We start from the raw sequence: 144,179 nt of genomic DNA, 5'->3' as shown, positions 1-144,179 counted from the left end.
GCACTTGGCCATACTAAGTGAGCTGAGGAATGGCAACTCTAACTGATTTTTTTTCACTCCTTTCCTAACAGAGGCACTGAGGTGAAGTAAAGAGCCCCTGCCATGTAACTGGTTGAGACCAGGCAACTCAGAACTGACCGGTAATCAAACTAAGGATATTCCAAGCATCTGGGCTCAGCTTGCCACTTTACTTTATTCATTTATGGGATGTGGGCATTGCTGGAAAGGCATTTGTTGCCCATCCTTAATTGCCCTTTAGAAGATGGTGTTGAGCAGTCCATGTGGTGTAAGTACACCCACACTGAGTCGTTAGGAAAGGAATTCCAGGTATTTGGGAGTGCGACTTAGAACAAGAGTGCTGGGAGTTAGGTGAGTGAGGGAATCTTAATCTATTTCTAAAAATCTAATTTTGTGCATAAAGAAAATTTTCATCTTGTTTCTTCAATATTGTTTTCACTATCAATTTTTATACGTACTGCATTAAAAATCGGAACATTGGAATTTATGTTAACCCTCAACCAGTGAATTGAAACCATTTGACTTGGAAATAAATCTAAATAACTAGAAACTATGTGTCAATCTTATCAGTGCTTACAAACAGTATGCCCAGAATTTGCATTATCAGCAAGTGAAATAAATGTGTTTAAATTGTAACCACGGGCTGGGTGTTGTGGGACCAACAGGGGTCTTCACCACTAGCCAGAGAACCAGTGGGAAACACTAGGTAGTTCTGTGAAGGAGGCCGATGGAATCAAGAAGCCTTCAGGCACTTAAACGGCCACCATCAGGTCTCCCCCGCTATTAAGGTCCCTGACAGCTGAAGTCCCACCCACCAAGAGCTGCTGGCCAATCAGTAGCTGGCAACTACTTGGTGCCACCAGAGTGCTTAATAATGACGGACTATCCCAGACCAACCCCTCTCCCCTCCACCCCCCAACATACACACAGAGGCTGCTGGGTGGCCTTCAGAGAGCTTGTGAAAGTTGAGCTTCCCCCATTAAATCCCTGAGGCACCCACTAAATTGCGGTGGACTCAATGATAATGGCCTCCAGCTTCCAGCAGCCAGAAATCCCTTGACAGCCCCGTCTGCCCTCTGATTTAATTGAGGGAGACAGTGGGGCCTCTCCTGAGATTAAGTGAGCTTGGCTGCCAAGGTTCCTGCCACAACGGGCTGCATTGATTCAAGCCCTATGATGACCGTAAAACATGCATGTGAAGTGATTTGCATCCAAATATGAGCATCTATCTTGTCAGTGCCAAGCTAAATGATGGGAATTATTTGTTGTTTCTGTGATTCAGCTTCTGGAGCTATTTTTTGTGGCTCTCCAGAAGGGAAGTCTCATCCTGGTTACAAACCATCCACAAAATAGCATGAAAAGCTCTTGTGTTGACTGCATGAGTAAAGCATTGCTCCTGGCACATTCTCCATATGACAGAATCCAAGTAATAAAAGAAAGAGGCATACATACAGAATATAGAGAGGGAGACAGGCAGACGGAGTCAATGGCAACAGTGTAGGCAGTATTGTGAAACAAAAGTATACAAAGAGAATCAGAACCACAATTTAGAAAGGCAAAATGAAGAGACAAACAGAACCAAGGGAAGGTACTGATCACTGATATATAGCAAGCAGTCAGAGGTAATAGCGTAAGGATTCATATTCGGCAATGAGAAAATACCATTTTGGTAGCAGTTCCGAGTCAATAGGGCCACTTGTTTCTTCAGTAACCTGCTGCAAAAATATTCCAAGCATGTTCTGGTTTTTTTTTCCTTGCTAGGTTGCACCCTTCTCTTGGCTCCCATTGCTAAATGCCATAACAATATTGCCATGGTAGTTATGTGGCTCCAAATCATTTACTGCCTCACTGTGCTCATGCAGTTCCTATCCTTGCATTCATTGTTTGCTAAGTCTTTGTTACTTAAGTTTCCCATTTTGTTTCCATAGTGACTGCTGTTTTCATCTCAATCTGTATGCAGAGGTTTCTGTGCAATTCCTCCAACAGTTGTGCAAGACCACTATTAATTTCTTTCAGGTTACTGTTGTTGAGTATGTTAGTACAGTGTTTAAAATGGCAATAAAAATACATGTCTAGCTTAGTCAAAGCTGATTCACAGCTGGGTCCTGTGTGTTGAGGATTTTAAAATCAACATCATAAATGTAAATATTTTTAAAAGGTTAAAACATTTTAGAGGAAATTTAAAATCAAATTCAAAAATTGTGTATCATAACAACTAGTAAAATCATAACATATCTTTTTTAGCTACAGCTAAACTTAATATCTTGCCAGTGTTTAACATAAATTACCAATCATTTCTGTGGATGTTTAAAGAGACAGGGTATCCTTATATTCTTGTAAATTGTTTTGGGGTGTTTTATTTTTCAGAATACATGTTATCAGCAACAAAATAAAAATGCAAACAATAAGCAAAAGATTAATAAACCACAAAATGAAAGAAACAAAGGAGGGAAGTATTGTTTTTATAGCTAGAGGGAAATCAAAATGTATCAAGACTGCTTGGAAAATGACCAATTGATGATAGATAATGCAAAAGTACACACTGACCAAAATATCACATAGAATGGACACAAATGACAAAAAAATAACAAAAATTATTGAATTAAAAGACACTTAAAAAAATTCAAACAAGAATAGAAAATCTAGAGCAACGTAATTGTCCAATACACTTGCCACTCACCACATGTGGTGAATCGACCGTAGACATGTGGCAAGTAGATGCTGTTCATTTTTAGAGCCATACAATACAGAGTTGTGTTAAAGTTGCAGCAGTATGAGTATGGATGTCCCTAACTGAGCAAGAAAGGTTAAACCATGTCACTGTTAGATAGGAGTCACATATTGATCAGACCACAACTATGTTTATCAGAATATAGTTCAGTTGTTGAATATCTAGTGGTCTGGGAGCAAGCCACTTGCTCAATGAAACAAGGAAAATAGTCTGGTGTTTATTAACTTCTCTGTTCATGTTCTCTCTAGATGCCTCTAAATGACGATACATTTATATCTACGGGATTACTGTGTGAAGGGCCGGCCTTCAAATGGACAATAGTCTGATTGTTCTTGACATTCCCTTGGGGAAATCTAGTGATACAGGGGATGCTAATTGACTAACTTGATTTTGTTTAGCTGATAGTTGGCAGTTTTCACAAAACAGTTGAGGTGCATGAGCGACAGAGACAGTGTTGTGTGGCTGCCAATGAGCGTTGAAATGTGCAATATTAGCAAGTTGGGGTGTGCAACAAGGTCCAAATGTTCTCCCTTCATCTTAATAGATCTGTTCAAATGAGCAATTGAAAGGGATTGAGCGGTATCGCGTAAAAGGAGAGACCACAGGTGGCTATGAGCCAAAGGTCAATTAAATGTCCGGATGCTGTGTTTGGAAATGACAGGTGACAAAGCGTAAGCAAGGCAAGAGTCAGAGTGCAAAAGCAATACTTAGAGGTTTTTCAATTATTTTCCCTCCCGTAAGTCTCTGAATATATCAATGTTAATAAAACAAAGTCAATTTACTCTTGAAGAAATTTGCTTTTCCGAAATAAACTGGACTGTCACAAACAGAATACTTCAGTTAACTGGTTGTCACTACCCTTTAAGAGTGTATACAGTAGGCTTGCTTTGCAGAATAGTTGGATTGGAAAGCTCTTGATGCTGTTCTCCTGCAATGAGTGTATCGGTCTTGATTGCTGATGGTTTAAAACTTCAAACCTATTTTCATAAGATAGCTCATTTGTTTTCATATTGCATATTTTTTGCATCATGTGGCAAGTATGATGACTTAATTGCCACAACTTTGGCAAGCATTGAAATCCTACTGAACAACATTGATCTAGAATGAATGAAAAAGTAAATCATGAGGAGATAATAATTTTAAAATTTTTATAATTGTCTGTGTTTATATGGTCAGCTTTCAGTTTTTCAAAACTCAAAAAATCAAGTTAAACAATTTGTTTTTTAAATTCCTCTGGCATTTCAGGTTGGAGTAAGTTTTTACCATCCCATTACAGTTAATCGCAAGGATATGTCAAATAGCACATCTGGAAGATGATTTTACAGATAAGGACATTACTCAAGGTTACTGAGCAGGAGAAGTATTATGATGAATGACCCATTGACAGCCCATTTCCAGAGCCATGGAGCTAATTGCTCAAATTAAATTGTTCAGATGTCTAGCCAAGATGACTAAATGCAAAACAAGGGACACTATTCTGTGTTTGTACAAGGCTTTCATCAAGCCTCACCTAGAATGCTATATTGGTTTTGATCTCCTAACACAGAGTGTAATATACAGAACATGGGAAAGCTTTAGAGAGGCCCACTAGACACCGGTCCCAAAGCAGCTGATGCAACGTAAAGCACATCCAAGATTGTTTATTGGTTGTAAGAGAATTATGTATTTTACTTTCTTATTAATTTAGCATTTTCAGTTGAGCCTTTCCTTACAATCAATATTGTGAAGTGAGGTCAATGGCATTTAATGTACTTGGAAAGTTAATTAGATTTGAAAATGTACAACCAAACCATGTATTTGTTGAAGACATCTAGTCAGCTTTGATCATTAGGTTTCTAAATCTCATAGCAATAGGAGATAATATGGTCTATAAATCAGTACTGTATTCGATTGACAATAATGGCATCCAATAACACAAGAGCTAGGAGCATGAGCACATAGACCACATGGCCCATCGAGCCTATTTCGCTTTTCAATATGATCATGGCTGATCTTGGATTTACGATCCATTTTCCTGCCCGCTCCCCATATCCTTTGATTCCCTAAGAGACCAAAAATTTGTGTATCCCTGCCTTAAATATAGTCAAGGATGGAGCATTCGCAGCCCTCTGGGATAAAGAATTCCAAAGATTCGCAACTATTTGAGTGAAGAAATTTCTCCTCATCTCAGTCCCATAAGATTGTGGGATTTAGATTTCCCAGCCAGCAAAAACAACCTCTCAGTGTCTACCCTGTGTGGCCCCTTTAGAATCTTGTATGTTTCAATGAGATCACCTTTCATTCTTCTAAATTCCAGAGAACATAGACCCAATTTACTGAAACTCTTATCATAGCACAACCCCCTCACCCCAGGGACCAATCTAATGAACCTTCACTGCACTGCCTCCTATGTAAGTATATCCTTCCTTAAATATGGAGAACCAAAACTGCGCACAGTACTCCAGGTATGGTCTCGCCAAAGCTCTGTACAATTGTAGCATGACTTCCTCATTTTTGTACTCCAAATCCCTTTCAATAAAGGCCATTATGCCATTTGCTTTCCTAACTGCTCACTGTCCATACATGCTAATGTTCTGCGTTCCTTGTACAAGCATGTCCAAGTTTCTCTGATCATCAACATTAGAGGGCAGTTAAGAGTCAACCACATTGCAGTGGATGTGGAGTCACATGTAGGCCGGACCAGGTAAGAGTTCCTTCCCTAAAAGATATTAGTGAACAAGATATCTTTTACAACAATCAATGATAGTTTCATAGTCACCATTACTGAGACTATTCCACATTTTATTAATTGAATTTAAATTTCATCAGTGCCATGGTGGGATTCATTAACCTGGGTCTATGAATCTCAAATCCAGTGACATGCCACGATGTCACCATCTCCCCATCTCCTCCAGTGTTCATGCTGAACATGAATCTTCTTCTAATCCTCTTCATCTAACTCTATCAACATAATCTTCTATTTCTTTCTCCCTGCGATTATCTAACTTTTCCTTAAATGCATTGATGTTGATGACCGCAATGCTCCGCACCCCTGTAAATTTTAAACACAGAAAGAAAACTTATAAAAGCTTTGCTTAACAAATACCACAGGCAATAAATTATTTCAATATCCTAAATGACAAGTTGTGACATATGGAAACGAACCCAAAGCTAAAATCACTCTGCTAAACACCTGAAAGATTTTGTAGCCCCAAAGCCATGAGACTACTTCTGGCATGATTTTTTTTTATTCATTCATGGGATGTGGGCATCGCTAGCTAGGCCAGTATTTATTGCCCATTCCTAATTGCCCTTGCTAAGTGTCTCACTCAAAAAGAGTGCAAATGGGAAATTCAAAACTAGAATCCCCAATTTTCTAGTTCTTGATCTTAATAATCAGAAAATCAGATGTGTTGTGTAACTTGTGTGCTCTACTTCTGATTTTCCAATCTCTGCTCCCGTCAAGTGGGAATCTTCCCTGGAAGCAATGGCTTGCATCTCCATCCCTTAGTGAATATATGTAATCATGTATAGATGATTATAGACTACTAAAATTTCAGTCCATTTTGTTTAAAATTGATTATTTTACTCTTTTGATTCATTGTTATGCACATAACCTATCTGAACTGTTGCACAGTGGAACTTCCATTTCCTGCTATTATGGGGGGAACTATACCTGGTGAATAATGAAGATTAGAAAGCAATCAAGAGTCCCCAAACATTGCTCCTACATGCACGTACAACAATAACCAAGGCATGAGATTGAAAACAAGTACAACAGAAATGGAACTAAATCTTTCATGGACTATAAAGTTTATTCATGCCAGATGGGACAACATTGAAATAAAAACAGAAAATGTGGGAAATACTCAGTAGGCTAGGCAGCATCTGTGGAGAGAAACAGAATTAACATTTCAGACCGATGATGGCCTTTCATTAGAACAAAATAAATACTGATGACAATATTGATATTAATGCTGTACGTCAGGATCAAAAAAAATGCCAATGGGGTTTTGGTCTGATGGGCACTGGGTGCAAGTTTGCTCAGCTCCATTTTCCTCCACCATATAATCTGCTACAAAGCAGGCAGAGAATGAGAGGAAAATATAGGTCTGTATTGGTTTTCCATTCAAAATAGGATAATTTAAAAAAGATCCATTTGAAATGTCTGGTGTACTTGCCTGTAAATGATGCAGACAAACTGTAACCAATAGTTTGGTTGCTAAATTCTTTGAAGGCAGTCAGCTGAATCAATTGCAACAGTGCAATTACAGGTCAATGTGGAAGAATGGATGATATCATTATGCCTCAAAAATTGTGAAAACCAAAATTAACATCTTGGGTTATGCAAAGCTAACTTTTAAAAAATGAAAACTGATGTAATGGTGATTCACTATTACTAAGCTAGAACTTCAAACTTGACCTTTTTAGAATGACACTCATTTCCACAAAATCACTTCAGCTAAACTGTATATATTTACTTTATTACTTAGTTCCTTATTTTGCGTCAACTGAATGAATGATTGGTTTATGAGAACTTAAAGCTTCTGTGGGCCCAAAAAAACCCCTGGAGACCTAGCAGGTTTGTGTTACATATTTTATGCCTTGGACTTTTGGCTGAGTTTACCCTTAGTCGAAAGATCAATAAAGCACATTCATAAAGATCACAACCAACATTTTCATGTGTCCATAGGAACCAGTCAGCCATTCAACCCCTCAAGATTGTTTGATCATGGCCGACTTTACCTCAAATCCATTTACCAAACCTTTGCTCCATATCCCTTAATGCCCTTACCTAACAAAAGTCCACATACTTCAGTTTTGAAAGTTTCAATTGAACCAGCATCTGCAGCTTTATGGAGAGAGCTCAGAATTTCTACTGCTTGTGTGAAGAAGATTTTGCTCTTGAATGGCCTGGCTCTAAATTTAAAAATTAAATTAAAAAGAATCTACTTCCAGATTCCCCCACCAGGTGGAATGAATTGTCTGTATCTACCTTATCAAATCATTTTGTAATTGTAAAGACCTCAATTAGTTCATCCCTCAATCTCCTATGTTCAAAGGAATACAAGTCCAGTTTAAGCAACCTGTCCTCATAGTTTAACTTTGAAGCCCAAGTCTAGTGGAAGATTCTGGTGAATCTTCACTATACCTCCACCAAGATCAATGAAGGCACTGTGCCCAGAACTGAACCCATTACTCCAGAAGGAATTTGACCAAGGCTCTATAGAACTGAAGCATAACTTTCTCCTGTTTGAATTCCAGGCCCCTTAAGATAAAGGCCAACATTTCAAGAACCTTTTTGTTTACTTATGTACATGTTCACAAGCTTTTGGTTTTGTGTACATGGGCACACAAACCTCTTTGCTCTTCCACAAATTCCTAGTGTACAGTATTGGTCTCCTTATTTAATGAAAGATGTAAATGCATTAGAAGTAGTTCAGAGGAGGTTTACTAGATTAATACCTGGAATGGGAGGTTGTCTTATGAGGAAAGGTTGTATCCACTGGAGTTTAGTAGAGTAAGAGGTGGCTTGATTGAAACATATAAAATCCTGAGGGGACTTGATAGGCTGAGTGTGGATGTTTCCTCTCGTGGGAGAATTTAGGACCCGGGGTCACTGTTTCAAAAGAAGGGGTTGTCCATTTAGCACAGAGATGAGGAATTTTTTTCTCTCTCAGAGGGTTGTGAGACTTTGAAACTCTTCCTCAAAAGCTGGTTGAGGCTGAGTCTTTAAATATCTTTAAGGCAGAGGTAGATAGATTCTCAATAAGCAAGAGAATAAAAGGTTATCGGGGGTAGACAGTAATATGAAGCTGAGGTTAAGTTGAGGCATTCAAGAGGGCATTGGATGATTATTTAAATAGAAACAATGTCAGGGTTACGGGGAAAAGGTAGGAGATTGGCACTAAGTTAAAATGCTCAGAGAGCCGGTACAGACACAATGGGCTGAATGGCCTTCTTCTACACTATAACAATTGTGTGAAAATCAGATCAGCCATTATCTTATTGAATGGCGGAGCAGGCTTGAAAGGCTGATCAGCCTACCTCTCTCCGAATTCATATGTAGTTTCTCACCATTTAGAATTCACTCTGATTTGCCTGGCCTGCATCCAAATTTGATGATCTCACACGTGTCCACAATGAACAACATTTGCCATGTGTTACCCATTCACTTCCTCTGTCCATTTGAAACCTTCTCCCCCTATCTGCATTATTCACTATGCTTTCCAATTTAAGTGTAACCTATAAACTTGGATATATAACTTCTATCTTTCATCCAAGTTATTGATACGTGTGGTGAAAAACTGAAGACCGAAGACAGGGATTTTCCGGCCCGTGGGCGATGCGGCAGCCCAGCCACAAACCCATTGACTTTCGGCGGGACCGGACCATCCCGGAAACCGGAAAATCCGGCCGGAACATCAGTTGTCGCATCTCACCACAGTAACTATCCTTTATTTCTGCTCCCTGTCTCTTTATCTCCCAAATTAATCCCAACTCAAATTGCAAAGGTGCCACCAAATCCCTGTAACCAAGAAATATGCGTGAAAATTAAATACCAAACAAAAATCTGTACTTATGTGTTCCAAGACAATGTACACGTAACACTATCCTGCAGATAGGCATTGTTTGTCTCTAAATTATTCACCAATACATCAACAATGACTCACCATTATGTAGTTTGGTAAACTGCAATGTTGAAGTCAAATTTGTGAAATGCGATTCTGCAGGTCTTGGATTATTAATCTACAGCTAAAATAAACAATATTAAACTTCCATACGAGCAATTATTGTTGGGCACGGAAAATACCGAGTTTCAGTCAATATTTTATTTCGACAAAACGTTTGCCTCTTGAAAGGGTGAAACTATTTCAATCCCAATTCATTCTTTTCCATGAACGCCGTTACTTGCATGGTCAGAGTTGATGCCATTTGCAAAGTCAGTGGTCGGATGTGACGCTGGACTAAGTTTGCAACACATACGTGGGATGTTTTAACGGAAGAGCCAAATGAACTGGGACTCTTTATACTGGCGATTTTCCATAAACGCTCTTTATGTGGGTCACCACACAACAGCTGCACATAAGAGCCCTGTGTGTCCTACCCCTAACCAGACAATTTCCTTCCCATTTTGGATTGCAAGACCCATCACCGTGGACCTGTCACTCAAAGCAAAGCTGACCCAGCGGGTCACAGCCTTGCAGGGAGGGACACTGCTGACAGTTTAAAACACGGGCTGGAGGATTGGGATTGCTGCCGGGATTCGGATTGACAAGGAGGAGGAGTTCCAGATTTTGTGAAGCCGCCCACCCTCGGCATTCGCCAGCAGCAAGGAGGAGGCAGGCGGCCAGCCTATTAAAGTGCCACTCCACGGTAAGGCTGGCTAGCTGGAGTTAACTGCCTTTGAATGAGGGCGGTCCGTGTAGAAGCAAATTGGTCTTCAACAAAAAGACAACTCTATTTAACTTAGTTGAACTCCAGCTTGTTTCTAAGTAAGTTGATGCGGTTTTGAAAAGTTGGGCGTTGTTTTAGCTACTTAGCAAGTATTTACGTGGTTGGTGTGAGGACGGTGATTTATTTGTGTGCTTAATTCGTTGTTTTAAGTAACCCTGAGTTGGAATCGGATTTATAAGGTTGTCCTGTCGCTGTGAAAGGTAGTTTTCTTTTGTGGGAAAAAAAGTCCTGGGAAAACATATTTTCTCCCTGTTCGCCGGTTTACGACGATGAAGTTTATTCTGGCTTTTAAATCGTTTGCAAAAGTCTGCATTTAACAAGCGCAAGTGCTCGCAATCACCGTAGTTTAATATATATATATATGTGGTAAACCAAACTAATTTGTATGGATAGCTTTTATAATTTGAGTGAATTAAGAAAAATGTTTTAGAAGCAAAAGTTTTTTTGTATTCTGCAGTCACTTAAGGTAAGTGACTGGTATGAGTTGGAAACAAAACTTAGCTGCTACATCTTGCTGCGGTATTTGGTCTCTAGTGCATCAATATGTAGAATTTGCAAATTGAAGAACAATTCGGCTATTTAGTGACAACTTGCTTATACTTCTGCGAAGTGCTTTGTGACATCCTTTCTTGTTAAAGGTGTTGTATAAACGCAAGTTGTTCCGAGTTTACTTAATTTTGCTGTGAAAAGTAATTGATATTCATTCATCTTTTGAAGAACCCCAACGTGCACGGTGGGTCTGCATTTTTTAAAAAATACGAACAACTTTCATTTTGTTGCTTTGATGAATTGGAAAGGCATTTTATTTTACAATGTTTTTTTTTCAGTAGGCCGCCTGGTTTTCAACAGCAACGGATAAGTAAGTCATTCCGTTTCAGTACTTTCAAGCATAAATATTTTTCAAAACTGAAACCCGAAAGATAAATCTGATTTTTTTTTATATGCATGGAAGAGGCAAGGAGTGGGGTGGAGTGTGCTCCAACACACGGAGCAAGTTGAGTGATGTGTAACCCACTTAAAAGGAAGGCAGGAGATTGTGATAATATGATCATCCGTGTCAGGCAATTGTGGGGTGGGGAGAGAGAAGCATTAAAGAAAACAACATTTAAATAGCAAAAATCATGAAACACCAACCTCGAGAAAAAGGTGAGAAATGAATTGAAGGAAGCACACAGGAAATGTGTTGTCCCTATGATCTGTCATAATTTCAATTAAAGTCTCATGGAAACCCCAAAAATGCTAAATAATGTCTATACTAATATCAGTCTGAAATAAATGCAAACACTAAATTTGTCAGTCCCTACCCCCGCCCCATATCAACATCATTTTCTGCTATAAAGAAAATGGATGCTATACCAAAGACCTGAAATTGTTAAAGTCATTGCCCAGGCTAGAAGACTGGGGAATTTGCAAAAGAAAGGTGAGATACAGTTCCTGAATTTACATTGAGCTTAGCTGGGACAGTGTAAGAGATCAAAGACAGAGGCCAGAGCACAAGTTAAAATGATTTGCAATAGGAAAGAATTTGCAGATGGAGTTTAGATCTTACATAAGAACGTAAGAAATAGGAGCATGAGTAGGCCATTTGGCCCCTCAAGCCTGCCCTGCCATTCAATAAGATCATATAACCCCCAGGTTGGAACTCCTCTTTTGTGCCAGCTCCTCATAACCCTTAACTCCTTGATATTTCAGGGAGATGATGGCATAGTGGTATTGTTGCTGGACTAGTAATCCAGTGACTCAGGGTAATGCTCTGAGGACCTGGGTTCGAGTCCTGCCATGGCAGATAGTGGAATTTGAATTCAATAAAGACCTAGAATTAAAAGTCTAATGATGATCATGAAACCATTGTTGACTGTCATCTAGCTCATTAATGTCCTTTAGGGAAGGAAATCTGCTGTTCTTTCCTGGTCTGGCTTAAATGTGACTCCAGACCCACAGCAATGTGGTTGAATCTTAATGCCTTCTGGACAAAGGCAGTTAGGGATAGGCAATAAGGCTGGCCTAAACAATCTATCCTCTTTAAATAGTTTTGTGATCTAGCCTCCACAACTCTCTCGGGTAGAGAATTCCACATGTTCTTCTGAGAAGAAATTCCTTCGCATCTCAGTTTTAAATGAGTGCCCCCTTATTCTGTAACTATGTCCCCTAGTTTGAGATTCCCCCACTAATGGAAACATCTTCTCCATGTCTACCCTGTCAAGCTCCCTCAGAATCTTGTATGTTTCATCAAAGCGATAACCTAACCTGAATACACAGATGAAGCATGATGAGTATACAGTGGATTGGTGGATTTAGACAAACTTTGCTCACTCGCAGGCAAGAGATTTTAAAATCCTGAACAATGGTGCTGAAGTGTTTGAAAGAACAACTGTTGCACCTGGAATCAAGGAGGGTGGAGCCTAAACAAGGTTATTGTAGAGGGAATGGTCCCTGAGGAAAGTAGAGGGAAAGGAAGAAGTTGTTGCTGATTGGATCAAAGTATCATGGAATGGTTACAACGCAGGAGGAAGCCATTTGGTCCTAGGTGTCAGTGCCAGCTCTCTAAGAGCAACCTGGCTAGTCCCACTCCAGCACCCTTTCCCTACAGCCCATTTTTTTTCTCTTCAGGTGCTTACCCAATTTTTTGGATGCCACAATTAAAACAGCCTCCACTACCCCCTCAGGCAGTGCATTCCTAACAAGTCCTAACCACTTACTAGGTTTTTTTTAAAAAAAAAACTTTTTCTTGTTGCCTTTGACTCTTTTGCCATTCACCTTTAAATTGATGTTTGCTGGTTCACAACCTTGTGGAAGATGGTCTGGTAAATGAAAGCTAATAAACAAATTTGCTTTTGCTTCTATCTCCTCTGGTCAAATGTGTGCATATTACTGAAATTGGCCGATAGTTGTAGAAAATAATGCATTAAACTTGCCTATTGTGCTATGTAATCTGTAAAAGACTATAGCAGGCAAAGCATTCTGATACTGTGTGAAATAAAATTGGTATACATTAATTTTATCATGGGTTTGTTGTAGAAAGTAACAAACAACATGGGCCATGAAGCAAATTGCTTCCAGGCCTTTGACATTTGGATTTAATTGATGACTTATTTTATGTTGAAATACTTGGTAGACTTTTTTATTTTGCTGCAATGGTGCTAGAACTTTGCTATGTCTGTGCTCCTGACTCACTTGTCAATTTTTCAAGGGGGAGTCATAGGAATAATTTAGATGGGTTCCGGTTGTGTTTCTCTCACCAGGCAGTCTACTTGGATTGTTGGAGGGAAATGTGTGTGGCGCCTATGTTATGACACAGCAGTTTGTAAAGGCTAGGTTATTTAAAATTCCAGAGGAAAACTTTAAACAACTATCATAACCTATATTTTCAATTGAATGTTTTTGAGTTGCAGCTCTAAATTCAGGAATAAGACCACCAGCTCTCGAGAATTTTTTATATCAAACTAAATGAAACATTTATCAAGTTACAACAAATGAAACACATACACGTGGCTACAAATTACTGCTATCATAACTTTTAACAGATTCCCAAATTAATCTCCACTAAGGCAACAATAACCAATAGACTTAACCAGACACCAGGCAAAGCATTTTTCACCTTACGAATTCAAAATGAGGTTCCTTTCGATTTGGTTCCTTTGCAAACAGTTGTAGGCTTACAGGCTTAGATCTTACATGCCTCTGACCTGCAGGCACAACTCCTTTCTGTTATACCCAGCCTTCCCCTTTGAATGTAAATTTTCCATTGTATCACCAGGCCCTTTGAACCCCTTTCATAGTACCAGTTTTATTAGTAATATAAACATTGATTGGTGTCTCCTAGCTAAGTGCAAGATTGCACTCCCACTCTTGAATGCTCTATTCAACAAAATGCAAATGTACCCTCTACCTCTGTTTACATCTCAAAAACTACTATACATCAAAGCACCCAGACTAGCTGGCTTTAATCCAAATAACACACACAGACTAAACCTATATTTTAAACAAAATAATTTCCAATAACATTATATACATTAATATCTCTTCCCTACAGCCTGCCACAGTGCAGCATGACATTTTCACACTCTATCAATAATTTTTCGCTCACCACCCTGTTTGTCCATCTTTCCTACCGTGTCACTTGCAATTAGTCGAAAGACCAGTTGCACAATGGAAGGTGACTCTTTGGGCACAAGGAACAATATGATTAATGTTGAAGTGCATATGTTAAATATTCTTGTAACTTCTGTCCAATTATATTTTTACAAATCCATTTTGGGGTGGACATATTGAACATTTGAGATCACTTCTGGGATTTTTTTCACCAGAAGTAATGTTGGGCATGGAGCTCGCAGGAAAGCTCCTGGCCTGATTTTGCTGCGAGCAGCTCATCAATCTGGCCCTTGTGTGTTTTGTGTAGTAAGGTATGTCCTATGATGTAGATTAGACAATAGATTGAAAAGTCCATGCAGTTGATATTTGAGCTTTGACAAGATTTCCAGTCAGTAAGTTACAAGAATGCTTAAGTGGGACACCAAAATCATTTGAGGATAATGATGGCCATTATCTGTCCCAATGTTGAACTTGAATTTCCAATCATGTAATTGCATAAGTTGTTTGTGGTGCTTTTACTGATTTGATCAGTTTTAGAGAAGGGTCTCGAGTCTTCAGGTTTTAACGCAATCAGATGCTCGAGATGTATTTTGATGGACCTTTTTAAAAACTGAAATAATATAGCCACTTTCCTAGCTCTTTGCCCAATAGAAGCTGAACAGTGATCCAATATTAAGGCTTTGAAGACATCAAAGTTCACTATTTTTATTTTTCCAATGTGGTTTACAGACTAAATGTTTTTGTTTTTATCTTGCAGATTCCTATCTGATTTAGTATTGGAATCGCAATGGGAAAAGTAGGCATCTTGATCCTCCTCTGTGTGTTTATAAAATCTATTGATTGTCAGTGGAAGAACACTCGAGTATCAGAACTTGGGTCAGACCTGGGGATGAAGATTTTCAATCATGTTGCTAATTCTAAACCAACAGAAAACATTATCATGTCTCCACATGGAATTGCATCTGTACTTGGAATGCTGCAGCTAGGTGCAGGTGCAAGAACAAAACAGCAATTGAGCTCTGCTCTGAAATACAACTCCTATGGTTTGTGTAAACTTTTATAAGCTTTTTGACTTTTTTATATTAACTTTTTAAAAAAAAAAAAAAATTCCTTTTCCCAGTTCATTTTAAATGAGATTTTGTAATTTGCACCATAGTGGCAAAAAAAACTGATGCCAATTTGTCCTCTACTTTGGGCAGTTGGTTCTCATTGCCATAGTTACTTCAGTCTATTTCACTGTATTCAAGCATATATAATTGCTGATTTTGCAAGCCATCCATGAACGCTAACACATTTTCCAGGTAGTGCCTTGAAATTATGGTTCTGGAGAAGATTGTTCGTCATCCTGCCCATGAGACTTGGGACCCCATCACCAGAATCTGACTTAAAACTCCAAAAGACATTATATTGGTTATATGCTGTTTAAAAGATACCGGTTGCAGTTCCAATGCAAAAAGCAAATAAGGAGCTGTTGTGTTTCATCCAGTCACCAAGCTTGACTGTGTTCCTGTGGGTCTCTGGATATATTCTCTCAAAACTAAAATGCTGCAGTGTTTTTGCATTTAATTTTCCAAAAAAATAACTGAATTCTTTTAATGCAACTTCAATCTTTATGAGCACAAACGCTACCTTTTGACAATGACTTGGAAATCAGGACCCTGACCAACTTAATCCTCCAACTAGTAAATCAACATGTAAAATATTCTGAATCACTAGACAAAATAGTTCCTTTTGTAGTGTTAATTAATTCAGTTCACATGTCTAGAAGATATTACCTATTATCATAACCTATTCATTGCGTAGCAATTCTAATATCATATAAATTTTAGTAGATCACATATTAGATACACTATTTGAATTCTAAAAATGTTTCTATATATAATTTAAGTAATGAAACATTTTGGACATTTATATTAGATCTTTGGGGAGTTCATCTTTTATACCCAAGTACCTCTGATGTTATGAATTGTGTATCATTAGATAATGTATGTAGAACAGAAGTCTGTTTCTAAATAAGCTACTTTCTATATTGATTGATTCCTTATAGGTATTTACAGAAAGCTCAAAAGAATACACAAGTCTTTAACTGAGAGCAGAAATCAGGATATAGTAACTATTGCCAATGGATTATTTGCACCTAATAATTTTGCAATGGAGCAACCTTTTATTAGAAAGACTAAAGACGTGTATCAAGCTGCATTGAGAAGTTTGAGTTATGAAAATCCTGTGGAAGCTGCAGCTACAATCAACCAGTGGACTAACAATCAAACCAGAGGTACATCATCCATCAATATGAAGAGGAGAGATCAGCAGCTTAATCTGCTAACGTTTCTTTGGGCCGGGGGATGAGGGATAGTGAGAAAGCAATTGATTTTCCTGGATGCTTTTTTTATTTTTTAAAATGAAAGTTACCAGTGGTATCTGTATGTAAATTCATACTAATGTTCATATTTTGGGATTTTAAACTTAGTATTGGATTTTAACTTTAATGAACTGCAATGATAAATTATTTGTCCAATTCTTGGGTGTCTGCATGTCAGATATGAAATAATATTAGTGTATCTGGTTTTGTTTTAGTGGTTATATTATTGTTATAATTGTGCTATCTTTAATGCTGTGTTTTCCAAACTGGTTTGCATTCAGCTGTGTTGGATTTGAATGTAAAGTAATGAAAAGTATTTCCTGGACTTTTCTTCCAGATAATGAGTAAATCTCACTTGGTACTTGCATCTTGACATGCTCTTTGTAGTTTGTTTGCCACCAAAGCATGTTATTTAAGATCATTTAATTGTACTAAAGGGAAGGCAAGGTATAGAATTAATTCCCTGTTTTATTGAAGTGTTAAAATTTGGCCTGTTTCTTAGGTATGATTACAAATCTAATTTCTCCGGCAATTCTCAGTGAAGCCACGAGGCTAGTGGTGGTCAATGCTATTTTTTTCAAGGGTTTGTGGAAGTCTCGGTTTCTACCAAAAAATACTCGCAACAGGGATTTCTATGCAGCTGATGGAAATGTGTATCAAGTTCCTATGATGTCCCAAAAATCAACCTTCAATTTTGGTAAGTGTGGCATCATTAGAATACCTGCCTTTAGCTTGATTGGGTGGATACTGGATAGGTGAATGCAGTATATAGTATGTTGAAGCAGCAAAGTGTGCCAGAGTGTGGCATGGCTTCATTCTTGTATTCTGCTGTATTCCTGATTTTAAAAAGTGTGCTTTTCAGTATCAAATTGCTAAGTTGTATATTAGGTCATATCATCTTGTGGATATTTTCTGAAAACGCAAATACTAAGTGTTACTTCGTACCTCAATAGTACTGGGACACTGGTTCCTGGCTGAAGTGCTGAGCGGATGAAAAATGGTTGCTGAGGGAATTAATGTCTGAAAGTTTGGGTGTAAGATGTTTGAAATCTGTATTTTAGTATATTGATGTTGTGGAGCTATGACATTATTCCTCTTCCTAATTCTGAGGCCCAAGGCCGCTTTGGTGGCCTTGCTGCCACCTAGACAAAGAGCAGCTGGTTCAGCAGAGATCAGCAATTGAACCTTGAGATATTTTCTGATCAGTAACTAACTGTTACAACGAGCTGAGCAAGGGGACTGGAGATGTAAATTTTTGCATTGTCGATATTTTACTTTTGATCCATTCTTTATCTCTGCAAATCTGAGTAGCTTAATTATTCACTGCAAATACTATTATACTTTAACAAGAACGGTAGTGACTGGTATCTAGGATAATGACATGATTTGTGAAAAGGTATAAACCCATCCCCATGAACATCATAATATTAAAGAGTTGATCTGTTTATTTTGGTAGCTTGAATGCTGCTGATTATTGCATTAAAATCAGTACCGCTCATTCTGTCTGTCACTGTCTATGAATTGAATGGAGTTGGTGGTCAATAGTATTTTAATTTGATCTCTCTTGTTTTCATAATATGCGAGATTATAGTTCACGCTAGCTTTGGCAAACCAGGTTTTGAACATCAGAATCCCTTGTACAAGAGATTTATCTTTAAACTATTTGGACATGCTATTTTGATTTTGCTTTGCAGGTATGGCCACCACACCTACTAATGTGAACTATTATATCCTTGAGCTGCCATACCATGGAGGCACTATCAGTATGTTTGTTGTTGTTCCAGTGGATATTAATATCCAACTCTCTGAAATAATTCCTCACATGAATGTACAATCTATAAACAGCTGGAAGGCAATCATGAGAGAAAAGGAACTTGATATTGCCTTACCTAGGTAAGTGTGAAGTATTTGCTCTTGAAACATGTACGTCAGATGGAAATAGTCACGTTCTAGTTCTAATGCTTCTGTCTTTGAAGCCTGCCATCCATTCGGAGTATAATATTGGTTTAACTAACAGAAGCACTTTGTGCACTACATGATAAGTTGTGTATGTAAATTAGATGTCTGTCTAAAGATTTTTATTCTGGCTGCCACTTCACTTCAATAATAAATTAACTTGCTGTAGACAAACTAATTTATTGGTAAATTTGTTTGTGGGTATTTTTTTTAACTGAAAGCTTCATATATTGTAGATTCACTGCTGAGGCAGAAACCAACCTGGAGAAACCGCTTTCAGCTCTTGGAATCACTGATATGTTCGATCAAACTAAGGCAAATTTTGGAAAAATTAGCAGTAAGTAATTGAATCTTTTGTCAGAGAACTTTCAAGAAATATTTTTGAAGTGTAAATTTTTTTAAAACTGCCTTCAATAATATGTTGCAGGATCTGGTGAACTGTATGTTTCACAGGTACTACAAAGGGCTAAAATTGAAGTGACTGAAGATGGAACTAAAGCTTCTGCAGCAACAGGCAAGTCTGACAGCACTTTGAATTTTAACCATAGGAAGTAAAGTGTTTTTCATGTATTATTTATAACACTACAGAGAATGCTTAATGCACTAAAAGAGAACATCACTCAACTACAGTGAACTGGATATTGGACTGTTTTGTTTCAAGTAATGATTACAAAGCATGTGTTGCACAAACATGAAGTAGCAGTTGAGACAGTTAACAGGTGTTGCCAGAACAGACTGTTGGGGTAAAGTTTCTGTTCTGGTGTAATTGGTGATTCATGTACAAATTGCACCTGAAAATAGACTAGTTTTGAGAAGTGTTTCTTTTTCACTCAAATTTCCACTCAAGTTCATTTACATGAGCGGAATTTTATGGCCCATTATGGTAAGGGCAGGGTCGGAAAATGTGGCAAGCCGTTCAAAAGTCCATTAACTTACGTGGGACTGGAAAATCCTGTCAGCGGGAGGGGCTGTAAAATTCTGCCCCGTGTCACCAAGTGCAAAATCTGCCATGAACCAGCGCAGTCAGTTTTTGAATTTGTTTTAAATGGATATATTTTGAGTGACAACTTGGTGCGACTTGATTAATATAGCTGAAAATGGGTATCTCGAATTAAACATTTAATTCGTGTCTAGGCCACAGTATGAGTCATCAGCGGCAGCCTTCCGTCTCGTAAGATGATGGTTTGCCCTGTGACTCACTCGCATTTTGAGTCATGAGGTTTCGTGCTCAAGTCCCACTCCCAGGGTTTGAGTAAAAAAAATCAAAGCTAACACTCTAATGCAGTACTGTGGGAGTGCTGCACTGTTTAGGTATTGGATCTGACAGTAAGTCAATTTTATAATTTATAAAATTATATTCGAAAGTTTCTACAACTTGTCTGTACCTAAATAAGGAAAAACTTAAAATATCCCACAAACAAGCAGAATTAGTAGAAACTTCCAATGGGTGATTAATTTGATCTAGGGGTGTGGTGTTGGCGGACTCCGCTTCTAACTTTTTAAATAGCGCAAAAGATTACAAACTCAATCTGGGCTTAATTCCTCAATCCTGGTGCTGGATTCATTGATTTTTGGGCAAATTGCACTAAAGGAACAAATGCAACCGAGAGGAAAACCCAGGCGGATAAACCTACCAAGTAAACACTTAAAATCATACCGGCCATTCTAGGAAACAGCAGCTAATTCATGCTATTGATATCAACCCACTATCCAGATGGGCAAAATTGTGGGACACATTTAGCATAAAGAATCAGAGACTCATCATTGACCCACAGCAGACACCCCTGGCTTTGACCTCCCTCTGAGGCGGTGAACGGTGCTCAACCAAGTCGGCATGGATGATGCAACCACTAGCTCCACAAGTGGAAGATGAGGGACAACCTGAAATGTGATTGTGGACATGAATCCCAAACCATGGAACACATCACATCAACCTGCCCACTAGGATCTGTTATAGAAGGCACCTCACTTTGTTGCTCAGCAGCTAGGCTGTCAAACGGATAGCCAAACTGGACAACCCATCATAAGCTTATTGTGTCATGTGAAAATAGTAGTCGTACTGGTGCAGCTCTAAAAGTTTGAGGATGACTTGTTTTACTATCAATGTGTAAATGTGCATGTCAGTTTTTGCGGTGTTATTTATGCAACTGCTGTGGAATCTATCTAATCTGGGCATCCATGTTTATTGAGATGTTGGAGCACGAATACAAAGTTTTCAGTGATCCAAGAGGTCAATGCAACTACAAGTTGTGCCTAAACCTTTGGGTGTAAATATGCACCCATTCAGAACTGGTAGAAATTCATGTTCCCTAGTTTCTTGCATGAGAGCAGAACCATGCTTCAGCAAGTGGAACTCCTGGAGCAGCACAAATGATTAAGGAGATGCACATGTAACAGAGTTCTGGTGCAAAGGCAGCATGGCTCTCGTGTCTTTTTTTTTAAACGTAGAAAATTACGTGGCAACTTCCTACCATAGAATTCATTATTTTCTGTAGAAATTCTGAATGCCATTAGTTTCAACCCATGGCCCTGGCATGTGGAGTTGTCTGTCTTTGCCAATTCTTGCTGAATCACAGAGAATCGAAGTTAACTGACTTTTAATTGGAAGCTTTAAAATCCAATACAGTTTTGCATGCCAAACTATGAACTTACAGCTATTGGCTAGTTTTAAGTTGTTACAGGTTACTTCTAAGAATTTGACTACATTTCAGAGCTTCACCTTCACTAAAATAAGGCAAAGCAAAACCATTTAAAATAAACTGATTTGGTTAGAGCTGTGATCTGTTTTACAATACATCTCGGTTGACTAACTCTAAAAATAAACTATTACTATAATATTTTATTACAGCTGCTGTATTTATGCTAAAATCATTAAGGATTACTCCTCCATTTGTGGTGAACAGACCATTCCTCTATATTTTATGCCACAATCCTACAGGTAAATAACTTTTTAAATAAGATATGTTGAGTTTGTCACTATCTCTCAGTATTTTATGACTTGGTTGACTAGCAATAAGTAAATTTTTATATTTAACTGAAGGAGGTTATCACTTGGGAGAATTCACAATGGTCCATCATAACTAACTGCACATCTTTGTAGCAGAATCAAGCCTGGGTTCAATGCCATATTTTTTCCATTTGAGATAAAGATTGTAAGCTCTTTCGCCTTCAAAAATCATGTCTTGTGGTATCTGTGCTTGCATGGAATATCCACCTTTCTCTAGGAATCATTTTGCACTTCATAACACACCACTGAATACCCTTAAAAACAGTGGCCTTGGACATATTGAAGCACTGCTGGGCCTTCCCCTCCTATCTTGCAGAAGAATGTGAGCTATCTAAAGGAAAACAGTGCTGCTGAGAAGTATTTTATTGATCTACAGCAACAGAAGTAGTACACTATTAAATCAACAAATACAAAAAACCAGATCTCTGGAATTCCCTTTAACAAACTCCATTATCTGGAGACCTCCAGTGTCTGAACTTGTGTTAAAATAATCATGAAATTAAGATATTAACTTTACAAGCACCACCTGTATACCTATTCCATGCAGTCTTTATAATTTTACCACAAATCTCATTAAACTGCATCAGCACATTGGTTAATTGAGACATCCAGTGATGGGAAAGAGGTATTGCACAAACCTGGCTGGAATTTAAGAATATACCTTCAATAATTTAAAGAAAAATGAACTAAGACAATCTCCTGTCTATCCAATAATTAGAGGTATTGTATTTCTGAGCTGAATTGGAATATTACAACACCAAGACTGGTCATCAAGCCCATTAAGTTTTCTTTTGTTTTGCCTGAGGCTAATCCCACTTTTGCTCTTTGATTTAAACCTTTTTTTAAATGAAGTGATGGAATCTGCTTCAACAACTGTTTCTGGCAAACCATTCCACATTCTACCATCCCTCTTTAGAAATTTTGCTAACCCCCCCCCCCCCTTTTCATTCTTGCTATGGCCATCCTAAATTTGCTCCTTCCTGTTGTCTCATTGACCAAGAGAAATAATCTATCATTTTATCATGACCCTTCATAGGGCCCTCCATCATATTAACCTTTGTACTCCCATCTGCACTACAGCTGAAGAAGTTGAACATTTTTTTTTGTGCACATAACTAAGCTCTCAACTGACATGCAAGTGAATCTATGCACATCTTTTCTTTCCACACAATGGTTAGCCCAGATTTACAAAGCAGTACTCAAACTGTCACCTAACTGGGGATTTTCAAAAGGCATTTGTTACCAGTGGAATATAGCAGCATGGATAGAAAGTTGATTATGTCTGTGCAGAGTAAAAAATTTGATTTTGCTGAAATATGCAAGAGTTGGCAAGAAACTTTAAAATTGTCCTGCTGAAATCTTTGATAATATGTAATGCATTTTGGGTGGACAAACGAGGAGTGAGAGTATGCTCCAATAGAAAGCCACTGAATGGTGTAGGAAGACCCAGCCACACAAATACATAATTCCCTGAAGTTGTAAGTTGGTGGTCTTTATAACAAGAATGTGACAGTAAAGAATTAATGATAAATATACACAGCTGTGGTTAGGTTATAGTTTGAGTACTATATGCAGATATTGAAGGATACAGCATACATTCAGTTAATATTGTCATCAATTATTCTAGCTCCGTTGATTTACATGCTAGTTTGGATTATCTTAATTTGGCAGTTTTTCATTTTATTGCCTTCATATATCCTGTTTTTTGTCAATCATCTTACCCTGTAACTTTTTCTATTTATTAGGTGTACACTTGGAACTTGTTTCCCTTTCCATTTTGCCTACTTTGTTTTTCTCTCGTCCTCTTCCCTCTGCCATATTATTTAAAATCTTTCTCCACAGTGCTTGATTATTTATCTTCAAATCTGTTCCAGGATCCTAAACCCTTCTACACCTGTAGGGCTGATTTTGGGTTTGCTGTACTGAGAGGTTCAAACTGTCTTGGTGGTCTGGCCTCAGTAGCATACTGTCAGCCATGGTGGGTAATTGCCAGTTCAGGAACAGGTGAAATCTAGCAGCTCTTTTGCTGACCCAATCAACTACGGACTTGGAGTGAGTGAAGGGTAATCATGAGGGCGGGGGGTGGTTGTGAAATCCTGCTTTTTTTTTCCCCCACTCCTAGCCCCACAGAAATTAAAGGAGATAAATATCTGCTGTTTGTAGTCAGGCCAGCAGCAGTCCCTGTAAGCATTACTGGTTTAGGCAGTTCCAGGGTGAGTGGAATGCATAGCATTCGGCCCACCTATTAATCTATAAAAAGTGTTGAGATTGGTGTGCAACAGGTACCATTGATTTGTTTTTAATGTAGGCAATAGCAGAAATCCCTGGAAGTCAATTTTTAAAATGGCTGGTAAATAAATATATCTTGTGGGTGGTGGTGGAATAGGTCATTTTAGTTCTAAGCTATACAGACTTTCATCATAGACATTTATGTGTTTGTGGGAAAGCTAAATGTCTACAAAACAAGCACTTCAATTTCAAAGGAGAATGTTAAATACTTGTGATGCTCAAACTATACACTTGAAACCTGCTTAACTAAAATGATAACTTGGTATGATTTACACACTAACTGATTTTCTCTTCTAAATTGCTTATGCAGGAACAGTCCTTTTTATTGGGCAAGTTTCAAAACCATAAGAAGCCAATTTCAATTGGATAAAGTTCAAAATGGTTTTCCAGTATCAATGGAGGAAAAGTCATTGCTGCCTTCAAGTGTCTTGGTGATGAAAAGCAGTGCTATTATGTACAAACACTGACTTTAAGAATGCAAACAGATATAGCCTTACAATAATACATGCATATATTTTTGCCTTACATAGAATGTTTAATTGTAATTCAAGTATTTTTTAACAGTATGCAATCGTCATGTCTTTTTTTTAAATCTTAAGTTTAGTATTGCACCTGAGGGAAACACTAAACATTCAGTGTCATTTGGCTGAGTATTGCTATTGGAATTGAAATCAAATTCAGAAATTTTACATGAAAGTGCTCAAAGCTGTTTGTTTGGAAAATGACTAAATTGGGGTTCCTCAATCTTCTCGAAGATAACAGTTCTAAATGTTCGACACCCTTTTATGATTTAAGGTAATTACCCTCTTGTTTGATTTCTTGGAATATTACCAACCGTCTCCATTCATGTCAATGAGGGGAGGGACTTCTACATAATTACTGTCAACTATTTCGAAGGCATGTAACTGGGGCGGGGTGGAGGGCAGGGTTGAAAATAAATCTGCAAACCTCTACTTGCAGTTATACAAGAATTCAGACTACCCTTTCTTCAGGCCAAATTCTTATCAATTTGGAGTTAAATGTTTTGAGATGTAAATTCTTGAATTTGATAATTACCTTGCTGTGCAAGTTGCTGCCCAAAGGTCTTTTCAATACTGAGCAGCTCTAATAACTTTTGAGAAAAGTCGTTCAAAGTCCTTGATTTAAATGCTGGAGTAATCATGTATTAGTATTTATTGCAACAAGGAATTGAATAGAGTTCGCTGAATGATTGTAGCAAAAACCTTTTGCTTTCTTAATTTGAAGATCGTTGTGCAATTTGATTTGAAAGAATGCTTTGTACTAAATCAATATTTTTCATTACCAATAACCTTTCCTTAAATGTTAGCAGAACCTAGTGCTCTACCTGAATGTTACTGCCTCATTGCTCACTTGTGAAAGCATGTAGTGTAGGACAATATAAATTAAATGTAGTGTGGAGACTTTTTTTTAAATGCTCTTCGAGATAATTTGTTTAATTCCAAATGGGAACCCTGGGTTCAAGATGTAGGTTATTTGTGTGTGACCTATAATTTTGGAGGCTAAGTGTAGAACATTTGCCATAAACGGTGGAAATTTTTAAGTGTTTTAATAAAATGTGAATTTAGTCTACCATATCTACTGGACTGCCTTTTCTTGTGTCAGCCAAATATCTTTGTAGCAAAGAAGCACTTTGATGCTGTTCATTGGAGGTTTCAGTGGAATTTTGAATGATCAAAGCCAATTTTGAAATCTGATTTTGAGTCCAATATCTAAATTCCAATGCATAATTTCCAAATTTAAGCCTTCTTTGGCACTGCTCTGTCGTTCTGGAGCATAAAATGTATACAGGATCAAAGATTGTGTTTAAAATCTTGTTGCATACTTCATTTAAGACACTTTTTTTGTTAGAACTTTGGAAAAGTAACTTTGCCAGGCAGTGAAAAGACTGAAGTTCTGCATGTTAATGATGCATAAGATTGCAAATTAGTGTATAATATTACAATCCCAACCCCCTTCTGGAATCTGATCAGTGAGTTGCAAATACTTTGACATTGTTTTGTGGAACATAATATTAGGTGATGTGTCAAAGTAACTGTTTGATGCTTGAGCATGACAAAATCTAGACTTGAATAAATTCAAAACAGACATTTAATGGAGAATGGACCCTCTGTATTTGGGGAAAAAAATGGTGTTGAGAGGTTGGGTAACCTTTCAATTCCATCAATATACATGGAACCACAAGGCCCTTGAAGTTAGCCTGTTTGTCTGAGCAAGTCATTAAAATGCAACAAACCTTTCCTTTTGGATTATTGGTTGCTATTATTTAAATAATTACAGAAACTAGTTCACAATGATGTGAAGACATCTAAGCTTTCAAGTGGAATTCCCAAAAATGGATGTGGAGAGGAAAAAAGAATTATCATTTAAGGAAATGCAAAAGGGTAAAACTCAAATGCTATTATTGTGTGTCAATGGTCATGTTGTCAGAGATCATTTGTGAGGACAATGAGAAACACATGCTATGGTCACATGACAAACCAGGGCTCTGAGCGACATTTAATTTGACATTTTTAGGCAGGAGGAAAAGATCCAGACCAGCAAAGAAACAGGACCTTGCCTGCAATCTAACAAAAGGCAGATCATTTGGGCAGGCCTTTTACCTATTTGTAGAACCAAATCAGGTTTTTGCTGCAGGAGCTTGCTTGTGCCTTCATGGGTGAAACTAGACAAACCTGCTGCTGCAAGCATTAAGCCACTGTGAATCCTTCTTTATAAACCTCTTACCTCCTTTCTTCAATGGACCAAAAAGGAATCATAGGCCTGCAATATTCCAAGCCTTCATCTTGGGGTGGGGGGGGCGGGGGGGGGCAGTGAAGCAAGTATAACAATGAATTTTTAGCCTTTTAAGATCTAAGTGCATGCTATCTCTTTAATCACTTGTGTCCAACTGAGAGTGTGTGCTGTTGTGTATGCATTCTGGCTGTTGAGTAATAAACCTCTCTCTTTTTATAAACTTTCAAAAAAACCTGTCATTGTCTGTTCCTAACCATTGCTGCACCTGGGGTTAAAACACTTTTTTTAAAAAAAAAATAAAAAATCTGTCTGTGGTTAGTCGATAGGTGGAAAAAGGGGGAACCATCCTACCATCCATCCCGTGTCCATAACTATTTAGAATGTATGAATTTTCTTCCTCTTGCAACCTTGTGCCAAAAGATAAAGTACCTTTTTTTTTATTGAAACCAGTTCTGAGATAGTGGAAAACCTGTTTGTGATTTAATTCTTTCATTTCCATCCTTTTTGGTTTATTCTGGTTGTTATGACATGACAAATGATGTGTGGCAGGCGTGACCAAATCCACAAGGGAAACTTGGTCCTGCTATCACAATGGTTCTGCAATTTGTATTTGAGATTTGCAAACTGAATTCAGACGTAATCAGTCCACCAAGACCTTTTAGAGATTTTAAAAATTAAAATGTTTATGACCAAAATATAAAAGATTTCAAACATATACATAAGATTACAATTACTACTATAATAACTCCTAAAATTCCTAATTAACCTGACCTCCCCCCAAAGTTACATTCCCTTTAAGGCAACAGTCCAGAATAGATTTTTGGATTTAAAAACAGAACCAAAAAGTTAACACAATACCCACTTGACAGTGGAAATACAAATGGCTTTTCCCCAACTTCAGTTTTGTTGTATAGCAGACTTGTGCACAAATGCTGGAGGCTTCATTAAGGCCATTTCACACACTTCTGTTAGATCTTACATGGCCTTCTAACATACAGCCTTTCATTCTCCTTGTTATATATGTTTCTTTTTAATATGTAAATTCTATTGTTCCATGTGTCTTTGAAACCATATCTTCCTCATAATATAAAAACTTTCATGTTGCCAATATTGTCAGTAACCTTTAGGAAAAATAAACACATCCCTTAGTCTGTTTATAACTAGCTAGATAAACAAGGCTAAGATCCCTTTGAAATCCAAATCTCTTCATTTATCTAAAAATTCCCTTCATACCTTTACATGCTAAGCTAGTATCAGCATGTCAAGCCCCTAGCTTCTTTTGATTTCAAACTTGCAGTCCAATTGACTCTAAATGTAATTAAATCACATAAAGACCCAACTATACTTACCCCCATAAACCTACTTCACAATAAACTAGAAAAATGTTATGGAAATTATTATACTTTCATCACATGGTTTAATCTAAAGCTACTTGACTCCTTAAACTTAAATTTAAAGTTATGTGGGGCTAAATTCAATAGACCCTGAAATGGTGCTGGATCATGGAGATTAATCTGCATCCAGTTGTGATGCAGGCAGCCTGCTAATTTCCTTGTTATGTGCCAGCTGTGAAGTAGGTTTATGGGGGTAAGTATAGTTGGATCTGTATGTAATTTAATTACATTTAGAGTCAATTGGACTGCAAGTTTGAAATCATCAAAAGAAGCTAGGGGCTTGACATGCTGAGTAAACATGGATACTAGCTTAGCATGTAAAGGTATGAAGGGAATTGGCATTTTTAGATAAATGAAGAGATTTGGATTTCAAAGGGATCTTAGCCTTGTTTATCTAGCTAGTTATAAACAGACTAAGGAATGTGTTTATTTTTCCTAAAGGTTACAGCAGCCTCCTGCTCCCACACTTGTTGGTCGATGTCTGCCAGAGAGTGCTGTCTTTTCAGCTGGCCTTTGAAGTATTTGCAGTGTGAACCCCAGTCTCACTTACCAGGGCATAGTTCATCATAGAGTTACTTCTTTTGACATTCTGGAATCCACCATGTGTAATGCATGTCCTGTCCAGTGCAGTTAGCATTGCAAGAGAATGCACTCAATGCTGGGCTGGTGAGGACTTAATTGTTTGTGATGTGGCCCTGCCAACTGAAGATCATGACGGGTCAAAGGATGTGTTGATGGGAAGCACTCCAGCAGTCACATTGGTTTGCTATATGGAATCCATGACTCTAATCCATGCGAGAGCAGTGAGTACAACCTGTGTACTTGGGTTTTGGTAGCCACTCTTCAAGTGGCGACCAAGGGAGCTTGTTGGCCTTCGACAGTCAATTATCTACATCCTTGTGGACAGTGATATCATTTGAATTCATTCTAACTAGATGGGTAAACTGTTCTACTGCATTGAGGTTGATGGATGTCGATGCTGATCTGTGGTGGATTGTAATTTCCTATTGGTAACGGTTGGCACGGTATCTCTATTTCTTTTCAGGCTAATAATAGTAAGACCAAAGACATTCGCAGCCTTAGAGAAACAGTTAGCAATGAGCTGCATTGCCTCCTCCGTGTGTGCCAGAAGGTGCAATTGTCAGCAAACAGAAGCTCCACACTAAATTCCTCTGTGGTTTTGGAATGTTCTAATAGTTATTGCAGGTTAAATAGACTGCTGTCTGTTTGGAAGAGGACGTCTATGCCCTCTGTTAAACCTGCCTTTGCCTCTTGAAGCATCATACCAAAGCAAATGAAGAAAAGGGTTGGTGCCAGGACATACTTGTTCAACACCATTTGAGATAAGGAGGTTGTCGGATTGAGAGGTTTCCATTCTACTTGATAAAAACAAAGAACTGCGGATGCTGTAAATCCAAAACAAAAACAGAAATACCTGGAAAAACTCAGCGGGTCTGGCAGCATCGGCGGAGAACAAAGTTGACGTTTCGAGTCCTCATGACCCTTCAACAGAACTAAGTAGAAATGGGAAAGGGGTGAAATATAAGCTGGTTTGGGGGGGGAGGGGGGAGGGGGGAGGGCAGAGGGGTGGTGTGGAGAAGCGGGGTGGGTTGTTGGGACAAGCAAGCAGTGATAGGAGGAGATAACCAAAAGATGTCACAGACAAAAGAACAAAGAGATGGTGAAGGTGGTGATATTATCTAAAGGAATGTGCTAATTAAGATTGGAGAGCAGGACGAGCAAGGTAGCTCTAGTGGGGGTGGGGTGAAACAAACCATGGGTGGAATACATTTAAAACTAATGGAAATAGGTGGGAAAGGAAAAATCTATATAAATTATTGGAAAAAACAAAAGGGAGGGGGAAGAAACAGAAAGGGGATGGGGGTGGGGATGGGGATGGAGGAGGGAGTTCAAGATCTAAAGTTGTTGAACTCAATATTCAGTCCAGAAGGCTGTAAAGAGCCTAGTCGGAAGATGAGTTGCTGTTCCTCCAGTTTGCGTTGAGCTTCACTGGAACAATGCAGCAAGCCAAGGACAGACATGTGGGCAAGAGAGCAGGGTGGAGTGTTAAAATGGCAAGCGACAGGGAGGTCTGGGTCATTCTTGCGTCCAGGCCGAAGGTGTTCTGCAAAGCGGTCACCCAGACTGCGTTTGGTCTCTCCAATGTAGAGGAAAATGATGGAGGGGTGGAGATTGGAAGCAAAATTAATAAATTTTTTCAGGTCCCGATGAGAGTATGAAGCAGCACCGAAGTAATCATCGATGTACCGGAGAAAGAGTTGTGGGAGGGGGCCGGAGTAGGACTGGAACAAGGAATGTTCCACATACCCCATAAAGAGACAGGCATAGCTGGGGCCCATGCGGGTACCCATAGCCACACCTTTTATTTGGAGGAAGTGAGAGGAGTTAAAGGAGAAATTGTTCAGTGTGAGAACAAGTTCAGCCAGACGGAGGAGAGTAGTGGTGGATGGGGATTGTTTGGGCCTCTGTTCGAGGAAGAAGCTGAGAGCCCTCAAACCATCCCGGTGGGGGATGGAGGTATAGAGGGATTGGACATACCCGCATGGGCCCCAGCTATGCATGTCTCTTTATGGGGTATGTGGAACATTCCTTGTTCCAGTCCTACTCCGGCCCCCTCCCACAACTCTTTCTCCGGTACATCGATGATTACTTCGGTGCTGCTTCATGCTCTCGTCGGGACCTGGAAAAATTTATTAATTTTGCTTCCAATCTCCACCCCTCCATCATTTTCCTCTACATTGGAGAGACCAAACGCAGACTGGGTGACCACTTTGCAGAACACCTTCGGTCTGTCCGCAAGAATGACCCAGACCTCCCTGTCGCTTGCCATTTTAACACTCCACCCTGCTCTCTTGCCCACATGTCTGTCCTTGGCTTGCTGCATTGTTCCAGTGAAGCTCAACGCAAACTGGAGGAACAGCACCTCATCTTCCGACTAGGCACTTTACAGCCTTCCGGACTGAATATTGAGTTCAACAGCTTTAGATCTTGAGCTCCCTCCTCCATCCCCACCCCCTTTCCGTTTCTTCCCCCTCCCTTTTGTTTTTTCCAATAATTTATATAGATTTTTCCTTTCCCACCTATTTCCATTAGTTTTAAATGTATTCCACCCATGGTTTATTTCACCCCACCCCCTCTAGAGCTACCTTGCTCGTCCTGCTCTCCAATCTTAATTAGCACATTCCTTTAGATAATATCACCACCTTCAACACCACTTTGTTCTTTTGTCTGTGGCATCTTTTGGTTATCTCCTCCTATCACTGCTTGCTTGTCCCAACAACCCACCCCCACTTCTCCCCCCCCTCCACCACCTTAAACCAGCTTATATTTCACCCCTTTCCCATTTCTACTTAGTTCTGTTGAAGGGTCATGAGGACTCGAAACGTCAACTTTGTTCTTCTCTGCCGATGCTGCCAGACCTGCTGAGCTTTTCCAGGTATTTCTGTTTTTGTTTTCCATTCTGCTTGACCTGACCTTTCCGCCCTTTATGCAGTTGGTGGGGAAGGGTGAGGAAGTTTGGAGGGCATACCAATCTAGCAGTACCCTCCGAAGCCTGTCCTGCTGACTGTACTGAATGCCTGGTGAGATCTACACAAGCAGTGTACAGGTCCATGTTTTGTTCTGTACACTTCTCCTGGATCAATCTCAGCACAAAAATCACGTCTGTAGTTCCCCTATTGGGTCTGAAAGCGCACAGACTTTTTCTTCAGTTTTTGTCAGAACAAGTGTAGAATTGGAATCCGCTCCAACTGGGAAAATTATAGAATATGAAAATCCCAAAAACCCACGGACATAAGAACTGTAAAGTAAAAGCCAAACCTCAGCACAAAAACACACAGGCAGGCTATGCAGTAAGGGGTTAATTCTAAACATTGCAACAGAACTGATGCAATTAAGAGGCTGGAAAGGAGACCATTATCACAACAATGGTGCAAGGTAACTGCTTTTGCCTGATGTAGTTAAAGGACTGCATCATATACAATGGTACAGGACAGCTGCCATAACATAACCCACTTAAGAAAATAGGAATGCCATTAGTATAATAGCCTCAGATAATGGCCATTACACAGCACCATTCACTCCTGTCAAGGAAGGAGCCAGGGATCCTTCATCTTGGGGTGGGGTCCATTGTTTTCTGTTATGGAAGTAACATGAGAACTGGTTATGTCTACAGCTCCGTCTAGAACAGGGCATGGAAGTAACTGAAGGATGTCAAGGCACTAAATAGTGGGTAATTCAGCAGGTTGGCTGAGATGTGTCGATGACATTTGCAATATGGGTTATTATAAAGGAGGATGAAACCGGAGCAAGTTACTGCAGTCAGAAGAAGTGTCAGGATTGGTCAGCATAACTCAGACCTACACTCAACACTGGATGGACGAGCTGGGTTGGGGATTGCAAGCATTCCAGCCAAATCATAGTAGATTGGATCTGAGGTTAGTGTGATGATTTGGGAGTAAGATGTAGGTCGGGATTTTCCATGCCCACCGGCGTCAGTTGTGTTCATTGGCACAAACGGACAATATGGCCTGATCGATTTGACGATGGCGTGAAACCAGTTCGCGATCATTCGCTCACGCCACTGAATGGTCACGTTCTCTGCCATCGGACATTGGGAATCTCACTGTAATACATCAGCATATCGTTATTAGGTCTGCCCGCTGGAATCATACCCTGCCTCCACCCCCTCCCCCCTTGCTGGATTGTCTGTCCACGTTGGCAGGAAAGCACACCAGACTAGAACATGGCTTGCCAACTGTGATGTGCAGAAGTTGAGACTTAACCGCCAGGGCTTTGTTCACATCACGGACATCCAAGGAGCAGAAGATGCTGGAGCCCGACACCAATGGCACACTGAAGGAACATTTGTGGCATGCTGGGTGAATTCTCATGGACATGGCTCTGCTGTGAAGCAGCTCATGGAAGTTGGATAATCCCCATTGATGCTCACATCGGGTGATGGCCGAGGGGGTGGGAGAGGAAAAGCTAGGGTCGGCTGGGAGAGGAAGAGGTGTCAGGGGGGTGAGGTTGGGAGTGGGGGAATGAAGGTGTCAGGATGGGGTGATGTTGGGAGGGGGAATTGAAGGTGTCAGGATGGGTGGAGATTGGGGGGGGGGGTGGGGAGTGAAGCTGTTGTGGGGGGAGGGAGAATGGGGGAGAAGATGGAAACTGGGGAGGTAGCCGTAAGGGGGCTGGAAGGTGCAAGGGAAGGAGCGCGGGGAGGGTAGGGTGTCCGGGGGAGGGTGTCCGGGGGAGGGAGTGGGGTTGGGAGTGGGAAAGGGGCGCGGAGAGGGGAGGGGAGGATTTCCGGGGGGGAGGGGCGCAGGGAGGGTGTCCGGGGGGGGAGGGGCGCGGGGAGGGTGTCCGGGGGGGAGGGGCGCGGGGAGGGTGTCCGTGGGGGAGGGGTGTGGGGAGGGGAGGGTGCCTGGGGGGGAGGGGCGCGGAGAGGGGAGGGGAGGGTGTCCGGGGATAGGGAGTGGGGAAGGGGCGCGGAGAGGGTGTCTGGGGGGAGGGAGTGGGGAAGGGGTGCTGAGAGGGGAGGGGAGGGTGTCCGGGGGGGTGGGAGTGGGGAAGGGGCGCTGAGAGGGGAGGGGAGGGTGTCCGGGGGGGTGGGAGTGGGGAAGGGGCGCGGAGAGGGGGATGGTGTCCGGGGGTGGGAGAAGGGGCGCGGAGAGGGATGGGGAGGGTGTCCGGGGGTAGTGAGCGGGGAAGGGGCGCGGAGAGGGGAGGGGAGGGTGTCTGGGGGGTAGGGACGCAGAGAGGGAATGGGCGGGTGTCCACGGGGAAGGAGTGGGGACGGGGCGCGGAGAGGGGAGGGTGTCTGGGGGGGAGGGGCGCGGAGAGGGATGGGGAGGGTGTCCGGGGGTGGTGAGTGGGGAAGGGGCGCGGAGAGGGGAGGGTGTCCGGGGGCGGGAGAAGGGGTGCAGAGAGGGGAGGGTGCCCGGGGGGGGGAGGGGCGTGGAGAGGGGAGGGGAGGGTGTCCGGGGGTAGGGAGTGGGGAAGGGGTGCGGAAAGGGTGTCCGGGGGGAAGGAGTGGGGAAGGGGCGTGGGGAGGGGAGGGTGTCCGGGGGGTGGGAGTGGGGAAGGGGCGTGGAGAGAGGAGGGTGTCTGGAGGCGGGAGAAGGGGTGCAGAGAGGGGAGGGTGCCCGGGGGGGAGGGGCGTGGAGAGGGGAGGGGAGGGTGTCCGGGGGTAGGGAGTGGGGAAGGGGTGCGGAGAGGGTGTCCGGGGGGAAGGAGTGGGGAAGGGGCGCGGGGAGGGGAGGGTGTCCGGGGGGTGGGAGTGGGGAAGGGGCGTGGAGAGAGGAGGGTGTCCGGAGGCGGGAGAAGGGGTGTAGAGAGGGGAGGGGAGGGGAGAGGGATGGGGAGGGTGTCTGGGGGGAAGGGACGCGGAGAGGGGACGGGCGGGTGTCCGGGAGGAGGGAGTGGGGGCGGGGCGCGGAGAGGAGCGGGGAGGGTGTCTGGGGGGGAGGGGCACGGAGAGGGGAGGGTGTCTGGGGGTTGGGAGTGGAGAAGGGGCACGGGGAGGGGAGGGGAGAGTGTGTGGGGGGTGGGAGTGGGGAAGGGGCGCGGAGAGGGGAGGGTGTCCGGGGGCGGGGGAAGGGGTGCAGAGAGGGCAGGGGAGGGGAGGGTCTCCGGGAGGAAGAGGCGCAGAGAGGGGAGGGGAAGTTGTCTGTGTGGGGGGGGGGCGCGGAGAGGGGAGGGGCGGGTGTCCGGGGCGTGGGAGTGGGGAAGGGGCGTGGAGAGGGGAGGGTGTCCGGAGGGAGGGAGTAGGGAAGGTGTGCAGAGAGGGCACGGTGTCCGGGGGAAAGGGGTGCAGAGAGCGGAGGGTGTCCGGGGGCGGGGGAAAGGGTGCGGGGAGGGGAGGGAGAAAGGGTGGAGGAAGAAATAATAGTGGAAGAAGTAGTCAGGAAAGCAGTAGGACTAAAGCTGGAGGAAAAAGTGAGGCTGGAGGAAGAGGTAAGACTGGAGGAAGGAGTAGGGACTAAAGTTCAGGTGTGGTGGGAAGACTGAGGGGTGAAGGTGTTCCAGTCTGGGGAAGGGGTTCCTGAATGAGAAGGGGAAGGGGTTCTGCAGGTGGAAGGGGTTCTGGAGGGGGGAAGGGGTATGGATTGGGGAAGGGGTGCGGAGGGTGAAGGAGTGCAGAAGAGGTAGGGGGGGGATGTGCAGGTGAATGTGCACAGGAGGGGTCAGATAGGTCAATGTCTGCCTGCTGAGGAGTGAACTGAGGGTGGGCATGTATGGAGGAAGGGTGAGAATGAATGAAGGGTGAGGGCAGAGTGAGGCTGTAGGGTGGGAGGGTGAGGGTTCGACAGTAGTGATCTAAGGGAAGGTGAGATTGGTTGGTGAGGACCTGGAGGCAGACTCAGAACCATGGAGTGGGAAGGAGGAGGTCGGGGAGGTGAATGGGGATGGGATTTTTAGGAAGGAATGGAACATGCACCTTCCCCTGGACATCCCTGAAGGAAAATGGTTGGGGCTGGTAGGTCACGGAGGGGTGGTGGAAGGTGATGCCAGGGGGTCAACTCTGTTGGGAGAAAAGAAATGGGTGACTGGGGGTGGAGAAAAGACAGGGGAGCACAAGATAAACCAAATCCAGACCATGCTTTCCAAATCGAAAGTGAAATGAGAGTCATGGTGGACGAGATCATGTGCTGTATGGGAGTGTGATCAGTGGGTGGGTGGAGTTGCAGCTCAGATGGACAACTGAAAGTGAACCCCAGCAGGCAGCATTTAATATGCTCAGGACATTGAGATGAATATGAAGCATGAAGGCTCTGCGTGCGTGGGAGAATGCTTGCAGGAGGCTCCGAAAGGCCCTGCCACACAAACACTTTTCCTTCCAAAATTATTCATGGGCCAGCTGCTCCCTGTGCTGTGACAGGTCTCCCAGGCTGCTTATTTCCACCTCTTCACTGGAGGAGGTGTCCTCTTGGCTGCAGATGAGGACGTGGATGGAGCTGAGGGACTGGCTGGCTGAGGATGTCGGTTGCTTGGCAGAGCTCCCTGTGAACTGAAGTAGAGATAAGTAGTGCATGGCAGCAGAGTCAAAAGCAGGAGACAGAGCACTCACGGCTGCATTGAGTGAGGGATGATGTGGTGCAGGATCCTCAGGTGGGCATTCGCCGCCGACCTCACCATTGCCGCAGACAGGGTCCATGTCCTCACCAGTCAGCACGATGGTACGCTCCTCAAAGTGAGGGTTCACTCCTCAAGGCTATGGGCCAAGTGCTGGTAAATGGGATTAGGTAGGTAGGTCAGGTGTCTCTCACATTTCGGTGCAGACTCAATGGGTCGAAGGGCCTCTTCTGCACTGTGATTCTGTGAGTGAGGGACCTAATGTGAGCCAGTCCACTCCCCATCTGGGGCCTCTCCCTGCAGAAGTTAGCAGGCTTCTCCTGCATGAAAACAGATGGAGAGAGTGAGCAGGATGCATGGCACTGTGTGGAATGTTTGTGTGGTGAGTGGAGACATGGACTGGAATGAGGATGTGAGATCCAGAGGATATGAGCCTAATGGAGATGTGAGGGTGTTTGTGAGAGTTAGTGGTATTATCCCTTGAGGTGTGAGATCCCTGTGGATGTGTGATGGGTTTGTGAGTGTGTGAGTTGAGGGTGATGAGAAGAGTGAGTTACCTCAGCGAAACGGATGAGACCTGTAGAGGCACTGGGTGGTTGCCCTTTTTTGCAGCGCATTGGTGCTGACCACCACTGCCACCAGCTCCCAAGCCTGGTTGGTAACACTTCTGCCCACCCTGTGGCCAGAGCTGGGGTAGAGGACATCGCGGTGGGCCTCCATGGCATCCAAAAGGCATTCCAGTGATGCGTCATTAAACCCGGGGGGCTGCAGCCTTTTTGCCTTTCGTGGAGATCTTCCCTGCAGTAATCGTGGGTTGGAAGCACTGAGACGTATGCACGTGGCTAGACTTTAAATATTGCACTCTGTGTAATAAAATGGTGAGGCAATGGTGTGACGGAACAATGAGAGTCCACCTGCCATGGAAATGGTGTGTTTCCTGGGAATGCATAAGTAATACGGGGGGGTTTGGGACGATACGGCATGAAAGCCCGCCATCGTTTTACCTGCCCACCACTGCAATTAGTGCAAATCTAGGACGATTCCGCCCTTGGTGTTTTGCCCATAATACTGGTGAGGTTTTTAGCAAGGCGTGGTGACTTTCCTGGGTGAACTAGAAACCGAGGTCAAATCATGGAAGGGTCAGCTGCGAACTGGGGTCGTCCACCTCAGCTAATCGCAGAAGGGTTTGAACTGAGGCTAGTTAATTTTAATTTTGTGTAACTTTGTGTTTGTGTTGTCTGAACTAGGTTAGAGATATCTGTATTAGGTACTTAATGCATTTAATAAAACATTATTCTTTGGTTGAGCCAAACAGTGTGTCTGTGCAATTTGATGCGATTTGTTCTTTGTGAATCCTAAAGTCCAAGAACCATTTGTAAGGGGAATGGGAGCGGGAACCACTTACACAAGTCTATTAGAAGTACTCTGTGCAATGGAGAGTTAGATGGTGCCTTTGCAGTTTGAACTCATATCTCCTATATTTGCATACATTTGTATCCTCTCAGAGAGTGCTGTCTACTGTTTTTGATGACTTGGGGGTTGCTTTGCAGAGTGCTGCAGGCTCCCCTATATGCTGCATTTGTAGCCAGGCCATCAGAGCATGCGAGTAATATATTGTAGAAGGAATGTTTGTTTGAAGAAGCTAATGTTAGCATAGAAGGTCTTGTGGTGCAGTGGTAGCATCCCTGCCTCTGGGCCAGAAGCTCTGGGTTCAAATCCCACTTCAGGTACTTGATTATCACCCTATAAATTCTTCCAATATGCCTCATGTCAGGTGGTAAGAGCCAGGGGGTTTTCTGGTCAGCCATCCTGCAAAAGGCAACAACAAAGAACTTTGGTACTTGCCAGAGTATAATCTGATTGGATGTCCATGTACCACCAATACCCTCTTATGGCATGGTACCTGAAGGGGGAGGAATGATAGCATAAGATGATGGTAATGATTTAAAAAAGAATTTATTCCCATGTAGATTTGTTTTTAGTAGACATGTGGCAAGCTTCTGAGAAAATATGAAATGCTACAAAAGCAATAAGTTAAAATTGGCATGCAACCAACAGCCCCCATGCATTCTTGCCACCCACCCCCTCACCCAACCACCCCCACCCCACCCACTTACAAACCCCACTCTTGAAAAATGAGTTCTGATGTGATTTCGTAACTTAATGCATGGGTGTCAATTCAATAATATTAAGTTTAAAATAATGGGGATGAATCTTTTCAAAGCAAGAGCTAAAATTAGCATCAGTGTAAAGGAAAAATGAGAACAAGTTGAAAACGCATGTATAATGCTTTATGCCTTCGGGATGCTTCAAGCACTTTATAAATAATAGGTTATTTTTGTCATCTGTGTAATAGTGCACTGTTGTTGGTAGCAATCATATGACAATTTTACCACAGGTCTTAAGACAGCTTTTCAATATGTTGTGTAACTGTATATTTTGACATGGGGATTGCCCTTATTTTGTCTGCAGCTTCCTGTCCCAGCAACTCACAAGCCAAAATGACTGCAATTCTGCCTTCAGTCCCTTTTTAACTATCATAGGTATTTTCATAAAGGCTTTTGTTTAAATAGCTACTTTCTGATTGTCTTTCAAATGACCACAGACTTTAATACAAACCAAGGCTGCTTTTGTATGTGGGGAACATTCTGGCTTTAACAACTTCATTTGAAGTTCTCACTCAATATTTTCACAATAAGACACATGTGCATAACTAGTGTTGTCCCTTTTTGCTCAAATAAGTTCAAACTGAATTATCCTGCATGACTTTTAGACTAGATTTTCTTCACATGGCCTCTGTTTATTGCAAGTTCGAAGTGAGATATAATATTACTGTCTTTATTGATTTCATTGTGCCAAATTCAAAACATAAGTTGTGAAGAAATGATAATAGGATTGGCTACAGTCTGACGGTGTCAGTAGCAAAATCAATGGCTCAACTTTAGTTAAGGTCTAAGCTGAATGTTCGGAGAAGTGAACAAAAATTCTTTGTTATGTAATCAACGAAGGATTAAGGGGTTTTGTCATTTTAGCAATAAACTACAATTTTATTCACAAGTGCTATGTGTATATGTAATATATTGCAATAAGACCAAAATTGAGTTCCCATGAGTGTTTACAGGAAGATCAGGTCTCATCCTTTACTCTTGAAAAGACAAGGCTGAGGAGGTCTTTATGATTATGAAAGCTTTTGATAGGGTTGGCAGAGTGAAAGTGTTTCCACTTCTGGGGAAGAGTAAAACTAGAGGCCATCAAATAAGATAATAAATTAAAAAGGGAATTCAGATGAAATGTTGTCTCCTAAGACAGCAGAATTCCCTACCACAGCGAGTGGTTGAGGCGGATAGTTTAGACACATTTAAGTGGAGGCTGGATAAGATTGAGGAAGGAGAGAATGGAGGACATTGCAGCCCCTGCCTTGTTACACCTGCCCCATTACATCAGTTAACAACTGCAGAGGAAGAAGTGCTGAAGGTCAGTGGCATCCCTGGCCATTGGAAGTGAGGACTCCATAGCTGACTGGTGACAGAGTGAAATATGTGTACACATGTTATGCAACACTTAGTCATGTTGACCTGATTGCAGCACGTCAGTGCAATATAATCATTTTCATTAAAAGTTGCAACATTCTTACCTTGCTAGTATTAATTCATATTTTTTCTCTCTATCAGCTCCATCATATGTCAGCAGGAGTCCACAGACCTCATGTCTGACGAATCCTTATGAGGATTGATTCCTTCTGAGGGCGCACTGTAAAAGGACTCATGTTTAACACGCAGTAGTTCAGATACTCGCCAGCTAGGCAGTTAGTTGGATTTTCACATAATGATTCACATTTCACAAATAAACAAGAGAAAACAGTGGTGGCAGGGACAGCCAAGAAGAGTCTAAACCAGAGAACACAGCCCTTTCCAAAAAATTCAGCAGGTCTGGCAGCATTGGCGGAAAAGAAAAGAGTTGACGTTTCGAGTCCTCATGACCCTTCAGCAGAACTGAGTGAAGTTAGGAGAGGGGTGGAATATAAGCTGGTTTAGGGTCGGCGGTGGGGTGGGGGTGGGGAGAGACTGTCCACCAATATCCATTACAAGCCTACCGACTCCCACAGCTACCTCGACTACAGCTCCTCACACCCTGCTTCCTGTAAGGACTCCATCCCATTCTCTCAGTTCCTTCGCCTCTGTCGCATCTGTTCGGATGAAACTACCTTCAAAAACAGTTCCTCTGACATGTCCTCCTTCTTCCTTAACCAAGGTTTTCCACCCACGATCGTTGACAGGGCCCTCAACCGTGTCCGGCCCATCTCCCACGCATCCGCCCTCACGCCTTCTCCTCCCTCCCAGAAACATGATAGGGTCCCCCTTGTCCTCACTTATCACCCCACCAGCCTCCACATTCAAAGGATCATCCTCTGCCATTTCCGCCAACTCCAGCATGATGCCACCACCAAACACATCTTCCCTTCACCCCCCCGGCAGCATTCCGTAGGGATCGTTCCCTCCGGGACACCCTGGTCCACTCCTCCACCACCCCCTACTCCTCAACCCCCACCTATGGCACCTCCCCATGCCCACGCAGAAGATGCAACACCTGCCCCTTCACTTCCTCTCTCCTCACCGTCCAAGGGCCCAAACACTCCTTTCAAGTGAAGCAGCATTTCACTTACATTTCCTCTAACTTAGTCTACTGCATTTGTTGCTCCCAATGCGGCCTCCTCTACATTGGAGAGACCAAACGCAAACTGGCGACCTCTTTGCAGAACACCTGCGGTCTGTCCGCAAGAAAGACCCAAGTCTCCCTGTCGCTTGCCATTTTAACACTCCACCCTGCCCTCTTGCCCACATGTCTGTCCTTGGCTTGCTGCATTGTCCCAGTGAAGCCCAACGCAAACTGGAGGAACAGCACCTCATCTTCCGACTAGGCACTTTACAGCCTTCCGGGCTGAATATTGAATTCAACAACTTTAGATCTTAAACTCCCTCCCCCATTTCCGTTTCTTCCCCCTCCCTTTTGTTTTTTTCAATAATTTATATAGATTTTTCCTTTCCCACCTATTTCCATTATTTTTAAATCTATAACTATAATACCCTGTCAGTCTTTCCACCCCACCCCCACTAGAGCTGTACTTTGAGTGTCCTGCCAACCATTCTTAATTAGCACATTCTCTTAGATAATATCACCACCTTTAACACCTCCCTGTTCCTTTGTCTGTAACATCTTTTGATTATCTGCTCCTATCACTGCTTGCTTGTCCCTACAACCACCACCCCCCACCAAACTTCTCCCCCCCCACCCCCCCCCCCCCGAACCTAAACCAGCTTATATTTCACCCCTCTCCTAACTTCACTCAGTTCTGCTGAAATGAGGACTCGAAACATCAACTCTTTTCTTCTCCGCCGATGCTGCCAGACCTGCTGAGTTTTTCCAGGTAATTCTGTTTTGGTTTGGATTTCCAGCATCCGCAGTAGTTTTTTGTTTTTACAGCCCTTTCCAAGTTCTGCTCATCTGAATGCATATTGTGTCCTAACGGTCATCAATTGAAAGGATAATCGTTGATGAATGTCACAAAATGTGCAATGTAGAAACAGTTCTTTTCAAGTACACTATTCACAATTGCAGAGGGAATGGAAAAGTCTGCCTCAAACATAATGGGGTTAATATAGCAGGGCATTGTGATCATGTCACTTTGCATGTTGAAAATTAATCACTGCAATCAAATAAGTCCACGCAAGCCTTGTCCACAGCCATGCATCCTCCAATTCCAATATGTCTGACGCCTTAAATAGGATGACAGACTACTTAACCTTGGCCTTACAGTACCTCACTAATCTGCACCAAAGTGTTCTCCAGCAGAGTGGTAGCAGCAAAATGCACTTTGTAAGAGGAATGATGGCAAAAGGGCTATGGAAGGAGGGACCCCTCCCACTTTTCACCCTTTGCCTCCTGAGCTACAATCATGCGTCTGTCAATCAGTAGCCAACATGCAGCTTCTTGACCCAATGGTCGAGTGTTCTCCTGTGTGGGTCGGGTGAAATAGGCATCAAGACCCAGAGGACATCGGCCAAGAGCATTTCAATAATAAAAGCCGTGATCTAAACAAGCCTGCCTCTACCTCTGTTGAAGTCACAAGAGTTACACCACATAAGAGCAGTAGGAAAAGGAAGAGTTAAGCTTTGTAGTTTACTGAGGGTAAGCACATGAGAAAATGTTATGTTGTAAAGTTTATTTTCTTTAGCAGAATTACATAAATTTTATTTGCATCACTTTCCTGTGTTGCCCATTCTGGGCGACTGGCCTTTTCATTTGTTTTGATAATGAATGGGAAGACATAAATTGACAGAGACTGATGAGAGATGTAGAAGGTCTGGTTGGTTGTTTGCAGGACTACATTTTGTCAGTGGCATTGGGCGGCGGTGTTGGGTGGAAAATGGGAGTTGCATATTGTTTTAACATCAGTCAGTGGTAGTAACTAACTGAAATAAACAAAGACATCTCTGGAAATACACAGCAGGCCTGGCAGAATCTATGGAGAAAGAAACAGAGTTCACGTTTCAGGTCATGACCTTTCATCAGAAAGATCTGTTTGCTCAGTATTGCATCTGCTGCACATCTGAATTGCATTATAGCGCTCCTGGCCTTCATTGTTCCCTTTTCTCAAGGGGGTTATCAGGCAAGTTTGGAATGAACATCCATTGCCTTCTTGCTGCTATTCCTTGAGGTGGCTTGTAGGTCCATAGATATCAAGCAGCTTGGACTGCGGCAGGACCAATGTAGTCTTTGCAGTCCCCTGGGAATCTAGCGCACACCTGCAGAAATATCTTTCTATCATTGCACACCAGCTGTACACTCGTGGAATGGAAGACCCTGTGATTCATGACTACTCCTGTCTGATCTTTGGCTGCAAGCTTGCCCTCTGCGTGCAATTGATGATGCCCTTTACCAGTGGGAAGCCTGTCAGAAATGAAAATCTGTGTGCCCACGCATTCTGACTGTTGTCACCACAAGTGAAAGTCACAGAACTGCCAGCTCTGGCAAACTCTCAATTTGTCACCTACTTTATGCATTTGCGTACTGCCAACTGGGAGATTGTGGATATGTTGTAGGTAGTGCCTTGGAAGGATCTGAAGACAAAAAAGTAGAGGGTGGTGATCACTTTGCTACTAGTAATGTGTGTCCACCATATCCAGCAGGGTGCAGGGTGCTAAAAAAAAGGTCATCTCCTATGAGGCCAAAGATGTCCTTCACCACCTGAGACTCTGGAACATCTGTTTTTCCAACTGGTCAGGGAAGCTGCAGTCTTTATCTGTTGCCTATTACACAATATTTTGCAGATAATGCTTCTTACAAGTTGCACCATTCAGCTGTTGCTCTCTCTGCCATGTCCAGCTGCAGGTTTGTCAACAGCAGCCTGTTCAAGGTCCAAGCTAAGGCCTAAGCCAAGTCGTCACCCATGCTGATCTGATCCTGTTACCTCCAAAGTGTAGAATGTAAGCTCTCAGCAAAAGTACTTTGAACAAATCCTTTCCAACTAGTTGGTTAGAAAGCACCTACTGTGTATTTATTGAAGTACATGTATCACTTTTGATCAGACCCGAGAATTGCCCTTTTCTTTCCTAGGTTTCCGTGGAGAGGTCCAGGAAACTTGAGAATCCTGTGGATGCACTGTTAAAATTTGCGAGTGTGTTGAATTATCGCTTCAATTGTGAGATTAGTATAGGTTCATAGCTAATCCATCTCTCCTGAGGGGTTTACATGCAACCAGCCCAAAGTGCCCAAGTTAACCCCAGAAGTCAGAAGGTGGCATTGTCTCTCAAACATGCTTAACTCCCACCCTTGCCTAAACTCATATGCTGATTCACATTAAAACTCCCCCCAAGGTTTCTGTTTGTTCCATGCTAATTACTTTAGCCACAAAGATTTCTCATTCAAAGTGACCCATTGGTCAATTTTGAAATTTTAGGACAGAAGCAGGAAAATACTGTGTCTGATGGGGCGAAGATAAATGTATGGGAAGAGATCTTAAACCATGGAAAAAAACCGACAACACTTGCATCCAGAATTCAAAGGGCAGCAAGAAATTACAGAGTGTGAGAGTTCAATGTAAACAAGCAGCAAATAACTGTCAAATGAGATAAATATGTGGAAATTCACTAAACTTAGGTAACAAAGTGGCAAAAGATTTAATTATCTAAATTTTGTTTACTGTGAAAATATGCCCAATCTGACTGATTTCTCTTCCTGTTTAGGTCATCGCTGTACGACTAAGCCTTTTATTTACTTAACAAAAAGTAAAATACCTGGAAAAACTCAGCAGGTCTGACAGCATCTGCGGAGAGGAATACAGTTAACGTTTCGAGTCTGTATGACTCTTCAACAGAACTAAGGAAAAATAGAAAAGAAGTGAAATATAAGCTGGTTTAAGGAGGGGGGGTGGTGGGGTGAGTAGAGCTGGATAGAGGGCCAGTGTTAGGTGGAGATTGCCAAAAGATGTCATAAACAAAAGGACAAAGAGGTGTTGAAGGTGGTGGTATTAGCAAAGAAATGTGCTAATGGTGACATTAAGTGTAGAAAGCAGGACGAGCAAGGTACAGATAGCCCTAATCGGGGTGGGGTAGGGGGAGGGATCAAAATAGGCTAAAAGGTAGAGATAAAACAATGGATGGAAATACATTTAAAAATAATGGAAATAGATGGGAAAATAAATATATATATAAATTATTGGAAAATGGGGGATCGGAAAGGGGGTGGGGATGGAGGAGAGAGTTCATGACTAAAGTTGTTGAACTCAATATTCAGTCCGGAAGGCTGTAAAGTGCCTTGTTGGAAGATGAGGTGCTGTTCCTCCAGTTTGCATTGAGCTTCCCTGGAACATTGCAGCAGGCCAAGGACGGACATGTGGGCATGAGAGCAGGGTGGTGTGTTGATATGGCAAGCGACAGGGAGGTCTGGGTCACCGAAGGTGTTCCGCAAAGCGGTCACCTAGTCTGCGTTTGGTCTCTCCAATGTAGAGGAGACCGCATTTGGAGCAGTGAATGCAGTAGACTAAATTGAGGGAAGTGCAAGTGAAATGCTGCTTCACTTGAAAGGAGTGTTTGGGCCCTTGGACGGTGAGGAGGGGGGAAGTAAAGGGGCAGGTGTTGCACCTTCTGTGGTTGCATGGGAAAGTGCCATGGGAGGGGGTTGAGGTGTAGGGGGTGATGGAAGCGTGGACCAGGGTGTCCCGCAGGGAACGATCCCTGCGTAATGCCGCCAGGGGGGGTGAAGGGAAGATGTGTTTGGTGGTGGCTTTCACGCTTCCACCCTCATGACTTCCTCTCCCTCCCAGAACCATGATAGGGTCCCCCTTGTCCTCACTTATCACCCCACCAGCCTCAGCATTCAAAGGATCATCCTCCGCCAACTCCAGCATGATGCCATCACTAAACACATCTTTCCTTCACCCCCTCTGGCAGCATTACGCAGGGATCGTTCCCTCCGGGGCACCCTGGTCCACTCCTCCATCACCCCCTACACCTCAACCCCTTCCCATGGCACCTTCCCATGCAACCACAGAAGGTGCAACATCTGCCCCTTTACTTCCCCCCTCCTCACCGTCCAAGGGCCCAAACACTCCTTTCAAGTGAAGTAGCATTTCACTTGCACTTCCCTCAATTTAGTCTACTGCATTCGCTGCTCCAAATGCGGTCTCCTCTACATTGGAGAGACCAAACGCAGACTGGGTGACCGCTTTGCAGAACACCTTCGGTCTGTCCGCAAGCATGACCCAGAGCTCCCTGTCGCTTGCCATTTCAACACTCCACCCTGCTCTCATGCCCACATGTCCGTCCTTGGCCTGCTGCAATGTTCCAGTGAAACTCAACGCAAACTGGAGGAACAGCACCTCATCTTCCAACTAGGCACTTTACAGCCTTCCGGACTGAACATTGAGTTCAACAACTTTAGATCATGAACTCTCTCCTCCATCCCCACCCCCTTTCTGATCCCCCTTTTCCAAATAATTTATATAGATTTTTCTTTTCCCACCTATTTCCATTATTTTTAAATGTATTTCCATCCATTGTTTTATCTCTACCTTTTAGCCTATTTCGATCCCTTCCCCCCACCCCACCCCCACTCGGGCCATCTGTACCTTGCTTGTCCTGCTTTCTACCCTTAATGTCACCATTAGCACATTCCTTAGCTAATATCACCACCGTCAACACTTATTTGTCCTTTTGTCTATGACATCTTTTGGCAATCTCCACCTGTCACTGGCCCTCTATCCAGCTCTACCTGTCCCACCCCCCCTTATACCAGCTTATACTTCACCTCTTTCCTATTTTTCCTTAGTTCTGGTGAAGAGTCATACAGACTCGAAACGTTAATCGTGTTCCCCTCCGCAGATGCTGTCAGACCTGCTGAGTTTTTCCAGCTATTTTTATTTTTGTTTCGGATTCCCAGCATCCGCAGTTTTTTGCTTTTATCTTAGTGTTTAATTGACTGCCACTCTCTTCAAGGAATGCCTACCTTGCTCCTCTCTCTGACAGGATTTCCGCCTCTTTTGCCTTGTTCACCTTCATTGCTTTCCATTTCTCTCCTGGTGTTTGACAAAGTGGTTACTAAAACCTGCTTTCACAGCCATATTTCCTTCCTCAGTGACTGTCTCCATCTCCGACTTACCCCACGTGGATTTCAACTGAAGTTCCATCCCTCGTGTTTCGAACCCACTCAGGATTACAGGTATCTCCGGGACATACAACCCTCCTTGGACTGCTGTTCTCATCGCATCCTGAGATCCATACTCAGTGCCATGTGCTGCATATGAACACAATCAACCTCTTCCTCCAGCAGCACCGATGTACCCTATTTCTAAGCTGTCCTTGTCCCCAGTTTCATTTTATTCTTTGTCTCATCCGACGCCTCAACAAGAAACTTTGTCTTTCTTTCAGGTGCAAAGGAACGCAAGCTCCAACAACTCATCGACACCAACGCCCATCCAGGACCCTCCACCCCTGCCCATACCTCTGCCCCCACCCCTTCATCCAATCCCAGCCCCCGCTGTGTATTCACCATACCCCCTGATTTAGGTGGTGGATCCCGATGAAGTGGGCAGCTTTGACCTGGATGGTGCCAAGTTTCCTAAGGGCAGAATTTTCACCTTGGCGGGCGTGCACCCGACCCGCTCAAACGTGAAATGATGCGCGATGATGTCAGGCAAGTGTCCTGACGCCAACGTGCAGTCACATGATAGTTCGGTCTGCGGGCGCACGCGGGAATCGGCAGTGCACCCACAGACAATTAGAAGGCCTATTAAGGCCATTAAAACGTTAATTAACTTAAATTTTTCGAAAAGACCAAGTGGCCATTGCATTTTTTGGAAACGTCATCCAAGGGCGAGATGAGGTTTCTAACATCAAATAAAAATAAAATAAAATTTTTGAAATTTCATTTATAACATGTCCCTACTCATGTGACAGAGTCACATGAAGGGGCATGTTTTATAACATTTTAAAATTCTTTATTTCTAATTTTTAAAACTTTTCATCTCCCTGAGGCAGTTCTGTGCCTCGGGGAGATTTTCAGGCGCTCACTCGCGTGCATGCATGAAGTTCCCTGCTCGCCCCGCTCGCCCTTCTCCTCCCCCACACAGGCAGAGCTGAGCACTGCCACTTGTGTTTCACGCTGGGCGGGCCTTATTTGGCCTATCGGCATGAAATGGCGGTTGGCTTCCCGACCGCCCCCGCCAAGCCCGCCCAACAAGGGGAAATTTCTGTCCTAAGTGTTTTTGGAGTTGGACCCCTCCTGGCAAGTGAGGAGTATTGCATCACATTTCTGATTTGTGCCTTTAGGTGGTGGACAGGTTTTGTGGGTGATTCTTAAATGGCATAGAATATACAAAAAGTGCCGTAAAAATAAAACCAGATAGACCACTTGTCATCAACTTAGGCAGCAGATTTGGACATGAAAGGGATTGTGGTGGAAAATTTTCCAATGGCTAGAGTCATACATGATGCAAAGGAAGATTAGAAGGTGAGCCACTCACAGCAAAATTCCCTCTGACCTGCTCTTGTAGCCGTCGCATTTATGTGACTGGCTCAGTTCAGTTTCTGGTCAATGGTAACCCCCAGTATGCTGATGGTGGGGGATTTGATGATGATAATGCCTTAGAATATCAATGGACGGCTAGTGGACCCTCTGCTGCAGATGGTCCTTGTTTGGCATGAATGTCAGATGCCACTACTAAATATTGTCCAGGCCTTGTAGCCAGCACGCATTGGACTGCTTCATTGCCTGAGGAATTGCAAATGGAACTGAACTCTACAATCATCAGCGCACATCCCTACTTCTGACCCTATGAAGGCAGAAAGGTAGAAGGAAGATTTAAATAAAAGCAAAATTCTGCAGATGCTGGAAATCTGAAATAAAAACAGAAAATGCTGGAAAAACTCAGCAGGTCTGACAGCATCTGATAACAGAGTTAATGTTTCACATCTGTATGACCCTTTTTCAGAGCCTTCTTCAGCTACTACATCAGCAATTATGTCAATAACCTTCTTCAAGGTTATTGATGTAGTAGCTGAAAACTGCTGAATCTAGGACACTGCCCTGAGAGCTCTTAAAGCAATATCCTGGGGCTGAGATGATTGAATTCCAAAATCCACAACCATCTTCCTGTGTAGCCCGTAGAGAGTTTGCCACACTATCTGAATCCAATGCCTCGGCTGATGTCTAGTAATAACATTTGGTTTTGTTCTTATTTTATTTGGCCTTCCAGGTCATTTAAAAGTCGATCACATTGCCGTACATGGCTTTGGAGTCACATATCAGCTAGACCAGAAGGTTTCCTTCCCTGAATTAACGAACCAGTTGGGATTTTACAACAATCAGGTGTCTTTATGTTCACCATTGATACTAATTTTTTATTTCAGATATCTTAACTGGAGTCCAATTCTCCAATTCACAAGCTGTCATGGTGGGATTTGATCTTGTGTCTCTAGGTTATTGGTCCAGGCTCCCAGATCACTAGTCCAGTAACATAGCCACCATGTTCCTTACAAGTTTATAGAATTTAGTGAAGGTGCAAGAAATTCACCAGGCTCCTAAGACAGCACCTTCCAAACCCATGACCACTACCATCTAGAAGTACAAGGACAACAGGTACATGGGAACCCCACCACCTGGAAGTTCCCCTCCAAGCGACTCACCATCCTGACTTGGAAATATACCACTGTTGCCGGGTCAAAATCCTGGAACTCCCTACCTAACAGCACTGTGGGTGTACCTACACCACATGGACTGCAGCAGTTCAAGAAGGCAGCTCACCACCACCTGTTCAAGGGCAATTAGGGATGGGTATTAAATGCTGGCCTACGCTGAGATGCGCACATCCTGTAAATGAATTTTGAAAAATTACACTTGACCTCTCTCCCCAACACTCTTACTTTTAGTTATTTACATTACTCCCTGAACCTATGGTGATAACAGTGTGTTAAATATTCTTTCAAATTTAAAACTATTCTGAATCAATACTTATTTTGTAAATAACATTTTATCTGCAATCTATAATGTAGCATACCAATTATCCTTTTAAGTATAAAATTAAATGGTCACATTAGTAACCTGGGGAGTGATATATATCCAATGAACAGATCAGATGAATAATGAAACAAAATTGATGTTGCAGTTGTGTTTTGATGTTGTCTATGTCTGTTTACTCATTATTGCTTTTTCTAAGTGTTTTCTAGTTTTACCTGAGGGTAGATTCACAGTGCCAACCTGGAGCTCCCCATGCCATGAGTAAATATGGGGAATTTGAGTGTGAAGGTCTAAAGGCCCATAGGATTTCCTGTCTATTTGCTTTAAACAGCAGATAAACTAATCTTCTCACCCAATTCTCCATCTGTGCTTACAGCCAGTACAGCTTCACGTTGAGTGCAGATTTATAAAACCTACTCTCTTGGGCACAGAAGGAATTGAGTGCAAAGTTAAACCTATGAAACTAAGTCTGTGGCTTACTGCAGATTAAAGTGACAGCGTATTGTTAAAGCAGCAAGTCATCTAAAACTTGTGTTCTGCTTCTGTTTGTCATGGCTATCACTGCAGAGACCAATAAATTGACTACCTAAGATTCACTGCTTGTGTGGATGCCACTGGAACATTTGTTACTTAACGTAGAATTCTCTGCACATCGCTAAAAGGAAACACCTGTTAGAATTTAAATGCCCTGCACATTCTGAAATAGTTTAGTAAAAATTGTACATCATGGGTGTCACCTCCATGGGTTGAGCAATACAGCACTAGTATAAATTGTGTCCATTACTTAAGATTTTTGTCACTAGGCTTGGAAGGTGTCACAAAGAGGAAAACAATGCAACACCTGAGGTACGACCTGAGGTCATTTATGAAGGCCCTGCCTTCTCAAGCTCACCCCTTGCCTGGGGTTTGGTAACCCTCAGGTTAAACTCACCACCAGTTGCCACTCTCTAATGAGAGAGCAGCCTTTAGTCCTCTGGGACTATGGTGACTATCAGTTTCATTAAGATATATTTTTTATTAGTTTAAATATATTTTGTGTGTTTTCTTTACATGTAAATATTCTTCTATGCATTTATATATTTATAATGTTTGGAAATGGCTGAATAATTCAACAAGTAAATGTACTTAAGCTTTCCTCGCAAAATCTTATTTAAATATAGTAAAAAAATCCAATCACTGTGATTTATTGGACCATAAATATTCACTTTTGCAAGAAGATTCAATTCATTGCAAATGTTCTATAATGTCTATGTTTATTGATTCAGGCCCACTAAGTGTAAGAATGGTATTTTAATCACATGTACACGTTATAGAGGAAAATTCAGAAATATCTACAGCAAATACAATCAAATACTGCTATGTGTTGTAAACTACAGCTATAATAAAATCTTACAATATATATAGGAGTTATAGATCATTATAAAGTCAATTACGCTGTTTATCATTTGACACCATATCTAGCATCAATAAACCTTCCTTCTATTTCATGTGCAGGAAAGTTGCCAGTAAACAGACTAGTTTTATACAATATCAAAGAGGATTCATCCCACAGCACAGCTGAATTAGTGTTATGAGAACTGAAAATAACCTAGCATTATAATGGGACAAAAACATATTTGGAGTAATTTTGACTTTGTATGATAGTGTAAAGGGGACAATAATGAATCAGCAGCCCCTCTGACATCTCTTTTGATTTTTATTCCTATTGACATGTTGTGGTGTTGAAGTAGACAGCATTCAATACCTCATCACCATTGCTGTTGTGTTGCTGATGTTTGGGATTACTTCAACGTTCATCATATTTAGCTGTAATAAAAGTCATACCAGATGTGTAATATACGATTACTCTGAAATAACATAACATTTTCCATCAAATATTTAGAAATTTAACAATGGCAGACATTTAAGAAAATAGTTCATGACGTACAATAAAGATATATCCCAGTGAGGATGAAGGATTCTAGGAAGGGGATAAGTCACACATGGTTAACCAAGGAAGTTAAGGATAGTATCAAACTGAAGGTAAAAACATACAATGTGACAAAGATTAGTGGTAAGCCAGAGATTTGGGAAAGTTTTAAAAACCAACTAAAGATGACCAAAAAAAAGGGAAAAAATAAACTTTGAGGGTAAACTAGCAAGTAATATAAAAACAGACAGTAAGAGCTTCTTTAAATATATATAAAGGAAGAGAGGGGCCAAAATGAACATAGGCCCCTTAGAGAATGAGGCTGGGGAAATAATAATGGGGAACCAATAAATGGCAGAAGAGTTGAATAAATACTTTGCATCAGTCTTCATGGCAGAAGACACTAATAGCATACCAAAAATACTAAATAATCATAGAGCAAAAGGGGGGGAGGAAATAAACACAATAACTATCACTAGAGAAAAAGTACTGGGGAAACTAATGGGGTTAAAGGCCGACAAGTCTCCTGGACACGATGGGTTGCGTCCTAGGGATATTAAAGGAGGTAGCTACACAGATAGTGGATGTACTGGTAGTAAGCTTCCAAGAATCTTTCGATTCTGGAAAATCCCAGAGGATTGAAAAACTGCCAATGTAATGGTCCTAGTCAAAAAGGCAGGAGACAAAAAACAGGAAACTATAGGCCAGCTAGCTTAACATTTGCGATTGGGAAAATGTTAGAGTCTATTACAAAGGATGTAATAGCAGAGCATTTAGAAATTCATAATATAATCCAGCAGAGTTAGCATGGCTTCATGAAGGGGAAATCATGCCTGACAAATTTATTAGAATTCTTTGAGGAGGTAACAAGCAGGATAGATAAAGGGATAAAGGGGAACCAGTAGATGTAATATATTTGGATTTCCAAAAGGCATTCGATAAGGTACTGCACATAAGGCTACTTAATAAGATAAGGGCCCATAGTGTTGGGGGTAGTATATTAACCATGGATAGAGGATTGGCTAACTAATAGAAGACAGAGAGTTGAGATAAGGGGGGCATTTTCAGGATGGCAACCTGTAACTAGTGGAGTGCCACAGAGATCAGTGCTGGGGCCACAATTATTTACAATATATATTAATGACTTGGATGAGGGAAGTGAATGTACAATCGCCAAGTTTGTGGATGACACAAAAATAGGTGGAAAGGCAAGTGGTGAGGATGACACAACGAGTCTACAGGGGGATATAGGCAGGTTAAGTGAGCGGGCAAAAATTTGGCAGATGGAATATAATGTGGGGAAATGTGAGGTTGTGCACTTTGGCAGGAAGTATAGAGGAGCTGAATATTATTTAAATGGAGAAAGACTGCAGAAAGCTGCAGCACAGAGGGATTTGGGGGTCCTCATGCATGAATCCCAAAAAGCTAACATACAAGATCAGCAAGTAATCGGGAAGACAAATAGAATGTTGGCCTTTATTTCAAGGGGAATGGAGTATAAAAATAGGGAAGTCTTGCTAAAACTATGCAAAGCACAATTTAGACCAAACCTAGAATACTGTGAACAGTTTTGATCCCTTTATCTAAGGAAAGATATACTGGCATTGGATGCAGTCCAGAGAAGGTTCACTAGGTTGATCCTGGGTATGGAGGGATTTTCTTATGAGGTGGGGTTGAGACGGCTGGGTCTGTCCTCATTGGAGTTCAGAATAATGAGAGGCAACCTTATTGAAACATATCAGATTCTTAGGGGGCTTGACAGGGTAAATGCTGAGAGGCTGTTTCCCCTTGTAGGGGAGTCTAAGACCACATGGCATAATCTCAGAGTAAGGGGTCGCCCATTTAAGACAGACATGAGGAGGGATTTCTTCTCTCTGAGAGTAGTCAATCAGTGGAAATTTACCGCAGAGGGTTGTAGAGATTGGGTCATTAAGTATACTCAAAGCTGAGCTAGACAGATTTTTAATCAGTAAGGGAATCGAGGGTTATGGGGAAAAGGCGGGAAAGTGGAGTTGAGGATTATCAGGTCAGCCATGATTTCATTGAATGGCGGAACAGACTTGAAAGGCCGAATGGCCTACTTCTGCTCCTGTGTCTTAAATTTAAAAGCAATTGCAATTAGCCATTGGGCGGGATTCTCCTCTCAGCATGCGGGTGCATGTCCAATGCGCACAAGTGTGAAATAGCACACAATCGCCTGGGGCAAGCGTCCCGACCTCATCACGCACTTGCACGATATTTCGGTCAGCAGGCATGCACAGGAGTTGGCAATGTACCTGCCAACAATTAATAGGACTGTTAAGCCTATTAATAAATTAATTAAAGTGAATTTTTCCCTGCCCGTCCAACCTTACAGTTGGCAGGCAGCCGAAAAGGCCAAGCAGCCTTTGGGTTTTTGAGAAAACCTCATCCACGGGCGGGATGAGGTTTCCGATGTTAATTAAATATAACAATTTTTAAATCTAATTTTTAACATGTTCCTGCTCACGTGACAGAGTCGCATGAAGGGACATGTTTACCTTAATTTAAAAATCTTTATTTTTCATGTTAAATTTCTTCAGCTCCCTGAGGCAGCTGTGCCTTCAGGCACTTTTCACTTGTATTTCATGTGCATGCATTGGCTTCTGCGCCTGCCCTCCTCTCCCCACTACCCAGGCAGCGCCGAGCGCATGATTCATGCTCGCTGTCCGTTAATTGGCCAGAGCGATTGCCCTTGACATCAAGGCAGCATTTGACTGAGTGTGGCATCAAGGAGCCCTAGCAAAACTGGAGTCATTGGGAATCAGGGGGAAAACTTTCCGTTGGTAGGGGTCATACCTAACATGAAGGAAGATGGTTGTGGTGGTTGGAGGTCAATCATCTCAGCTCCAGGACATCACTGCAGGAGTTCCTCAGGGTAGTGTGCTAGGCCCAATCATCTTCAGTTGCTTCAGTTTCTTCCATCATAAGGTCAGTAGTGGGGATGTTCGCTGATAGCTGCACAATGTTCAGCACCATTCGTGACTCCTCAGATACTGAAGCAGTCCATGTCCAAATGCAGCAAGACCTGGACAATATCCAGGCTTGGGCTGACAAGTAGCAAGCAACTTTGTTGCCATGCAAATGTCCGGCAATGAGCATCTCCAGTAAGACAGAATCCAACCCTTGGTTTTCAATGGCATTACCATCACTGAAACTCCCACTATCAACATCCTGGGGGCTACCATTGACCAGAAGCTGAACTGGACTAGCCGTATAAATACTGCGGCTACAAGAGCAGGTCAGAGGCTTCCCGACTGCCCCCGCCGATCCCGCACGCCAAGAGAAAAATTCTGCCCATGGAATATTACCTCCATGAGCACACTAGGAAACTGGGTGAAAACTGCTAATTGTTTGCTGACACAACACACAAAGATGAATGAAAGAAATAAGCAGATGTATGCCTGTTCTGCAGGAGTAAAAACATTTTGGAACTTATTATGTTTATATAAAGCCAATGTTTGGTATAAGGAACATAAAGAAAGAAAATTGTCCAAGACTTCAAGGAAAGATGAGAAAAATCCATAACAAAATTAAAGCCCCTTCCAGAACTATAGTGAAAAAATTGTCTGGAAAATAGAATCTATGAATGTATTAACCAGTCTCTGGAAATATGAAAACCTGACAAAGTAAAGGTTGTGTTTTCTAATAAGCAGGCTGCCTACAAAGCAATACTTACTTGGTCAAACTAAGAAGACATATCTATAGATAAAGAAGTGCATCAGAATGTGTACATGTATAAATAGGATCTGATATTCACAATATTATTGTCTGAACTAGGAAGGTAACAGCACAAACAAAATTAAAATGAGCATTTCACACAAAAACCTTCCCATTCAACTTCTCAATGAAAGGAAAGGACAAAAAGCCCTTGTGAAAAATGATTGTTGTTGCCAATTTTTCACAGTTGAATATAACCTTTTATAATAGCTCACAAAGGTACAGAACACTGCTATCATGAAGCAATGTAACTCTAGAATTGCTATAGACATGCCATCCAGATAACAAAAGGAGGAAACTGTGATTAGACATTCTCTGCATTCCTTAGAATCCTCAGACAAATCATCTTAGAGCCTTTCTCATCTATTGTGTTAATATAGTGCTCCACATCATTTGCCTGCATGGGTGCAGCTCCAACAACACTCAAGAAGCTTGACACCATCCAGGTGATGCTTGATTGGCATCCCATCCACAAACATTCACTCTCTCCACCACCGATGCACAGTAGCAGCAGTGTGTACCATCTACAAGATGCTCTGCAGTAACTCACCAAGGCTCCCTCGGCAGCACCTTCCAAACCCATGGCCGCTACTATCTAGAAGGACAAGGACAGCAGATGCATGGGAACAGTGATGTCCACATCCTGTAAATGAATAATAAAAAAAATTAATTTCTCATGGAGTTCAACCTCAAATTGTATGGAAAAGAAGTGGAGCACTTCAAGTGGAGTATTATCAATTCATAGTCATACTTCTATCATATACATATCCACATGTAATATTGAATGTGGACAGATATAAAAAGCCTAGCTCTCGTGTGATTGCATAGAAATACAAGTGCAGGATTAATTAAATACTTGCATTAATATCTTGCACTTATTAACATGCACGTGAGTCCTCAGCTCTAGTAGTTTATTCCTACATATATAAAGTTTCTGAAATGTGTAGGTATACCTAAGTGTTTCATGAGAACATAAGAATATGAGAAATAGGAGCAGGAGTAGGCCATGCTTCTCCATGGGTCTGCTCCATCATTCAATAAGATTGTGAGTGTTCTGCATCAACTCCAGTTTTCCACTTGATCCCTATATCCCTCAAATCCCTTATTGACCTCTGCCGTGTATACTATGCTCCTTGACTAAGCATCATAGCCCCCTAGGTAGGGAATTCCGGAGAACTCTCTGACGGAAGAGATTTTTCATCATCTAAGATCAGAGGCCTACCTCCGATCCTGAGACTGTGACTCCCGTGTTCTAAACCTCCAGCCAGGGCTCTAAGGCTTAGATATGGGCCAAAACAGCATACTGTGTTCTAGGTGTAGTCTCACCAAAGTCCTCTATAATTTGCAGCAAGACTTCCTTTCTCTTGTGTCCAACCCTCTTCCCAATAAAGGCCAACATACCGTTTGCCTTCCTAATTGCTTGCTGTAACTGCATGTTTTGTGTACAAGGACACCTAAATCTCTCTGAACACCAACATTTAATCATTTTGCACCATTTAAAAATATTTTTCTTTCCCATTCTTCCAGCTGAATTGAATAGCACCCCCCTATTTCCCCCCATTATGCTCTATCTAACACCTTCTTGCCCAATTACTTAACCTGTCTATAGCCATTTGCAGACTCCTTGTCCTCCTTACAGTTTACTGTCCTACCTAGCTTTATATTGTCAGCAACCTTGGATACATTATATTCTGCCCTTCATCCAAGTTATTAACATAGATTTTAAATAGCTAAGGCCCAAGAACTGATCCCTGTGGCAATCCATCAGTAACAGCCTGCCAAATTTATTTCTACTCTCTGTTTTCTGTAATTTATCCAATCCTCTATCCATTCTATCCGTGCCCTCAATCCAAATTACTCCAACTCCATCAGCCTTTATCTTTTATGACAAGCTTTTATGTGGCACCTTTTAAAATGCCTTTTGAAAATCCAAATATACTCCATCCACTGGTTCTCTTTTAACTACTCTGCTAGTTATGCAAAAACTCTAATAGTTTTGCTAAACATGATATTTCTTTTGTAGAACCATGTTGACTCAGCTCAATCATATTATGGATTTTCCAGGTGCTTTGTTGCCACTTTTGTTATAATGGATTCCAGCATTTTCTCAATGTCTGATGTCAGGTTAACTGGCCTGTAGTTCCCTATTTTCTCCATCTACTTTCTTGAACAGTGGTGTTACATTTGCCATCTTCTAATCAACTGGGGCTGTTCCAGAATCTTGGGAATTTTGTAAGATAATATCCAATGCATCCACTATCTCTGTAGTCACAGCTTTGAGAATTTTGGGATCTAGGTCATTTGTTGGCTTTAGTCCCATTAACTGCTCTAGTACTTTTTCTTTAATGGTATTAATAAACTTTTAGTTCCTCACTCTCGTTAGACTATTGGTTCGCCATTCTTTCTAATATATTTTTAGTGTCTTCTATTATGAAGACAGGTACGAAACATATGTTTAACATCTCTGTCATTTTCTTATTCCCCATCATAATTTCTCCTGTCTGGACCTTTAAGGGTCCCACATTTACTGTTGCTATGCCTTTTCTTTTTATGTATTTGTAGAAGCTCTTACAATCTGTTTTTATATTACTTGCTAGTTTACTCTCATATTGTTCTTCTCTATCATTTTCTTTTGGTCATCCTTCACTGCTTTCTAAAATTCTCCCAATCTTCAGGACTACTACTTTTCTTAAGAGCCTCTTCTTTTCACCTAATAAAATCCCTAACCACTTTAGTTAACCAAGGCTATTCCCATTTCTCATGAATTTTTATTTCTCAACGGAATGTATAATCATTGAGAATTATAAAATATTTCTTTAAATGTTCAACATTGCTATCCACCATACCTATTAATCTAATTTCACAATCTATATTAGCCAACTTGCCTATATATCTCATATCTATGTGATTGTCTTTAATTAAATTTAAGAGCCTAAGTTCAGGCTTAATTACATCACTCTCATACTCAATGATAATTTCTGTCATATTACAATCACTTTTACCCAAAGGATCTCTTAGTATGAGTTTACCAATTAACCCTGTCTAATTGTACATAACTTGTTCCCTTGTTGGTTCCATGATGAAATATTCTAGGAAACTGTCTCAAATGAATTCTCAAGAACTCATCTCCCAAACTACTTTGGCTAATTTGGTTTGTTCAGTCTATATGAAAATTAACATCCACCACAATTATTGCATTACCTTTTTTATAAACTCCTTTTATTTCATGATTAATATTTTGTTCAAGAGTATAACCACTGTTAGGCAACCTATAAACTACTCTCCTTCAATGTTTTCTTTCCCTTGCTATTCTTCCCCCCCTGGCTGTACTGATTCTACTTCTTCTGAGCCCAGGTCCTTTCTCATTACTGTCTTATGTCATCCTTTATTATCAAGGCTACTCCACCTTCCTTTTCTTTTCCATTTTGCCTGTCTTTTTGAAATGCCAAGTACTCTGGAATATTTAGTTCCCAACCTTGGTCACCAAGCAACCATGCCATTGTTTTGGCTAGTAGATCAAATCCTTTAACTTGACTTGTGCCATTAGTTCATTCATCTTGTTACAAATATTTCATACATTCAAATAAAGTGCCTTTAATTTTATTTTTTTAACCATCTTTCCATGATTGATCTTATTCACTGAAGCACAAATATTGCTAAACTTTCTGGTGGAAGAAATTTATTTGCATAGTGGTTTTGTGGACTTACGCCAATTTCCTGGGGCAGGCAGGACTGCAGTCACTACATCCAGGATCTTCATGGCTTTCTTCACTGATATTATTAAAGAAAACCACATGTGCTGTCTAGGTAGTGGCTATAGCACGGCCTGCTCTCTCGCTCCAGGGAATTTATTTAAGCCTGTATCACACCATTAGATGTGCTGATCTATGAACAAATTTCTCCCCTTCTGTCCCTTCCTGTTATACTCTGCTTACCTTTAACCTAATTGCTACACTGCTCTATGGCCTTAGCTTTTCTCTTTGGATTTATAAACCTCCTCTCACTCAATTCTCATCCATCCTTCCCCCCGCTGTTATGATATGGCAGATGGTATTTGCCAGGCTGACCAAATCCATTGGAGGAACTTAGCCATGCTATCACAATGATTTTGCAATTTGTATTTATTATGAGAAGGCTTATGCACTGAAGTCAGAAGTAATGAGTCCACTACCACCTTTAGAATTTTTAAAGATTAAATTAAAACATTTATTAACAAAAGAAGAAAAAACTTAAACACACCGAAGATTACAATTCCACAATTCTAACAGTTCCCAAAATTTCTACTTAACCAGATTCCCAACTATACTAAAAGATAAAAGCAAAATACTGTGGATGCTGGAAATCTGAAACAAAAACAAAAATAGCTGGAAAAACTCAGCAGGGTCTGACAGCATCTGCAGAGAGGAATACAGTTAATGTTTCGAGTCCGTATGACTCTTCATCAGAACTAAGGAAAAATAGAAATGAGGTGAAATATAAGCTGGTTGAGGGGGGTCTACCTGTCCCACCCCACTCAATCAGCTTATATTTCACCACATTTCTATGTTTCCTTAGTTCTGATGAAGAGACAATACGACTCGAAATGTTAACTGTATTCCTCTCCGTAGATGCTGTCAGACCTGCTGAGTTTTTCCAGCTATTTTTTTTTTTGTTCCCAATTATACACTCCCTTTAAGGCAACAGTCCAAATAGATTCCAAATTTATAAAGTAATCCAGCAATATTACCACAAGCACCCACTGAGCAAAAGTATTCCTAAGGCTCTTACCACAACTTTGGTTACTGCAACAACAAACTTCTGCAGGGTGGCTAGAGGCTTTTTCCTCAATTCCGTTTCACACAGTCACCTTTCAAGATCTTACACAGCCACACTCACACAGCCTTATGATCTACTTTAAATATAGTTCTCCCTTTTGATCTGTAAATCTCATTGTTTCAACTTGCCCTTTAGATGTTACTTTTCCCAGAATATAAAAATCTTTCATGTTATTATGGCCCAGCACTTTTGGGAAAAATCAACGTAATCACTTTGCCTTATTTATCTTGTCAGTTGTAAACATTTTCCATGTCCCTTTGAAAATCAAACACTTCTCCACTTATCTAAAAAGGCAAATTTACAGTTCACACTGTATCTGCTGATCTCACCCTAGCTTTACTCATCTCCATTTCAAATGCCTGTTTTACACCTAACTCCTTTGATAAGTCTAACTGTCATTAGTTTAATTAAATTAGCCACACGTGCACACACAACCATACACACACACAAATATAAGCCTGCTTTAAAGTATCTCACAGTAATATTAGGGAAAATATGACAGTTCTTTGACACCGTCCCCCACCACACCCATACACCCAATTCTCTTTAGTTTAAAGCCTTAGCTATTCAATTCTCCAGGACACTGGTCCTAGCCTGGTTTAAGTGGAGGCCATCCAACTCTTTCCAAGGCTCTGGTGCCAGTGCCCTATGAATCTCATTACAGTCTCCAGGATATTTAGTTGCCTATTCATTTTGTTGCATTTCACCACTAATCTGGGACCTGAAACTATAGAGGGCAAAGCACAGACAACTGTACTCAAGTTATATTGTGGGCTGCAACCAACTGTGAACCACATTGTGCCATACATGAGTATGACATAAAAAGAAGCAATTACAATGTGAATGCAGTGGGACATAAACTTGTCATGACTAAATCTAAAGCAGTATGCATTATTTGTATTATATTAGGGGTAACACAGAGAAGTATACACAAATACATTTTTTGCAGTGGTGGATAGAATTTTTGTGCTATGATAATGCACAACTATTTTCTATGACGATCTGGGGAAATGCTCCTCCTAGGTGGTTGATGACCATATAACACAATGAAAGTATCCGCTTTGAAACATGTCAACATGTGTGAGGGAAATGTAATTATGTCACTCAGATACTCTATCATTGTGACAGATTAACACTTCCCTGGGAAGTCAATTCAAAATAAGCATTTAAATAAGAAATGGTTTGCACATTAGATAATGCCCTGTTGTTAGGGTTGCCAACTGTGATTAAATGTATTCTTGGAGGTTTCACTACATGACTTGCCCCCACACTCCAGCCATTATTCAGCCTAAATATCCATCCTTGTAACAAATTGCCTACGCCAATAGGAATGCAAAAAGACTCATTAACCAGTTGAATGATGTTTGCTGTCAGCCAAACAGCCTTGTCTCCCCCCATTTTCGATATTTTTATGTCTGGTAAAGGGAATATCAAAAGACAATGATTAAAAAAATATCCTTTTAAATGTCCCATTGATTTTTCTTCAGGGTTGCACTCAGCAATGTCCTGGAGATGGATTTTAAAAAATTCATTCTTGGGATGTTGTCTTCACTGGCTGGGCCAGCATTTATTGCCCATCGCTAATTGCCCTTGAGAAGCTGATGGTGAGCAGTCTTCTTGAACCGCTGTAATCTATGTGGTATAGGTACACCCACAGTGCTGTTAGGAAGGGAGTTCCAGGATTTTGACCCAGCGACATTGAAGGAACGGTGATATAGTTCCAAGTCAGGATGGGGAGTGATTTGGAGGGGAATTTCCATGTGGTGATGTTCCAATGTGTCTGCTACCCTTGTCCTTCTAGATGGTAGCAGCCATGAGGTGCTGTCTAAGGAGCCTTGGTGAGTTCCTGCAGTGCATCTTATAGGTAGTACACACTGCGGTCACAGTATTTTGGTGGTGGAAGGAGTGAATGTTTGTGGATGGGGTGCCAATCAAATAGGCTGCTTTGTCCTGGATGGTGTCAAGCTTCTTGAGTGTTGTTGAATTTGCACTCATCCAGGCAAGTGGAGAGTATTCCATCACACTCCCAACTCGTGTCTTGTAGATGGTGGACAGGTTTTGGGGAGTCAAGAGGTAAGTTACTTACCACAGGATTCCAAGCCTCTGACCTGTTATTGTAGCCACAGTATTTATATGGCTTGTCCAGTTCAGTTTCTGGTCAATGGTCACCATGTTAATAGTGGGGGATCTTCAATTCCTGGAGACTCCAGCCCAACCCTGGCAGGTTGGCAACCTCCATTGTTGCATCTGTGAATTTTTATTTTTATTATGTTAGACAATAAGTACAATTCCCGTATTATCAAAAATAACGCGTCCTGATTTTTGCAACACCATTTTTGCAACATAAATTGCTTGAAAATAATTTCAAACCCTATGGAGTGGTGATGGGGAGAAAATGGATAGATGGAACATTGAAAGTTTTTTTTTTGGAAAATGTGTCCATAATAGTTGGGATGTGACTATGTTAAACTTATTTAAAACTTTTTCGGACCATACCAAATGCTTATTTCGGAAATAACATATCTGTTGCCGGAAGTGAGCTGCCAATCATCTGAGCACAACCCTTGCAGTTGCCGTGTCCCAACAGCCTCTATTTCAGTGAATACGGTAAATACAAAGTGAAACGGAGCCTGTCAGCTGATTGCTTTCTAAAAAGCAGAAAGATGGCGGCAGAAATCCACTCCCGGATGCAAACGAGCCGCCCGGTCCTGCTGAGCAAAATCGAAGGGCACCAGGACACGGTGAACGCGGCCGTCCTCATTCCCAAGGAAGACGGGGTGATCACAGTGAGCGAGGACAGGTATAAAGGAGCCCTGCCAGGGTTACTCCTAATCACGGGGAATCAATTGGTCTTTCTTCACGTATGAGACTGGAATACAATGTTTCTCCCCCCCCCAAAAAATTATAGCAAATGTTGGAAACTGCAACTCTTGTAACAAAATTGGATGTGGGTTTGTTTGTGTGTGTGTGTTTCAGTAGTGGGGGATTTCTTTGTGTAATTGACTCGGTCCCTGTAGGGACTTCGCTTTGGTGAAGCAGCTTTCAGGTTTGTTTACATGTTGGTTCATCCCTTCCTGAAGTCGGTGTCACAATTAGTGATTTAAGGCTTTCAGCTCGTCAGGGTCCTGTGAACAAATGTGGATGGGGTACTTTTGTAAGAAACCGCTTTTTATGGCGAAAATATAGTTAATCCTTCTCATATTTGTTTTATGTTTTTTTTTATCGACTGTATGCGCTTTTTCATGGCCTGAAAGACATGCTTCCTGAGCCTAGAATAGATGTACTAAAGTTTGACTAACGGGTAGATTGAGCAAGGTTTATGGTCAAAAAAAATCTTATCAAAATCTGATCCATAATTTTGAAAAGAACATCACATTTCGCAAAACAGCTGTTTCCCGGAGGGAGGGGGAGTGCTTTGAGAAGAGAGTTATGGTATCATTTTTGCCACCGAGATGGCATTGCATCACGAGCGTTTCTTGTTTACACTTATAGGAAAATGCTGCCCCTTTTTTAAATCTTAAAGATTAAAGCACCACGGAAGCTGGTTTAACGGGCGCTATGATATTTAACAAAGATTTATAATTAAACTTCAGTCTTGAAATTATCTAACTTTTTTTGGCAGGTTTACTCCGCCACATTTGAAAGGTTCTTTTTTTTTTACATACTTTTTCAAAACGCTTAAATCATCTTTTGAAATGCTTGAGTGGCCATGTGGAAGCCACAGTGTATCCTGAACTCTTGAAATATTTTGACAGTTTGGACACTCTTCAGTACAGTATGAACTGTTTAAAGGACACACGTGTTAACACCATTTCCTTACTGTGGTGTTAACATGAATGTCCTTTAAACAGTTCATACTGTACTGAAGAGTGTCCAAACTGTCAAAATATTTCAAGCGTTCAGGATACACTGTGGCTTCCACATGGTCACTCAAACATTTCAAAAGATGATTTAAGCGTTTTGAAAAAGAGTGTGCAAAACGGAACCTTTCAAATGTGGAGTAAACCTGCCAAAAAAAAGTTAGATAATTTCAAGAATTAAGATAAAGTTTGATTAAATCTTTGTAAAATCTGCTCCCCTGCTCACCATCCCTTTCCATCCCTCTCCCTGGTAGCTATCTGAGGATGTGAGGATGAACCAGAATGTTTGCAACCTTAGTGTCATATTTGACCCTGAGATGGGCTCCTAAGCACATCTGTGCCATCACTAAGACCACCTATTTCCACTTCTGTAACATTGCCAGACTTTGCCCTGCCTCGGTTCATCTGCTGCTGAAAACCTAATTCCTACCTTGGTTACCTCTAGATTTAACTACTCCAATGCATTCCTCACCAGCCCACCCACATTCTACCCTCCACATACTTCAGGTAATCTAAAATTGCTGCCTGCATCCTAACTCGCACCAAGTCCTGTTTACCTATCACTTCCCTGCTTGCTGACCTACTTGGATTCATGGTTAAACGAAGCTGCTTCTTAAAATTCTCATCCTTGTTTTCAAATCCACCCCCCACCAGCCTCGCTCCTCCCTATCATTGTGATCTCCTCCAGCTCCACAACCCTCTGAGATATCTGCGCTTCTCTGATTCTGGCATCTTGAGCACATCCTGATTTTAATCGCTGCACCATTGGCAGTCGTGGCTTCAGCTGCCTAGGCTCTAAGCTCTGGAATTTCCTCCCTAAACCTCTCTGCCCCTCCAAGTCTCTTTGTTTTATTAAGGTGGCCCTTAAAACCTGCTATTTTGACCAAACTTTTGGTTTTGTGCCTTGATACCTTCATATGTGCCTCAGTAACACATTTGGTTTTATTATAATCCCATGAAGTGCCTTGGGCATTTCTTTTATCATGTTAAAGGCACTGTGTAAATACAAGTTGGTTTTTTAAAATTCTGTGGAGCTGCATGTTTGTTGAATGAATAAATAGCCTTTCCAGTGTGAATATATCTCAGACATTATTAAAGACAATGAAAGTTTCCTGAAGTTCTGAGTTGTCAAACATTACCGACTCTGGTGTGTTATCTTTTGTCTGTTGTATAATACCTCAAGCCAAGATCAAAGATTACTTGCAACTGGATGCCCAGATGTTAAAATATCCTGCTTCATTTAAGTTTTAACAAAAAGATTCCCTGACCTTGAAGCAGCCATTACTGAATATTTAGGGGTTACAAAATGTTTTATATCTTGGTTACTTGTTTTTGGTGGTTCTGCTTTGTGCCTTATTAAATGATTAGTCTATGGGTTTAATAATCAATGAATTTGGCTTTTTCGAGAGTGGGAAACCCTATATAGGCCTGTGTTGTGGTTTTGCTTCATAATTTAGAAGATGCTAAAATTACTGAAATCTCTTAGCTTCAAGTAGAAGAAATGTTTTACAAATATTCACTGCTCTTTAAGGATCACGGTAGTAGCTCTGAATGTAACTGAAGTTTTTATCCTAGATTTATCTTTGTTTCTCCAATTTTGTGGAAAAAATTGTCAACAAAACCATATATTGAGCTGAATTTAAAAATAAGTTGTAATAGCCAAAATGACCATGCTAGAACTGCACTCAAACAATTTACAACCTTTAAAAATAAATACTGCTTATAGTTGATTATAAATATGTCAAGGTTGTTTGTTTTTTGACTTTTATTGACCTTTCATGGTAGTCTTGCTGAGAATGTTCAATAAGATTGAAGGTAATAATTTTTGTTTAACCAACTTGGCCCTTAATTGGTCATCAAAATTATTTCTGGAAAAATGTGAACCTGGCTAATTTGGAAACAAATGTGATCTCATTGAAATATTTGTATAGAATGGGGAACGAATGTTTTTAGACTCTTTACAATAACTTTGTTTTTAGCCTGCTTAAAACTCAAGAGAATTTTGTGAAGCCGTCAGTTCTCATGGTGCTCCTGTCTCTTGGCTGGGTTGCACTTATTGTCTCATATGCTTGCACTCTCTCTCTACGACAAGCTATGCCAACACACGGCTGCTATGAATTTTCAGGACTGTGCCCACTGTTTTCCTGTAATTAAGTTAAATGCATTGCTGTTAAAATTAAAGTGCAAGGATTAAGGCAGAAGAAATATATCTCTTGTGCAATTAAGCTTACATAGATGTGTGCCACATATTAAGTATGAAATTCCAATCTTAATGACCTGACACCCATGTCCTAGTTAAAAATTCTAATAGTTTTCCCTGCAGTTCAGAACACTGTAAATTGCTTAATGTAGAAGAACTCTCCAGTCCTTTTCCCCCTAAAAGATAAGAGGGAAAATGAGAGCTAACTGAGGCCAGTGGATTCAATTTATAATGATTGAAGCTTATTTTTCAAGAAAGGGTTATTAATCCATGTTCCATTCTAATAGGAATGTACATCTTCGTGAGAATCTCCCATTTACTATTTACTAATGTCCTTGGCTCTTTCTGCAGAACAATACGTGTGTGGTTGAAGAGAGACAGTGGTCAGTATTGGCCAAGCATCTTTCACACTGTATCAGGTGAGTAAAGGATCCAGAATAGTATTATAGGAATAAGTGTGATATATTTGAATAAATGGTTTGGATTGGAACCATGAAAAATTTCCTTTGTTTGTCTAATCAGTGTAAAGAGGAAGTAGCAACAGCGGACAGATTCTTTATCAACCTATCTTTCTCAGCAATTTGTGATGATGTGAAGTCTCAAAGTGATCAAGATTGTTCTAGAAATCTGTACCATTAAATGTACACATTGAGAAATATGAGGAGCTATGCTCTAATATACACTGACGTTACTACTGCAGCAGCCTTTTGAAACATAGAGTATCTGTTGGTTTGAAGTGATTGAAATCACAAAGTATCCCCTATTCAGTGCGATGGGCATTGAGATCAGCTGACACAAATAGTAACAGAATGTCTGATCAGCTCGGGGAGATAATGATCAGCATAAACTAGACTACAATGCAATTCATTTGATATTTCTCTTGTCTCAGTGAACACTTGGCAGCAGCTCTATTGTTATGGGTAAGGAGGCAAGTGTTCAAGGTCAAATGTGAATTTGAAATGTTCAATATACAAGCCCGTTAGCTCACTTTAATGGCAATCCCAGAAGACGCCCTATACTCACCCCAGCTGTCTGCTTCCCAATTTGTTCTGCTTCCTGCTTCTTCCCATTAACTGCACAATTAGGAATCTTTGTGTTCACTTGTTCAATTATTCATTACCCCAACTATCTGCCTAGCCCATCACTCACCCCTTCATTTCATGGCTGCTACACCTTTTTCATAGCTTTTCTTGAATTACGTCACTCCATCCATCCATTTATCAGTAATTCTATCTTTACCTTCCCCCAGACACTGCAACAATTCAAATCTTCTGCCTTCTGCTATAGACCAGCAAAATGGCTACTTTCCACCCCACTGAATGTCATACCAACTTGTCCAAACACCCCCTTTTTGTAGGACCTTGCTTCCCTTTGTGCACTCTGAGCATTTTCCATTATCTCCACTGACCAGCATTTCAGACCCTTTCTGCATCCCCCTATTCACTATTTCATCCTTGGTATCCCCCTCCACTGTGCATGGGATTTCACCCTGGCCCAATAAACCTCCTCCCCACTCCTCTGCAGAGCATTCAAGTAGGCCCTGGGCAACTGATCTTTGAGAGATTCTCCTCCCTGGTCCTCTTTTTTTTTTCTTCCCTCACCATTTCTCACTCTTTTCCCCCATTACTGTTGTCCTTCTCTTGAGAGGAGAAAGGAGTTGACTGAGTATTCTATCAAGTGTTTAATTTTTTTTCCTTTCTTTCAGTGTCTTTAACTTCCTGACAGGGATTGCCTATAATTTGCGTTGTTGTGATAATTTGGTTCAGTTGTAGCATTCTCCTCTCCTGAGTCAGAAGGTTGTAGGTTCTAGCCCTCTTTTAAGCCTTGAGCACACAATCCATGCTGGCATTCCAAGGAAGTACTGAGGAAGTGCTGCATTATCACATGTACCACCTGATCAGGTGGGGATGTAGGAGTTTCCTTAGAATTATCTGAAGAGCAAATTATACTGGGTCCCACTTGTGACAGCATCAAAATAGATTAATTTATGTTAGACTCTGTTTGTCGATTGCAAAATTTGTCAACATAAAGGCCAGAAATCTTCTGTTCGGCGTGCAAGGCCGGCCCCACACACCGACAAGTAAAACGCACCAGAGTTGGCTGTGCGCTCGCCGAACTGTCAAAGGGCTGTTAAGGCCATTACTAATCAAATTAACCAATTGGACAGGGCTGCCCGTCCAACCTTAACGTTGGCGAGCAGACAAAGAGCCCAGGCGGCCTTCGCATTTTTCATGAAACCTCATCCACGGGCGGGATGAGGTTTCATGAAGGGTTTATTAAATTAATTTAAAAATTTCAAACAATTCCTAAACATGTCCCAGCTCATGTGACTCTGTCACATGAGGGAACATGTGTAAATAATTTTCAACTTCCTTTATTGTAAACTTTAAAACTGAAGTTAATGTTCCTGAGACAGCTCTGTGGCCCCCCACCTCCCCCGGCCTGCACAGGTAGCACTGAGCACTACCGGGCATGTGTCATGCCGGGAGGGCCTTACTTGGCCCTCCCACATAAAATGGCGGTACGCAGGCAATCGAGGGCAGCGATAGGCTCTGCCCCTGCTCCCAACTGGCCCGCCTGACGGGGAGAAAATTCTCCCTAAAGTCTTCAAAAGTAATTTGTGTGCTATGAAGTGCTTTGGGACATACTGAGGACAGGAAGGATGCTATTTAAATGCAGTTCACTTTTCTATAAGCATAAGAGTTGAATATTGCTGAAATAAGACATTTTGTTAAAGCTTTTCATCTTGCACTCATCAGGACAATCGCAAGAAAACCATTATCAAGGGAAGTAACAACTTTATACTGTATGAAAAGAGAGTGCTGATTTGGTTGGCAAGTGGACTCTGGTAGAGGCGTTGCCATGGAGAATGCACCAGTTAATGGTGAATGACAGTTAACTGCCAAGCATTGTTTGTTTGAAATTTAAACCAGGCAGCTCTGGGCAAGGCATTGCTCTAAGGAATGAGTCAGCAAATGGCTGTCATTTATTTTGTTTAGTTGAAACAGGCACAATGTGTGTAAATGTTCTTTCTGTCTGCAAAGAACAGGGCCCAGTGTATCAATATATGTAGATTCCAGTACCCGCAAATGCGTCACATTGTGAGCCCAACTGACAATCTTAAAATTGGTTGTCAGCATAATTCTTAGCACACCGAGGATTATTTAGCAATTGTTGCCCAATCGTAGAATTACATCTAATGTTAGACACTGTTTTGAGTTTTGCAAGTATGGGCTGGTTGGGTACGGTCTGTACTTTGCCCGTTGCAAACAGAGGAAGGGACATGCTGTTTGATATGATCCGCCAGTCTTTGGGGCGTACAGGCTACATACCTATTGTCACACTGGCACTGAAACTCACAAACTACATTACTCTTTTTTTGGCTTGATGGCAGCATCCTGTTAGTGGCGAATACCACTCATGTTGCCACTGCATAGTAGCAGCGTAAAACAGCTAGCTTCACCTGTTGTTCAAATTTTTGAGATACCTTGCCCTTCCAGGGTACTCTGAGGTAGACTGGGCATTTTTCAGAGCTGAAAGCGATGGCCTTTGGCCCGTTCATGAGTTAGCGCGATATACAGCGCAAAATGATCTGATCAGAGTAGTCATTATCTTGCAGGATGTCTTTGATGTATCCGATTTCAGCATCAAGCTTGCTATCTTTACTATCAACTACACGGCCAATTTTTGTGTCATCTGCAAATTTCCCAATCATACCATCCACATTTATGGTGAACAAATGGCTTGGGCCCTATTTACGAGGTTGCCAATAAGACCAATCTGATGGTGTGTGGAACTGTTAGAATCGCAACACATATATTGATCAGTGAAGGTAGGTTTGCAGTAGACCGTGGTAGAGAACCCCCTGGCAGATTTCTCAACTAGTACATCAAGGAAAGGGGAGTTCATTTGACTGCTCCATTTCAAAGGTGAATTTGAGTGCAGGATGGAGACCATTAGAACCATAGAAAGGTTGTGGCAGAGAAAGGGTCCAATCAACCCATCATGTCTGTGCCAGCCAGAAAAATGATGAAAAATAAACTAGCTGCTCATTTTAAACCCACTTTCCAGCACCTGGTCCATAGCCTTGCAGGTTACAGCATTTCAGATGCAGATCCAAGTACCTTTTAAATGAGTTGAGTGTTTCAGCCTAAACCATCGATTTAGGCAGTGAGTTCCAGACTCCCACCACCCTCTGTGTGAAAAAATGTTTCCTCATGTTCTCCTCTAATCCTTCTACCAATCACCTTAAATCTATGCACCCTGGTAATTGACCCCTCAGCTAGAGGAAACAACTCTTTACTGTATACCCTATCTAGGCCCCTCATAATTTTGTACACCTCAATTAGGTCACCCCTCAGCCTCCTCTGTTCTAAAGAAAACAACCCTAGCCTACCCAATCTTTCCTCATAGCTGCAATTTTCAAGCCCTGGCAACATTCTTGTAAATTTCTCTGTACTCTCTCCAGAGCAATTATGGCCTTCCTGTAATGTGGTGACCAGAACTGTGTAAACAATTCCAGCTGTGGCCTAACCAGCATTTTATACAATTCCATCATTACATGCCTGCTTTTGTATTCAATACCTCGTCCAGTAAAGGAAAGCATTCTATATGCTTTCTTTACCACCTTATCCACCTGTCTGCCACCTTCAGGGAGCCGTGGACATGCACTCAAAAGACTCATGCTTCCTCAGCCCCTCTCAATGTCCTCCCGCTTATTGAGTATTCGTTGCTTTGTTTGCCCTGCCCAAATGCATTACCCATCACTTTTCAGGATTGAATTCAATTTGCAACTTTTCTGCCCACTCAACCAAACCATTGATATTCTGGAGACAACAGCTATCCTCTTTACTATCAACTACACGGCCAATTTTTGTGTCATCTGCAAATTTCCCAATCATACCATCCACATTTATGCCCAAATCATTAATATGTACAACAAACAGCAAGGGCCCCCCTGTGGAACACCACTGGAAACTGTTTTCCATTTGCAAAAACATCCATCGACCCTTTGTTTCCTGTCACTAAGTCAATTTTGGATTCAACTCACCATCTTCCCCTGTATCCCATGGGACATCACTTTTCTGACCAGTCTGCCATGTGGGACCTTGTCAAATGCCTTATTAAAATCCATGTAGACAACATCCACTGCACCACCATCATCAAACCTCCTTGTTACTTCCTCAAAAAATTATATTAAGTTAGTAAGTCACGATCTTCCCCTAACAAAACCATACTGACTGTCCCTGATCAACCTGTGCCTTTCTAAGTGACTATTTATCCTGTCTCTCTTAATTGATTCCAAAAATCGCCCACCACTGAAGTCAGACTTGTTAGGGAAGGAAACAGTTGAAGAAGTTCAATTGTTAATTATTAGGTTGTTGAACTAAGTACCCATTTGTTTGTATAAAAGGGATAACAGCTGAGACTAGTTCTGTGGGTGGAGAGATTTATGACAAACAATAAAACTCTGTATTGGTTTTGGTCTTCATTTCTAAACAATTATTGGAACTTATAACAATGGGAGCAGAGAATGGTTCCTGCTTGTAAGTAAGAACATTGGAAACTAAGCTTTCTTTGTACAAAAGACTATTTGGAGTTAACTTTAAGAGCTGAGTAGTTTCAAGTCACTCAAAAAAAAAAAAAAAAAATTTTTTAAAAGGCTGAATTAAAATGTAGTGTGTCGGGGTATGATCACCCATGGATGTTTTCTGAGCATCAACCATATGATCAATGGAAAAATGAAGTAACCATATGGATACGGGTTATGTCCTTGCCAAAGGAAAAACAGGGGATGGCTTTGGCACTTTCGCTACCATGTGAATGCAAAGTAAGATGCAAAGTATTTTCTGAGTTGGAGTCTGAGCATTTGGACACAGATGAAGGTTTGGAAACTTTATTAGATTTTATGGATAAGATCTATCAAAAAGACGATTTATTAAGTGCTTACGAAGCATGGTCTGATTTTGACAAATTTAGAAAGTTGGAAGAAAATTCCATAGAAGATTACATAATGGAATTCAGTAGCCTATATGCCAGATTGGGGAATTTCTAGATGGAACTTTTGCAATCAGTGCTGGCGTTCAAGTTACTAGACTGTGCCAGAGCATCGAATATGGACAGGCTTCTAGTTCTAACGGGAGTTAAGTTTGCAGAAAAACACATACTGCTAGAACAGATGCTCTTAAACAAAATTCCTAGGAAAACATTCCTTTCCGGCAGCATTCATGGCGCAAATGAGCCATTTGGCGGTAAGACAGAAAATGGAGGATATGATGTTAATGGGAAGGCAAGATCATTTAGAAACTGGACGCAGGCATCAGTATGAAAAGAGATTTGTAACTAGAAATAATGGGGACAGAAACACCTTGGACAATTATGACAGGAGAAAAGAATCCGGGATTTACGACAAAAGAATGAGCCCCAGAAATGTCCAGGGTGTGGTCAATCGGAGTTCTAGATGCAATTCAAAATACTGTTCCACGATGAACTGTCCTAAATGATATAATGTGTTTGAAATTAAACATGAGACAGAAGACTCAGAAGAAGTTGAAGATATTGACCAAAGAGAGGGCATTGTATCCATTACAAAAAGTTTCAGCCCAGTGATGGATGTCTTGGTTGCAGAGTTCTTCAACTGTGTGGCACTAGATAATGGATGCATGTCTACGGTCTGTGGAATAGACTGGTTAAAATGCTACCTAGACTCCTTAAATGACAAGGACCGGGATAAGGTTAAAGAATTTGAGAGTTTTAGATTTAGGGATGATAATACCCTAAAATCTTTAAAAACGGTAGTGATTCCCTGTAGGATAGTTGAAGTCAATCATTTCTACAGCACAGATGTAGTGTCCAGCGAAATACCATTACTGTTGAGCAGACCATCGATGAAGAAAGCGCAAATGAAGCTGGACATGGACAATTACAACACCATTGTTTTTGGAAAATCTGTGGATTTACAAATTACCTATTCTGGACAATACGGTATTCCTTCAATGACACCTAACTTTTCTACTAAGGAGATTAAAGAAATGTTATTAGTGTCAGGGGATAGGAGTTTGGAAGACAAAAAGCAAATTGTGTTAAAACTGCATCAGCGGTTTGCCCACCCTTCTTTGCAAAGAATAAAAATTTTGCTACGGGACACATAATAAAGGATGGAGAGTACGCTAAACTTAGCGGAGATAAGCAATAGATGTGATGTATGTAAGAAATACAGAAGGACACCGTCATGGCCGGTAGTGAGTCTACCTTTAGCGAGGGATTTCAATTAAGTCGTGGCAATGGATTTGGTGTGGGATAAAGAAAAGAACACTTTATTTTACATTTCATAGATTTGGCAACAAGGTTTAGCCAGTCGACAATCATATACAGTAAAGAAAAGAAAATAATTGTGGATCAGGTAATGGAGAAGTGGATAGAGACCGGATTGGGACCAGCCGCAAAATTCCTCACAGATAATGGGGGGGGGTATTTGCTAATGACGAGCTCCGGGAGATGTGCAAAACATGAATATCATAGTTATGAATACTGCAGCTGAAAGGCCTTTTAGTAATGGAGTGTGTGAAAGGAATCACGTGGTTATAGATGAGCTGCTACGTAAAATATTGGCGGATAGACCAAGCTGTAAATTAACATCAACTCTAGCATGGGCTGTCGATGCCTAGAATTCTGCAGATGGTCGGGGGTTACAGTCCATATCGGTTAGTTTTTGGTAGAAACCCAAAAATTCCTTCAGTCCTGAGTGATTATCCCCCAGCTTGGGAGGGAACTATGATTAGCTCTACCTTTTCTGAGCATTTAAACGCACTGCACGTGAGTAGAAGAGCATTCCTTAAAGCGGAAGTTTCAGAAAGAATTTGGTGAGTTCTAAGACATAATGTACGACCATGGGAAACGATTTTCAATCAGGGAGACACGGTATACTATAAGAGAGAAGGACATAATGAGTGGAAAGGCCCGGGAAAGATTATAGGTAAAGATGGTAGAACAATCATTTTACAACATGGGAACCAGACTATTCGGGTACACTCATCAAGGTTAGTTGGCGCAGACTACAAATTTGCAGGGTCGGAAAGTGTAGGAAGAGATGAGGGACCATGTGCTTCTCATACCCATATGTTGCATGGTTATGAAGACCAAGTAGCTGAAGTTGATAGGGTATCTGAAGGTGGAGACAGTAATTTGGACGAAGGTGATGAGATGATTTGGCTCAGAGGACACCTGCTGAAAAGCTGGTACTAAAGTTACATACTTGCCAGAAGGGGCCAGTCAATGGCAGGATGTGACAATTGTAGGTAGAGCGGGGAAGGCCACTGGAAAACATAAAAACTGGTTAAATGTACAGGATAAAGGACAGGAGGTTAGGCCTATGGATTGGTAACATGAAGTACAAAAATGGAAGGCACGGAAACACAATATCAGTTCAGACAGTGAGTCTGGGAGTGAACATGCTTCTAGAAAGAGATCGCGAACTGTTGAAAGAACATCTATAAATGTGAGAGGGAGATCAAACAGTAACAGTCTGGAGCATGATAGAAGGCAGGATATAAGGCGTAGCTTAACAAGATCAAGGAATATGGCACAAACTGGTAACGCTTCAAGGAGGAGAAGCCCATGTGATCGAGAAGTCTTAGTAGCTTCAAATAAATTAGATGATAAATTAATAAAGATGCCAAACAGCAAGAACTACATAGTTGGAAAGAATTTGGGGTATACGATGTCAGATAGGGGACAACCAGTTCTGTCTCGTAGATGGATATGCACAGAAAAGGTGCTTCCTGATGGGACTTATAAAGTTAAAGCCAGGCTACTGGCACGAGGGTTTGAAGAAAAATTGGGTACTGGGATATAAAAGTAGATTTACCTACAGCAGGGAAAGCTATGTTAAAGATCTTTTTAGCTCTATTAGCTTGGGAATGTAGGTCCTTTGATATTAAAGCTGCTTTTTTGCAAGGACATCAACTTCTCTGTCCATCAAAAGAGGCGCCAAATGCAGAAGGGACACTCTGGATGCTAAATAAATGTGTATACAGTTTAAATGATGCCTCCAGAGTTTGGTATTTCTCAGTGAGGTCGATTTTGTTAAAGTTGAGCTGTCTTCAGTTGGAAGCAGATCTGGCAATGTTTTATTGGCACCATGGAGGGAAACTTGCAGCCACTTTTATGATGCATGTAGATGATATTTTTGTGGGTGGTAGTAGCAAATTTGGAACAGTTGTTGTTAATGGGTCAGAACGGAATTTAAAATTGAAAGTCAGGCTTCTGGTGCGTTTAATACATTTGGATTGGAAATCAGGCAGAGAGGATCACATGTCCTTTTACATTAGCAATCCTATTTAAAGAATGTCAATCTCATTGCAATTAGTCCTGGCAGGGCCTCCCAGAAAGATACAGTGGCTTCTGAAACAGTAAAAGAGGAACTCAGCAGGCGAATTGGGCAACTCAATTGGCTAGGCAAACAAACCAGGCCAGACGCCAGTTTTGATGTTTTGGAATTGAGCTATAAAATGAATGATCCCAAGGTTGAAGAAATTGCTCGGGTAAACAAAACATTGACAAAATTAAAAATGGAGCAATGCGTTTTGAAATTCCCATCTTTGGGTGATGTTAGAAAAATGAAACTGATTGTGTTCAGTGATGCATCTTAAGCAAATCCATGTTTTGGATTTTCGAGTGCGGGGGTGGATTTATAATATTTCTCATGGGGGTGGGGGGGAAAGGGCAAATGCTGCCCTTTGGCATGGGAATCCAAAAAGATACGAAGAGTTGTAAAAAGTACGTTAGCAGCGGAGACTCTCACCCTTGTTGAGGCAGTAGATATGGCATTCTTCATATCAAAGATACTGACTGAAGTTGTAAGTGGAAAAAGGTATTCGGGAACAGTACCTATCGAATGTCTTATTGATAACAAGTCACTTTGGGAAAATGTCCATTCTACAAAGTGCGTTAACGAGAAGAGATCACGAATTGACATTGCAAGCTTAAAACAAATGCTCGAGAATGAGATTGCCAAGATCAAATGGATTGATAGCAGCTACCAATTATATGACTGCTTCACCAAAAGAGGAGTGAGCTCCAAGAAGTTACTAGAGATCCTTTCTTTAAGAAAAAAAATACATTTGTGTTTTTTTAAGGAGGGGAATAAGATCAATTTATTGATGGAAAAATATATATTCACGTTTGTTATTACCATTTTTTTTGACGCAGGGTTACTTTCTTTTAAGAAGCGGGGAATCTGTTAGGGAAGGAAACAGTTAAAGAAGTTGAATCGCTAATTATTAGGTTGTTTAAATAAATACCCATTTGGTTGTATAAAAGGGATAACAGCTGAGACTAGTTCTGTGGGTGGAGAGTTTTATGACAAACAATAAAACTCTGCCTGAAGGAGTCTGTCTTGGTTTTGGCCTTCAGTTCTAAACAACTATTGGAACTTAACAGGACTGACGGGTCTATAATTTTTTTCACCTATCCCTTGCACCCTTTTTAAATAATGTTACAACATTTGCAGCCCTCCAGTCCCCTGGTACCTCACCTCTATCTAGTGAGGATTAGAAAATGATCTGCAGAGCATCCACTATTTCTTCCATAGCTTCCTTCAACAGCCTGGGATACAATCTGTCTGGTCCTGGTGACTTATCTACCTTCAAGATGTCAGTACCTCCAGTACTTCCTCTCTCGCTATCCTTATTGTATCGAATGTTTCACACTCCTCCTCATTAACTAGAATGTCTGCATCATCCCTCTCTTTTGTGAAGACGGAGACAAAGTACTCATTGAGAATCCTGTCCACATCTTCAGCATCAAAGCACAAGTTACTATTTACATCTCTGATAGGCCCTACCCTTTCATTAGTTATTCTCTTGCTCTCAATGTACTGGCAAAACATTTGGGTTTTCTTTGACTTTTACCTGCCAATGTTTTTTTGTAATCTCTCTTTGCTTTCCTAATTTCCATTTTTACTTCACCTCTGTACTTTCTATACTCCTCTAGGCTCTCTACAGTGTTAAGTCATTTGTGACACTCATAAGCTTTCTTTTTCTGCTTTATCTTGGCCTGTAAGCTTCTAGACAACCAATGGGCTCTAGATTTGTCAATACTGCCCTTTTTTTGTGGGAACATGTCTACACCGTGCGTGTAGAATCTCACTTTTGAATGCCTCCCAGTGGTTTGACACTGTTTTCCTTTCTAATAGCTCAATTCAGTCCACTCTCACCAGCTCCCCTCTGAGCTTCGTAAAATTTGTCTGCCCCCAATTTAGAACTTTCACTCCTGTTCTATCTTTGTCCTTTTCCATAATGATGCTAAATCTAACTGTATTATGGTCATTATCTCCAAAATGGTCGCCCACTGCTACTTCATCCACTTGTCCAGCTTCCTTTCCTAAGACTAAATCTAGAATTGTACCCCCTCTAGTTGTTACGTGCTGGCTAAAATAGTTCTCTTGAATGCAGTTCAAGAATGTTGTGCCCTCTGTGCCCTTCACACTGTTCGTATCCCAATTGATATTAGGGTAGTTGAAGTCCCCAACTATTACTACCCTATTGTTTGTGCACTCAGAAATCTGCCTACATATTTGCTCTTCTAACTCTCTTCCATTATTTGGGAGTCCATAGTACGCTCATAGCAGTGTGGCTGCGCCTTTTTTATCTCTGAGCTCAACCCATATGGCCTCATTATATGCCTCACTTAGTATATCATCCCTCCTCACAATAATGCTACACCCCCACCTTTTTTATCCCCCTCCCTATCCTGTCTGAAAACTCTATGCCCAGGGATGTTGAGCTGCCATTTTTGCCCTTCCGTAAGTTTCCGTTATAGCAACGATATCATGCTGCCGTGTGTCCTCAGCTCATCGACTTTATTTGCTATACTCCTTGCATTTACATGTATACCTTTTAACACTGCCAAATTCCTGTGCTGTACACATTTTAGCCTGTGCTGCTTCTGTTTTTCAGAGCCACACCAGTTCTCCATCTCCCGTTCCCTGCTCTGACTTTGCCTTCAGGTCTCATCCCCCTGCCAATCTAGTTTAAACCACCACCCCTGCCCAATGGCACTAACAAATCTCCCTGCGAGGATATTCATCCCAATCCTGTTCCGATGTAGACCGTCCAGCTTGTACAGGTCCCACCTTCCCCAGAACCGGTCCCAATGCCCCAGATACCTGATACCCTCCCTCCTACACCAGCTTTCCAGCCAAGTGTTTAATCGCTTAATTCTCCTATTTCTATAGTCACTTGCAAGTGGGACTGGGAGTAATTCTGAGATTACTGCTTTAGAGGTCCTACTTTTCAATCTCCTTTCTAGCTCCCTAAAGTCTGCTTTCAGGACTTCATCCCTTTTCCTACCTAAGTCATTGGTGCCAACCATGACCTCTGGCTGATCACCTTCCCCTAGAAGAATGTCCTGCAGCTGCTCCGTTACATCCTTGACCCTGGCACCAGGAAGGCAACATGCCATCCTGGAGTCATGTCTATTGCCACAGTAATGCCTGTCTCTTCCCCTAACTAACGAAACCCCTATCACTAAAGCTCTTCCTTTCTTCCTTCCCTCCAGTACAGCTGAGCTGCTTGTGGTGCCACAAATTTGGCTCTGACTGCACTTCTCTGAGGAACCAGTGCCCTCACCAGCTTGCAAAACGGAAACTGATTTGTGAGCGGTACTCCAGGGAACTCCTAGACTACCTGCCCAGTTTTCTTGTCCTGCCTGGCGGTCACCCATTCCCGTTCTACCTCCAGGCTCCTAAGCTGTGGTGTGACCACCTCTCTGAACGTGCTATCCACGTAGCTCTCAGCCTCCCGGATGCGCCACTGTGACTCCAGCTGCCGCTCTAGCTCTGAAACCCAGAGCTCGAGGTTCTGTAGCTGGTGACACTTCCTGCACATGTGGTCATCTAGGATATCGTGAGCGTCCACGACTTCCCACTCATTACAGGGCATGCATTCCACACGACTGAGCTGTCCTGCCATGGCTTCAATTTACTACTTTTACATTTATTTATTTTGCTTTTGGTTTACTTCTGTTAACTTTATATTGCTTTGCCCTACTTAATAAACCTTATCAAAAGTACAGTTGCTACCTTAATTTAAACCTTAGGGATTGCATAAACCTTAAACACTTACTAAATACTCACCAAACAGCTAGCTTCTTCTCCAACCAATCAAATTGCTTCTTTCCTGTGATATCACAATTTGTTTTTTTACCCTCCTTTCGAATCCAGCATGGGCTGGTTCCGAGCAGCTGACAGGTCCGCCTCTCCGATCACTCTTCTCGAAGGTGAGTGATATAGGCCGCGCTTCCTGGGCTGTCTTTATTTTCTCCTGCTCCCTGTATCTTCTGCAGGTTCACCTCCCTGACTGCTCTTCCCGAAGGTGAGTGATGACATGCAAGAAAATTATTACACTCTGCTACAGATTTGAATATAGCAAATGTATCATCCACATATCGGAAATATGCAAGGGGCAGGAGGTTAGGTGTCATTCCATCAAAGGCATCTTTCTCATGGAACCCAACAAAGATGTTTATGAGAGATGGGCCTAGAGGGGATCCCATGGCAACAGCATCTATTTGAGCATGCATGGTGGCATTGAAGCTGAACTCAACGGCACGAGTTGCCAAGTTCATAAGCTCAATGAATATTGATTCACGCAACGGTGTTGGGACTACATCTTCTATGGCTTCCTTAAGTGGAACATTTGTGAATAGGCTAGAAATGTCAAATGAGCATATGGACACACTGTTGCCATTGATATGCAAGTCCTGTATAGTCTTTGCAAATGTGAAGGAAACCTTCACCATGCATGTGGAAAACTTGTTCAAGACTGGTTGTAACAACATACCCAACCATTTGGCCAATTCATGGTGTGAAGAACCAGCCTTGGATAAAATGGGGCATAAAGGGACATCACTTTTGTGTCTTGGGAAGCCCATACATGCGCGGATGCAGCGAACTGTGAGGGTGAACCTTGTCATATATATCATGTGTCAACTTACCGCTCTTACACAAGTCCAGCATTTTCTCAGTTTACTTTTGAGGAAGACTGACCGGTCATGTTGAGCAGCAGGTCCGATGGATATGAATTTGGACCCGTCATTAAGAATGGTGAGCATTTCGTTGATATAGTCACACTTGTTAAGGATGACTATTCCCGTCCCTTCGTCAGGTTTACTGATGTGTATGTCAGGTTGGTCTTAAGGCCACACAACGCTGTAAGACATTTGCGTTGCATGTGAAAATCGGACTGGTCATTCGGAATCCTGCAATATGCATGCACTAGATCAGCTAGGCACGCTTTTAAAGATTCAGCATCTTCAGTGGATGCTGATTTGTGGCAGGATAGTTGGGAATAGCAGAGTTTGAATGCAGCAGATACCTCTTCCCATTTGATTTGGGATGAAGGCACACCAAAAGTGAAACCATACACAAGAACAAACTCCTCGCTTTCTGAGAGTACATAGTCGGAGAGATTTGTTACTTGTTTAGTGGCGTCTTTAATTGCATTGCCAAACTGCAACAGTCCTTCTTCAGCAATACTCAAGTTTTGTATTACTAAGCATAAGATTACTTCATTGTTCAATATGCTCTGACTTTACTAAGGAATATCAAGGAAAACCTCATTCCAAAGTCACTGTTGATGATATAATCCTCTCTGCACTGGCAACATATTTTATTGCTGCTAAGAGCTTCTTAATTTTCCAATCAGAATAAAAGAGTCAATTCAGATCATCTGGCTACATCTGAAATTGGACTAATATTGGGATCCAAAACCTGCAACTACAGGGATGCGAGGTGAATATCTGAGACAGCCTTGACTTTTTTTTGCTTTTAAAGGTAGAAATGCTCTTGCTGTCATTAAAGGTTTCAGCATTGGTCACATAAACAAACAGATGATTCTTTTGAGCTGTAGGCATTATGATGTGTTATCCTGTGATACCATCACATGAGGCAGCTAATTACTTCTGGTTGTTTGAATATTTCCATTTTGAAGTGTTTTTCAAAAGCACTGTTGCAACTACAATCTTCTCACATCCTTCTCTTATCCTGTCTGCTGAAAGCTTGTCTTTGAAGGCATATCCTGGGAAAACTACAGCATTTTGTTAATGATCCAAGTTCAGCTGTTTGTCTTTGAGTATAGTGTTGCCACAGGAAACGTTAAAATCTATCATGATTTATTGAAGCATTACTTTCTCCCAAAATGACAGTTTAAATACAAATTAAGAATATTTTGAAATGATGTTGCACAATTTGAACTAATATGATGTGGAGATATCATCTTGTGGTCAACGGCACATTCTAGCCACGTGCATGACTCCATTACCTGGAGTTGAACATAATTTCTACTCAAATAACTGCTTAATCTGGGCAGTATCAAAGCAGATAGCACTAAAGATTGTGGAATTTTAAGAAGAAGCGATTTGTGCGATTAACCACCTTTACACTCAATTATCTGTGATCCCCTACTCTAGCTCAAACATCCATTCAATCGAAGCGGTCCCTGCCCTCAAAGCTGGGCTGTGCTACCAGATTGTACTAGCATGTAACTGCTGATTTGTGCTCAATTTGAGGGAGGGTGTTGGGGAGTTTGAAATTGTGGTGCATTATATTGTGCCCAAACTCTCAGACACATTGGTACCTGTGATCACATTAATCCAGTGTTAGTCACCTGTACCTGCAGTAAATTGAAGCCACTGATTCAGGTCTCTCTCTCCTGCTGCAGAAAATAGTTTAATTTGGTCAATTGATTTATCCTTCTGATACATAGGACAGGTGATCAGCAGCCAATCGAAGCCAAAAGTGTCTTCTGCTCTGCTGCAAAAAAATTAATCAGTTAATTGAATAAAGCAGTGTCCAGCAGTCACTTGGACAGAGAGAGAAGTTTGTGTACCTTGTGGCCTCCAGCCTCACTCTGACAGAATTTTTCCCCAAGCCTTTGTACTAACCCATCTTGTTATCTTGAGGCCAGATTGGATTTGGTCCAGTCAAAGTAATTACCTTCATGGAAACTTCAGTGGAACTTTGCCTCGGCAAACTGGCTCTGTGCATTCTGCTGATAGTGCCCCTAGTGGAAACTTCAGGCACATCTTTGTACAGGAAGACGATTAACTCTGAAAGCTGGTCAATCCAGGGATTCTGTCATTTCTAAAATTGGCAGAGAATGCTTTCTATACAAATCAGTTTTTTTCAAATTTAAAACGTTACACTGCATCAAATGTGATTGATGCATTTTTTTCAAATAGCATATTTTGGAGTATTAAAAATATGAAACAAATATATTTTAGAGGATAATGAATGATGAAGCATAGCATGGTAGGGCAGCACAATATTGGGTATATTATTTGAATTCTGCAGCTGACTGTTTGGTACATTAGGCACTTTGTCCAGCACTCCAGTATTGTTACTCTGTATCAACTTTTGATGCATGTATTTTTTTTAAATCAATCTGGGAGAGTTGTAATGTTTGGATGGATCTAGGAAGGTGAAACAGCCACCGATGCTTTAAAAAAAAGTCTCTATAAGCAGAAATGGGTATCAACTTTTATCCTTACAAATAAGTTTGGAGTATTCCTTTAAATAATAATGTAGATGTTTTCTGATGTGAGCAGCTTAATGTTAATTATCCACTTTTGTTTTTAAAGCACCCTGCTCTGCCATTTCCTACAATCCTGACAGCAAACGGATTTTTATAGGGCAGGATAATGGAGCGATTGTGGTATGTATGTAAGCATTATATATATATGTCTGCATTATGACCTATCTCTGTTCTAGTCATAAGGATTAGGATTACTATTCTTGTTTGTTGCTGAAACAAAATCAGGGGTTGTATAAAAAAAATCTGTGCAATTGATGTTCAGTGTTGAGCGTAATGTTCATCTCATTGCATTACTCAGGCTTCAGCAATGCCCTAAGTGTACTAGTTTGTATTTTTGTTTCGCTAAATTATTTATATTTCTCCTCCTTTGTGATCTGTCTGTTTGCGCCCCCTCCTTTCCCACTCTACAGTTCAGTCCCCAGCTGAGAAGATTACCTACTTCAAAGGATTTTCAGTATTCCGCTTGAACCAGCTGTTATCCTCCAAGAATGGCCTTGGTTAACTTTTTCCAGAGGGAGAAGCAGTTTGTGTATCCACTTCTAGTTCCCTAGATTTCTGAGCTCAGATCCTGAATTCTTTGGGTGGTGATGGATTTAACCCTGTATTCCCTGATTCTGGAATGAGGATTTTGAGACAGCCATAGTACTGCACTCAATGCAACATGCTGACTGTTTAAAGGCAGCAACTGCACAAACAGAATTGAGGCTTTCAAATGAAGTGCTTTGTTCATTGAATTCTTGAAGACAAGAATCATCTCAGTCCCAAGTCACTGCTGCAAGAATTCCTCGGGTAATGTCCTAGACCCAACCATTTTTAGCTGCTTCATTAATGGCTTTTCCTCCAACGTGCAGTCAGAATTGGGGATGTTCAATAATTGCAATGTTCACCATTTGCTGCTACCCACATATTGAAGCAGGCTAACCCTGCAAGCAGCAAGAACCGGACAATAATCGTGCTTGGGTTTATAAGTGGAAAGTAACATTCGCACCATGTAAGTGCCTGACGATGACCATCTCCAACAAAAGAGGAACCAACCTCTCCCCTTGACATTCAGCAACATTATCATCACTGAATCCCCCACAATCAATATCTTGGGCATTACCATTGATCAGAAACTTAATTGGACCAGCCACATAAATAGTCTGGCTGCAAGAGCAAGTCAGATGCTGCGAATTCTGCAGACTGACTCACCTCCTGACTCCCCAAAGCCTGTCCACTACCTACAAGGCACAAGTCAAGAGTGTGATGGAATACTCTCCACTTGCCTGGATGAGTGCAGTTCCAACAAAACTCAAGAAGCTCAACATTGTCCAGGACAAATCAGCCCGCTTGATTGGCATCCCATCCACCACTCCCTCCACCACCAATGCACAGTGGCAGCAGTGTGTACTGTCTAGAAGAGGCACTGCAGCAGCTCAATAAAGCACCTTCAATAGCATCTTCCAAACTCGTGACCTCTACCATATAGAAGAACAAGGGCAGCAGATGCATGGAAACACCACCAGCTGCGATTTCCCTTCCAAGTCGCACACCACCCTGACTTGGAACTATATCGCTATTCCTTCACTGTCACTGGGTCAAAATTCTGGAACACTCTCCCTACCAAGACTATGGTATGCCTACACCACATGGGCTGCAGTATTCAAGAAGGCAGTTCACGCTGTTCAATAGCAATGAGGGATGGGCAATAAATGCTGGCCTTGCTGGTGAAGCATAAGTCCAAAGTGTGTAATCTATACCCACCTCAGTGATAAATCTTAAATTAATCGTTACTATTGAAGTAATGCACATGTTTGTTCTTTGCTGAAGAGCCCCCATTTATTGTTACCAGCTTCAGCTGTCTCACCTGATTTGATCTGTACCTGAGTCACATGGTGCAGTTATTAGTTCAAGGCCATAACACTGCAACATGGACATTAACAAATTGAAAGGGAAACTCACGAGTTAAATAAGAATATAGAAAATAGGAGCAGGAGTAGACTGTATGGTCCCTCTAGCCTACTCTGTTATTCAGTATGATCACAGTTGATTTTTTGTCCGAACACTCTTTTTCCCACTATCTACTTTTTCCATATCCCTTGGTGCCCTGAGAGAAAAATCTATCAATCTTAGCTTTGAGTATACCCAACACTGAAGCATCCACAGCCCTCTTGAGGTAGAGAATTGCAAAGATTTACAACTCACTCGCATAAATTTCTCCTTATCCCAGTCCCAAATAGTATGTATCCTTTATAATGTGAAATAATGGGAACACCGACATTGAGGGAGGACTTTGGCCTCTAGCAGTCTCTCAGAGTGCTCTGGAGAGGGAGCCATTCTTTGCCAAATCCCCTCCAATGTGAATCTGTATTTAGCTTTTGGTGATGAGTAAATGTGCTGTGACCTGGATATCCAGGACAGCAGCTTGCATCAATAATAACCATGTTTTGTGGTATTCCTTTCTCCCATTCTGAAGGCAAATGATTATCATTTGGCTGATGAGAAAAGCCCTGAATGAGCAGCTGCTTGATGAACAGCTGCTGGAAGGCATATTTGCAAGCTAGCTATGTGAAGACGAGCTTGAAAGTCTACAGTTCAGTAGTAATAAACATTGCATTTTAGTGAGGTGAGTGGCTGCTCCAGCCCTTTGGCTGCTGGAAGCAGCGTTCAATAGGGCATGATGTGCATCCATGCTGTGGTCAAGGACTTGGTTCTGGTCAAATCTATCATACTGGAAAATTTCTGTCAGATATTTTTAAGAAGATAATAAAAAATAAAATCAAGCCCTCCTAAACAACAGGGAACATTTTTCACCAATGGAGGATATATCCTAATTGACTTGATGATTTACACAAAGTAGTTTTTTTTTAAAAAAAAGCAATTCTGACTCTAACTCTCAAGGATTTGTTTAATAACAAATAGCCTTTGAACTAGTCCAGGAGGGCCAAATGACTGCAAAAATATACACAATAATTGCACACAGCTGTACTTAGTAGAAGAATAATACATTGTGGATTGTATGGCATCGAGTGAATCTTGGGCTCAGTGGTAGAATTCCAGCCTCCTGTATCGGGAGCTTCTCTCGACATTCACAGCGAGTGGAGTCCAGAGCTTTGGCTCTGAATTTCAAGTTGGCATCCAGCAGAATGCTTATGCCTGATGGATGTGGGAATCTATAAACTCTCCCTCTCTATAGGGCTAACCATCCTACATGCAGGTTAGAAAGATGCCTGCAAACCTTCCCACTACCTTATGGTATTCTCTAAGAATGTGCAGCTACAAAAACAGAAAGATAATGTTATGACACTCCTGACCTTCTAACACTGCATATTCTTTAACTTACGGAGATCTGCAATGGTACTTTAAGAGACCTGCTTGTGTTAATTACTGAGTAAGCATTTGTATTTCTTTTTAGGAATTCCTCATGGCTGAAGATTTCAATAAGATGACTTATGTAAAGACTTATCCAGGTATGTTGCCTTGAGCATTGTGGTCACACCAAACTTTATTTTTGTCCTCACTATTTGAGACAAATGTCAACAGTACCAAAAATGTTCTTCTTTAAAATTCTGAGTTGAGTCCATTGCCATATTGGCAAATCAGCTGGAGTATTGTGATTATTAGTGGGCTTAGCTGACTATGAAGAGATGGATTATGATCGTGTATTTGCTGGAGGAAAATCTTGGCACTTTATGTTACTGTGCTGGCTTTTAAATTGGGAATTTATGTCAGTCAAAATGGCTCACATGGAAGATTTCTCTACATTAATTTCCTTTCTCCACCATGGGTCTCACTGATATTATGCAAATTCTTCAGTTGGTGGCTTAAGTAGTGACCACCTACAAGGCAGTCTCCAAAGCTGCTTTGCAAACATCTGCAAAGTGATCATTGGTGATCGTGTCAATGATGAGGGTTTAATGTTATATACTTGGGATTGGAAAAGGTCATTAGGTCTGCATATTTAAAAAAAATATACACAGACCTGTAGTCTGTTTAGGAATTGTCTGCGGAAAAATTTTTGTCTGCCCTGATGCCTCAAATGATCAGGCCAGCCCAGGAGATGTCAAATTTGTTAAATTTGTTTTCTGCAATCTTTCTGTCCTGCACTGATCTTTTGGAAACATAGCTACTCACTGTTAAGCCTGAAAAGCAGATTAAATAATTTACTGCCAGCCTTATTAAAATACTTAAATTGTCAGCCCCCCTCCTTGGAGCGAGTTGGCTGCCTGCTTGTTGTCTGCCTCTTTGAAACCTGGAAGTGGGCGGGTTGGGATCAGGGTTCAGATTTTTAAAGTTTTTAAAATCCTGACCCAAATCCAACCCACCTGTTTTTGTGGCTATAATTTAGCCCAGTGTTTCAAGTTGATAACTTTTCATCAGAATTGGATGTCATTGGAGATGAAAAGCTTTTAATAAAGTACAAAGCCAGGGAGAAGGTGGGAGGGGTAGGTGGGGGTGCAGGGAAAGAGCATGTATATGATGGCAAGGAGGGCAGGAGATGGTAGTGTAGTGATAATGTCACTGGACTAGTAATTCAGAGGCCCAGGCTAATGCTTTCTGGGCATGTGTTCAAATCCCACCAGCTGGTAGAATTTAAATTCAATTAATAAAATCTGGAATTTTAAACTAGTCTCAGTAATGGTGACCATGAAACTATCATCGATTGTTGTAAAAACCCATTTGATTCACTAATGTCATTTAGGGAAAGATATCTGCTGTCCTTACCTGGTCTGGCCTACATGTGACTCTAGGCCCATGGCAATGTGGTTGATCCTTAACTCCCCTCTGAAATGACCTAGCAAGCCACTCAGTTCAAGGGTTAGCTTAAGGGGATGGCCAACAAATCCTGACCTTGCCAGCAACACCTACATCCCATGAAAGAATAAACGACAGTTAAATGTCAAAATTGAACAATGGCACAAGGCAAAAGGTGGGTGGCAATGGAATAAGTAAAGAAACAAAAGATTTGTCCAGAGAAGTTTATGCAGTGTTGTGCTTTTGTGCATTTGAAATATCAGACTTTTGGCCTTCCTACAGAGAGGATTGAGATATAACTTTTTTTTAAGGCAAACTGAAATAAAATAGAGGTTTGTAAAGCTGATCAGAGTTCATGTTCGGCCTTCCAAAGTAATCTTTCAGCACCAATGCTTCAATAAGGGCTCATTACACTTCATTTTACTTGACGATTCTGCAAACACTTGGAGAAGCAAACTTGCATCTGATGGAACTAACGTTGGCTTGTTTTTAGTGAATGCCTTAGAAGGTTATGCGGTGATGTTGTAAGATAGAATATGTCTGTACCTACCTTTCAAAGTTATCATAATTGGGTTGATGCACACACAGATGTCAGTGGTAATGTGAGTTCAGTGTGGTCTTTCTACTAATCGTATTTGTGGGAATGTTTAAAATATGTTGTCAGTGAATGAAATTTCTTCCCTTCAATGAATGGTGATGTGCCAGATGTATCAGCAGATTTTTAGATTATTAAATTGAAGGTATCTTTTTGAGAAATAAACTTTGTTGTGAAAAAGTTAATCTTTGTTGAAAGGTGGCATTAAATGATCTTCTTAACAGTGGTTGCTCCAAGGCATGTGGTTGAAGGGCATATTTAGAATCTGAATTCTGTTTGAGTGAATTGAAGCTGCTATCACTTTTTTGGAACATAAATGCACATATCAGAACTTGAAGATAAATCCCTTAAGTGCTCCACCAACCAGTAAAAATACCTGTAAAAATGTATCAGTACCTGAACAAACTGTTAATCCAAAGCTATTTTAAAAAATAATCATATTATATTCCTCTTTGTCTTCACTGGTTATTTTTGACCGATCACCTTGAAGGTTTTTATCTTTTTGAATGCTTTCAAATCCTAGTTATGTTGCCATTCCATCTGAACAATAACATAATGGGAAAGAAATCAATGTTTCCTTCTGTGCAAGGTGACTTATCCTTGACCCCCACCTGGGTGTATTTTCGTCTGTCGGCCTCAACTTATCAACATCAACCAAAATGTATAAAAAAACAATGAAGCTGGTCAAGAAACTCATTGGAATGCCATGGGGTGAACACAGCCAGAGAACTTCGCACTGCAACAGTGGCCTAGTCTATGCTGCTACAGAATACTGCACTACCTTATGGTCATGCAGCCACTACACAAAGATCATGGACATGCAACTCAATTCCGTCATGAGTTTAGTGTTAGGGACCTTTTAGTCCACTACAACAAAGTGGCTCCCAACACTGTCCCACATTTCCCCTCCAGCTATTCGCAGTGATACATTGTGCTCCATGAAATGGAAAAAGTAATGACTAACACTGACTTTCCCATTCATGAAAACTTGAAAAACCTATGAAGGAAGCACTTAAAATTGGCACCAGCCATTTTGGGAAACAGCAGCTAATATTCATACAGCTGATATTGAGCCACTACCCAGATTGATGGAACAGTGGGAGCTATGCAACATTTGGGGAAAAAAAAACTTTCCTCTGACCCAACAGCAGAGGTCCCTGGCTTCAACCTTTCTCAAAGGTTCAACTGAATCTGCACAGGGCTTGGACGATGCAGCCCCACCTCCTTAAGTAGAAGATGAGGGATGACCCAAGTGCAATTGTGGCCATGAGTCCCAGACCATGAAACACATCACATCAACCTGCCCATTGAGATCTGTTGCAGGAAGCATCTCTTTCCTCCACTCAGCATCTCAGGAGGCCATCAAATGTATAGCCAAACTGGATAACTCATTATAAGCTTTTCTTGTCATATGTAAGTAATTATTTTGATAGCTTTCGGGACATGTGCTTCACTTATGGTGAGACTTTGATGAAATGCTGAGGATTCACAACATTTTCTAATGCTTATTTTCTCCCTAAGTTCCATGGCTGCTAAACCTTGTAGAACAGACGAAATGGAAAACAAGATTATGCAGATTTAAGAGTTGTGGGTGGAAGGAAAGTTCACAGAAGTTGCAAGTGACTGTTTTCACAAAGGATCAGCAGGATTGGTTGCTAAAGGGCAGGAAGACAGCAGGATTCTTAATTTCAATGTAGTTACATTTCAAAATTGCGTTTGTGCATTTCTTGATGTTATAAGCAGAGATGCGGTTGGCTTGAGATGATTTATACTGACCAATGTGACAGATGCAATTGAATTTTTACAAGAAGCAGCCACTTGAACTAAGATGTAATACTGGATTTAACAGGAAAATAAAGTATTAAATCTCCCGTGCCAGCTGGAATAACATCATTTACTTCACTGCAGAGTGAAGATAGTAACTGGACCAGGGAAAAAGAGCAAGCTGTCAAAGACCATCCCGGTTGACTGACACAGAATGCCAAGCAAGACGGGATTAGTTTGGAGTTGGATTTACTCCAGGATCACGAGTTAGGTTTGAGAGATTGAAGTAAATTTTAGCCTAACCCGTCAGCGGTGAAGCTGACATTGGCCTCAGTGAATAGTAATATTGGGAGGGGTAAGCATTCAACCCAATTCCATGGGTTTCCCACCCAGCAAACTTGGTTAAAAGAAAGCAAGCACAAAGACAGCAGCCTTGTCGCTGAGTGTAGCGAGATGCAGTGTGAGCTTGTGAGTTTGGTGAGTGAGGGAATTTTAAGGGTTAATTTCTCTCTTAAAATCTGTTCTAGTTTGCATTTAGCATTTGGCTACAACTTACTGTTTAAGTTCCGTTCAGTCTCAGTTAGGGATAAACAAGCTCTCTACAAGAGAGGCAGCTGGAGCTAGTTAATTAGGTAGCTAGTTTGAACTAGTTTGAACCAAGCGGTCCCACTAAGCGCATGAAGCAAGCAAGAAGACAGCAGCTTGTCACTAAGTGCAGCTAGGGCACAGGGTGAGCTTATGAATCTGGTGAGTGAAGGAATTCAGTGCAGTGAGGGAGGAGATGCTGTTCATTTAAGTAACTACCTTATAAAGAGGCTTCATAAAAGAGCACAAGAGCACCAGGCCAGGAGACTTCATTAAAGAGCTAGCTCAGTTTGTGACTCTATGGGGGACTGATCGAGTTCTGAGTAATTTTTTCCTTATTCATTTATGGGATGTGGGCTTCGCTGGCTGGGCCAGCATTTATTACCCATCCCTAGTTGCCCATGAGAAGGTAATAGTGAGCTGCCTCCTTGAACCGCTGCAGTCCATGTGGTGTAGGTGCACCCACAGTGCTGTTAGGAAGGGAGTTCCAGGATTTTGACCCAGTGACAGTGAAGGAATGGTGATATACTTCCAAGTCAGGATGGTGAGTGACTTGGAGGGGAACTTCCAGGTGGTGGTGTTCCCATCTATCTGCTGCCCTTGACCTTCTAGATGATAGTGGTCGTGGGTTTGGAAGGTGCTGTCGAAGAAGCCTTGGTGAATTCCTGCAGTGCATCTTGTAGATGGTACACACTGCTGCTACTGTGTGTCGGTGGTGGAGAGAATGAATGTTTGTGGATGTGGTGCCAATCAAGCGGGCTGCTTTGACCTGGATGGTGTCAAGCTTCTTCAGTGTTGTGGAAGCTGCACTCATCCAGGCAAGTGGAGTGTATTCCATCACACTTCTGACTTGTGCCTTGTAGATGGTGGACAGGCTTTGGGGAGTCAGAAGATGAGTTACTTATCGCAGGATTCCTAACCTCTGACCTGCTCTTATAGCCGCAGTAATTATAGGTCTAGTCCAGTTCAGTTTCTGGTCAATGGTAATCCCCAGGATGTTGATAGTGGGGGATTCAGTGATGGTAATGCCATTGAACATCAAGGGGTGATGGTTGGATTCTCTCTTGTTGGAGATGGTCATTGCCTGTCACTTGTGTGGTACAAATGTTACTTGCCACTTATCAGCCCAAGCCTGGATATTGTCCAGGTCTTTCTGCATTTGGACGTGGACTGCTTCAGTATCTGAGGAGTCACGAAAGGTGTTGAACATCGTGCAATCATCAGCGAACATCCCCACTCCTGGCCTTATGATTGAAGGAAGGTCAGTGATGAAGCAGCTGAAGATGGTTGGGCCGAGGGCACTACCCTGAGGAACTCCTGCAGGAATGTCCTGCAGCTGAGATGTCTGACCTCCAACAACCACAACCATCTTCCTTTGTGCTAGTGTCGGAGATTAATCACACCGAGGCATCATTTCGTCGTAGAAACCCCATTTATTACTTGTGCACAAGGGAGAACAATACAACGAGAGTTATTGTACCGCCTCAAAGCAGAATGCACAAAGACTTGCTTAAAAGCATTTTACAGCCAATCAGTAAATTTTGTACATCTCAATCCACTTATTTGCATAAGTTTACTGACCAATCCATGTTCCAGTAAATTTCCATTCCTACACCACAAATGCAGTTGTTTATAATTTGATTATCACAACTTTGATTTCATTCGGCCCAAGAGAGAGACACATGGAATGTCTCAGGGCTTATCCTGCTATAGTGGTCAGACAAGATGGTATTGTCCTTCAAGGTTGCAGTGTTTTTCTCTTAGGCTCAAGCATTTAATTCAATTGCTCCATTAACACTTTCAATACTGAGTGGACCCCCCTATAGTTGTCTTTAGGCCACCACACTAGGTATGACTCCAACCAGCGGAGTGTTTTCCCTATGATTCCCAATGACTCCAGTTTTGCTAGGGCTCCTTGATGCCACACTCGGCCTTGATGTCAGGGGCAATCACTCTTGCCTCACCTCGGGAATTCAGCTCTTTTGTCCGTGTTTGAACCAAGGCTGTAATGAGGTCAGGAGCTGAATGGCCCTGACGGAACCCAAACTGGGTGTCAGTGAGCAGGTTATTGCTAAGCAAGTGCTGCTTGAATGTACCATTTCATTACTTTACTGATGATTGAGAGTAGACTGATGGGGCGGGAATTGGCCAGGTTGGATTTGTCCTGCTTTTTATGTAAATCATGTGGTGTCACAGGAAAACAGGTTGTTGATTGGTCAGTGAGTATTTTTCTCATTTATCTTTCAAAATTCGGGTAATTTTAGCGATTGTAAGGTTTTATTAGTAGTAGAAGATTTACTAAGAGTAATAAAGCTTATTAGATCGGCTGGTGAGTATTTCCTATTTATCTTAACTGGGGGATTTCAGTCTGCATAAGTAGGACATTGAAATAATAAGAGTACAAACACAGGCAAGAATGTTAAGACTTATTTAAAGCCTAATCCATAAGAATAATTATTTAATCAATTAAACGCTATAAAAATGCTTGGGTGGGTGATGTGTGGAGGCTGCAGAATGTGGGAGCTCATGGACATACGAGTGATCCAAAGCAAACACGTCTGCAATAAGTGTTAGTGGCTGGAGGAACTAGAGCTCGGAGTCATTGAGCTGGAGGCCAAGCTGCAGACACCACTGTGCATCAGAGAGGGGTAAAGTTACCTGGACACTTTGTTCCACAAGGCAGTCACACCCTGTAGGGGATCTGATTTGGTCCATGGTCAGGGACAGAGTGTGACTGCAAGCAAGGCAGGTAAGGGGACCAAGAAGGTAGAAGTGGAGGAATCTCAGCCTTTGCAATTGTCCAGAGGTTCAAGGTTCCTGCAGCCTATATGGACGAAAGTGAGGGTGGCGGGGTGGATGAGCGAACTGACCATGGCATCATGACGCAGGAAACCATTCAAGCAGGAGGGAGTTAATTGGTGGTAGTAGGGGGGCAGTATAGTAAGGGAGATAGACACAAACACAGGCCGGAATTTTCTGGCTCCATTGGCGTCAGGCACCATGGCGGGCCGGGAGCGTACAATATGGTGAGAAGGCCAAAAATTGGTTTCATGCCGTTGTGAACCAGTTTGCGATCGTCCACTCCTCCCATCAATGGCGGGACATGTTTCTCGCCATCACACATCGGGAACCTAATTTCAATACTTCATCTTATTAAAAGCCCTGCTCCTTGGAATCATCACCTGCCCCACCCTCCACACTGGATCATCCGGCACACAGGCCAACGTGTTTCACACTCTACATAAATGATGTGCACCTGGTGAGCTGCAGTTTGCTCACCTTGCTTTGGTCATCAGCGTCAGGCTTCACAGGCAGCATCGCCTCACTTTTGGGGCTCACGGGCAGGTCTCTATCCACCAGAACAGCTGTAAGGCAGGGGTTGATTTTTCAATGGCTGCAGGGCTACGGCTTTCTTGGGGAAGGGGTAGAAGTGGCCTCAGGGAAGGGAAGATGCTGCAGTGCAAGGGTTGTACTGGGGAAGGAGGGTATCCCAGGGTGTGTGTGGGGGCACATGTGAATCTATGCAAGTGGCCTCAAGATGGTGAGGGTTAAGGAGGCAGTCTCAAGTGGAGGTGAGGCCAAATAGAGATGTGAGGGTGGGTGTGAGAGAGTAATGTCCCACTGACAGTGAGTGAGATGCCAGTGAATGTGTGATGGCCTTGAATGTCTGAGTTTAGAGTGATAAGGTGGCCGCCTTACCCTGGCGGCACGAATGAGATCATTCATTTGTTTTCTGCACCGGATGGCCAACCTCTTGTTTGCAGTATTGGCATTGACCACCTCTGCCACCTCCTGCCAAGCTGGAGTGGTGAGACTGATGTGCCTCCTGCGGCCAGAGCAGGGGTGGATGACATCACGGGCCCCCACAGTGCCCAGAATGCGTTCCAGGGATGCATCACTGAATTGGGGGCTGCGCTTTACCTTGGCTTTTGGGGCACTGGCTTCACCGGAGCAGTCCTGGGCTGCAAGCTTTGAGAAGTGTGCATGCGGCTGCAGTTTAAATATGGTGCCTGGAGTGAGGAAGCGGTGAGGTAACGGCGTGGTTGGCCAATTGGAGGCCGTCCGTCAGCGAGACGGTGTGTTTCCTGTGGCTGCATAATTAATGAGGTGGGAATGGGACGATATAGTGCAAAAACCCGCCATTGTGGATGGCAGGTAAAACAACTTCTTTCCTGCCTGCTACCGCACTTTGTGCAAATCTGGGATGATTCCACCCACAGTCCTCTGCAGCTGTGAGTCCACTGTAAGGGTTTGGAACATCTGCTTAGGACTGGAGAGGAACTTGCATTGGGATGGGGAGGATCCAGTTGTCGTGGTTCACATAGGTACTAACATTGGTAGGATGTGGAAAGAGGTTCTGCTTGGAGAGTATGAGCAGCTAGGTGCTAAATTAAAAAGCATAACCTCAAAGGTAATAATCGCTGAATTATAACCTGATCCACGAGCAAATTGGCATAAGGTAAATAAGATCAGAGGGTTAAACAGAGAGCCCAAAGATTGGTGTGAGAGAAATGGGTTTTGATTCCTGAGACGCTGGCACCAGCACTGAGGAAAGTGGGAGCTGTACCATCAGGATGGCCTTCACCTGAACCGTGCTGGGACCATGGCTCTGGAGAGTCATATAACTAGGGTGGTAAAGATGGCTTTAAACTAAATAGTAGGGGTAAGGGATCATGTGAGGGAAGATTTGTTAAATTGGAGAGGAGAAAGCAAGAGAGCAAGATAGCAATAAGGGAAATGGTTATCCATGGCAGGAAGGGACAGAGCTTACAAATTTAAGCGTATGCCAAGAGGTCAGGCTAGAGGCTGTGAAAATAATAATAAAAATAACTAAAGGCTCTACATCTGAATTCATGCAGCATTCGCACCAAGGGCGATGAATTGATAGCACGAATAGAAGTAAACAGATATGGCCTAATTACTATTACAGGGTGACCAAGGCTAGGAACCGAATGTTGAAGGGTATTCGATATTTAGGGAGGATAGGAAAAAAGGAAAAGGAGATGGGGTAGCACTGTTAACAAAGGATGAGATCAGTACATTAGTGAGAGAGGGTCTTAGATTGGAGGATCATGACGTAGAATCAGTTTGGGTAGAGCTAAGAAACAGCAAGGGGCAGAAAACATTGGGTAGGAGTTGTTTATAGGCCACCAAATAGTAGTAGTATAAATCAGGAAATTAGAGGTGCATGTAACAAGGGTAATACAGTAATCATGGATTTCAATCTACATATAGACTGTGTAAATCTAATTAGTGCTAACGCTGTGGAGAACAAATTTCTGGAATGTATACAAGACGGTTTTCCAGAAGAGTGTGTTGAGGAACCAGCTACAGAACAGGCTATTTTAGACCTAATATTGTGCAATGAGGAAGGGCTAACAAATAGTCTCATTGTAAAGGAGCTTTTAGAGAAGAGTGACCATAATATGATAGAATATTACATGAAGTTTGAAAGTTATGAAGTTCAATCTGAAGCTAGGGTATTAAATCTAAACAAAGGAAATTATGAAGGTATGAGAGGCAAGTTGGCTGTGGTAGATTGGGAAATTACATTAAAAGAAGGTATGACGATAGACAGGCAATGGTTGGCATTTAACGAATTAATAAATAGTTTACAGCAAACATACATTCCTTTAAGGCACAAAAGCCCAGCAGGTAAAGTGATCCACCCATGGCGAACAACAGAAGTTAAGGATTGTATTAGATCAAAGGACGAGGCTATTAAAGTTGCCTAAAAGTTGTAAGCCTGAGGATCGAGAGCATTTTGGAATTCAACAAAGGAGGATCAAGAACTGATAAAGAAAGAGAAAATAAAATACGGAGATAAATTAGCAAGAAACATAAAAATGGACTGTAAAAGCTTCTATAGGTATGTAAAAAGGAAAAGATTAGCAAAGACAAATGTGGGCCCATATAGGCAGAGACGGGAGAATTTATAATGGGGATAAGGAAATGGCAGAGATACGAAACAAATACTTTTGTCTGTATTCACGGAGAAGGATACATAAAAAACCTCCCTGAAACATGAGAACACCAAGGGATTAGTGAGATTGAGGAACTGAAAGAAATTAGTATTGGTTTAAAAAAAAGCAGTACTGGAGAAATTAATGGGACTGAAAATTAATAAATCCCCTGGACCTGATGACCTACATCCCAGAGTGTTGAAAGAAATGGCTGTAGAGATAGTGGATGCATTGGTGATCATTTTCCAAAATTCTCTAGATTCTGGAATGGTTCCTGCAGATTGGAAAGTAGCAAATTTAACTCCACTATTTAAGTAAGAAGGGAGAAGAAAACAAGGAACTACGGACCTGTTAGCCTGATATCAGTAGTAGGAAAGTGCTAGAACCTGTTATAAAGAATATATAACTAGATCCATAGAAAATCATGGTAGGATTGTGCAGAATCAACATGGATTTATGAAAGGGAAATCATGTTTGACAAATCTGTTAGTCTTTGAAGGGTGTAATTAGCAGAATAGGTAGGGGAGAACCAGTGGATGTGCTGTATTTGGATTTTCAGAAGGCTTTCAATAAGGCCCCACACAAGAGGATAGTAAGCAAAATTAGAGCACATAGGTTTATACTGGCATGGATAAGGATTTGTTAATGAGCAGGAATAAATGGATCATTCTCAGGTTGGCAGGCTGTGACTAGTGGGGTACAGCAAGGATCAGTCCTTGGGCCCCAGTTATTCACAATCTGTATCAATGATTTGGATGCGGGGACCAAGTGTAAAATTTCCAGGTTAGCTGACAACGCAAAACTTGGTGGGGGCGTGAGTTGTGAGGAGGATGCAAAGAGGCTTTAAGGGGATTTAGACAGTCTGAGTGAGTGGACAAGATCATTGCAGATGGAATATAATGTGAAAAAATGTGAAGTTATCCACTTTGGTAGGAAAACCAGAAATAGGAGCACTTCTTAAATGGTGAGAGATTGGGAACTGTTGTCCAAAGTGACCTGGTGTCCTTGTTCATATGTCACTGAAAGCTAACATGCAGGTGCAACAATCATTTAGGAAAACAAATGGAATGTTGGCCTTTATTGCAAGAGGATTGGAGTACAAGAGTACGGAAGTCTTGCTGCAATTGTATAGAACCTTGGTGAGACCACTTCTGGAGTATTGTGCACAGGTTTGATCTCCTTCCCTAAGGCATGATATACTTGCCAAAGAGGTAGTGTAACAAAGGTTCATCAGACTGATTCCTGGAATGGTGGGATGTTTCTATAAGGAGAGATTGAGGAGACTGGGCTTATTCTTCTAAGCTCTAGTGAATATGAAATGATCTTGTTGAGGTAAACAAAATTCTTACAGCAATCGTCAGTGTAGACACAGGAAGGATATTTCCCTTGGCTGGGGATCTAGAACCTAGGACACAGTCGCAGAATATGTGGTAGGCCTTTTAGGACTGAGAAAAGGAGAAATTTTTTCACTCAGAGGGTGATGAATCTTTGGAATTCTCTATCCTCGAGGGCTGTGGAGGCTCAGTCAGAAGCCTCTTTGCATCCTCCTCACAACTCCCAATCCTACCAAGTTTTGTATCATCAGCAACCTGGAAATATTACATTTGGTCCCCACATCCAAATCATTGATACAGATTGTGAATAACTCGGGCCCAAGGTCTGTTCCTTGCAGTACCCCACTAGTCACAGCCTGCCAACCTGAGAATGATCCATTTATTCCTACTGTCTGTTTCCTGCCCATTAAATAAATCCTCAATCCATACCAATATATTACCCCCAATCCCATGTGCTCTAATTTTGCTTACTAACCTCTTGTGTGGGGCCTTTTTGAAAGCCTTCTGACTGTTTTCAAGACAGAGAATGATAGATTTCTAGATTTTAAAAATATCAAGAGACATGGAGATAGTGTGATGTTACGGCACAGCGGATGGTAAATGCCGAGCTGCTCAAATCCCAGAGGGAAACTTGAGACAGCTGCCACATTTGTTTTGCAATTTCTATTTTATTTAGAGATGCATGCCTTGAATACAGTAATTATAAGTCCAACGAGTCTTCAAGGTTTTTTTTACAAAACTAAATTAAACATTTAGTAATAGAAGAAAAGATTTTAAGCACACACATAGGCCTACAAATGACTACGATAGTAACTCCGAAATCGCCTAATTAACCTGACTCCTAGTTACACCTCCGTTAAGGCGACAGTAAAAACAAATAAATTTCAACAGGCCCAGGCAAAGCGCACAATACCCTGGACAGTGATATTCATAATGAGTTTTCTTAGCTTCTGTAGACAGCAACTTGATATGTAGAGGCTGGAGGCTTTTCACGCTTGTTAGATCTTAGAATGCCTTCACCTTTATACATAACCTCATCTCCTTTATGCATGTTTCTCCCTTTTTAATGTAACTTCCATTATTCCAATATGTCTTTGGAACTTTATTTTTCTCATAATATAAATCTTTCATAGTATTCATATTATCAGTAACCTTTGGGAAAAAATAAACACACTGTTTGGCTTAGCTTCTTATGGCTAGGTGTAACATCTTGCCACCTCTTTGAAATTCATCTAAAAATGCAAATGTTCCTCACATTCTAAAACTTCAGCCATGTTTATGTATTTAGCATTTCAAACCTAGCCTCCCTTTTGATAACTCAAAAAGCTCCAGACCAGCTGCCTCCAATTCAATTAAAACCCCCACACACACACACATCCACACACACAAACTAATCCAAACCCCACTATTAACCTACCTTTACAATAAATCATAATAATACTATGAAAATTATTATATTTTCATGACAGTGAGAAAATGGCATTGAGATTTCTTTGAATGGCTTGAGGGGCCAAATGTCCTATCCCTGTTCTAAAATGATCCCCCCCCACCCCGTACATATCTCAATTCTGGACTCAGGATTGTAGGTAAAGAAAATAACTATCTTCGTGTCCCTTAAATAACCTCAGTAAGGAATTTGAGTAGGCTGCTTTGAAGAGTTGTGAGATTGCCTTTAAGAGGACAGTTTTGTGCAGTAGATTTAGGTTCTGGATTTCGGGCAAGATTTTTGCAGACAAGGGAGACTTTCTTCCAGCGCACTCGGCTGGATTTGAAAGTCTCACCCACCATGTCACCCCATTTTCCTTATTTGTTTTTTGAACTGATGAATAAGCAATGCAAAATTTGAAATTTTCTTCATTAATACTCTTAAGGAAGTATCTGGGTCCTGTTCTGTACTTTCTCATGTATCCTCCATCATTGAAGAACCTTTTTATTTTTATTTTAAAAGCCCTGTTGTTTTGTTGAAAGGAAGCAGAAATTTAGATGTATAAATTGCTCTTTGTATTACTTTTTTTAACGTGATGTGTTTACTGCTGAATAATTCAATACTTGCAACTCGTGTTAGTCAACCCACTTTTAACTTAATTCTCTTGTCTGATGCTGTTCTTCATAAATGAGAATTGCAGGACTTGGCTTGAAGCCTGAGGTGAAGTATTCAGTTACAGTTCTTATACAATTGGAGCAGACCTTTCTGCAAATGCAGCACATTTTACTTTAGCAAATTCCTCAACAGAGATGCTCAAAAGGATGCGATCACCCAGCTGCTTGAGCAATGATTCCAGTTCATTGGACTTGTCTCCAAGCTTTTTTTTTGTTGTCTTGCATTTCTGTTGCTGCTTTCCTTCATTTTTTTGCTTTATTTTTATCTTCTGTGACCGCTTTGTCAGTGAAAGGTCAGGGAAATAACTAAAAATGATTTTTATCTTCAGGGCCATGCTGGCTGTCTGAGATAGTTAGAACAACTATTTCAAATTTAATCATGCTACTAGGTTTGGCAATCTGATGATGTGCCATTGCAATGTCTTTATGATAGTCAGGGATTGGCATTGTACGCTGAACAGCTGGTTTTTCGTTGGCCTGGTGCTAGTAATAGTATTTGTACATGAAAATGAAAAGTCTAATGTTGTAGCTTTAACTTACGCAACCAAAAATGAAAACTAAATGCCTTGAAGTTTCAAACCTGAACAAATACCACTTAATAAACATCTAATAATTTTTAAAAATTTCTTTTAAGACAGCTTCTCCCAAATCTTAATGAATAAAAATTGCTGCATGATTAGCTTACATTTTAATGCTATGAATCTGTAAAATATTTAGACACTTACCAAATGTTTTAAAGGCTAATAGTCTTTATTTTGGGCATTACCAGTAATTTTTCATACAAACTGGTACATTTAACATCACCTTGACTCAGTGTTGGCTTCTCGGTTCACTTCTCAGTCATTGGGTAATGTGTTCTTGCCCTGCTGCAGGACTTGAGCATGTAATCCAGGCTGACAGTTCAGTGCATTATCAAAGGAGTGCTGTAAAACATTAACTTGAGTCCCCATCCACCTGTTCAGATAGACACAAAAGATCCCATGACAATTATGCTGACATTGTGGCTATTTTACTGGACTATAATCCAGAGACCTGGAGACTTGAGTTCAAATTCCATCATGGCAGCTGGGGAAATTTAAATTCAGTTAATTAAATAAAATCTGGAACAAAAAGCTAAAATCAGTAATGGTGACTTTGAAACTACTGGATTCTCACAAAAAACCCATCTGGTTCACTCATGTCCATTAGGGAAGAAAATATACTGTCCTTAGCTGGTCAGGCCTATATGTGACTCCAGACCCACAGCAATGTAGCTGACTCTTAGCTGCCCTCTGAAATAGCCTAGTGAGTCACACAAAGTATTTGAGAAATAAAACCGGACTGACCACTCAGCATTGGACGTGATAAAGGCACATCCAGCTCAGCCAACTCTGCAAAGTCTTCTTTACTGATGCACCATGGCTGCAGTCTGTGCTATCTAAAAAATGCACTGCAGCAATTCACCAAGGCTTCTTTGTCAGCACCTTCCCAACCTGCAACCTCCACACCTAGAAGGACAAGAGCAGCAGATGTGTGGGAACACCATCACCTGCAAGTTCCCCTCCAAATCACACACCAGCTTGACTTGGAAATATATTGCCCTCCCTTCATCAATGCTAAGTCAAAACTTTGGAGCTTCCTACCTAACAGTACTCTTGGTGCTGGTCCTCCATCACATGGATTGCAGCAAAATAAAAAGGTGGCATACCATCTCCTCCTTGAGGGCAATTAGGGATAGGCAACAATTGCTGACCCTGCCAACAGTGCCAACATCCCATGGATGAATGAAGAAAAAAACTTATGGGAAGAAAAAGGTAGGGAGCTAAGAACAAGAAATAGGAATAGGCCTTATGACCCCTTGAGCCTTCTCCACATTCTTGATCTGTGGTGAACTTGATCTAAGTTCCACTTTCCTATCTGTTTCCATAAGCACTGGCTCCCCTGTAGTTCAAGAATCTGTCTTTCTCAGCCTTGAATATTTTCTATGACTAAGCCACTGTAGCTCTCTGGGGTACAGAAGTCCAAAGATTCATGATCCACAGAGAAGTAATTCCTTCTCATCTCATAAATGGGCAGCTCCTTTATTCTGAAATGATTCTCCCCCCCATTATAGATTCCAATCTTCAGCATTTATCCTGCCACACCACCTCAGAATCTTACATATTTGATAAAATTATCTCTCATTCTTCTAAAACTCCAATGAGTCTCGGCCCAACCTGCTCTTCATAAGACAAACCCTTCATCCTAGAAAACAACATCGTGAATCTTCTGTGAAATGATTCAGTGGCCTGGCCAACATTCATTTCTCAACTAACAGCACTAAAATCAATTAACTGACTGTTCATCTCTTGGGTACTTGTGAGCTCTTGGTCTGCACAATTATCTGCCATGTTTGCCTAGAAATGAACAAGTACACCTCAAAATATTTCATTTATTGTACACCACTTTGGAATGTCCTTAAGAGTCCAAACTCGTCCTTTTTAATGTAGAAAACAATGTAAAATCATAGAAGCTAAATGGCTATTTCCTTATAATTAACTTAAGGACATGTTTTCCTCCATCTGCTACTATTAGCAAAAAAGTTATCAAGACTGCACTTCATGTTTTCTCCTACCACTCAATTCATTGCTGTAACTGCAAGGTGATTTCCACTAGCAGGCCCACATTTCCTGTGAACGGACATTTAGAAACTTTATCTGCCGTGTGAATGGCTTATCTTACCACAGCACTGACCATGACTTGTCTATCAAATTACACACCAAAAATTGTACAGGATGTCCATGCTGTACTCCTGATCTCTTTTTCCCTAACATTACTTTCTGTCACCTCGCCATCCCTCCTATCATATCTTAATTTTCATAACCAGTTGCTTATATGGTACCAAACACCTGAAAATTCCATTAATATATCTTTTCACACACATTTTCTTTGAAGTTATTATTTAGTCAAACACAACCTTGCCTTTTAAAAATTCATGCTGACTGATTAGCCCATGACTTACTTTGAGTTCACTAATCTCATGTTATGTAATAGAACCTGGTACTTATCCCACAGCTGGAGTAAGACTAACTTTCATGGTTTGTTCTTTTCCCTTTTCTTGAAAAGGGAGTAACTTTTGCCACTTTTCCGTTCGTTGGAATAATTTCAGTTTCCTGAGGCTGTAACAGAAATATTATAAATGTCAGCTTCACTCAGTGGTGGTGCACTTGCCTCTGATTCAGCAGATCATGGGTTTAAGTCCAACTGCAGGACCTGAGCGCACATTTTTTGCTAATACTTATTTTGGCACTGAGGGATTGCTGCATTGTTGGTGCTGTTTTCAGCTGAGATGTTAAAATGAGGCCTTGGCAGTGCAAAAGTTCCCATGCCACTATTTGAAGTTTAGCAGGAAAATTCTCCCAGTATCTTGGCTAGCGTTTTATCCCTAAATCTTACACCATCAATCTTACAGATTCCTGCTTTTGCAATATTGTTCATTTCTCACGATTGTACTTCAAAATAACTATTTGATATGAACTGCTTTAGGACATACTGAGGATATGAAAACTCAAATGGAATGTAAGTTTTTCTTTCGTTCGTTATAATGTTCAATAGGGGAGATCTTTTATTCCTGTGAGTTTAATGTGGAAAGCTCATTTTATAAATTCTACCCACTTTTTCATTGTGAGTAAACTGAGGGAAAAGTACTCTTGTGCAGTGCATAGTGTAATGGCTCACAAACATAGCTCCCATAAGTTTGCTTTACAGCTATTAACATTTCATAACAGTGACTCTTTTTCCCCCTCCAGCACATCAGAATCGTATTTCAGCAGTCATGTTTTCTCCAGACACTGAATGGGTTATAAGCACAGGACATGACAAATACCTCAGCTGGATGTGTACCAGGAGTGGATGTCTACGGGGAAGACACTGCTTTAGTGCATGGGCTTCATGCTTACAGTATCCTTAACCTTTGCCCTGATTCTCTTTTAGACATGTAGGCAAATAATCAGTATTAAGGTTGGTCAATGAGAGTTCCTTGTGTGGCAGGATTGAACCAAAAGAGTTGCTTATGAATATATCCAAAGGATACATTTTCCTTGTCCTAATCATTTAGCCAATGTCTGTGCACTGCCCAATATTATTTTGTCAGCTGGTCTGCGTACTGGTTTAAATTACATGTGCTATACATGCAGGACCAAGTTATTTTTTGTTGCAGCAAAAGTGTTTGAGGCTGGCATCCTCTTCAATTGAAACACAATACTTCTAGGTTGTTGAGTGAGCATAGTTTTGGAAACAAGGGTAGAATAACAGCATGTAATTGGATCCTGCTTTAAAAAAAAACTGCTATAGGTTTTTAAAGCATCACACTGAATAACATACATGTCTTCCTTCTCAAATTGGAAAATTCAAATAATGATCATTGGCTGGATTTTCCGGCCCCTGCCAGGCATGTTTTCAGTGCTATCCCACCCACCGTACACCCTTTCCTCATTAATACATTGGGTAGGTAAATTGTCCACTAGACTACCTACCCTTGGGCCTATTGAGATCCTTAACTGCCCAATTAAATGGCAGGTCTCATTCTGCCTCCAGTGCCATAATACACTGGGCAGTGGAAGGAGGACAAGAGCAAGAAGCCCATTTTTTCAGCATCTGAGGTGAAAAATCGGGAATGAAGAGGGAGTACCTTCTTCAGGGGGTGCCCTGTATGCATCAGCAGCAGCACCCCCACCCCACCACCACCAAATAGTACTCCACTTCTATGCCTTCCCCCCTAACCCTTTGCCTCCAATCAGATTGGCTAACAGCTCTTGAGGGCGGAACCTCCTTTCACTGAAGGGTGGAAGTCCCACTCTGAGCTTGTTAAAAGCCACCTGTGGTATTGCTGTGTGGTGGCCTTGTTTTTAAAAGTCGTTCAGTTTGCGACCAACTTTTCTACTGGGGTGGGGTGGCGAGCGATACGCTTCCCTGTAAAATTCACCCCCATGATGCAAGGAAAAGACCGTGGAGTACAATAGCTCTTATTGCAGAGTATCTGCTTACCTCTTCTTTAAATAAAAAGCATCACATATTGCTTATCTAACAGCATTTTGGGACTGCCTAACAGAAGGTTTCTCAAAATTCTCATTAGAACCTTCCAGAGCTCCATCTCTCTGCCTGCTTTTCTGTTCTCCCATTATTTTTGTAACAGTCCTGGAAATAAATTTCTCACCTGGTTTTTTTGCATACAGTGATGATATTTAGTTTCCTTTCTGACATCTAATCTCCTTCAGTGTTACAGTGCACCTTGTGTACTGAACCAAAATGACCAATTGTCCTTTTTCTTTCTACCGCCAGTTGATGATTCTGGAAGGAGATAAGGTATTCATTTTCAGGTAGCTTGCCTAACACCTGACTTTATCTCTTCTACAAATCAATCTTTAATTTCAAAGCTACAGACTGATAATCCATAGAATCTGAAAAAAAAATATTGTTACCCAGAATGTAATTTGTGTTGCAGTGGGTTCTGGAATCAGTTTAGTTGCTAAACCAAAAACTTTAAATTGGAGAAATCCATGATGTGAAGTGTGATGGAAACTGAGCTTTTTGCTTCATTGTAATATTTCAGAATTATATTTTCCTCAAATGTTTTAATTAGGTGAGAGTTCAGAGTTAAAGCTCTACTTGAAAAAGGATTTTTTTTTTGTATTCATTCTTGGCTGGAGAATTTGTCTGCAAGTTAAAACACAGTATTGTCAGCAATTAACTAATATTAAAGGAACGTGGCCTGCCTTTGTCATTGCTGTAAATATACTCTCGGATCAAAATTTATTCATGTTTCAGGTTTGTAAAGGGTTATTTTGATATACGTTTATCTTGAGTATTAGTGCAAAGTTGGCAACAGCAAATTGGCAGTCACTTTGCATTCTGCCCAATTTTTGTTGCAATTGAAAATCATACTTTTATCATGTAGCTTGTTGTGTTGGGTGGAGAATGCCATCAACTTTTATTCTTTTTAACTCCCGATTTATTCAGATATGATATAGAAACAAGTCATGCATTTGTGGGTGATTACTCCGGACAGATCACATTATTAAAGCTTGAACAGAATTCTTGCAGTATCATTTCAACATTAAAAGGACATGAAGGTGATGTGTACATACCTGCTGCTGCTGCCTGATTGTGCTTCATGTCTGTCTGTCAATGATAACAGAGTTGTTTTCATTAATCAGCTAGTTACCAGATGCCACTTTCCCTTGCGTCAATCACATTTCCGAAAGCATTGTGCTTTCAAATAATCTAAGGACCCAATTGAATTGCAAAACTATCTCAAATATTATTTCTGATGGGTTTTAGATTTTTTTCCACCAGTGTTTTATATGGCATACAGCCTAATGTATAGCTCAAAAATAAAATTAATAATACAGAGAAAAAAAATCTCAAATTTGTACATAACTCTACTCATTCTATATCATGCAATCAACCCAACAATTTTTCTTTTCTGCCTTGTGAAGTCTCTGGGCCTCACTGAGCCTGCACCCCGTTAATATCATTACATAGAATGAACAGCACAGAAACAGGCCATTCAGCCCTACCAGCCCATGCTGGTGATTATGCTCCTCCAAGCCTCCTCTCACTCCTCCTCCATCAAGTCCTATCAGCATAACCTTCTATTCCTTTCTTCCTTGTGTAATTGCTTATCTTTTCTTGATAGCAGACAGGATTAGAATCTAAGATAAAAGCAAAATACTGCAGATGCTGGAAATCTGAAACAAAAACAGAAACTGCTAGAAAAACTCAGCAGGTCTAGCAGCACCTGTGGGGAGAGAAACCGAGTTAACGTTTCGAGTCTATGTGACCCTTCTTCAGAGCTGAAGAGAAGTGGAAATGTGATGAAATTTATACTGCTTTTAAGAGGGGTGGGGCAGGTGGAGCTGGATAAAAGGCCAGCAATAGATGGGACAAAGGAGGGATTGACAATGATGTCATGAACTAAAGGACAAAGGCAGTGTGAATGGTAGTGGTTAGTGCTAGTGGTTATGCCACTATCAGCACCCTTTTTTAGCACAACCACTACCATTAACACACTCTTTGTCCTTTAGTTCATGACATCTTTGTCAATCCCTCCTTTGTCCCCACTTATCACTGGCCTTCTATCCAGCTCCACCTGCCCAACCCCTCATAAATGGTGTAAATTTAATCACATTTCCACTTCTCTTCAGCTCTGAAGAAAGGTCATGTGGACTTGAGACGTTAACTCTGTTTCTCTCTCCACAGATGCTGTCAGACTTGCTGAGTTTTTCCAACATTTTCTGCTTTTGTTTCAGGATTAGAATTATTCTCCCCACTTCCTGATTTCAAATGTTGTGAAAAATCATTACAGCACTTACTTTTTAAGACCACTGATCGAAATTTCACTTTTTTTTTGAGGGTTCTGGCCTTTATTCCACTCTCTCTCTCTCTCTCTCTCTCTCTCATCAATCAACCACCCCCCCACCTCCACACCACCTCCACCCGAAGGGCAGCCAAGGCATTGAACAATTCCATGATAAACAGATAAATTCCTCACTGATTCCATCTCCTTGGGATCTGGGTCTACATTTCAATCAGACTGATTGATTTGAGACTGCCCTAACTCATATTCTGTTGGATGGAAATTCACAATGCATGCTGTTCATAATTCAGCATAAATGGTCAGATACATTTTGATACCTAAGGGTGCTTCAAATGGAAAAAGGAGCAGGGGAATCATACTGATGCAGAAGGGAAGTACTGGTCTAAGGGTCACATTTTTGACAATGAGTACAAGGAATATTCATCAGTAGAATCATACAGCAGATAAGGAGAGCATTTAGCTTATTTTTCCCCCTTGTGTCCCAACTGGTTCTTTTGCTAATTGCCATAATCTGTATCCTCTGGTTACCATCCACTATCCCATGGGAAACAGTAAATAGGAATAAACTACCGAAGCCCTTAAGGATTTTGGACATTCCTCAAATATCAAATATCAGATCCCCTCTTTACCTTCCCTGTTCTCAGGAGAATAACCCCAGTTTCTCTGACCTCTCCATGGAACTTCATCCCTGGTACCATTCTAGTTATGCACCCTCTCTTAAGTCCTTGAATTAATTCCTAAAGTTTGGTGCCAAGAACTGGGCACAGTGTATCAACTGAGACCTAACTAGTGCTTTGTAAACACTTGGCATAACTTGCCTGCTTTTGTACTCTAATTATAAAACCCAGTTTTTTTTTTTAATTTTTAACAGTCTTCTCAAGTTGTCGAGCCTCCTTCAAAGACGTGTGTATGTACACCCTCAAGTCTCTCTGTTCCTGTAACCCCTTTTAAAATTGTACCATTTAGTCTACATTGCCTCTCTTTATTGATACTACCAAGGTGCATCATTAGATATTTATCTGCATTAAAATTCAGCTGCCATGTGTCTGTCCATTTCACTAGCCTATGTCCTCCTGAACTCTACTACTATTCTCCTGTTTTACTATATTTCAGAGTTTTGTGTCATCTACAAACTTTGCAAGTATGCGTTGTATACCTGAGACCAGGTCGTTAATATATATAAAAAAGGGCAGTGGTCCAACACCGATTCCTGGGTAACACCACTACTCACTTCCTCCAGTGTTGAAAGACAGCTGTTCAGAACTGTTTCCTGTAAGGACTCCATCCCATTCTCTCAGTTCCTTTGCCTCCGTCGCATCTGTTCTGATGATGCCACTTTTCAAAACAGTTCGTCTGACATGTCTTCCTTCTTCCTTAACCGAGGTTTTCCACCCATGGTGGTTGACAGGGCCCTCAACCGTGTCCGGCCCATCTCCCACACATCTGCCCCCACTCCTTCCTCTCCCTCCCAGAACCATGATAGGGTCCCCCTTGTCCTCACTTATCACCCCACCAGCCTCAGCATTCAAAGGATCATCCTCCGCCATTTCTGCCAACTCCAGCATGATGCCACCACCAAACACATCTTCCCTTCACCCCCTCTGGTGGCATTACGCAGGGATCATTCCCTCTGGGACACCCTGGTCCACTCCTCCATCACTCCCTACACCTCAACCCCCTCCCACGGCACCTTCCCATGCAACCGCAGAAGGTGTTACACCTGCCCCTTTACTTCCCCCCTCCTCACCGTCCAAGGGCCCAAACACTCCTTTCAAGTGAAGCAGCATTTCACTTGCACTTCCCTCAATTTAGTCTACTGCATTCGCTGCTCCCAATGCGATCTCCTCTACATTGGAGAGATCAAACGCAGACTAGGTGACCACTTTGCGGAACACCTTCGGTCTCTCCGCAAGCATGAACCAGATCTCCCTGTTGCTTGCCATTTCAACACCACCCTGCTCTCATGCCCACATGTCCGTCCTTGGCCTGCTGCAATGTTCCAGTGAAGCTCAACGCAAACTGGAGGAACAGCACCTCATCTTCCAACTAGGCACTCTACAGCCTTCCGGACTTAACATTGAGTTCAACAACTTCAGATCATGAACTCTCACCTCCATCCCCACCCCCTTTCCGATCCCCTTTTCCAATTATTTATATATATTTTTAAATATATTTTTCTTTTCCCTCCTATTTTTAAATTTATTTCGATCTATCGTTTTATCTCCACCTTTTAACCCATTTCGATCCCTTCCCCCCACCCCACCCCCACTAGGGCCATCTGCCACTTGTTTGCCCTGCTTTCTACCCTTAATGTCACCATTAGCACATTTCTTAAATAATATCACCACCGTCAACACCCCTTTGTCCTTTTGTCTATGACATCTTTGGCAATCTCTTCTTTGCCTCCACCTATCACTGGCCCTCTATCCAGCTCTACCTGTCCCACTCCCCTCAACCAGCTTATATTTCACTACATTTCTATATTTCTTTAGTTCTGATGAAGAGTCATTTGGATTCGAAACGTTAACTGTGTTCCTCTCCACAGATGCTGTCAGACCTGCTGAGTTTTTCTGGCTATTTTTGTTTTTGTTCAGAACTGTTTCCTGCGTTGTGTTCCTTAGCCAATTTCATATCCGTACTGCTACTGTCACTATAATCCCATGTGCTATAATTTTGCTCCAAGTCTATTAAGTGGTATTTTGTCTAAATTCATGTACTCAACAGCAACTGCACTACCATCATCAGCCCTCTCCCTTACTTCATCAAAGAGCTTGATCAAGTTAGTCGAACACAATTTGCCTTTAACAGATCTCTGTGCTGGCTTTCATTCATTAACCTGTATTTTTCCAAGTGCCAATTGATTTTGTTGTTGATTAATCTTTCAAAGTTTTCCCACTGATCTTAGGATAACTGGTCTATAGTTACAGGGTTTATCCCATTCCACTTTTCTCAGTACGGGTGTAACATTTGAAAACAGGCTGTTTGCAACTTCGGTGTCATATTTGACCCTAAGATGAGCTTTCAACCACATGTATGGGCCATTACTAAGACTGCCTATTTCCACCTCTAACGTTTAATGATTTGACTCCATCTTAGCTCATTCACTGTTGAAATCCTCATCCATGCCTTTGTTACCTCTAGACTTAATGATTCCAATGTTGTCATAGTTAGCCTCACATCTTCCACTGTCCATAAATTTCAGCTCATTCAAAACTTTGCCTGCATCCTAACTTGCACCAAGTTCTGTTCACACACCAACCTGGTGCTTGCTGACCTACAGTGGCTCCCAATTGAGCAGTGTCTCAATTTTAAAATTCTCATCCTTACTTTCAAATCGATCCCTATGTCTATAAACTCCTTGATCCCAATATTTATCCAAGATATCTTGCTCCTCAAAAGTCTGATCTCTTGCACATACCTGACTTTAATTGCTGCACCATTGGCAGCCTAGATTCCTAAGCTCTGGAAGTTCTCCCTAAATCTCTTCACCTCTCTTTAAGAAGCTTCTTAAAACCTATACCTTTGACCAAGCTTTTGGTTATCTCCCCTAATATCCTGCTCTGTCTTAGTGTCAAACTTTGTTTGGTAACACTCTTGTGAAGTGCCTTGATGTTCATTCAGCAGCTATATAAATGCATGTTGATGTTGTTGCAACCCTCCAGTCTTCTGGCACTACTTCCATACCTAATGAGAATTGAAAGATTGTGGCTCGAGTCTCCACAATTTCCACCCTTGCTTCCCTCAGCAGCTGAGGTTGCATCCCATCTGGACTGGTTGACTTTTCTACTTTGAGTCTTGCCAACATTTTATGTACTAGTTTACATTTAATATGAACAGAATATGCTGCGCTGATCGGGCGGTGCTTGATTCTGTGTTTGTTGTGGAAGTGAGTTCCATTTTCATGCACTAATGCACCCTGCTCCCCCAAGCACCTAACCCCAACCTAAATAAATCACTGCATGTTGTGGCAAAATGATTTTCTTGCTACAATATTTCATATTTTATTCCAGGAAACCTGCATATGTGGTGTGCATCATTCTTTTGCTCTTTGTTCTAACAGGAAGTATAGGAGCCCTTTGGTGGGATCCTGTCCATCGTCTACTGTTTTCTGGAGCATCTGACCACAGCATTATCATGTGGGACATTGGTGGGATGAAAGGCAGGACTTTACTGCTTCAGGGTCATCAGTAAGTGATGAGTCATATTCGTGCTACTGTCACACCCTTGTGTTACTGGAAACCTCTGTCATCTCTCACTTTTTAAAAATTCAAAAGTTGATTCTAATCTAAAATGTTGATAGCTGCTGCTGTCTGTATTAGTTAGTTAACTTTCTAAATTAGCTTTGTTGGTTTGAGTTCTGGTTTATTTTAAGCCTACCATTCTCTTTCTTTTACAGACATTTAATGCAAACATTTGGAAAAGCTTTGTATTAGCCATTGCATTGCAAGTGATGCAGTGATATATTTAATGTGATAGGTATTGTAATGGTTGTTTGAATTTGTCAAAAATTTTTAATGACGATACTGCAGCTTAATATTACAAAATTATTTTTCTTTCCTGTACAAAAGGCTAGTTCCAGTTAAAGTTGGCTATGTTTAATGAAATAGAGTTTATATCCTTGTAGATTAGGACATTGCAGCACGTGATGCTACCACAGGCTGTAGGGCAGTAGGTTACATTTCCCAACTGAGATGGGAAAATGTATAATCATCATGGGAATAAAGTGCTTCTCTGCCTGAAGAGAAGAAGCCTGAAATCAATTCTCAACATCCAATGCCCCAGTAGCTGAGAAGTGGCACTGGGAGAAGTTTGGGAAGAGGGCACCTATTCTCTTCACTGGGGAATTGTTTATTATACAGAGAATCGTAAGTAGATGAAATATTCGATTGGAATGTGACAATACAAAAAATCCTGATGGCTCAGCGACAAATGTGCCACTGGTGAGATAATGAGCTCCACAAACTAAATAGGACATGGTTTTCATTTTGTGTCTGTGTGAAGCTGGTAATAATAGTTCAGTTTACATCGCATGTTTTCATGGCAGAAGAATTTTTCATAAATGAGTTCTGAAGTATATTAATTGCTCTGGAGATACACTCAGCTGGTGTTGCTACATTTGGCTTTAATGTGCTTTGAATTAACAAAGGAGGAAAAATCATCCAAGTTTGTTTTCGTTGTGACCAAGGGACTCCTGTTGGAAGTAGTTCTATAGAGGCAGGCTAAGTAAGACTCATAGGATGAGATTTTAACTCACTCCAAGCCCAATCATTTGCAAGAGTTAAAATGCGGCCTATAGTGAGGCTTTTGGTGTAAATCCTGATTTTATTTTTTCTCCACCACCACCGCCCCCCTTACCTCCCCCCACAATACCCTCAAGTTTGAATCTCGTAAACCCTGAAGATCTAAAATTAGTGCACACAGTCATTTTAGGTTAGTTTATCTGTCCTCTGACTCTAGCCTCTTGGACTCTCCCCCCTGCCTTCCCACGCCCCTCCTTTGCACCCCCTTTCTTTTAAATCCCTCTTTGATCACTCCTAATATTTTCTCCATTGCCTCAACATCTTTTTATTTTTGTACCTCTAAAGCACCATGGGATGTTTTTCTACATTTAAAGGCATTCTAGTTGTTAACTGAATAATTCTATGATACTCTCTGCTGTGGTAATAACTTCCAGTAACTAGCTTGTTTGACAGGATATGGTATTTTTAGCCATCAATGAAAAAATGTGGATGAACAAAATCTTTCAACCACTTCTTGGCTTGCCAATCTCAAATTAGACTGGAAAAAGCTAGTCAGTTTCAACAGCTCCGGCCAAATTACTAATAGGGCTGACATTAAGCTTATCTTCTTGCATGTTCGTCTTACTTATCCATTTTTAAAGTTATTTACTCTTTCTGTACCACTATGTTCCGCGCCACGTTTTCCAGCCCACAAACACTGGCATCTTATGTTTTTAATGGGTGACATATTTATGGAACAGCATTACTGGTCACCATAACCTTAGGAGCTACAAACATTTTGTTCAGTGACTGGTGAAGCTGCGGTGGCATCCTTTAACAAGGATGTCAGAGGAGCAATGTATCAATTGATTGTTGCTCCTTGCGTATTGGCATTGACTTGCACCTTACCTGCCCTGCTTATATACCCCGAAATGGACGGTCTTCATCTTCTTCCTTATTCAGCCCCTCCACCTGCCTTTGATAACTGGGCATCCTTTCAAATGTGGTCATTTTATCCTTGGAATCATAGATTGATATCGAATGGCTGGAGGTCATTCATCCCACAATGCCTGTGTCTTCTTTGCATGTCTTTCCAAAATAGTGTAAGAGCGGACTTCTGTGTTTCACATATTTTAAATCTACATTGTCGTAGAAGTGTAACCTCTGTATAGAAGTTATTTTTTTACCTGGAGCATTTTAACCCAATTTATTAATTATCTGGAAAATATAATGCATATGATTGTAAAGCTGAACTTAGTGAATTTATTGACCCTTTTTAAATGGGTATTTATCTTTTTCTTGTCAGAATAAATTACACCTTTTACTATTCAAAGATAAACCTTCAGTGCACCAAAACAAAACTTTGAATGATTTTCATATTTAAAATATTGTCTTGGAACCCAAGTAATGTGGAAGTAACTATTTGGCCTACTTCGCTGGGTATGATCCAAAAGGGCAAGTTACTAAACAGGACTCTTGCGGGAATTTTTTATAGAAAGGTGACTTGTTTTTCTTGAACTGGATCTTCAAATGATAATACATTGAAATAGCAACAAATGTCATACTTCTGGTTGCAAAATGCATTTTCAGCCAGTTCTTCAGGGAAAAAAAAATGATACTTCCTCTCTGCATTTTTCGGAAATAAAACAACTATCATACAAATTGTTTCTGTCCCAATTTGATCATTTTTAACTAAAATATTAATATTAATAACTAATAAACTTCAGTAAAATTAGTTGCTAGTCTAGAACTGTTGATGTTGGGTATTGTTACAAAGAGACTCTTTTCAATTTCTATCATCCAGCACAAAGGTCCGTAAAATAACCCCATTGAAATTTGTGTTCTTAAAGAAACATCCAGGCAGAATTCTAGTGAAAGTGTTATTGACTGGCTGATTACAATATGCAAGCAGGCAGCTTTATGTAAAAGGAACTACTAGAAAACACAAGCCACGTTGGCTTTTAGTTCAGCAGTACTCGAAGTAATTAGGCGAAGCAATCTTGTGGAATTCTTAAAAATTAAGCATGGTGGAAATACGCAGTGGGTCCATGGATGTTTGAAAGAGAAGCCAATAGGCTTAAGTTTTGGACAGAAACCCTTCATCAAAATTTGTGTGGGCCAGTCAGGACTGATTAAAAACGGATGAGAACTATATGCAAAGATTAGGAGTATATATCGACTAATATTTTATAAAGAGGCAGATGTGTACTCTTGATCTTCTTAGGTTAATCTTCAAATCATTTCCACCTTTGTTTAGATCAGCCATTTGAACTTGTGAACTTTTGCTGCTGCTGGTTACATACAAGTATATCTTTGAAAATGCTATTTGATAATTTTTTAATGTCCTCCGGTGGTCCCTTTTGAGGACAAGCTCTGATTTTTGCATTGGATTCCTTCAACAGAGTAAGACACCCATAAAGCAGCCTTATCTCAGGCAGGCAGGCTGCTTGCCTATTTTCAGGCTTACCAGAACATGATATGAGGCAGATCTTGGCCATTAATATGGTAGCCAATGTGTCCTATCCCCTCCCAATGTTCAATTCCTGGCAACTAATTTGACATGTACGTCTGTAAGTCAAATTTCTCCCCCAATGTGTCCAGTCACCCTAATTTACATTAGATTGTTGATTTAAATCACACATGGCTGAATTGATGGAAGTTGGAGATGCTAGTTCTTAAAATGCTCAACCTAAAAATCAATGTGGCGGGAATTATGTACATTATTTTGCTTCAAAAGAATACATGCAGCTGCGCAAGGTGGGAGGAAGATGGCTAGCCCAGCAGGTTTCACTGCATGATGGGTAAAGGTGAGAAGGAAGGGGGATCGTTCCTTTGTTGGGGTCCCCTGTGCCCATTGGGGGTATTCTGCCCCCCCAAGATGCACCTCCCCCCACCCCACCTTGCTGGGGTCCCTGATTCCTCCTCAACCAAAATGCCTGGACTCACCTTAAAGTCCGATTTTATGTTTTAGGTAAATGAGTTCATTGGCCAGCCAAACTCTAACTGCACGCCTTCCTATGTTCTCCTCAATTACTGCTTGCAATCAATAACGGGGAGAGATTGATGTAAGAATAAACAGTGATGGTTTATTGAGACATACGGAAAACTGCAAATACATGCTCACTCAGAAACCTGAGTGAAACTAGATTTACAGTTTCCAGTAGCCTGTGGTGTACAGTGATTCGTCAGTGCTGCCACATGCTCAGTACACTTGCATTCTCTCAAAGGGTCAGGGTACCTCACTTTACCACATCCCATCACCTTTATTTAAAAGTACAGCAAACAGGCTTAAAACACATTAACTGTTTACAGGTCAAGTCTCTCAGGAGGCCATCTTTGGTGGGTTAAGCGTCGTAGCCCAACAACCTCGGCTGGTGTTTCCGAGACCTCCTTTTCAGGGGCAGTTGCCCACAATGTCCCTCAGTGGATGATTTCACCACCTTCCGGGTGTAGTCATGTTCGCTCCTGCTGCCCCTCCCCTCCAAGCTGAAACAGAGAAAGGGCAACAAGCACAAAGCAATACAGCGATGAGCTACATGATGTGTGAGGAGAAAGAGGAAAAGGGAAAAGGAAAATTCTTTTTGTATTTCTTTCTTAGGACTGACAATAATTTCTCTCTTTCTTCCTGCGTGTCCTTTTCATGGGAGCACTGACCCGTATCTCTGTCTTCTCTTTGGATTTGCTGTTGGCTGGACTAGAGTAGGGCATGAGCTCAGTAGTTGGGTTTTCCGGCAGCCCTTCTGAGAATTAAGGGCCTTCTAGCTTTAAAACTTCAGGGCTTTAAATCACAGCTTCAGCTCTTCCAATTCTTTTATCTCTCCCAGCCAGTTCATTCCAAGGAGACTCTGTCCCCTGCCTGACATTACAAATAGGGGTAATTTTGCAGACTGGTCCTCATACTGCACCTTGACTTGACATACCCCTTTCACATTTAATTCTTTGCCTGTGTATGTTCTCAGCTTTATGTCCGAAACTTCTAACTGCAAAGGATGGGTTCCTTTACTCAGATATCTAAATGTATTCTCTCCAATGATGGACATCGCTCCCACATCAACTTCCATCTTAATGGGTTGTCCACTAACTGTAATGACTACTTGGATTGGCTCAGTTCTACCCACTTTGAGGTTATATAGCGAATGGATGTCTAATTCTATTTCTTCTGGCTCTTCCATGAGGCATATTTCACAATTTCTCCTTCTGCCTTTATAGTATTGTTTTAGCCTTTCTCTGCAGTGCCGCCCTATGTGGTCATAGCAGTGGCAGAAAAAGCATTTGACTTGTTTGAGTTGTCGTTCGCTCACTGGAGGCCTGGATGTATTTCTCTCATTTATTTTGTGGGTTTTCACTGCAGTACCATTGTTTTTCAATGGTCTGGAGCTAGAGAGCGTTTCTCGTCTTTCCATGGAGTCCAAAGTTTTCGCACCTTTTGTTGCTGGACTGTCCTGCTCGACCAGATGGACAGCACCGTTTTGTGTATCTTTTATAACTTTGGAATTTCTAACGGCACGCTCCATCATGGCAGCTAATTCTAATGTCTTATTGAAGTCCGGCTAGCAAACGCCTTTGGATAGCATCATCTCCAATCCTGCATATCAGCTGGTCTCTCAGCATATCACTAATGGATGTTCTGAATTTGCAATGCTCAGTTAATGCCTTTTAAAACGGCCGCATAGTCAGCTACTGTCTCCTCCGGAAGCCTGCTCCTTGAATTAAACTTGAAGCGCTGCATAGTAACTGAGGGCTTTGGTCTCAGGTGGCTCTGTACAATTTTTATTAACTTGTCGAAAGTCTTCGAGTCTGGGGCGCTAGGTGACTTAAGGCTGCGGATCAGCCCGTATGTTTTGCTCCCGCATTGGGGCAAAAGAATCGCCCTCCTCTTCTCCTCCCCTGCAATGTTGATAGTGGTTAAAGAAAAAAGCTACGCGTTGGACACACTGAGACCAGTCTTCTGCAATGGGGTCGAATGGATCGACACGCCCAAACTGCGGCATTGTGAACGACTGCTAGGGGACTGCGCTTCTGATGGGCTTTTCAGGTAATGACAAATTTAGGTGTTTGTCTTACTGCAGAGTTGCGCTCTCTGTGGGGTCTCTTCTAATTTTCTGCCCACAGCCATTTTTCATGTATTTATCCTTTTAAATGCATTGACACTTTAAGAGCAGTCACCATTTTTTTTTTAAACTCTGTGTCTCTGCAGCTGTCGGCTTTTCTCTGCTGGGCTTCGTGCTCTTTTTGAGTTTTGGCGGGATTCCTGTGGTCGTGATTCTGCAGGGTGTTTTTTTTAAATTTTAAACTGCAGCACTGCTTTCTGCTCCGATTGCTGGCTGTCGCCTATTTTCAAGGAAAGTATAAATGCTCTTTCCAGTGCTTTGCTCACCAGTCTTGAAATTTATTTTCTTTTGTTCTTTATCCCTGTCCCCACTTTTATGTCTTGGGTGAATGAGTTCGTTGGACAACCGAACTCTAACTGCATGCCTTACTATGTTTTCATCAATTACTGCTTGCAAACAACAATGGGGAGAGACTGATGTTAGAATAAACAGTTATGGTTTATTGAGACAGGGCAGAGCACCAGATCATTGGTACTCACTCAGAAACCTCCAGAACTATACGTACAGTTCCCAGCTGCCTGTGCTACACCGTGATTAGTCAGTGCTGTCACATGATCAGTACACTTGCATTCTCTTAAAGGGACAGGGTACCTCACTTTACCACATCCGGCTGCACGTGTTATTACTATCTTTAAAAAAAAATTATAGTAACTTCATTTCGGGGGAAATGTTACAATATTCCTTGACCCCCCCCCCACCCCAAGTCAAAAAGTCGGTCAGCGCTATGCCGACTTTAAATCTGGCAGGGGGCAGCCTTAATGAGATGCGAGTGGGACTTCCACCCCTCAGGCACAGGGAGTTGCACCCTCAAGATCTGTCAGCCAATCAGTAGTCCAAGCAGCGCTGGTAACAAGCAGTGGCTATTGCTCAGACTACAAGGCAATCTCCAGGAAGGAAGAACATGGATACTGGACGTTAAGGTAAGTCCAGGCATTTTGGTCGGGGTGGGACGAGAGATCCCAGTGAGGGGGGTGCAGGAGGTACAAGGTGGGGGTATACCATCTTGGGGGCCAGAATTCCTCCAATAGGCACAGGGGACCCCACCAAAGGAACTATCCCCCTTCTTTCTCACCTTTACCAGTGCAGTGAAACCTCTGGGCTGGCCATCTTCCTCCTGCCTTGCCCTGCTGCATGTATTATTGTGGTGGAGGCAGAATAAGGTCCTTATGTAATCATTAATTAATAATGCGACCACTTAAGGGCCTCATTAAGCCTAGGGGCAGGCGGGTTGGCTGATGCCTTACCTGCACCCCATAAAACAGGTCAGGTGTGCTCTGGAAGATGTTGGGCTGGCCACCCACTTTACAACCCCCCACCTTCAAATATATGCTGTAAAATTCACCCTTTTGAATTTTAGATTTTTGCAGTTGGAGGTTTATGCAACTTGAGATTATACTATGAGATTATTTATATTGTGCACATCCCATTTTAATTTCAATTAAAATGCCGTGAGATAAAATATAGTGAATTCATTTTCTCAATATGACTGCTTTTTTTCTGTGAAACTGGTTACATTTCTTCAGGACAAGTTATTGAAAAGAGTAACTTGCTTGTATTTATGTTCACTATTATCCTTTCTGGTTTCTGAATTATCTTTGTATTTTTATTTTTTTAAATTAACTAAATTAATTTTAACTTGGAAATGAATTTATATTATTTATGATATTTACCTATTGAGAGTGCACCAGACTGTTTGTTTAATGTTAACTAGTAGGTTGATTGCTAACCCGCTAAGGCAGAGATTGCTGAAATGTGCAGCCTTTGTATCATAGTGGTCAAAGTCTGTTTATAGAAATCATCGTTAAATCATTGAAAAGGGGGGGAAATAGGGTGTTTTGGTGGAAATTCTTGGGTCTGACTGGAGATCAGTGACTAAAGAGACCTTCACTTTACAGAAAGGGAACTGTGTAGTCATTATTAAGTGCTGACTTTGGTTCACAGTTGTTTTCGATGTCTAATTGCGGCTGCCAAAAAACTGCTTTAAGAATAAATGCTGTTATAGAATCCAATATATGTATATTTTAGTAATGTGAGTCTCTAATGCATAACAGATTTCTGATTTGTTTACAGTGACAAAGTGCAATCTTTGCGCTACTTGCAGCTAACACGGCAGCTGATTTCCTGTGCTGCTGATGGGGGTATTGTAGTTTGGAACATGGATGTCCAGAGAGAAGAGGTAATAAACTTGTGCTTCTTCAAACATGGACATAGTATCCTAATAAAATACTCTGTTGCACCTTATCACTTTCCAAAATTGTCAAGATCTGTGTATTGAAATAGAGAATCTGTATATTGAGGTAAAGGATCAGCCATGATCATATTGAATGGCGGAGCAGGGTCAAAGGGTCAAATGGCCTACTCCTGCTCCTAGTTTCTATGTTTCTAACATGAGCAAGTATTGACCACGACTTATCCAAAGGTGCACTAAATGTGTCCAGTTCATTCATTATCCAGTGGGTCATAATAGTGGCTATATATCCCTAAACGATCCCCCAGAATATATCCTTTAATTGTAATTTGTGTGTGGAACTTTACTTCCATGAAAGTTTATTGTTACTCTATGCTGCTCGGTATTACATTGGTGAAACTAGTCTAACATATATCAGTTACAGAAAATGTGATAACCAATTCAAATATTGATAGTAATTTTATGGTAACATGGAACAATATCCACAACAGCTCTATGGCTCACTAATGAAACTGTACATATCTGGGGTTAAAATAGGCCTGCAATTTTAACACTGGGATTTTTTGGGATAGTTTTACCTCTTTAGTGCCTGCTTGTGACATAGTGGGGAACAATAAAATCTCCTCTTATGCTCATAATAATCCTTAATGAAACAAATGTATCTCTGTGCACACGTTGTAGGTGTGGAACATGCAGGTGTGGATAATAGTTATATCCAGATCTACCACTTAGAGGCATGGTGACAAATATACTGGGCAAGTTTAAAAACCCTTGTGCCTAATGGCGTATATCAAGGAATGTTGAAGGAGATGAGGGAAGAAATAGCTGAGGAATTGTCGATCTTTATGACTGCTAGTAAAGCTCCATCAGATTGGAAGCAAAAAGATAGTTAGATTTTCAAAAGGCTGACAAATCTGAGCTGGGCAACAATGGACCTATTACCCGAACTTTAATACTAGACCAAATAATGGTAATCGTACTGTTAGATTATTATACATGTACTTTTCTAGGTTACAAAATAAGAGATGATCAATATAGATTTAAAAGCGGATGACCATGCTTCCCGAATGTCCTTCTGGGCATAATTTCTACGTAATTCATCTCTTATGACATTGAAACAGGCCATTTAGCTGAACCAGTTCATATTAGCGTTCATGTTCCAGCCCATCTTAGACTCATGCACCCACACAGTCCCTATATCACTATATCCCCTTTTTCTTCATTCACCTATCTAACCTATTTATAAATGTTAACCTCATCTCTGCTTCCATCATTAACTCCAGCAGTGTATTCTACAGCCTCACAATCCTCTGTGTAGAAAGTATTTCTCCTGGCCTCAGTCCTGAATCACTTGCATTTAATCTTACATATACGTCTCCTGGTTTTAGAACTCTCTGTTGCTGGAAATAATCTGTTGCTATCAAATAACTCTGCCCCATCTCCTCATTATTTTAAACATCTCTAACAAATCGTCCAGTAATTTTTAAAAAAATTCAAAGCCAAGTGTTTATACTTTCTCATCCTGAGCTATATTTTCTCATCCCAAGCTGTATTGTTGTGAAACAGTGCTGTGCCCTCTCTATTTGATGAAGTGGACAGTAAATTCTCTTTAATATAATTTTTGAACTTTCAGATGGATTTTTGCATCATTATAAATAGAATTATAATTTAATAATTTTTAATAATTTATAAATTCTAATTAAGTTAATGGCCATGAAAATAAAGTGAAATTGGTTAAAATATAGGAATCTGAGTTCTAGTGAGAGTCTACAGCACAGAAAAAGGCCCTTTGGCCCATCAAGTCTGCACCGGTGAAACAAGTACCTAACTATTCTAATCCCATTTTCCAGCACTAGGCCCATAGCCTTGTATGCCATGGCATCGCAAGTGCACATCCGACTCCTTATTAAATGTTTTGAGGGTTTCTGCCTCTACCACCCTTTCAGACAGTGAGTTCCAGATTCCAACCACCCTCTGGGTGAAAAAATTCTTCCTCACATCCCCTCTAAACTTCCTGCCCCTTACCTTAAATGGTAAAGACGAGGATGGGATGGGATGAGCGGTGCGATGTTGAGTGGCATCCCACAGGAATTTGTGCTTGGATCTCTGCTTTTTGTTATTTATGTAAATGACCCAGATACTGAAAATAAATTTGGACATTAAAATAGAAAGGGTAATAGAAACTAAGGAAGCATCTTAAGATTTATATAAAACCAAGGCAAAGAAGAATATTCAATAATAAAAGAAAATGCTGGAAACACTCAGCATATCGGGCAGTATCTGTGGAGAGAGAAACAGTTAACCTTTAAGGTCGATGACCTTTCTGATTTATCCATCCAGAACCTTATATAGTTAGTTACTCTAGTGATGACTCCTTTATTCTCCACCACCTCTTCACCTCTCACTATATGGAAAATTAAACACCTTTTCCTATCTTTCTTTGTATTAGCCCCTCATTAATTTTTAATTCTCTTCTTAAAGTGGGTCAAACTGCCAGCTGTTTTCAAGAAGTCAATTGACCCCCCTTCCAAGCAACTACCTTCCCTGGGAATATATTCCAAATGTGCACTATGTTATGGGTGGAAAAATCTAGTTTCTAACCAAGATTTGTGCATTTTGTGTTAATGTTATCCAGTCTTGTGCTCCTTTTGTCCAATTTATATTTCTCGCTTACTACAACCATATCTATGCCCCTCCACTATTTTACGATTGTGTCATGTTCCCTCCGCTTTTCACCAAAGAGTGAATAAAAAAATTAACACAGTAAAATGAAGAAAAGTAGCTGGGTATAATGATGAATTCAGCACTGACATACCCAATTTTTAATTGGGTTAATTGGAACTCCACTTGACTTCTGGGTTTTCGTTGCACTGGTTGCAGATTCATCTGTCAGCCTATCTCTGCATTACCAACTTTGTTCAATTCTGGAGCAGAGGAAGTCAGAAAACAAAACATGCTTGATTTAAATCTGTTTTTAGTTCATTTACTGTTTCTACAATTTGCAATTTATTATTCAGTATTATTCTTAAGTAATGTTTAACACTGCCCCTCCTAAGGAGAATGTTAACCTGCATTCCCAAACAATGGCTTGCTCTACAGTTTACCAGTAACGATTTTTCAGGTTTGCCACTGCTTTCTCTTGTTCAATGACAGCAATGATACTATTTTCTTCAAACTTTAATAACTCACTTGCTTATTATCTTCATTCTTCCCAATCTTTGTTTTTAACCATTCTCAAGGTTATTTGCTTACTATTTTTCAACAGTTCATTATTTTCAAACGTTAATTACATATGTTATGAACACAGATGTTTGTTCTCTACACAACAAAAACAAAATGTTTAAAATTCTGATCAGCAATGCCCTTGTTAAAATCTTGATGGGGTCTGCTATATCAATGGTGTCCTTGATTTTCAGCCACATAGACTTCAACTAGTCTGGGAACTTAAAAACTTTCCCAAATAGCATAATTTGACATGAGTACTTAACCCATTCCATGCAGTAAAGTTTATCAGAACTTAGTTCACATAGCACAAAACACATCCATATATTATGATGCGCATCACTGGCAATGCCCAAACAAAAAGTTCATCAAATGCTTGTATATGTAGTTCGAACAGTGGAATGCAAGTTTACTGAAGCTCTGCTAAGACTGTGCAATGCACTGGTCAGGCCACATCTGGAGCACAAGCTATGTTCAGTTCTGCTCATCACATTGCAAAAAGATCGGCATGAATGGGGGTATAGCGATGAGCACTGAGAATGATTTAAGTTTAAGGAGAATGGCTGATGAGAAAAGATTGAACTAGCTCAGTCTCTACTGCTGAGAGAATAGCAGGAGAATGTTCCACAAGCATGACCCAGACCTCCCTGTCGCTTGCCATTTCACTCCACCCTGCTCTCATGCCCACATGTCTGTCCTTGGTCTGCTGCAATGTTCCAGTGAAGCTCAATGCAAACTGGAGGAACAGCACCTCTTCCGACTAGGCGCTTTACAGCCTTCCGGACTGAATATTGAGTCCAACAACTTTAGATCATGAACTCTCTCCTCAATCCCCACCCCCTTTCCGATCCCCCTTTTTTCCAATAATTTATATAGATTTTTCTTTTCCTACCTATTTCCATTATTTTTAAATGTATTTCCATCCATTTGTTTTATCTCTACTTTTTAGCCTATTTCGATCCCTTCCCCACCCCCACTAGGGCTATCTGTACCTTGCTCGTCCTGCTTTCTACCCTTAATGTCACCTGTTAGCACATTTCTTAGCTAATATCACCACCGTCAACACCTCTTTGTCCTTTTGTCTATGACATCTTTTGGCAATCTCCACCTATCACTGGCCCTCTATCCAGCTCTACTTGTCCCACCCCCCACTTAAACCAGCTTATATTTCACCTCTCTTCTATTTTTCCTTAGTTCTGTTGAAGAGTCATACGGACTCGAAACGTTAACTGTATTCCTCTCCGCAGATGCTGTCAGACCTGCTGAGTTTTTCCAGGTATTGTTGAGGAGAATGTTCTTACTGTTTTCAGTGTTATTTCAGTGCATAGTTGAAGCAAGTAACTTTTTGCAGCAGGAAAATGGGGCAGGAGCCATCTCTGTGGTTTTCTGCACATGATCCTACCGAATTCCCTCATGCTTTTTTTTCTGCAATTCACCCACTGAACGTAAATATAAAGCCCACTTAACCAGTGTATAAACTGAGGATGCAATGTTATGATACACCGATGGAAAAATGATAAATCTTCTTGTTCCTGGCTTTCGTTGTATTCTTCTAATAGCAACAGCATCTACTTGTTTGCTCCAGTTTTGTTGTAACTTTTGATTATTGCTTCACAGGCTCCACAATGGCAGGAAAGTGATTCATGTCAAAACTGTAAACAGCCATTCTTCTGGAATTTCAAACAGATGTGGGATACAAGGAGCCTTGGTTTGCGACAGGTGTGTGGTGTAGCTCTTCATAAATCTAAAATATTTGACAGCTTTATTAGATGCTTAATACTGTAACTCTTTTTGTATTAACGTATTTCAGTTTTCCGCAACCACAAGTGGGTTCGGACAGAACTGTCCAAGCTACTGAATGTGGGCTACATATACCTTCCTTAGCCTTTTTTTCAGATGTTTGAGAGCTGTTTTTTCAGGTCATTGGTCTAAAATTGAGGGACCCATCACTTGTCATTGATCACTCGTGGTTGTTTTAGGTTATCATCTCCTAAAGAAGTGCAAAAGAAAATTGACTAATAAATGCAATGATGACGTGCAGTAAGGCTGAAATAGCAGCCTGCAGCCATAGTGTGTCTGTGTGTGTGTGTGTATGTGTGCTGACATCTATGCGCAACAGTTAAATACATTTAGATGGGAGGATAATTTTGCACTGAATGTTAGAATGTATCAAGACAATGATTGGTTGCTACACTGTCTTATGACCATTTACAATAAGCTATTGAACACGGTGTGAGGGGGAGGTAATTTTGATTGCCTGTCAAGCTTTACACATTGTACTTGTGCAAAGTTATAGTGGGTTCTGTAACCTTGGCTGATCTAGTAAGATCATTAACATTTTTTCTTGCAATATTCCCCAGTGTGGTGGGGTGGCATTCATCTTGGGCTCTTGGAAGACTCTAGTACTTAGAGATAAAGAGAGGCCTCCACCATAGCAAACAGGAGAACCAATAGGTGACTACAAGAAAGAGATTGTAGATAAGTGCCCACAAGCCTGGGGGACACCACTCATCATCTCAACCCAAACAATATACTGTTCAAGCCTTAATGACACCTAGGAAATTAAAACTGAGAAGGGGGTTTGTGGGGGACAGGGGGGAAACTCTCCAAAGGCTGGAGTATACCTAGCACAAAGGAGGTTGGTTGTTGGAGACCAATCATCTCATCCCCAGGACATTGCTGTAGCAGTTTCTCAGGGCAGTATCTGAGGACCAACCATCATCAGCTGCTTCATCAATGGCCTTCCCTCCAATGTAAGACCAGAAGAGAGGCTGTTTGGTAATGATTGTACAGTATTGGTTCCATACATAACCTCTCCAATGTTGACACAGTCTGTACCTGCATACTGCAAGGCATGGACAATGTTCAGGCTTGAGCTGACAAGTGGCTGGTAAGATTTCTGCCAGACAAGTGCTACACAATGACCATCTCCAACAAGAAAGAGTCTAACTACTCCCCCATGGCATTCAATGGCACTACCATCACTGGAGCCCCCACCCTGGGATCACCATTGACACTGGGTTTTGCTGCAGGGAATAACTCATCTGCTGACTTCCCAAAGCCTGTCCACCAACTAAAAGATATAAGACATGAGTGTGATAGAATACTCTCCACTTGTGTGGATGAATGCAGCTCCAACTATACTCCAGAAGCTTGACACCATCCAATCCAAAGCAGCGCTCTTTATTGCCACTCCATCCACCAGCTTAAACATTCACCACCAATGCACAGTGACTGCAGTGTATCTACAAGGTGCTGTGTAGCAATTCGTCAAGTCTCCTTGACAGCACCTCCCAAGCCTGCAACATTTACCACCTATAAGAACAAGAGCACTGGGTACATGGGAATACCACCACCTGCAATTCCCCCTCCATGTCACACACCATCTTGACTTAGAAATATTCCAGCATTCCTTTACTGGGTCAAAATCCTGAAGCACACGTTTGAAGTGCCGTTTGGTAGTATCTACAGCATACAGACTGCAGTGCTTCAAAAAGATGGCTCACTACCCATTTCTCGAGGACAGTTGAGATGGGCAGTGAATGGTGGCCTTGCAAACAGTGCCCTAATCTGATGAATGACTAAACACAAACGTTCTAATGGGCTAGACATGGCAGCGGGAAACATGTAAGACTCAAACCCAAAGCGACTAAAAACACTTGGTAGAAATGCCACAGGTGCAAGAAGTCGGCCTGTTCAGGCTGCACCTAGATAAAAAAAACCTAAGGCCAGGATTTTCTCCTCGGTGAGCGGGAGGGCGGAACGCCCAACGTCACCAGCCTCATTTAAATTTTCAGGTAGGCGGGGGGGGCAGCAAAATCAGTTGTGCACCTGCTGACCTGTCAATGGCCAATTGAGGCCATTGACAGAGACATTTAAGTAATTAATGGACCTGCCCGTCCAACCTTAAGGGATGAGGTTTCATGTATGTTTTTAAAAATTTAATTACTGTTTTTAAAAGTTATGGACATGTCCCAACTCATGTGACACTGTCACATGAGGGGACATGTCAGGGATTTTTTTTTTCTATTTTAAATATTTTTTAATGTACAGCCGATCTCCCTGAGGCAGCACTTAGCCTCAGGGAGATGAGTTGCTCTTTCGTGTGCATGCGCGAAAGAGCGCACTCTTGGCTGAGGGAATCCCCCCGCCCGCACAGGGAGCACATAGCGCTTCCATGTGGATGTCACGCTGGGCAGGCCTTAATTGGCACGCCTGTTTCTTCATCTCCACCACACCCCACCACCCCAAACGGGGGTGGGGGGGGTGCGGGGGGGGATATTCTGCCCTAAGATTCTGACAGATGCAACAAAACCAACAACTGTCACGTGAATGCCTGTCATTGCGCCAAATGCAAGAGCAGAAGGCTGCCCAAACCAGAAGACATTTTTCCCCCGTGAGAAGTGTGACCAATAATACGCAACTCAAAGGGGTCTCGATCAGTATGAGCAACAGCACCGTGTCGCAGGGAGAAATGAATAAAAGAATATCAGCCTCGTTCTCCAGATGCTCTGTAGCAATTTGCCAGAAAATCAATTTGGTCGGAGGAGAAAACAAAGCACCTGTTGGAACTAAAACAAAATTTCCAAGGCTTCAGGGACATTAACAAGAGGAACTGCAACTCACTGAAATCTTAGACAAATAAACCGATTTCAGACACTCGTCGCCTCCTCCAGAGAGTGACAGAACTAAAACAGTTTCAATTCACGTGGAGAGGTTTTATCAAGATTGGTCTTGAATATAACAATGAACCCCATTATATGCATGTTAGAACAAGGAAATATAAAGTAACGATGAAACTAAATAGCAGGCCCATTAACTGCACATTGATTGCTAGTGACCAACAAGAACTACTATCCATCCAGGAAGAGGAAGTGGATTTGTGGGCAGAATTCACAAGTCAACCCAGTGAGAGTGTGAAACCTGGAAAATAGGTTTTCAGAATGAAAGCAATGGGAGTTCATGAGATGGGCAAAGTTCCAATGCCAAGGCTTGAGCATCAAATATTACCATAGTGATAGAACGTCAAACTTGGACAGATACATCACAGAATGAAACAGTCCCAGTTCATAAGGGGAATGCTACTAAAATGCAGCCTATACCCATGCATTGTTACATGTGGCTGAAAAAATATGATTAAAAACATGTGGGAGATACTAGTTTGCAAATGAGATACTTGCCCACAAATCAGGAGTGTGCGTATCAGTCAAAAATGAACCAATCAAGCATCATTCTAAGATCTTGGAGAAACTGAAAGAACAGATGTCTAACATAACTGGAAGTCTAACATAATTTTCAAGAAAGAGCAACAGGTGGCAGTTGTAGATATCATAGGTAGAAAGACAACAACTTGGCATTTGAGAAGGCATGGGCTGAGAAGTGCAAAAAATGCAAGCACCTCATGCTTCAAGCTAAAGAAATGACCAATGCCGCCACAGTCAAATTCTTTGGTTTCCAAATAGAAGTAGGAAATGGCTGGAAAAAAAACACGCTCGACGATTCTTTAAGACTAGAAAGGTATGAGGCCTCTTCAAATCAAATATTCAGATTAACAGTGTCACCCATGAAAATCTTCAATGATATGTAACCTGTGATATAATGTATTTAGCGCTGATTGGATCCAAACTTTACACTGAGTCGACAAGCACTACCACATCAGGTAATGACTTGGATAATAATGGCTAACTTAAATAATGGTCGCTCAGCTTGATCTCTGGAAGGGCAAATCCTAACCCTTGGTGGCATACAAAACTTTCTGGCACTCATTGTGACATGCAAGGGTTCTGTCACACTTTCTCTCCCCCCACCCCACCATGGCTAATGACCCTCTACCTGTGCCCACTGCGCAGTTGGACATTTCAACCCTCAGACTCGAAATGCACCTTATGATGAAAGATCCATTCCAGGATGTTCTTAAATGATTCGCTACTCATATTGCTGACTTTCACTTTGGATGAACCCACAAGACTAGCAAAAAAAGAGAAATTATGATGTTGGAAAAAACTCAAAGGCTTTGCAGCAGTAAATTATTAAATTTAGTCTAAAAACCATATATTGCAATTGGTTTGTTTTTAAATTTATCCAAATTAGTTCAGTGAAGATATATAACATCTGTTCAGTAATCCATAGAAACTTGTTAAACTAAATCTGGAGTCTGGCGATTGATTCGAAGTTCATTAAAAATTCTGCCACTAGTTGAAAAATGTTTCTGCTCTATATAGGAGGTGGAATGAAAATTTATTTTGGCATTTTCTTCAATCCTTTCTTTTACACTTCTATTTAGCATCACTGCAGAAAGTGCGGCAAAGCTATATGTGGGAAATGCAGCACTAAGCGTACTACCTACCCTGTGATGGGCTTTGAGTTTCAGGTACGAGTCTGCAATGACTGCTTCGACGCAGTCAAGGATGAAGAGTGAGTATTGTTCATTTCAACTTCTTTTTGCTGTTCAGACTGCATTTCCCTGGTGACTTTTAATAACAATATGTGGAATTAATAAAAAGTATTTGCATTTCATTTAGAAAAGTGGCAGTAAACTAAGTGTATAAGATACTAACAGCTCTATTTGAATTACTCCCTACATAGTGGTTATGGTTAGTGTGCCTGCTGCTTGTTTATGGATCCTAATGGATTAATTTTTGCTGGTTATAGTTAGGATTACAGGTATAGTGTCTCACATCCGGCTATCCAAAAACTGGTGATGTCCAAAAACAGGACATTTTTTTAAGCTGCCATGCATGAATTTTAATTCTTTTTAGATAAGTAAAATAACATACCAGCTTGTTTGGCTAGGTGATACATTGGCGCAATGGTGTGCCGAATAGTTATTGGCTTCGTGCGACTGTCTTTTCCTGCGCTGAGTGGCACGAGCGACCCTTAACCCCACCCAAAAACTGGCTTGGCCCAGTCTGCCCGACACATCCTATTTGGTGAATTAAAGCTCCAATTCCTTTTTTCTCCTAAAACCAGCATGATCCAAATCTGGGACAGAATCAGTCTCGAGGTTGCTGTTTTTAAGATCTGATTCAATATTTTCTAAATGCAGGAAGGGATGCTCCATCGCATCCATGCTTTAGGTTGATTTTAGGGAAGAGGGAAAATTCATTTGAATGAAATTCTATCTCCATGTTAAATGTGGCTTTTTCTATGAATCAGAAAAATATTTTCCCTAAATTCCTCACTTTTCATTTTGTTATGAACTGCATTTGTTGGCAGAGTCCCATTTTGTAAGGACTGAAATTTGAGCGTAGCAATGCTTTTCTGTTGAATATCACATAATGTGGCATATTAGTGCCAAAGTGTATGAGAACTAAATCCAAGGTTTGTGTTAGCAGCCATGTTCCCCACGGAACCAGATGGTGCCCTTGGCTGTGCCGCCATTTTGGAAAGGAAGGGAAAAAAGATTCGGTTGAATTACCGAGAACTGATCCTAAGTATTGCAAGGAGTGGGTATATGTAATATTGGGTGCAGGTCACTTTTAGCGAGGAAAAGGGTGCAATGCATGGAAGAGGGGAATAAGGAAGAAAGAAAAGCATAGAAAATATAAGCCAAAAAAAAAGTGAGATTTTGATTTCCATGGACTTAAATGGTCCATTATCTGTCTGTAGAGTGCAGATGTGACATGTTTACTGACATGTTCATTTTTCAAAAATTCAATGGTCCAGATACTGAGACATAAACATGCAAGGCTACAAGGATAGAATGAGGGAATGGGATTAAGTAGATTGCTCTACAGAGAACCAGCATGGACAAAATGGGCTGAATGATCTCTATGCCATTATGACTCCATGACATGATGTCCCATTTCATGCAGAATTGTTTACTGAGTTGACCTGGTTCTTTTAAGGAATATTTTGAATAATGCCCAAGGAGCAATGATGCTGGAGGCCAGCTTGCAAATCATTAGCCAAAATAATAAAATTGTATACATTGCTGTATACCTCTGGAATTTACACTTAGATGTAAAACCCCAGGAATAGAGGTAGAATATCATTTTTATCACTGGTAATGCTTGAAATTCTGTTTCAAAAAATAATTTCTTACTTTGGGTCATAGAATAAAGACTCGACCTGTTAACCGTGAGTAGGAACGTAGGATCCCCCACTCTACTGTTACCATCAAGCCAGGAGATCAACCCTGGTTCAATGAAGACTGCAGGAGGGCATGTCAGGAGCAGCACCAGGCATACCTAAAAATGAGGTGTCAATCTGGTTAAGCTACAACACAGGACTACTTGTGTGCCAAACAGCAGAGGCAGCATGCTATAAACAGAGCTAAGCGATTCCATAACCAACGGGTCAGATCTAAGCTTTGCAGTCCTGCCACATCCAGTCATGAATGGTGGTAGACAATTAAACAACTCACTGGAGGAGGAGGCTCCACAAATATCCCCGTTCTCAATGATGGGAGAATCCAGCACATCTGTGCAAAAGACATGGTTGAAGCATTTACAAAGATTTTCAGCCAGAAGTGCCAAGTGGATGATCCATCTCACCCTCCTCTGGAGGTCCCCAGCATCACAGATGCTAGTATTCAGCCAATTCAATTCACTCCATGTGATATCAAGAAATGGCTGAAGGCACTGGATACTGCAAAGGCTAAGTGCCCTGACAACATTCCAGCATCAGTAATAGAGTCTTGTGCTCCAGAACTAGTTGCACCCTTAGCCAAGCTGTGCCAATACAGCTACAACACTGGCAACTATCCACAGCGTAAAACTGCCCAGGTATATCCTGTCCACAAAAAGCAGGACAAATCCAACCTGGCCAATTACTGCCCCATCAATCTACTCTTGATCATCAGTAAAATGATGGAAGGGGTCACATGGCACTTACTCAGAAACAACTTGCTCAATGGTGCTCAGTTTGGGTGCCACCTCAACTCCTTAACTTGATCAACTCCTGACTTCATTACACCCTTAGTCCAAACATGGACAGAAGAGCTGAACTCCAGAGGTGAGGTGAGAGTGACTACCTTTGACATCAAGGCAGCATTAACTGAGTGTGGCATGGAGGTCAATCATCTCAGTCCCTGGACATCATTGCAGGAGTTCCTCAGGGTAGTGTCCTAGGCCCAACCATCTTCACCTACTTTATCAATGACCTTCTTTCCATCATAAAGTCAGGAGTGGGGATGTTCACTGCTGATTACACAAGGTTTAGCACCATTTGTGACTCCTCAGATACTGAAGCAGTCTGTGTCCATTTGCAGCAAGACCTGGATAACATCCAAGCTTAGGCTGATAAGTGGCAAGTAACATTTGCACTGCACAAGTGCCAGACAATGGCCGTCTCCAACAAGAGAGAACCCAACCATCTCCCTTTGACATTTAATGGCTTTACCAGCACTGAATCCCCCACTATCAACATCCTGGGGGTACCAGAAACTGAACTGGACCAGCCTTATAAATACTGTGGCTACAAGAGCAGGTCAGAGACTGTAAATTCGGCACAGAATAACTCACCTCCTGATTTTCCAAGGCCAGTCCACTATCTACAGGCATAAGTCAGGAATGTGATGGAATACTCTCCACTTGCCTGGTTGAGTGCACCTCCAACAATACTCAAGAAACTTGACACCATCCAGGCCTGCTTGACTGGCACACCATCAAACACTTTAACATTTGTCCCCTCCAGCACTGATGCACAGTGGCAGCAGTGTGTATCATCTATAGGATGCACAGCAGCAACTCACTAAGGGTCCTTCGACCGCACTTTCCAAACCTGTGACCTCTACCATCTAGAAGGCCAAGGGCAGCAGATGCATGGGAACACCATTACCTCCAAGCTCCCCTCCAAGCCCCACACCATCCTGACTTGGAACTATATCACCGTTCCTTCACCGTCTCTGGGTCAAAGTCCTGGAACTCCGTCATTAACAGATCTGTGGGTGTACCTAAGCCATATGGACTGCAGCCATTCAAGAAGGTAGCTCACCATCACCTTCTCAAGGGCAATTAGGAATGGGTAATATAAATGCTGGCCTAGTCAGTGATGCCTACGCCCCATGAAAGAATAAAAAAGGATCAGGAGTAAGCTGTTCTGCATTCAGTTAGTTCATGGCTGATTTGTATCATAACTACATTTACTTGTCTTGGTTCCAAATTCCTTAATAAATGTATCAAAAAAGATTTTGTCAATCTTGGTTTCAAATTTTTTAATTGACCAAGATGCAACAGCTTTTTGGGGGGCCAGAGTTCCAGATTTTCACTGCCTTTTGCATGAATAAGTGCTCCCTCGCTTCACCCCAAATAGCTTAGCTCTACTTTAAGATAATGTCCCTTTCTTCTCGATTCCACTACTGATGGAAATAGTTTCTCTTCCTCTGCACCCAGAAATGTGTTTAAATGATATTGCCTCCTCTGTATGGATCAATATATGCATATTCCTGGAGCAAACTCTATTGGGTTCAGTGGCATTTGTTAATTTGCCTATTGGTAAGGTAAATTAATTTGCCATTTAGAAGGGCATTTGAGGCAAATAATTTGAGTGCTATTTATTATCTGCAAATAATGTTAGTGGAAATTTGTTACAATGCAAGATGATTTTGTCAACTGACTGTTTTATTGATGCTGAAACTGAAGGGTGTTTATTATAATATTTAATACTACAGTCGAACTTCTTTGGCAACATTTCATGAAGGCAAACATAATATTGCGCACATGAATCTGGATACCACAAGAGGACTGATGGTAACCTGTGGAAGTGATCGTATTGTGAAGGTATTTTTCCTTCTAAATCTCATATGCCTGCTCAGTTTGACTTCTTCACCCTTCAAGGCTTTGAGGGGTTTGTTTAATATACTTAAAGAAGCCGTCTTGCAAAGCTTTGTCTAATATTTGTAAAGTAAGCTACTGACAAGAATGTTGTGTTCAGCGTCCTGTGTGAAAAGGTGAAACGTGCAAAAATAATGGACCAGACTTGGATGTCGCAGGGTGTCGAATCTGCCATTATGTAGACTTATCCCTGCAACCATCAGCTCAAAAAAAAGTTGCTCGCTAAGATTCTAGAAGTGTGTGTTGATAAAGGCAGAGCAACAGGAACAGCATCTTGGACTCGAGTTAACCAGGCACCCAACCTTAACCAATCAGATTTAAAGATTGGGAAATAAAAAGAGAAAAAACTGAGGAGGAGTGTGAATCAAAGGGTGTCAAATCAGGTACAGAAAGAGAAGGAAAAAAAAGTTGGATTAAGAGAGAAAATAGAGAGAGAGAAGGGAAACGTAAGAGTTTCTTTGAAGATTAATTTTTAAAATTTCCTGAAACAATTCTCAACCTGAAGGAGTGAGACTCCACTCTTGTAATAGTGCCAGAGAGATGATCATCAGTAATTAACACAGATCATATCAGCTGTACTTAGCTTCTAATTTTTCTTTTGAGTGCGTGGGCGATTTGTTTCAGTGGCCACACGTGCGCACTAACTTAAGGGTCGATTTGTGCGCTACCATGCAGGAATATTTGAAAACATTACTTGTGCTACTATTTAAATCACATACAACTGTGCAAATACAACAGCTTCATGTCTAAATGATTAATGGATATAGATTCTCTGCCATGTAGAAGGGGTTCGCTGTGTGTATCTAGAAATGCTTTATAGTTGTATGGAGGAGTCAGATTTCAGGATTTCTTGGCCATTTTCCCATAATGTATTCACACATTTATTTTCAAAAAGGTACTGAGCCAAAAAGTAGATTAAAAAGACTAATAGGGTTGTTTCCTCAAAGTCTAGAAATTATAAGCAATTTGCTGGCCTGCCTCAGAAATCGATTTCACACCCATTCCGCTGTGAGGACCTTGCTCCTGGGCACTCAAAAAATTGTTGGGTTTAGGATCTCCTTTTGGAGTAACGAACAAAGATGGAATAAAGGGGGCGCAACAATATACAAGTGAGAAACAGTTGAAATGAAGGGCCCATGGCTAATGTCAATGCATCCCAGCAGCTGAATAAGTTCAATTCAATATTTATTACATTGGATTTTTAATATGTTGGAGCTGGATTCCTTAATTCAGCTTATTTTTCCTCAAAAACTAAAATCCACAGCATTCAAAATAATATGGTTGGTGACCTTGGCATGGCTTAAGCTACAACTATGCCGATATCCCATCAGTGGTATTACTGGGGAAATGCTAAAGTACACACGATTACACAGTTATAAACAGTCGAGTGGGTGGCTGTTTTTTTTTTTGCCCACATCCTCATTTATGCAATTTGTGTGGTACGTGCTAAAATAGCATAACTGGCTTTAGCCAACTCTGACAAATGCAGTGGTTTCTGGCATGCCAGAGATTGCATGAGCCCCAGTGTTCTCCATTTAAAAATGGCAAACATTGGCTAGTGGCTGGAATTTTCATATCCTGTGCAACAAGATTATTTGTACGGCTCAGATTGTGGGTGTGTATGGCAGAGAGACCTCAGCGTGTAAAGGCTACTGGGGACTGTATTACCCGAGCCTCCAGGAAAGGACAGGTCCTGGTGCACACTTCGAGACTGAATAGAGCAGTTGGTAGCCACTGGCAGGACAGTCACTGTTATATCCTGTCCTGTACTTTATGGGTCCTGAGTCTGAGTCTGATCTTTTCTCAGAGGCTCCAATTATTTGTCCCCTGAGCAGATATTTCCACCTAACTTAGTGGAGTGCATCCGCCACCCAGGCAATAAGGGAGAATTCCTGTTGCTAGTTTGCCATTTTAAATTGGGGAACTGATCTTGCTGTAAGAGCCAGGAAATTAATGCTATGTAAAGGAATGAACAAGGATTGTAAAAGCCAGCTGGCTGCGCAAAAAGTGAACTTTGGCAACTGTAATATTGTAGCCTATTTTAGTACAGGTACTACTGTATGTAAAGATTGCCTCTTTACCATAACATTTTTTCTTGACTTTTGTTTTGCTTTCTCTGCAGATCTGGGACATGTCGCCAGTCGTTGGCTGCAGTCTGGCAACAGGTTTTTCTCCCCGTTGACCTCCAATCTTCTATAGCACTGCACCTTTCACCTACGCCGCTCAGAACCAGTCCCGCCTATGTGTTACCATGGAGACAGTGCTATTAAAGTTGACTGGAAATTCAGGTGATAAGCCTCCACTTTGCCCAAAGGACTGAATAAATATTGCCCGAATCTATAAGCACAGCAAAAACTCTGCAAAAGATATTTTAAAAAAAACTTTTCTGACTAAAATTGTAAAATAGCACCAATATTACATATACTCTATATTTGTTCTATATTTATTCTGTGCCTAACCTAACATGATTTAATTAATGTCTTTAATGAAGAAAAACTGCAAGATAATTTTTAGATACGAAACGTGTGATTTTTCCTGGTCATAATGCAATTTAGACATCGAAGATTATAGTGATTCCTGGTCTGTTTACAGTACGATGGTTCTCAGTGTTTGCTTTAGTTGTACACTGCAAATTCCTGTCGTATGCAGTTTGTGACCAGGCATGGATAAACAGAGGGCACTTTATGGGGAATGTAAGCTGCATTTTTATAATGACACAGGAAATATTTGGGTTTACAATAAAACTTATCCCCATTAATAAATCTACTTCTTTTACCAATGGTGATGAGGCAGAAGTGGTGTTTTCCTTTAACATCTACGTAAGTGAATACACTTCCTTTTGCAGTGGGACACATAATCCGATGCAGAGGGATGAAAGAATTTTGGGTTTATCATCATATTCTTTTGAATATGCCACAGTCATGTTCTTCAGCATTATCACAAACCTTTTGAGGACTCATTGCAATTTTGCAGAAAACATTTTGAAATGAAGAAACCTCCACTCTTTGTGGGTATATTGAATTACAATCTCTGTTTAGCTATGTTTAGTTCACTCTAGGATTGCAAGAGCCGTCAGCATTCATTTTATGCAGGTTATAATTCCAGTAAAAGCACATACATCTTTTACCTCAAATGATGCAATTAGAATTTTGATCGTAATACCTGTGAGTTGCTGCTTCATGATTTCCAATGTTTGTAGTTGTCCTAGTTAATATTTCCAGGCTTAGCAGATTAGGTTCTGCATTGAACAATTCACAGAAATGGAATAACTGATGTATAATTTTTTTTAATGTGTGAATGATGCACTGCAAACTTTGCATTACATTGTTACGTGCTTCTATTAATCCTTCAATGAAGAAATCACTTCTGTCCCATTTTTGGTCTATATTTTTTTTTTAAGTTGTCAAATTTGTTTGCCAGAAGATTTTTCACCAGTTTAATTTTAAGAAGCATAAGTTTGAAGAAGGTATTGATCAAAGGATGCTGTTGTCTTGTACTGAATTCACATGCTGGTGGTAGGGGATAGGAAGAGTGACATAAAGCAAGCCACTTCAAATATATTAAAGTGCACCTATGAATCATCCCAAGTAACTAAATGACAACGTGGGACTGTTTAAATTTGCATATTTGTCTAAAGTGAGATTTACTGTTGTCCTTCAAGTGTTTAATGTTCTCCTCCATTTTGGATAGTTAGAATATACAAACGGTAATGTTTTGATCAATTGGTTTGACTTTTATTTTCAATTGTGCATCAATCAATGAGTTAAGTTTTTAAATACCCTATGTTTTTTTTTAAGTATTTCCTTTCAAATGATGTGTTGGGAGATGGGAGGAAAATTGAAAATACGTTGTTTTGTTAAATATTAAAATGAGAAACAAGTTCATTTTTCCTCCAAAAGGTTCATTTTTGTATTTACCAAACATGTACTGGTACTTTGGTGTCAAATAAACACTTTGAATCCAGATCATTTTCCCATCTCCTTCTCCTCACAACACTCAAAGGTCTACTTTGCAGAATAACCTAATACTTGAAATCTTTCCTCCTGCTGAAGTATTGCCATATACCATGTTGGAAATAAGTCTTATTGTCCGAAGCTTGGAAAATGTGCAAAGAAATGAGAAAATATGAATGGAACTGCATTGTTGAAAGCTGTACACAGATGGCATCGATGAACAGACTTTTTAACTGTTGAAATAACATATATTACAATTCTGTTTTTAAGCAGTACATTTGAATAGTCTCTGTAAAGATCTCCCTGTAAGTATTCATATAAATCGTATATAATAGTACCATGGCTTAATGGCTTGGTATTTCACACACAAATCATCAATTCTTTTATGCTGATGCTGCTCCATTTATATGCTATATATCAAAATTGTAAGTAACTAGCTGCCATAAAATAAATTAGCTTCCTAAACATGAATTTCTTGGGTATGTTGTTGTTCTGAATGGAATGGATGTCACACATATCACTGTGATTTTAGCCTGAACATTTGATTTGAATGATCAAGGACAGAGTAATAAAACTATCCAATCCCCATGATATCTATCCATCATCCCTCAATGTAGTTTTCTAGTGTATGAAACAGCTCTTTAAACCTCTTCTAGATTTAAAGGTCGAACCACATTCAAGAGGTTTTCATTGGTGTAATATTCGCCCATAATGCTGCCGACTTGTTTCTTCTTAAATGGATAATTGAATGATTGTTTGACTGACTGCTTATCTGTAAGCACAGTTAGAGATAAGTGTTTGTTTTTGCACAGCCTCAATTTAAAATGATGAATTTAGCAAACTTATAAAGCCCTATCCTTTGGCTGGTGTCATTGGTCCAGATTTTGCGTTAAGGGGCCAAATGATGGCACTCATCTGTGACCTCGAAGAAAGCTACCCACAAAGATCTAGCGATCGGTGGCACTGATTTCACCTTTCACAATGTTAGTTTGAATCCAGTGCCAAAGGGATCTCCTAGGCATCCAACAACATTGATGTCATTAAGCAGGGTAAGCAGCCAATCACATTGAAGTATTCTCACAGCAAACCAGGAAGCAAGATACACTGATTATCCTACCATTTATATAGAGGAAAATAAATTTTTGAGACTTATATATTAGAGGCTGAAATATCAACATTTAAAAAAATTGTTAAAAGTTGAAACTTTTCACAACGGGAAACTGTGACATTGCACAAGTATAAGTTAGTTTTCCAGGGCCAGAAAGGTACTTTAGCAGTTGTTCTGACTTAATACACTGTTTACAAACCCAGTCACATTAATGAGATGTATCATTTTAGGGATTTTTTTAACAGCAATATTACAGTGTTGAAGGGGAAGTTCTCATCAATTCAGTGATTTCTCATTGATTATGGTCTGTAGGTACTTCATATCCAGAGTGGCGAAGCATTGAATCACTGACCACAACTTCTGGATTTTGCTTATAGCCATGCGTGTGAGAACTCCAGACGTTAGTTCATGTCAGTTTCAGAAGAGTAATGATGGTGAATACTGACCCGTTTGTCAGTATTTCAATACATCAAGAAGGGTCCTTCAACAGCACCTTCCAAACCCATGACCTCTACCACCTAGAATGACAAAGGCAGCAGGCACATGGAAACACCACCACCTGTGAGGTCCCCTCCAAGCCTCTCACCATCCTGACTTGGAACTATATCACCATTCCTTCATTGTCACTGGGTCAAAATCCTGGAATTCCCTTCCTAACAGCACTGTGGGAGTACCTACACCACATGGGCTACAGCAGTTCAAGAAGGCAGCTCACCACCGCCTTCTCAAGGGCAATTAGGGATGGGCAACAAATGCTGGCCTTGCTAGCAACGCCCACATTTCATGGAAGTATACTTATGAGAGAATGCAAACAAAAGAAAACTATTTTTTCTAATTTTCTCCTCTTGAAGGCTTTGCCTCCTTTTTCTTGTGGTGATGGTGTTCTATGGCCATTTTCTATGTGAAAGCCTGGGCAGAGGGTACAGTTAAGCACCTTGGGATGGTCTGCTAAGTTAAAGGTACTATATAAATGCAAGTTGCTATTGCTGTCCATTTGACTATAGAGGTGTCAGTTAGTCTCATCTTCCTTACCTGGTAGCCACATATGGACTACAGTAAGGGTTATTGGATAGTCATCAGGAATGCTAATGTATTTTTTCTTCCTTCCTCCACTTAAACATGACTGTGGATAAACTATCAATATGATGGAGAATTTACTGAAGTATTAAATCACATGACTGATGCAAGGTCACAACCTACTTATACTGAGGAAAATAAGTGTGTGCACCATTGATGGTAGAAGAAAGATTTGAAAGTAGAGAGTATAACTTTCTATTCCACATTTTATATTCACTTCAAGCAAAGTAGTAGACAAAGTACTTGACATTGGTAACACACAGCAACAATATAACTAAAGTCTGACAATCCTCCACTAGGTGGAGACTAGTATTCATAAGTTCAATAAGATTTGAATGGACAGGTTTAACTGAAAATAACTGTGTGAAAGCCATTGAATATTTTACTGCAGTTACTGTCACAACAAAAGGCTATTAGTCCTGCACCAATAACTTCTGTGTGGTGCTGTCTGGACTGGTTTCAAATGGATAGTCTTAACATTGACTAAACAGTTGTTATAATACCAAAGAACAGGTGTACATTCAATACCATGCAAACAATACGACCTGGTTCCTAGACTATGGAGTGATCAATTCCAGTTCTGTAGCGTGCGGCGAACATCTGACTATCCTAAGAATTCTGTAACTTTTCAGAAAGAACAGGCTCTGTCTTACTATTAGAATACCTTGAACACATCTCTCTTCCTGTCTCTTAGTCGTTAAACCCATCCCCGTGCTGACTTTGTGTTGGCTGACTGCACAGGGGCCACAAGGCTGCTTCATCCTCTCTGACTGTTTAACAATTTGGCCCTCTTGGGAATACCTGAGATTCTGTTATTAGAATACTAATTACTTTATGGCTGTCAAATGTTACAAGCGAGAGAGGTTTCCCACATTAGGTGCATAGGTCTCCAAACGAGCAGCATTCTTTCTTTACCTAGGTAAGGATCATCCTCTTGACCTGAGAGTTACAGCAAAAGGGAACCTTAGCATTCACTGTTTCTAAGCTCCCCTTTGTTTACAAGCACCAAGAATCCATCCCCATCTGTTTCATTGGCCCTCTGACATTCGACTTGCCATACAAAACACCATTTAAAAAGACACTGGTCAAGTACAACTCGAACATTTGCTGCTTATCCCCAAATCTGCCACAAAGTACTGAAGATGTCACAATCTTGGGTTAGGTTTTCTTCCTCTATACCACCCAAGATCATGCAGTATAGCAAAGAAAATTTGGGTAGAGAGACCTACCAACTTGCCCTTGCCCTTTTTTTTCCCTTCCAAACCCCTCCCCTCTGCCATCTTCCCAGTTGGTTGGGAGAATTGCAGGACATTCCTTCCCCACCCTGTTCACAAAAGAGAAGTGGGGTGTGTGGCAACCTGGCTGATTTCCCTACCTTAATTCCCTCTACTGGCATCACTAACTTGGGAACTGCCGGCAGAGGGGTTGTCATAGCCCCTAAGACAGTGGTAGAAAGTCAGTAGATCTCATAATTGGACAAGAGGGTGCAGGAGTGGTCACCTCTCCTAATCCTCAGGTTTTAGCCACTCAGTAATGAAGACTTCAGTGAAGGCCTAAGTGAAAAAGCTTACGCAGGTACTTTCAATTCTTCAGGCCCCTTAAAGATCCCTCCTCCTGAAGCTGCGGTGGATATCCCACTTCAGCTTGACAACATCTTTCTTTCTCAAAGTTGTGGGCTGTTTCTTGAAAGGACAGAAAATTTCTGTCCTGGGAAACTGGATCAGGTCTGGAGTGCAGGTGGATTATTTATGCTGACCCTGATGAAAAGAACATACAGTACATTTTGCAAACAGCAAGATCCCACAAACAACAGAGATGAATGATTCACTAATTGGATTTGGTCGTAGTTGAGGAAAAAACTACAGCTTGGTGAGTTGCCCATTCTTTTTGAATGATAGCATAGAAATCTTTAATATCGCTCAAGGAAGGATGGCACTTGTTGTATATTTGAGTTGTGCCTAACACACTCCCAATTGTGTGAACAGGAACTTCCCTGAACTTGTCAGGCAAGTGAGTGCACTGGCCAAGCTGCATGGGGGAGGGGAGTTGCTGTGACGCAATGGTGCAGCAAACCGATCTGTAACCAAACTCTGGAATAAGTATGGTGCTGTGTCACCACATAATAAACAGCATTGATACATTTCAAGGATTATCACTCCATCAATTTAGTTCATGCACAACCTGTCATGGTGCTTTCATTTGACCTTGGACCCTTGATTGCATTAATCTTTCCCTCTGTGTCCAAAGTTGCCTTCTCAAAGAGTGAGAACTGGGCCAGCCCTCTGGAGATAGTCTAAGGTGGGATGCCTTGCAAAATGGCAGTGGAAGGCATTGGGAAGTGATCCTGATGTCGTCTTCCCATTGCCACAGGAATCTTAGTGGCTGGCCACTTAAACTAACTTAATAGATAGGGCCACTTCCTGCACTCACTGGGAGGGGCCACCACCATGTGGCAGACTGCCTGTCAACAGGTTCTCGGGGAGGTGGTCCTCTTCATGGCTGCTTTATGACATGAAGGAATCCCCAGCAGCCATAGCGCTGCCACTGGAGGGTGTACCCCTTTCGATTGCCAAGGTCTACCTGGCAAGCACTGAAACAGTCAATCAAAAAACTTAACTGGCTTTCGAGAGGATGTGCCCTCTTCTTCCAGCAACCTCAGCAGCAGCCACCTCCATTCCTGTTGCTGTCAAGGCTGCCGAGTTGGGAGGCAGGCTGCCATCCTCAATGGGACTGAAGTCCTGGCATTGGCCTCTTAATTGGCTACCGCTGGTGAAATGCCACCCAGGGTCAATCTGCCCACATGGGTTGGGTCCTGCTTTCGGTCCCAGTGGTGGGACTTCTTACCTCTTGAAAAATTTCCAACCTATGATCCCTGCTATTCTGATAGTGACCACATGCACCAGCTCACTAAAGCTAAGAGAAATTGCACTCAGCTTCCAGAGTCATAATCAAAAGAACAATAGATAAGCAGAAGCAGTGGTTCTGATGCCTAGATAGATTTGGGCAATGGGGAGGGAGTAGTACTATTATACAGATGGCTAGAATTGTCAGTGTCATTTTACAATACAAGACATTACCCTGGACCATCCAGAAGAGGAAGGCATTGGCCAGCAGCTAGCAGGCAATGTGGTTAAGATGGGGAAAGCTGCTTTGCCCAATTGTTGTAGTTCAAGTTCTTAATGATGGTACCTTGTTCCATTCATTATATAAACAATGCCATCTGTGAAATAATGTAAAGAAATATGCCTGTGACATCAATGCAAATGGAACCACTCCATTGATGATGTTACAGTACTGCAAACAGATGACTGACTTCACACAAGGTGAGCTAATGGAGACTATGTCTCAATTATAATGTGACATATATGCAGTGTGTGACAAATACAAAGCAGTTCTGTCTGTTTTTCGTCCCTTTGGAACAGGTACAATATACAGGTATAACACATATATACAGGTATAACATTTTCAATCGCTCAATCTATAATACTATACATGTTACAAAGTTTCTTGTTGCTGTCTCCCTAGTAACAGGCTTAAAAAATAATCTAACACATTATCAAATAGATATAGACTTAATGATTGTTTTGGTTATGAATTTGACAGCCTGTTATTTATTAAATAAGATTAATTGAAGGCTACAAAATGAAGATTTTGTTTCTTTTCCCTTTGGATTAAAAATCTAGTCAATCTATACAGTAATCAATGACCCAGAGTGATGAAATGTTGATATATATTAATATTCACCTACATTACAACAGCAATAACATTTCAAAGTACCTAATTGGCTGTAAAACGCTTTGAGATGTGAAGTCAGGATTCTGGAAAGTTGGTTTAAAAAATACAAGTTGTTTTCCTTTTTGTTCTTCCTCACAGTTGCCTATGGTTTAGAAAGCAGCCATCAGTTTAGTTTCCTGGAATACTCATGGTGTGAAATTACCATTCAAATGAGCTAGCACTCTATATATGCTTTGGACTTTGTGAAACATTCAAGAAATATGATTGGTGGGTAAGAATGCAGAGACAGAAAATTGAATGGACGGGGATTGTTTGGATAATTCTAGAGATAAAGAATTACAAATTAGTAGTGGATAATCCTGAGAATGGCACAGAGTACTTTGCTAAGATTAAAATTGATAACCAAATGAATTGTTGGTAAGTTAAATGTGCCCACTTTGGGACCCCTGATGGACCCGGAAGATGACCCACCTGCTGAGTTTATGGGATCGAGTGATGGTCCTTTGGGACAAGGAGGAGTTTGGAAGCTCCTCTAAATGTGGTTCTCAGGACTCCAATATCTGAATTTATGAATGAAATGGAGAGGTGGGAAGTGTTTATGTATAGCTCTCCTCCTC

The 144,179-nt window shown here is 41.3% G+C and overlaps 2 protein-coding genes across 4 annotated transcripts; both read left to right on the top strand.

The window, feature by feature from the left end:
* The first annotated feature begins 9,924 nt into the window (after positions 1 to 9,924).
* Positions 9,925 to 25,487, top strand: serpine2 (serpin peptidase inhibitor, clade E (nexin, plasminogen activator inhibitor type 1), member 2). 3 transcript variants are annotated; one of them, XM_078563733.1, is made up of 10 exons: positions 10,029 to 10,224; positions 10,825 to 10,919; positions 15,036 to 15,321; positions 16,326 to 16,553; positions 17,143 to 17,337; positions 18,335 to 18,533; positions 18,833 to 18,933; positions 19,024 to 19,110; positions 21,445 to 21,534; positions 24,203 to 25,487. In XM_078563733.1, the coding sequence occupies exons 3-10, from the start codon at positions 15,066 to 15,068 to the stop codon at positions 24,238 to 24,240; spliced, it is 1,194 nt and encodes a 397-aa protein (XP_078419859.1). In that variant the 5' UTR covers positions 10,029 to 10,224; positions 10,825 to 10,919; positions 15,036 to 15,065; the 3' UTR covers positions 24,241 to 25,487. The 3 variants fall into 3 exon arrangements, with proteins under 3 accessions (XP_078419860.1, XP_078419859.1, XP_078419858.1); XM_078563734.1 differs by lacking the exon at positions 10,825 to 10,919 and having other exon boundaries at positions 9,925 to 10,105; XM_078563732.1 differs by lacking the exon at positions 10,825 to 10,919.
* Positions 25,488 to 62,691: 37,204 nt separating this feature from the next.
* Positions 62,692 to 138,113, top strand: wdfy1 (WD repeat and FYVE domain containing 1). Its single transcript, XM_078563724.1, has 12 exons — positions 62,692 to 62,911; positions 66,523 to 66,590; positions 82,810 to 82,883; positions 86,158 to 86,212; positions 103,606 to 103,756; positions 105,815 to 105,927; positions 111,235 to 111,361; positions 119,575 to 119,680; positions 124,532 to 124,633; positions 129,198 to 129,328; positions 133,527 to 133,635; positions 135,812 to 138,113. The coding sequence occupies exons 1-12, from the start codon at positions 62,775 to 62,777 to the stop codon at positions 135,869 to 135,871; spliced, it is 1,233 nt and encodes a 410-aa protein (XP_078419850.1). The 5' UTR covers positions 62,692 to 62,774; the 3' UTR covers positions 135,872 to 138,113.
* The last annotated feature ends 6,066 nt before the right edge of the window (positions 138,114 to 144,179 follow it).

This window comes from Cetorhinus maximus, chromosome 19 (genome assembly GCF_964194155.1).
Source record: "Cetorhinus maximus chromosome 19, sCetMax3.hap1.1, whole genome shotgun sequence".
NCBI lineage: Eukaryota > Metazoa > Chordata > Chondrichthyes > Lamniformes > Cetorhinidae > Cetorhinus > Cetorhinus maximus.
The sequence above is the reverse complement of the archived record's forward strand: the minus strand, read 5'-3'. Positions and strand labels throughout refer to the sequence as shown.

Bases quoted from the DNA above. Each gene is read 5' to 3' on its own strand.
- wdfy1 (XM_078563724.1), top strand. From the start codon at position 62,775: ATGGCGGCAGAAATCCACTCCCGGATGCAAACGAGCCGCCCGGTCCTG. The intron at 124,634-129,197 runs GTGTGTGGTGTA...ACTTCTATTTAG, and splicing joins GGAGCCTTGGTTTGCGACAG to CATCACTGCAGAAAGTGCGG. The intron at 133,636-135,811 runs GTATTTTTCCTT...CTTTCTCTGCAG, and splicing joins GAAGTGATCGTATTGTGAAG to ATCTGGGACATGTCGCCAGT.
- serpine2 (XM_078563734.1), top strand. From the start codon at position 15,066: ATGGGAAAAGTAGGCATCTTGATCCTCCTCTGTGTGTTTATAAAATCT. The intron at 15,322-16,325 runs GTTTGTGTAAAC...GATTCCTTATAG, and splicing joins TCTGAAATACAACTCCTATG to GTATTTACAGAAAGCTCAAA. The intron at 16,554-17,142 runs GTACATCATCCA...CCTGTTTCTTAG, and splicing joins GACTAACAATCAAACCAGAG to GTATGATTACAAATCTAATT.